The sequence below is a fragment of the Dendronephthya gigantea genome, unplaced genomic scaffold, assembly GCF_004324835.1.
Source record: "Dendronephthya gigantea isolate DGI-Jeju-01 unplaced genomic scaffold, DenGig_1.0 000024F, whole genome shotgun sequence".
Classification (NCBI taxonomy): Eukaryota; Metazoa; Cnidaria; class Anthozoa; order Malacalcyonacea; family Nephtheidae; genus Dendronephthya; species Dendronephthya gigantea.
Genome location: NW_021163034.1, coordinates 1280110 through 1385807, shown reverse-complemented (window position 1 = coordinate 1385807; position 105698 = coordinate 1280110). Strand labels below are relative to the sequence as shown.

General features: G+C 37.7%; 11 protein-coding genes across 13 annotated transcripts; 2 read left to right on the top strand and 9 right to left on the bottom strand.

Moving 5' to 3' along the window:
• Window positions 1-9855: 9855 nt before the first annotated feature.
• On the bottom strand, window positions 9856-19453 carry LOC114522859. Its single transcript, XM_028543627.1, has 2 exons — window positions 18219-19453; window positions 9856-10355 (listed from the first exon to the last, which is right to left on the bottom strand). Exons 1-2 carry the CDS (start codon window positions 19421-19423, stop codon window positions 9965-9967), a joined length of 1596 nt encoding a protein of 531 aa, XP_028399428.1. The 5' UTR covers window positions 19424-19453; the 3' UTR covers window positions 9856-9964.
• A 21229-nt stretch (window positions 19454-40682) lies between these two features.
• On the bottom strand, window positions 40683-41676 carry LOC114522784. The gene has a single exon (XM_028543532.1). The coding sequence runs from the start codon at window positions 41674-41676 to the stop codon at window positions 40684-40686; it is 993 nt and encodes a 330-aa protein (XP_028399333.1). The 3' UTR covers window position 40683.
• A 468-nt stretch (window positions 41677-42144) lies between these two features.
• On the bottom strand, window positions 42145-43425 carry LOC114522783 (uncharacterized protein K02A2.6-like). Its single transcript, XM_028543531.1, has one exon. The coding sequence runs from the start codon at window positions 43423-43425 to the stop codon at window positions 42145-42147; it is 1281 nt and encodes a 426-aa protein (XP_028399332.1).
• A 13762-nt stretch (window positions 43426-57187) lies between these two features.
• On the bottom strand, window positions 57188-59517 carry LOC114522876. Its single transcript, XM_028543649.1, has one exon. The coding sequence runs from the start codon at window positions 58897-58899 to the stop codon at window positions 57289-57291; it is 1611 nt and encodes a 536-aa protein (XP_028399450.1). The 5' UTR covers window positions 58900-59517; the 3' UTR covers window positions 57188-57288.
• An 8186-nt stretch (window positions 59518-67703) lies between these two features.
• LOC114522892 lies at window positions 67704-69946 on the bottom strand. Of its 2 annotated transcripts, none has more exons than XM_028543670.1 (2): window positions 69598-69946; window positions 67704-69455 (listed from the first exon to the last, which is right to left on the bottom strand). In XM_028543670.1, the coding sequence occupies exons 1-2, from the start codon at window positions 69624-69626 to the stop codon at window positions 67829-67831; spliced, it is 1656 nt and encodes a 551-aa protein (XP_028399471.1). In that variant the 5' UTR covers window positions 69627-69946; the 3' UTR covers window positions 67704-67828. The 2 variants fall into 2 exon arrangements, with proteins under 2 accessions (XP_028399471.1, XP_028399472.1); XM_028543671.1 differs by having other exon boundaries at window positions 69612-69946.
• Window positions 69947-74230: 4284 nt separating this feature from the next.
• On the bottom strand, window positions 74231-75218 carry LOC114522932. The gene has a single exon (XM_028543715.1). It carries the CDS (start codon window positions 75084-75086, stop codon window positions 74307-74309), a length of 780 nt encoding a protein of 259 aa, XP_028399516.1. The 5' UTR covers window positions 75087-75218; the 3' UTR covers window positions 74231-74306.
• Window positions 75219-78621: 3403 nt separating this feature from the next.
• Window positions 78622-81186, top strand: LOC114522895 (vacuolar protein sorting-associated protein 72 homolog). The gene is made up of 3 exons (XM_028543674.1): window positions 78622-79108; window positions 80210-80748; window positions 81028-81186. The coding sequence occupies exons 1-3, from the start codon at window positions 78653-78655 to the stop codon at window positions 81074-81076; spliced, it is 1044 nt and encodes a 347-aa protein (XP_028399475.1). The 5' UTR covers window positions 78622-78652; the 3' UTR covers window positions 81077-81186.
• LOC114522894 (tropomodulin-3-like) lies at window positions 81135-85590 on the bottom strand. Its single transcript, XM_028543673.1, has 7 exons — window positions 85225-85590; window positions 83895-84162; window positions 83566-83673; window positions 83111-83355; window positions 82869-82952; window positions 82523-82727; window positions 81135-82196 (listed from the first exon to the last, which is right to left on the bottom strand). Exons 1-7 carry the CDS (start codon window positions 85324-85326, stop codon window positions 82162-82164), a joined length of 1047 nt encoding a protein of 348 aa, XP_028399474.1. The 5' UTR covers window positions 85327-85590; the 3' UTR covers window positions 81135-82161.
• A 1604-nt stretch (window positions 85591-87194) lies between these two features.
• On the bottom strand, window positions 87195-92047 carry LOC114522937 (protein SSUH2 homolog). Of its 2 annotated transcripts, none has more exons than XM_028543723.1 (14): window positions 91921-92047; window positions 91018-91095; window positions 90851-90917; window positions 90710-90778; window positions 90448-90517; window positions 90045-90174; window positions 89818-89878; window positions 89467-89591; window positions 89254-89316; window positions 89031-89125; window positions 88175-88267; window positions 87996-88101; window positions 87768-87872; window positions 87195-87474 (listed from the first exon to the last, which is right to left on the bottom strand). In XM_028543723.1, exons 2-14 carry the CDS (start codon window positions 91036-91038, stop codon window positions 87325-87327), a joined length of 1155 nt encoding a protein of 384 aa, XP_028399524.1. In that variant the 5' UTR covers window positions 91039-91095; window positions 91921-92047; the 3' UTR covers window positions 87195-87324. The 2 variants fall into 2 exon arrangements, with proteins under 2 accessions (XP_028399524.1, XP_028399523.1); XM_028543722.1 differs by having other exon boundaries at window positions 90851-90943; window positions 91020-91095; window positions 91921-92046.
• A 481-nt stretch (window positions 92048-92528) lies between these two features.
• Window positions 92529-94351, bottom strand: LOC114522851 (40S ribosomal protein S27). Its single transcript, XM_028543615.1, has 4 exons — window positions 94325-94351; window positions 93115-93223; window positions 92868-92978; window positions 92529-92563 (listed from the first exon to the last, which is right to left on the bottom strand). The coding sequence occupies exons 1-4, from the start codon at window positions 94328-94330 to the stop codon at window positions 92535-92537; spliced, it is 255 nt and encodes an 84-aa protein (XP_028399416.1). The 5' UTR covers window positions 94331-94351; the 3' UTR covers window positions 92529-92534.
• An 866-nt stretch (window positions 94352-95217) lies between these two features.
• On the top strand, window positions 95218-103175 carry LOC114522902 (protein FAM214A-like). Its single transcript, XM_028543681.1, has 14 exons — window positions 95218-95364; window positions 96087-96220; window positions 96688-96845; window positions 97275-97406; window positions 97913-99203; window positions 99604-99738; window positions 100160-100209; window positions 100345-100441; window positions 100948-100992; window positions 101306-101422; window positions 101799-101873; window positions 101997-102134; window positions 102250-102284; window positions 102482-103175. Exons 1-14 carry the CDS (start codon window positions 95349-95351, stop codon window positions 102636-102638), a joined length of 2580 nt encoding a protein of 859 aa, XP_028399482.1. The 5' UTR covers window positions 95218-95348; the 3' UTR covers window positions 102639-103175.
• The last annotated feature ends 2523 nt before the right edge of the window (window positions 103176-105698 follow it).

The following is a 105698-nucleotide window of genomic DNA, read 5'->3' as shown; positions in this document are numbered from 1 at the left end:
CTTAAAGTGGTCACGTACCAATTTCATCGACACTCGGCCTTTGTATTGGTAGCCTGAACACTGATAAAAATAGACACGGGTACCAATTTCAGCCGTGCCGTGCAAGCTAATAACTGAATTGAGTGTAGTGTGAACGGGGCTAGAATATTCAATGTTATGTGCATGACCCCCAACAGGAAGGTCGACCGTTCACAACATTGTTTCCGCAGTATGTTATAGTATTAACTAAAAGCATCGCTGGAGAAAGAAACGGGGGAATTTAGTCGGAAGGAATAAGGATAATTGCCGTGATATTGGTTTTGTTTAAGGTGAGAATATATTTACACAGACCAACATCATCAAATACCAACGTATGGCAGGGCTTAACAGGAAAGTCAAAGACAAACAGGAAGATCAACTAATTATCCTGAAAGGAGAGTAACAAATACAAACCTCACTCCACCCGACCCTAGACATATCTACGCCTGAATTCGGGCGAAAAGCTCACAAACACACAATGAAGGTGACATAAATATCTTGTTTTTTTCTGATCAACATAAACATCCTTTTTAACTAACCAGTAAAAATGTTTAAAGTAAAACAATGAAAATCAAACTTGCGACTGGAAATACCTTATCAGGAGAATCGTTGTCAGGAAAATTAGATCTGTAACTCAACGAGTTTGAATGCGCGCGATCTTTCAGAATACAGGCGTTATTGTCATTTTCATATACCAGTTCACTTTTCAAAATAGTTTCTCACATTCGTCCATCAAGAAAATTGGAAATTTATATTATAGAAACTGTATGTAAATTTTAAAGTAGGGAAACTGTGTTCTGTTTTCATACGATATAAGAGTACTAATATTTTGTACAAACATTTTTGCACAGTGATTAACCTTTTAATATGAAAATCTTTCTCATAATTATCTTCAATATAAGAACATTGAAGTTATTGCCATGCTACGCTTTTTTGCGGCATCAGTCAGGGACTTTCAGGCTTCATTTCATACTTCACCTACCTCCTTCGCAGGCTCTTTTCGGGCAAATATGGCGGGCGGTGATATTTTGCGGGTAGAAATTTAAATCGCTCGAAATGCTCCCAGCGCCTGCGGAGGAGGTAGATACTTCACGTAATGGAGAGCCTTGAGATATCTTAATTTTTTAATAAACCCTCACCAAAACAACGTACAGTTTCTGACGGTGTACATTTTGTTACTCGCGCCAATCCTATTGACGCGCGCTCGAAAAACCGTGAGGAGGACTGAGCTAAAGTAAGACACCATCACCATGACAACGATAAGGTTAGCCAACATATGTCGTTTCCAGTACTTTGACCACACACGACTGATTGGAATGTTGTAGTAATGAATTTGAACAAAATTGGATAAGACATTGAAAAAGAAGTCGATTCCAATGCCAATAGCGATGTTCCTCAAAGTCTCGTAAATGATGGAAGAAACAGAAAGTCTAAAACTTTCTACAATGTACAAAACCAAGATCCCTTGACTCAGAACTAGTGAAATGTACTCGAAAAGCATGTCTTGGATTTCTAAATCCGCTCTTAACCTTCTGTAGTGTGGTGTGTCACGAGGCATTTCGTGAAGTTTTTGACAGCAAACAGTTCGCTTCAACCGTGAGATGATGTAACTCCACAATCTCATTCTTAAGCGATAGGTTGCTTTCTTCAAAAAGTTCAAAACGCCGGAAAATAATGAAAGTCCAACGAACAGCCAAATGTTTTTAAAGTTCGCTTGCATGGTACGGTATACGTAAATCACGCCACCTCGAATGAAGAATACCAGGACAAAACTCCGACCGGGATGTATTATCTCGGAACTTTTCCTGGACGCAATATGCTTCAGGATTACTGCAGGAATGATGGCCAACGCAGGAGCCATAGCAGCGATCATGAACTTATATTGCTCTTTTTTCACACTTATAAAGAAAGGTATTGTGCCGTATCTGTAAATAAATGACAGTACAGAACACACGAGTAATTCTGACGATACAAGAGCCAATATATGAAAGTTAGAATAAGACACAGTCTGCTCGCTAGCTCTTATATTGCGTAATACGATAATACTGCCAGTGATTATTCCAGTAAAGAAAAGAACATTTAAAGGATATCTATAATATACATGTGTACCATAGGCTCCAAATGCCAGTAACAATAGGTAATAAATAACTGCTGCTAATCCAAAAATAAGACCAACATAAAAGGTAGAAAAGTACTTCATTTTAAAAACTTTCCAGCTGAACAGAACCGCAGCTGTCAGGGGAAACCAAAGGTTTATTATTATTGCTTCCACGCTGTCGCCAATCACTCGAAGTCGTTTTACAGACAAGGGTAAACTGTGGTTGTGATATTGCCATTCTATGCAAAGATTAGTTGTCTTTGAGTCCAAATATAGAAACGCCATCATAAAAGCTGTTATGGGTACAATGGCGATTGTTACGCTTAGACTTGTCCAAAGGCTCTTGCAAATGGACTCCCGATAACTCACAAGCTCAGATGAGACATCACCAAGCCTTCGATAGTCTGTTGATCTTTCTCTGGTTGATTCGGGCAATGGCGAAGTCAATTCGTCATCATTATTGAAGTTCTCGTATTCTTTGTCGATATATGGCGGCCATTTATCTTTGATCGTCGATCGGCTTTCACTTGAGTCGTCGCCCGTCTGACGAGGTTGTTCTCGGAAAGTCACCCGCGGCGTTTCGTTCGTGAAAAGTGAAAACACTGTCAAAATCATCCCTATAATTTCTTCTAACATTATGAAAGGTCGTTAGGGATAAGGGAAACTATAAACGATTACACTGAAGAGTGGATTGTTTCCGCCGTGATAGTAGAATGTTCAATGTAATGGTACCTACGGCGATTTCAATTGAAGTGACCTCAAACGTTGATTCACATTTTGATTCAATACATTAAACAATAGACCAATCAGAATCGTCTACCAAATATTTACCGATTAGGATAAATTTACGAATTTTGAACATCCGGTACAGTATTTCTGAGAGTTATTGTTAACATTATGTTCTGCATTATATTTTGTTGTTGTTGCAATAAATGTTCTTCTTTTTTATGTACTTAATTATGGACGTTTATAACATCAGCTTTAAAGCAAATTTAAACTATTTTCAAGGAAGAAAAGTTCACAATCAGTAATCGTAACTAAGAACTTTGAATTTCGGCAGTTCCGCTAAAATTGAAATATATGTGTTTCAGAACGAGAAATATTTTTACTTCTTGCGTGCTTTCTATTGGTCAGTTTGATTTGAAACGAAATTTCACTTGTCTGTTTGCACAGGAAGTTGAAAATTTTGATATCAAATGAATTGGTCAGCGCGAGTTAATTTATTGAATTAATACTTGAGGAGCACTTCAAATTGGAATGCCGGCAGTAACAGGAAGGTCAACTTTTGACGACATTATTACTCGAGAAAAAAAAGTGAAGAAATTTAGTCGCAAGAATAAGAATGGACTGAATAGTTGCGGTGATATTGGTTTTATTAGGGGTAAGACTACACTCCAGAACAACTTGTCACGGTTTCCTTTCTCATTTTTGTTTGGATGTACAGATGGTCTATCTCAGGGCCGTAGCTAGAAGCTTAATTGGGGGGGGGGTGTATATTCATAAATTCATCTTATGTCCGACTGATTTCTTTTGTACGCTATTGTTCCTGCGCTAGATAAACATGAATATATGAATATACATCCCCTCCAATTAAGCGGTCTAGCTACGGCTCTGGTCTACCTTCAGTCAGTGAAGAGCATTGTTTTATAATTTCGTGTGGTTTAGCTGGTTTTACAAACAAACTTATAATTCTGAAAGAGGGGCTACAAAATACAAATACCAACCCTGACTCTCCCTCCCCCCCCTAATCCTGCATGCAAATTTCAAAGGAAGGAAACTGAAGTATTTAGGCATTCTGATTGGCTTTGTCTGAAAAATGTAAACAAATATGCCGATTACTTTAAAAGGAAATTTCTCTTTGTTATTAACTTCAACATATAGGACATTAAAGTCATTACTTGGCAAGGCTTTTCGGCCTAAACTGAATTAAGTATAACATTCAATTTCAGGCTTAATTTCACACTTCATGTAATGGAGAGCCTTGAGATGCATTAATTTCCTAATAGACCCTCACTAAAACAATGTACAGTTTCTGACTGTGTACATTTTGTTCCTCGCGCCAGTTCCATTGACGCGCGCATGAAAAACCGTGAGGAGGACTGAGCTAAAGTATGACACCATCACCATGACAACGATGAGGTTAGCCAACATATGTCGTTTCCAGTATTTAGACCACAAACGACTAATTGGAATGTTGTAGTAATGGATTTGAACAAAATTGGATAAAACATTGAAAAAAAAGTCGATTCCAATCCCAATAGCAATGTTCCTCAAACTCTCGTAAATCACGGACAAAATTGTAAAACTCTCTACAATGAACAAGACCAAGGTCCATTGACTTAGAACAAGTGAAATGTACTCAAAAAGCATGTCTTGAATTTCTAAATCCGCTCTTAATCTTCTGTAGTGTGGTGTGTCACGAGGCATTTCGTGAAGTCTTTGACAGCAGACAGTTCCCTTCAACCGTGAGATGATGTAACTCCACAATCTCATTCTTACGCGATACGTTGCTTTCTTCAAAAAGTTCGAAACTCCGGAAAACAATGAAAGTCCAACGAACAGCCAAATGTTTGTGAAATTCGCTTGCATGGCACGGTATAAGTAAATTACACCACCTCGAATACAGTACGCCAGGACAAAACTCCGACCAGGATATATTACCTCGGAACTTCGCCTCAACGCAATGTGCTTCAGGATTACTGCAGGAATAACGGCGAACGCAGGAGCCATAGCAGCGACCAGGAACTTATATTGTTGTTCTTTTACACTTATAAAGAAAGGAATTATGCCAAATCTATAGACGTATGACAGCAGAGCACACACAAGAAATTCCGATGACACCAGCACCATTATATGAAAATTAGAATAAGATACGGCGTGCTCGCAGGCTCGAATATTGCGCATTAACACTATACCACAAACTATCATTCCAGTAAATGTAAATACATTTGCAGGATAGATATAGTATTTGTGTGTGTCGTAGACCCTAAATGCCAGTAAAAGCAGGTAATAGATAACTACCGAAAATCCAAAAATAACACCTACAGAAACTGTAGAAAAGTACTTCATTTTAAAATCTTTCCAGCCGAACAGCACCGCAGTAGTCAGGGGAAACCAAAGGTTTACTATTATCGCTTCCACGCCATTGCCAATCAGTCGAAGTCGTACTACAGACAACGGTAAGCTGTGGTTTTGATATTCCCATTCTCGGCAAAGATCGTATGTCTTTAAATGCATATATAAAAGCGCCATCGCGAAAGCCGTTATCGGTAAAACAGCGATAGTTACACTTAGACTTGTCCAAATGCTCTTGCAAATGGACTTCCGATAACTCACGAGCTCAGATGAGACGTCACCAAACGTGCGATAGTTTGTCAATCTTCCCCTAGTAAATTCGGGCAATGAAGAGGTCAATTCGTTGTCATTATTGAAGTTCTCGTATTCTCTGTTGATATATGGCAGCCATTTATCTTCCTCTAGCAGACGGCGGCATTCACTTGAGTCGCCTGCATCACAGGGTTGTTCTCGGAATGATACACGCGGCCTTTCGTTCATGAAAAGCGAAAACACGGATAGAATCATTCCTACCAATTCTTCCAACATTGCGAAAGGTTTTCGTCCACACGATTACAGTAAAACATAGAATTGAAATATTGAATCTTTTCCGTTGTGCTAACAGGAAGTCAAATACTTTATTTGACCCTTACCAGGAAGATGTTCCGAATCTCATCGGACGCTTCCGCTACCGATATTACGAAATTGCAGGCAGGCTAGAATTTCACAGCCGGAATCATCACAAACACAAACAAATTTGATCGTATTGCACCCGCTCTACGGGATGTCTGATGGCTTCCCATGAAAGCCAAAGGAACAATATAGAGGAATGCAATCATGACTTATAAGGGTAGGAGCCGACTTGCGCCGCCATATTTGGGTAAAAAGTTGATTAGTAAACACGGTGAACTCCATGTTTGGCGAACTAGCAATAGAGAACTAGCACATATTCACCTTTATTATATGTGTATAGAGATTTATGCACAGCAGAATGATGAAATAAAAATCGTATATCACTGTAAAAACTAATTTCATGCATTTTGATTGGACGTACGATGTTTTTCACGTGTGAAAAAATGCCATACACGACTTTTGATTCAACGTACGATATTCTTCACACGTGAAAAATTGTCGTATGTCATTTTGGCGGCAATTTGTTTACATTTTCTTTCTGAAGATGGCGTCGAAATCTCTATATACAGAACTACATAAGACCAAATAAGTTAATCAGTGATATAAATCGAGCTGTTCGAATTTGGAATAACCTATTAACACCACGAACTTAAAAATCTCCTGTATGGGAAAATTTAAAAAGGAAGTTGAGCAGCAATAAGTTACCAATATTATAATATTAATATCACTTTAGTTGTACATAAATTACTTCTCTCCTCAGAACATCAGAATTATGTGTTACTTGTATAGTTGAAATTTACAACAGATGAAGCTTAATTTGACTACACTGACAGATAGCAGACCTTTTCGGTAATTACGCCACAACATTATCGTTTTGAATTTAGAACCACCTTAAATGAGATGGCATCCTTCTACAACCCGGGCATGAAAAAGAATTTTTTATTTCGGCCAATAAGTATGGAAATAAGACATAACGCGCGGGAACGAGGTTCGCGGTCAAAATAAAAAAAAATTCATGCATGTGTTGAAGAACAATATCTTGTATCTTTGCACGTGGCTCGTGAGAGTAAAGCATGAAATCAATTTCATTTAAAGTGGTTCTAAATTTAAAACGTTGTGACGTAATTACCGAAAAGGTCTATTAATAATTAACATCAACATTGCTTGGCCTAGCCTGCGTCACAGTCCACTTCCCGTAGTGAGTGCACTACGAGGAGTGGACTGTGACGCAGGCTATGCTTGGCCAGGTTTTTAGGCATAAGTATAACATTCAATTTAAGGCTTAATTTACCACTTCACGTAATGGAGAGCCCTGAGATATCTTAATTTCTTAAGAGACCCTCACTAAAACAATGTACAGTTTCTGACTGTGTACATTTTGTTACTTGTGCCAGTTTCATTGACGCGCGCTCGAAAAACCGTGAGGAGGACTGCGTTAAAGTACGACACCATCACCATGACAACGATAAGATTAGCCAACATGTGTCGTTTCCAGTATTTTGACCACACGCGACTAATTGGAATGTTGTAGTAATGAATTTGAACAAAATTGGATAAGACATTGAAAAAGAAGTCGATTCCAATGCCAATAGCGATGTTTCTCAAAGACTCGTAAATCACGGATAAGATTGTAAAACTCTCAACAATGAACAAGACCAAGGTCCATTGACTTAAGACTAGTGAAATGTACTCAAAAAGCATGTCTTGTATTTCTAAATCCGCTCTTAACCTTCTGTAGTGTGGTGTGTCACGAGGCATTTCGTGAAGTCTTTGACAGCAAACAGTTTGCTTCAACCGTGAGATGATGTAACTCCACAATCTCATTCTTAAGCGATACGTTGCTTTCTTCAAAAAGTTCAAAACTCCGGAGAGCAATGAAAGTCCAACGAACAGCCAAATGTTTGTGAAGTTCGCTTGCATGGTACGGTATAGGTAAATTACACCACCTCGAATACAGTACGCCAGGACAAAACTCCGACCGGGGTGTATTACCTCGGAACTTTGCCTCAACGCAATATGCTTCAGGATTGTTGCAGGAATAATGGCTATCACAGGAGTCATAGCAGCGACCAGGAATTTATATTGTTCTTCTTTTACACTATTGAAGAAAGGAACCATGGCGAATCTGTAAACGACAGACAGTAGAGAAACCAGGATAAATTCTAACGATACCAAAGACAATATATGGAAGTTGGAATAAGATATGGTCTGCTCGCTGGCTCGAATATTGTGTAATACAACAATACTACAAATGATTACTCCAGTGAAATGAAGTACATTTACGGGGTATCTATAATACATATGCCTGCCGTAGACCCCCAAAAGCAGTAAAATGATGTAATAGATAATTGTCGTTAATCCAAAAATAGCAGAGATATAAAAAGTAGAAAAGTACTTCATTTTGAAAACTTTCCAGCTGAACAGCACCGCGGTTGTCAGGGGAAACCAAAGGTTTATTATTATTGCTTCCACACTGACGCCAATCACTCGAAGTCGTTTTACAGACAACGGTAAACTGTGGTTGTGATATTGCCATTCTACGCAAAGATTACTTGTCTTGAAATCCAGATATAAAAATGCCACCGTCAAAGTCGTTAGGGGCACAATAGCGATTGTTACACTTAGGCTAGTCCGAAAGCTATTCCAAATGGACTCCCGATAACTCACAAGCTCAGATGAGACACCACCAAGCCTTCGATAGTCTGTTGATCTTTCACTTGGTAATTCAGGCAAGGAAGAAGGCAAGTTGTCGTCATTATTGAAGGTGCCATATTCTTTGTTGATATACGGCAGCCATTTATCTTCGACTGCCAGACTGTTTTCACTTGAGTCGTCGCCTGTCTGATCAGGTTGTTCTCGGAAAGACACATGCGGCGTTTCGTTCGTGAAAAGTGAAAAAACAGATAAAATAATTTCAAGAATTTCTGACAGCATATTGACGGATCGCTTTGGAAACGATTGTCAGTCAGTGCAGCATAGGATTACTGAATCTTTTCCACTAAAATTATACTATGGCCAAAGTTATCTATACCGCCTGTCTTTTAACGTGCCTGCAATCTTCACGACATTTTTAGGAGTAGAATTGAATGAAAACTGGAATAAACAAGATACGCTTTAAAAACGTGTGCTCCGGAAACATATGAATATATCAAAGGACCATTTCCTTGCCTAGTTTTTCCGTATTTCGAAAATAAAATCGTTTGATGAAAATAAAGTAGCTATATTTCAATTTTATTTAGGTTCAAGTTTGAAATTGAACACTTTGTCTTTGATAGGTTTCCATATTTTTGATGCTTGGATTATATAACAGACTCTGGTCTTTAAATTGACATTGACAATGAAAACTTCGGAGTGACAACTTCGTTGACAAGTTGACGTTTATCTCATTTTAACCGACGTAGAGCCGAAAAAGGCCCAATCGATAATTTCCAAATTGTCTCAGTTATAAAAAAACTTTTCTGATATTTTAGGCCTTCCGTCTATTCAGGAAGCTTACCAATAACAACAATATGGAAACCTTCTGTCTGCAGAGACGCCGGCATTTATCAGAAACCAGCATTTATCATCACGCAAACCAAGAATAGACCCAAACCAATTTGGTGAATGCGCTGGCGACAAAGCTTCAAAATTATTTCCAATCTTTCTCGAGGAGGATCAGTTTCATGATAAATGAATTATGAAGACCTTCACTAAATTAGGTGATTCTACTGTTATTTTTTCATGAGTCATTCGAAGTTCCGTTTTGTGCAACTTATGGCGGTTTTCTTTTTCAAGTTTACCTACGCTAAAACGAAATTCCTGCTTGTTCCCATGACAAGAATTCATAGACTCTAGTGTGCTAAAGTTATGTAGTTAAAAATGAAAAGATAGTGTTTACCATGATCATCTGAACATCCTTTACCTTAATACTCATAATCAGTGGCGTAGTCAGCCTGACGATTTTGACCCGCAATGTAAATTTCGAGTCATTATAATTATTCATTTCTTTAGAAATTCATTGTTTTCACAGTCAATGAACAACAAAATATTAGCATAGCGGAACAAATCGTCAGGCTGGCTACGCTACTGCTCATAATAGTCTCATTTTCAGTTCTGGCAGTATGATACAATACAAATGAAGTTTTCAATGTGCTCTTACCCTTGTTACAATGTGGCGAGAGCCTAAAATAACGTGCAGTTTCTGACTATGTACGTTATATTCCTTGCATTAGTCTGATTGTTTCGCCCTTGAAAAACCGAGAGAAGGACTGGGCTAAAGTACGACACCATCACCATGACAACGATGAGGTTAGCTAACATATGTCGTTTCCAGTACTTTGACCACACGCGACAAATTGGAATGTTGTAGTAATGGATTTGAACAAAATTGGATAAAACATTGAAAAAGAAGTCGATTCCAATGCCAATAGCAACGTTCCTCAAAGACTCGTAAATGATGGATGAAACAGAAAGTTTAAAACTTTCTCTAATGTACAAGACCAAGGTTCCTTGACTTAGAACTAGTGTAATGTACTCAAAAAGCATGTCTTGAATTTCTAAATCCGCTCTTAATCTTCTACAACCCGGGCATGAAAAGGAATTTTTTATTCCGGCCAATAAGTATGGAAATAAGACATAACGCGCGGGAACGAGGTTCGCGGTCAAAATAAAAAAAAATTCATGCATGTGTTGAAGAACAATATCTTGTATCTTTGCACGTGGCTCGTGAGAGTAAAGCATGAAATCAATTTCATTTAAAGTGGTTCTAAATTTAAAACGTTGTGACGTAATTACCGAAAAGGTCTATTAATAATTAACTTCAACATTGCTTGGCCTAGCCTGCGTCACAGTCCACTTCCCGTAGTGAGTGCACTACGAGGAGTGGACTGTGACGCAGGCTACGCTTGGCCAGGTTTTTAGGCATAAGTATAACATTCAATTTAAGGCTTAATTTCACACTTCACGTAATGGAGAACCCTGAGATATCTTAATTTCTTAAGAGACCCTCACTAAAACAATGTACAGTTTCTGACTGTGTACATTTTGTTCCTCGCACCAGTTTCATTGACGCGCGCACGAAAAACCGTGAGAAGGACTGCGTTAAAGTACGACACCATCACCATGACAACGATAAGATTAGCCAACATGTGTCGTTTCCAGTACTTTGACCACACGCGACTAATTGGAATGTTGTAGTAATGAATTTGAACAAAATTGGATAAGACATTGAAAAAGAAGTCGATTCCAATGCCAATAACAATGTTCCTCAAAGACTCGTAAATCACCGACAAAATTGTAAAACTCTCTACAATGAACATGACCAAGGTCCATTGACTTAAGACTAGTGAAATGTACTCAAAAAGCATGTCTTGAATTTCTAAATCCGCTCTTAATCTTCTGTAGTGTGGTGTGTCACGAGGCATTTCGTGAAGTTTTTGACAGCAAACAGTTCGCTTCAACCGTGAGATGATGTAACTCCACAATCTCATTCTTACGCGATAGGTTGCTTTCTTCAAAAAGTTCAAAACTCCGGAGAACAATGAAAGTCCAACAAACAGCCAAATGTTTGTGAAGTCCGCTTGCATGGTACGGTAAACGTAAATTACACCACTTCGAATACAGTACGCCAGAACAAAACTCCGACCGGGGTGTATTACCTCGGAACTTTGCCTCAACGCAATATGCTCCAGGATTGCTGCAGGAATGATGGCTATCGCTGGCCCCATAGCAGCGACCAGGAATTTATATTGTTTTTCTTTTACACTATTGAAGAAAGGAACTATGGCGTATTTGTAAACGTATGACAGTAGAGAACCCAGGATAAATTGTAACGACATCAAAGACGATATATGGAAGTTGGAATAAGATACGGTCTGCTCGCTGGCTCGAATATTGCGTAATACCACTATACCACAGATAATTACTCCAGTTAAAGTTAGGGCGTTTGCAGGATATGTATAATACATATGCGTAGCGTGGACTCCAAATACCAGTAAAAGCATGTAATAGATAAATACAGTTAATCCAAATATAACACTAATATAAAAAGTAGAAAAGTACTTCATTTTAAAAATTTTCCAGCTGAACAGAACCACAGCTGTCAGGGGAAACCAAAGGTTTATTATTATTGCTTCCACACTGTCGCCAATCACTCGAAGTCGTTTTACAGACAACGGTAAACTGTGGTTGTGATATTGCCATTCTATGCAAAGATCAGTTGTCTTCAAATCCAGATACAAAAATGCCACCGTCAAAGTCGTTAGGGGCACAATAGCGATTGTTACACTTAGGCTAGTCCGAAAGCTATTCCAAATGGACTCCCGATAACTCACAAGCTCAGATGAGACATCACCAAGCCTTCGATAGTCTGTTGATCTTTCTCTTGGTAATTCAGGCAAGAAGGAAGTCAAGTCGTCGTCATTATTGAAGTTGCCATATTCTTTGTTGATATACGGCAGCCATTTATCTTCGACTGCCAGACGGCTTTCATTTGAGTCGTCGCCTGTCTGATCAGATTGTTCTCGGAAAGACACATGCGGCGTTTCGTTCGTGAAAAGTGAAAAAAAAGATAAAATAATTTCAAGAATTTCTGACAGCATATTGACGGATCGCTTCGGAAACGATTATCAGTCGGTGGCGCAAAGGATTACTGAATCTCTTCCGATAAAATTATACTATGGTCAATGTTATCTACCGCCTGTCTTTTAACGTGCCTGCAATCTTCACGACATTTTTAGGAGTAGAATTGAATGAAAACTGGAATAAGCAAGATACACTTTAAAAACGTGTGCTCCGGAAACAAATGAATATATCAAAGGACCATTTTCTTGCCTAGTTTTTCCGTATTTCGAAAATAAAATCGTTTGATGAAAATAAAGTAGCTATATTTCAATTTTATTTAGGTTAGAGATTGAAATTGAACACTTTGGTAGGTTTCCATATTTTTTATGCTTGGATTATACAACAGACTCTGGTGTTTAAATTGAGAATTGCTGTAGACGATTCAATAGTTTGGACTATCTCGTTTTAACGACGTATAGAGCCGAAGGTCTCGATTGATAATTTTCCAAATTGTCTCAGTTATAAAAAACTTTTCTGATATTTTAAGCCTTCCGTTCTGTTCTATTTTGGATGCGCCTATTCAGGAAGCTTACCAATAACAACAATATGGAAACCTTCTGTCTGCAGAGACGCCGGCATTTATCAGAAACCAACTTCATCACGCGAAAGCCAACAAGATTGCAGAGTCTTTCACTGCATGGTTATCAGATTCTATGGTTGAAAGAATAGACCCAAACTAATTTGGTGAATGCGCTGGCGACAAAGCTTCAAAATTATTTCTAATCTTTCTCGAGGAGGATCAGTTTCATGATATATGAATTATGAAGACCTCCACTAAATTAGGTGATTCTCCTGTTATTGCGGTGCCCGCGCCAAGTTTGGCACCGCATTATATTCTGCCTGTGAGTTTGTTTGTTCGCATCAATACGTTTCCTTAATCGCCAAGTAAAAATTCCTTGCACATACTTGGAATGTTTGGAATTTTTTCCTAATTATTACTATTAATCTTGTTGTACGTTTGGCAAATTCCTTTTTTAAAGGAACGTTCTTTTTTCAATTTCAATCTCAAACTCTGATAATTGCGTGTATCTCTGTTTTTATGCACCCAAGAAGGACAAAAATACCACCATTCGATTCAGCGTAAGAAATTATACTTATAGTTCTTAAATATATTACTAAACAAGAGTATTCGCAGCGATTTATGACGTTTGAAAGACAAACGAAATTGAATTGTTGACAAATCGCTCAAAATTACTATGCTATACTTTACTAGTAATAGTAAGTTTGGTCTTTGACATCTTTCCTATCGTTGGTTTTCTCTTTTAATTTTCGTCCTTAAATAAGTGGATCGGTCTTACATTGCGATTTATTTTATAGTACTTTGAGCCAAATATATTCTATTTCGAAGGTTTTAAAGTATAGTTTCAATAAGCGAACTTTATGACAAATCGCTCAAAATTATTAAACAAATTAAAAATGCAGTACGCTTAATCCTTGACTTCTGTATCGTTGCTTTTCTAGTTTCCGGCTCTACGCCAGTTTATTCGTCTCACGTTTCTCTTCATTTTGATAGTATTCTTAGATAGTATTTTTAGCCTAAATATTTTATTTCTGAAGATTTTAAAACGGCGCAATTTTGACCTTAATGTACCAACCAACCAGGCTGCGGCCGACAGGAGAATGTAAGTTGGTGATGTCGTTAGAAATGAGCGGACGTTTTATTTCTAGACAAGCATTGCGGGCACCGCATTTTAGTACTGTGTCTGGTTTTTTCATGAGTCATTCGAAGTTCCGTTTTGTGCAACTTAGACGGTTTTCTTTTTCAAGTTTACCTACGCTAAAACGAAATTCCTGCTTGTTCCCATGACAAGAATTCATAAACTCTAGTGTGCTAAAGTTATGTAGTTAAAAATGAAAAGATAGTGTTTACTATGATCACCTGAACATCCTTTACCTTAATACTCATAATCAGTGGCGTAATCAGCCTGACAATTTTGTCCCGCAATGTAAATTTCAAGTTATTATAATTATTCATATCTTTAGAAATTCATTGTTTTCACAGTCAATGAACACCAAAATATTAGCATAGCGGGACAAATCGTCAGGCTGGCTACGCTACTGCTCATAATAGTCTCATTTTCAGTTCTGGCAGTATGATACAATACAAATGAAGTTTTCAACTTTCAACTTCCTTACTCTTGTTACAATGTGGCGAGAGCCTAAAATAACGTGCAGTTTCTGACTATGTACGTTATATTCCTTGCATTAGTCTGATTGTTTCGCCCTTGAAAAACCGAGAGAAGGACTGGGCTAAAGTACGACACCATCACCATGACAACGATGAGGTTAGCCAACATATGTCGTTTCCAGTACTTTGACCACACGCGACAAATTGGAATGTTGTAGTAATGGATTTAAACAAAATTGGATAAAACATTGAAAAAGAAGTCGATTCCAATGCCAATAGCAACGTTCCTCAAAGACTCGTAAATGATGGATGAAACAGAAAGTTTAAAACTTTCTCTAATGTACAAGACCAAGGTTCCTTGACTTAGAACTAGTGTAATGTACTCAAAAAGCATGTCTTGAATTTCTAAATCCGCTCTTAACCTTCTGTAGTGTGGTGTGTTAAAAGGCATCTCGTGAAGTCTTTGACAGCAAACAGTTCGCCTCAACCGTGAGATGATGTAACTCCACAATCTCATTCTTACGCGATCGGTTGCTTTCGCCAAAAAGTTCAAAGCACCAGAAAATAATGAAAGTCCAACGAACAACCAAATGTTTGTGAAGTCCGCTTGCATGGTACGGTATACATAAATTACACCACCTCGAATACAGTACGCCAGGACAAAACTCCTACCGGGATTTATTATCTCGGAACTTTGCCTCAACGCAATGTGCTTCAGGATTGCTGCGGGAATACTGGCCAACGCGGGTGCCATAGCAGCAATAAGGAACTTATATTGTTGTTCTTCCACGCTGTTGAAAAAAGGAATTATGCCAAATCTGTAGACGTATGACAGCAGAGCACACACGAGAAATTCCGATGACACCAGCACCATTATATGAAAATTAGAATAAGATACGGCGTGTTCGCAGGCTCGAATATTGCGCATTAACACCATACCACAAACTATAAATCCAATAAATGTAAAAGTATTTGCAAGATAGATGTAGAATTGGTAGGTGCTGTAAACCCCAAATACCAGTAAAACCAGGTAAAGGATAACTACCCCGAATCCAAAAATAACACCAACATAAAAAGTAGAAAAGTACTTCATTTTGAAAACCTTCCAGCTGAACAGCACCGCAGTTGTCAGGGGAAACCAAAGGTTTATTATTATCGCTTCTACACTGTCGCCAATCACTCGAAGTCGTTTTACAGACAACGGTAAAGTGTGGTTATGATATTGCCATTCTATGCAAAGATCAGTTGTCTTCAAATCCAGATACAAAAATGCCACCGTCAAAGTCGTTAGGGGCACAATAGCGATTGTTACATTTAGACTAGTCCGAAAGCTATTCCAAATGGACTCCCGATAACTCACAAGCTCAGATGAGACATCACCAAGCCTACGATAGTCTGTTGATCTTTCTCTTGGTAATTCAGGCAAGAAAGAAGTCAAGTCGTCGTCATTATTGAAGTTGCCATATTCTTTGTTGATATACGGCAGCCATTTATCTTCGACTGCCAGACGGCTTTCACTTGAGTCGTCGCCTGTCTGATCAGATTGTTTTCGGAAAGCCACATGCGGCGTTTCGTTCGTGAAAAGTGAAAAAAAAGATAAAATAATTTCAAGAATTTCTGACAGCATATTGACGGATCGCTTTGGAAACTATTATCAGTCGGTGGCGCAAAGGATTACTGAATCTTTTCCGATAAAATTATACTATGGTCAATGTTATCTATACCGCCTGTCTTTTAACGTGCCTGTAATCTTCACGACATTTTTAAAAGTAGAATGAATTAAAAAGTGCGGCCAAAACAAATGAATATATCAAAGGACCATTTCCTTGCCCGGTTTTTCGCAAATCGAAAATAAAATCGTTGATGAAAATAAATTAGCTATATTTCAATTTTATTTAGGTTCAAGTTTGAAATTGAACACTTTGGTAGGTTTCCATATTTTTCATGCTTGGATTATACAACAGATCTGGTGTTTAAATCGAGAATTGCTGTAGACGATTCAATAGTTGGGACTTGTTAATCTTTGTTCAGTTAATCCAGCCAATGTATAGAAGTCGTCGTATCAAAGCTCTCGTATTCGTTGTTAATATATGCATAGCAGCCATTGAACTTCGACTATCGGTACCAGTCGAGTTTCCTGAATTGCAAACTGTCTGGTTATGTAGCTCTCGGAAAGAGACATCCGACGTTTCGTTTACGAAAAGAGAAAAAAGTGGCAAAATCATTTCTAGAAATTCTTCGAACATATTGACAGATTGCTTTATAGATACGATTATACTCGGTAAAAATACGATCACTCCATTTTTTCCCGCCTGGATTACACAATGATCAACGTTATGTGATTTTTTCCGACAAAATTTGTGCGGCAATTTCTGCGAAATCTTCACGGTATTGCCTCGGTTGACTAAAGAAAACTCGAGTTAGCGACTAGCGACGTGCACTTTATGAAAGATGACGTTTATAAAAGGCAAATGAAAGTGTGTCGAGAATTTGTTTGCTGAGTTATTTTCCATATCGAAAACGAAAAAGGTCGAATAAGTATATATCAATTTTATTAAAAAAAATATTTACTGATCCAGCTATGATACATATGCATCAATTCAGATAAGAATAGTGCTAGATAATATCCAGACTACCTTTGTGTTTTTACTAAACCAGCGAGCAGCGTGTGTGTCTTTACTAAACGAGCAGCGTTAGAGTGATTTGAATAAATAATCAAATGTGGTGTATATAACATGTCTGAAATAGTTAAAAAAGGTTCGCCACTTTTCGATCTAAAAGCTCTCGTTCGAAGATTTAATCCTACGAAGGCAATCAGTGGCTCGAAGGATCGAGAAATTTATCAGTCAACATTATAGATTCATGTTTCATCAGTTTTTATATGCTTGGTAAATCTTCACTTCCTCTCAACTTGCATTTCGATGAAATAATTATTTCTGTGCTGTTCACGATGTTAACTGTTGAATAACGGGGACGGGGGGAGGTCAGCTTGGGCAAAATATTTTTTTGTTATCCTCAACAGTCATCCAGTGGCGTAACTAGAACGACAATGGGGTCATTGGGGTGGGCTGGAGGATGGAGGGTGAATATAATTTATATATCCAGTTCTGCTCGACGGACTTCTTTTGTTACTATCATAGCTAACAATAAAAACTTGCCTGACTGGCAGAACTGATTATTAGGCCCAATATTAACCGTCCCCCCGGGCGACACTGCTTTTAAGGCTTCAATCTACACCCTACTTGATAGACTAAATGGAGAGTCTTAAGTTAATTAAAATTCTTGTTAGACCCGGACTAAAGTAAGGTACAGTTTTTAGCTATGTATGTCCCGTTCCTTGCGCCAGTCCCATTGGCGCGCGCCTGAAAAACCGAGAGAAGGACTGGGCTATAGTACGATACCATGGTCAAAGCAAAAATGAGGTTAGCCAACATATGTCGTTTCCAGTACCTTGACCACACACGACTAATTGGAATGTTGTAGTAATGAATTTGAACAAAATTGGATAAAACATTGAAAAAGAAGTCGATTCCAATGCCAATAACGATGTTCCTCAAAGTCTCGTAAACGACGGATGAAACAGAAAGTTTAAAACTGTCCACAATGTACAAGACCAACATCCCTTGACTTAAAACTAGTGTAATGTATTCAAAAAGCATGTCCTGAATTTCTAAATCCGCTCTTAACCTTCTGTAGTGTGGTGTGTCACGAGGCATTTCGTTAAGTCTTTGACAGCAAACAGTTCGCTTCAACCGTGAGATGATGTAACTCCACAATCTCATTCTTACGCGATAGGTTGCTTTCTTCAAAAAATTCAAAACACCGGAAAACAATGAAAGTCCAACGAACAGCCAAATGTTTGTGAAGTCCGCTTGCATGGTTCTGTATACGTAAATCACTCCACCTCGAATACAGTACACTAGAACAAAACTCCGACCGGGATGCACTACCCCGGAACTTCGCATCAACGCACTGTGCTTCAGGATTGCTGCAGGAATAATAGCCAACGCAGGAGCCATAGCAGCAACCAGAAACTTATATTGCTCTTCTTTCACACTTATAAAGAAAGGAATTGTACCGTATCTGTAAACAAATGTTAGTACAGTACACACGAGTAATTCTGACGAAACCAGAGCGAATATATGAAAGTTAGAATAAGACACAGTCGGTTCGCTGGCTCGAATATTGCGTAATACGACAACACTGCCAGTGATTATTCCGGTAAAGAAAAGAACATTTAAAGGATATCTATAATACATATGTGTACCATAGGCTCCAAATACCAGTAGCAATAGGTAATAGATAACTGCCGTTAATCCAAAAATGAGACCAACATAAAAAGTAGAAAAGTATTTCATTTTAAAAACTTTCCAGCTGAACAGCACTGCAGTTGTCAGGGGAAACCAAAGGTTTATTATTATTGCTTCCACACTGTCGCCAATCACTCGAAGTCGTTTTACAGACAACAGCAAACTGTGGCTGTGATATTCCCATTCTATGCAAAGATCAGTTGTCTTCAAATCCAAATATATAAACGCCATCATGAAAGCTGTTATGGGCATAATAGCGATGGTTATACTTAGACTTGTCCAAAGGCTTTTCCAAATGGACTCACGATAACTCACAAGCTCAGATGAGACATCACCAAGCCTGTGATAGTCTGTTGATCTTTCACTAGTTGATTCGAGCAATGGCAAAGTTAATTCGTCGTCATTATTGAGGTCCTCGTATTCTTTGTTGATATATGGCGGCCATTTATCTTCGACTATAACACTGCCTTCACTTGAGTCGTCGCCCGTCGAACGAGGTTGTTCTCGGAATGACAAACGCGGCGCTTCGTTTAGGAAAAGCGAAAACACTGGCAAAACGATTCCCACAATTTCTTCCAACATAATTGACGGATAGCTGTAAACTCGATCTGGGGGAAGAGGGCACGCGAGAATTATTTTGCGGCTTACAATGGTCTCTGGTTCATTCCAAGATTAAACTGAGCCGAGCAATTTATTTCCCACAAGCAGGAAGACGAATTAACCATCCTTAACCACGCAATGTAATTCAGTCTCTGACTGCGAAATTGGTTCTTTTAATAAATCTAAATCTTATATTAAACGGCAATTACAAATACCAGAGTATAATTAACAATGAAATTTGCAAGCATGGATAATTGGAGGCTTGCATTTTCATATTTAGTGTTCACTGACCGGTGAAACAATCGATTTCAAAAGAAGTAAATAATGTAGAACACGAATATTTGAATTTGAGTCCCTCACACGTCGAGCTAGCAACGAAACTGGGGTTTCGCAAAGACACATGCGGTGCTTCGCTCAAAATAAGGGAAACAACTAACAAAATTGTTCCCATGATTTCCTGGAGGATATTAACGGATGGTTGTAGACCATTAAGATGAATAAAATAACATACACTTAATGTATGCTCCCGAGGGAAATAGTGAGTTTTGTTTTCCCAAGAGTCTGAATGTTTCCGGAGACGAAGTCGAGGGAAACATTGAGACCCGAGGGAAAACAAAACTCACTATTTCCCGAGGTGTAGCGAACATTAAGTGTTTTGTTATATCGGAACAAAAACATACATGTTACACAACAATTTCATTTCAAAATACTTTGTTATGACAATATGCGGGCAACAATTTTTCTCTTCTTTCCCTGGCGGGAAACATTGCATTTATTTAAAGTCATGTGACTACGAATTAACCCCTCCCGGGCCAACTCTACTTTAAGGCTTGAATCTACAACCTACTTGATGGACTAAATGGAGAATCTTAAGTTACCAAAAATTCTTGTTAGGCCCGGACTAAAGTAAGGTACAGTTTTTAGCTATGTATGTCCCGTTCCTTGCGCCAGTCCCATTGGCGCGCGCATGAAAAACCGAGAGAAGGACTGGGCTATAGTACAACATGGTCAAAGCAAAAACGAGGTTAGCCAACATATGTCTTCTCCAGTACTTTGACCACACACGACTAATTGGAATGTTGAAGTGATGAATTTGAACAAAATTGGATAAGACATTGAAAAAGAAGTCGATTCCAATGCCAATAACCATGTTCCTCAAAGTCTCGTAAACGATGGACGAAACAGAAAGTTTAAAACTTTCTACAATGTACAAAACCAACATCCCTTGACTTACAACAAGTGTAATGTACTCAAAAAGCATATCTTGAATTTCTAAATCCGCTCTTAATCTTCTGTAGTGTGGTGTGTCACGAGCAGGCCCGGAGTTACGGGGGGGTTTGGGGGGGTGTCACACACCCCCAGAAAAACGTTTATTCTGAGGTTCAGTCGGTAAAATTGCTATTTTAGTCGGCAGACAAAAATATTTTTGACACTATAGACCGATCCAATATAAACTTGACAAAGTTTCATCCAGAGTGTAGTCGGTACAAGTCCGTCGATCAGTCGGTTAAGATGACCTTACACCCCCCTGTAAAATATCCTGAGGACGGCCCTGGTCACGAGGCATTTCGTGAAGTCTTTGACAGCAAACAGTTCGCTTCAACCGTGAGATGATGTAACTCCACAGTCTCATTCTTAAGCGATAGGTTGCTTTCTTCAAAAAATTCAAAACCCCGGAAAACAATGAAAGTCCAACGAACAGCCAAATGTTTTTAAAGTCCGCTTGCATGGTTCGGTATACGTAAATTACACCACCTCGAATACAGTACACTAGAACAAAACTCCGACCGGGATGTACTACCTCGGAACTTCGCATCAACGCAATGTGCTTCAAGATTGCTGCAGGAATGATGGCCGTCGCAGGAGCCATAGCAGCGACCAGAAACTTATATTGCTCTTCTTTCACACTTATAAAGACAGGAATTGTGCCGTATCTGTAAACAAATGTTAGTACAGTACACACGAGTAATTCTGACGATACAAGAGCGAATATATGAAAGTTAGAATAAGACACAGTCGGTTCGCTGGCTCGAATATTGCGTAATACGACAATACTGCCAGTGATTATTCCGGTAAAGAAAAGAGCATTTAAAGGATATCTATAATACATATGTGTACCATAGGCTCCAAATACCAGTAGCAATAGATAATAGATAACTGCCGTTAATCCAAAAATAAGACCAACATAAAAAGTAGAAAATGACAAACGCGGCGCGTCGTTTAGGAAAAGCGAAAACACTGGCAAAACGATTCCCACAATTTCTTCCAACATGATTGACGGATAGCTGTAAACTCGATCTGGGGGAAGAGGGCACGCGAGAAATATTTTGCGGCTTACAATGGACTCTGGTTCATTCCAAAATTAAACTGAGCCGAGCAATTCATTTCCCACGAGCAGGAAGACGAATTAACCATGCTTATCCAAAGTAATTCAGTCTCTGACTGCGAAATTGATTCTTTTAATAAATCTAAATCTTATGTTAAAGGCAATTACAAATACCAGAGTATATTTAACAATGAAATTTGCCAGCATGGATAATTGGAGGCTTGCATTTTCATATTTTAATTAGTGTTCACTGACCGGTGAAACAATCGATTTCAAAAGAAGAAAATAATGTAGAGCACGAATATTTGAATATGAGTCCCTCACACGTCGAGCTAGCAACGAAACTGGGGTTTCGCAAAGACACATGCGGTGCTTCGCTCAAAATAAGGGAAACAACTAACAAAATTGTTCCCATGATTTCCTGCAGCATATTAACGGATGGTTGTAGACCATTGAGATGAATAAAATAAATTGCTTTATTATATAAAATGCAGTGTTTTATTGACGAATCTGCCATTTTGAAAAGCGATAATAATACATGTGCGATTATTTATGATAATAACACATGTGCGATTATCGTGTTTGATCCACCGATCTGGAATGCATGGATGCTTGGAAATATGGAATTTATTTCTCGTGTTGAGAAAGGTATCTCACTCGTTCGCTGCGCTCACTCCTTCGATATCATTCTCAACGCTAGAAATTCCATATTTTCGCGCATTTTCTATTTATTCATCTCAATACTGTAGATACCATTGTGTTCGTTAATCGTTTTCCCTTGCTATTATTACGATGTTCTCTGGGTTATTCCAGGATTACAGCCGGGAGAGTATTAATTTTATTTTATCCAGGGCCTTTTTAAGCAGTCATTTTGGGAGAAAGCGGACCCCCCTGCATAAAATATAAGCAATGTTATATAAAACATATAAGCATGTATCCTTCTGGCCAATATTGTTTTGTGAATTTGCTAAAATGCTAACAGGGGTGTAATTGGCCCTCAAAAGTACCACTAGGGGGAGGGCAACTACACCCCCCTGTTTCCTTTCATTCATTGTACGCAAAAACAATATTGGGAGGATACATGCTTCCATGTTTTATATAACATTGCTTGTATTACAACAATCACTAAAACGACGTGCAATTATTTACTATGTAGGTTCCGTTCCTCGCCCCATTCTTAGTCACGCGCGCATGAAAAACGGAGACAAGGACTGGGGTGAAATACGACACCATCACCATGAGAATGATGACGTTAGCCAACATATGTCGTTTCCAGTACTTCGACCACAAGCGACTAATTGGAATGTTGTAGTAATGGATTTGAACAAAATTGGATAAGACATTGAAAAAGAAGTCGATTCCAATGCCAATAGCGATGTTCCTCAAAGACTCGTAAATGATGGATGAAACAGAAAGTTTAAAACTTTCCACAATGTACAAGACCAAGGTTCCTTGACTTAGAACTAGTGTAATGTACTCAAAAAGCATGTCTTGAATTTCTAAATCCGCTCTTAATCTTCTGTAGTGTGGTGTGTCACGAGGCATTTCGTGAATGCTTTGACAGCAAACAGTTCGCCTCAACCGTGAGATGATGTAACTCCACAATCTCATTCTTAAGCGATTGGTTGCTTTCTTCAAAAAGTTCAAAACACCAGAAAACAATGAAAGTCCAACGAACAGCCAAATGTTTTTAAAGTCCGCTTGCATGGTACGGTATAGGTAAATCACTGCACCTCGAATACAGTACACCAGCACAAAACTCCGACCGGGATTTACTACCTCGGAACTTTGCTTCAACGCAATGTGCTTCAGGATTGCTGCAGGAATGATGGCTGACGCAGGAGTCATAGCAGCGATCATAAACTTATATTGTTCTTCTTTTACACCATTGAAGAAAAGAACTATGCCGTATCTGTGAATGTATGCCAGCAGAGAACCCAGGAGAAACTCTGACGATATCAAAGACAATATATGGAAGTTGGAATAAGATATGTTCTGCTCACTGGCTCGAATATTGTGCAATATCACCACACAACAGATGATTATTCCAATAAAGAAAAGAACATTTGCAGGAGATTTGTAATACACGTGCGTCTCGTAGGCCCCAAATACCATTAAAAATAAGTAATAGATAACTACCATGAATCCAAAAATAAGACCAACATAAAAAGTTGAAAAGTACTTAATTTTAAAAACTTTCCAGCTGAACAGCACCGCAGTTGTCAGGGGAAACCAAAGGTTCGCTATTAACACTTCCACAAGGTGGCCAATCAATCGAGTATGTTTTACAGACAACGGTAAACTGTGGTTGTGATATTGCCATTCTACGCAAAGATCATTTGTCTTGAAATCCAAATATAAAAAAGCCATCAGAAATGCCGTTAGGGGTATAATAGCGATTGTTATACTTAGACTTGTCCAAAAACTTTTGCGAATAGACTTGCGATAACTCACAATTTGGACCGTTGCGACATCACCAATCCTGCAATATTCTGCCAATCTTTGTCTAGTGAATTCGGGCAATGACGAAATCAATTCATCGTCGCTATTAATGTTCTCGTATTCTTTATTGATATATGGCAGCCATTTATCTACCTCCATCGGTTGCCTTTCACTAGAATCGTCTGCCTCATGAAGTTGTTCTCGCAAAGACACACGAGGCGTTTCGTTGAGGATAAGCGAAAACACTGACAGAATCATTCCCACAATTTCTTCCAACATCATTAACGATTGAATCGCTGTAGACACGATTTGGGGCGAAAGGTGAGAAGAGAATTATTTTATCCGTATAGTGTATTGAAGAAAGTTGTATTGAGAATTATTTCATCCGTATATGTATTTCCCTTGCTTTTCGTCGAGTTCTGGGTTCTGGATTTAGCAAAAGAATTTGTACATTAAAAGCAGGAAGAAAAAATAACCACGCTCGCTTATAGTGACAGGGCAATTACAAAGACCGAACAATGTTAAACTATTTTATAATACCATCTACGAAAGAAGAAATATCTTACTTTGCTTGCATTAATATATTTAGTAGCGGAATGCATAAGCTCCCTTCAGTGGCTTATGAGTATAGTGCCTTGATCCTTCCAAATTTATTTTTCGCTTTTGTACCAGAGAGAACACCGTCATTTGACACATGCATGCATTGTAAAATGTTTAATCGCAAACTCCAATCTTGAATGCCAGGTATTTTTATGATAAAACAGTTAATTACTTTGGAAACTTTCTTCTTTTGTCTCTTAAAGAGCGTGGGTGGTTTGGCGAATTGAGCCGTGAAATATATCCGTGAGAAAATATTTATCTGAACTAGTGCTAAATTATGTTATTTCAAATAAAGGGGCAATCTTCTATGTAGCTATGTAATTGTGTTGCAAATAGGGTGTATCAAACATTGCTAAACTAAATCGATAGAAGTGTCAAACGACATATCACAGTTCAGTTCGGAACGCCTGCTTGAAGTGCAACTCCAGAGCCTTTTTAAAGAAATAGTATATTAGGGTGTTTGTAGTGCTGCCACAGAGTAATTAGGGAGCTTTAGCACGGTCTACGAGTACGAATACGAGATTCGTCATCCTCGTACGTTATTCGCTTACGCCATCAGTCAAAACTCGTAGTCGCCGAGCTTTTGAGTCTAATAGATACAGAGCTGTAACTAGTGTACCCACTTTTTAATGCGCATGCTCGGCAAGTACCGAGATTTCAAGTATGAAACAATTCTGCAATTTTTCCCACACTTTTATTAATTACATCTGCAGAATTACAGAAATATAAATACTTCCAAACTGAAACTCTAGAAAGTTAATCAGTTATTCCTTCGTATATTTTTCCTTTTAACAACTAACAAAAATTGTTCCCATGATTTCCTGCAGGATATTAACGGATGGTTGTAGACCATTGAGATGCATAAAATAAATTGCTTTATTCATTTTAATGCTGTAGACACCATTGTGTTCGTTGATCGTTTTCCCTTGCAATTATTACGATGTTCTCTGGGTTATTCCAATATTACAGCCGGAAGAGTATTTTATTTTATCCAGAGCCTTTTTTAAAGGGTCATTTTGAGAGAAAGCGACTCCCCTGCATAAAATGTAAGCAATGTTATATAAAACATATAAGCATGTATCCATGTTGCCAGCATTGTTTCATGAATTTGCCAAAATGTTAACAGGGGGGTGTAATAGGCCCTCAGTAGTACCACTGGTGAGGGGGCAACTACACCCCCCTGTTTCCTTTCATACTTTGTACGCAAAAACAATATTGGGTGGCTACATGCTTCTATGTTTTATATAAGATTGCTTGTATTTTAAACACGGGGGATCGATGACTCTTAATAGGATTTCTTAGAAAAGGCCCTGATTTTATCAAAAAGGAAGACGAATTAATTATAATGAGCCACGAGGACTTCCTTAAATACTTGACAATGATTACAAAGAAATTTATTGTAAGAAATATCATTAGTGTTATTATACTGTTGCATGGCCACAACATTTGATACACTTGATTCATGGCTGCTTGCTCCCCCACGTTTTATGCTGGGCTTTATATTAAAATTTATAAACATCAATTATTACGATATCGATTCTTGCCAAGTTCATTACTTGCGACTTTAAGGTCGTAAGGTGGTCTTACCAACTACACAGTAATATTTTCCAAAACATAAGTTTAAAAGTGCAATTTTTACCACACTTTTATAATATATATATATATATATATATATATATATATATATATATATATATATATATATATATCTGCGAAATTACAGAAATATGAACTAGCTACTTCTAAACTCTAGAAATTTAGTTATTCTTCGTATATTTTCCTTTATAAACCTATTCATCAGTATTACTCCTTTGTTCTATTGTATTTTCTTGCAATATATCATTAACGTAATAAACGCTATATAGCCTCACTAAAACGACGTGCAATTATTTACTATGTAGGTTCCGTTGCTCGCCCCATTCTTAGTCACGCGCGCATGAAAAACGGAGAGAAGGACTGGGGTGAAATATGACACTATCACCATGAGAATGATGACGTTAGCCAACATATGTCGTTTCCAGTATTTCGACCACACGCGACTAATTGGAATGTTGTAGTAATGAATTTGAACAAAATTGGATAAGACATTGAAAAAGAAGTCGATTCCAATGCCAATAGCAATGTTCCTCAAAGTCTCGTAAACGATGGACGAAACAGAAAGTTTAAAACTTTCTACAATGTACAAAACCAACATCCCTTGACTTAAAACGAGTGAAATGTACTCAAAAAGCATGTCTTGAATTTCTAAATCCGCTCTTAACCTTCTGTAGTGTGGTGTGTTACAAGGCATCTCGTGAAGTCTTTGACAGCAAACAGTTCGCTTCAACCGTGAGATGATGTGACTCCACAATTTCATTCTTAAGCGATAGGTTGCTTTCTTCAAAAAGTTCAAAACTCCGGAAAACAATGAAAGTCCAACGAACAGCCAAATGTTTGTAAAGTCCGCTTGCATGGTACGGTATAGGTAAATTACACCACCTCGAATACAGTACACAAGAACGAAACTCCGACCGGGATGTACTATCCCGGAACTTCGCCTCAACGCAATGTGCTTCAGGATTACTGCAGGAATGATGGCCAACGCAGGAGCCATAGCAGCGACCAGAAACTTATATTGCTCTTCTTTTACACTTAAAAAGACAGGAATTGTGCCGTATCTGTAAACAAATGACAGTACAGAACACACGAGAAATTCTGACGATACAAGAGCCAATATATGAAAGTTGGAATAAGACACAATCTGCTCGCTGGCTCTTATATTGCGTAATACCACCATACTGCCAGTGATTATTCCAGTAAAGAAAAGAACATTTAAAGGATATCTATAATACATATGTGTACCATAGGCTCCAAATACCAGTAGCAATAGGTAATAAATAACTGCCGTTAATCCAAAAATAACACCAACATAAAAAGTAGAAAAGTACTTCATTTTGAAAACGTTCCAACTGAACAGCACGGCAGTTGTCAGAGGAAACCAAAGGTTTATTATTATTGCTTCCACGATGTCGCCAATCACTCGAAGTCGTTTTACAGACAACGGTAAACTGTGGTTGTGATATTGCCATTCTATGCAAAGATCAGTTGTCTTTAAATCCAAATATAGAAAAGTCATCGTGAAAGCCGTTATGGGCATAATAGCGATAGTTATACTTAGAGTTGTCCAAAAGCTTTTGCAAATGGATTTCCGATAACTCACAAGCTCAGAAGAGACATCACCATGGCCAAGCCGGCGATAGTTTCTCAATCTTTGTCCTGTCAATTCGGCCAATGAAGAAGTCAATTCGTCTTCGGGAATAATGTTCTCATATTCTTTGTTGATATATGGCAGCCATTTATCTTCCTCTGTCAGTCGACTTTCACTTGAGTCGTGAGTCTGAAGAGGTTGTTCTCGCCGAGACAAACGCGGCGCTTCGTTCAGGAAAAGCGAAAACGCTGACAAAATCATTCCTAGAATTTCTTCTAACATTTTGACGGGTCGCTGAAGACACGAACTGGAAGGAGATGTCACACGATAAATAATTATTGTGTCCGTATAAAATTATGAGATTTTCCTTGTCCTGTACACGATGGCCTTTGGATTTTATAGCTTCTAAAGCAGGAAAAAATTTTTTTTACAAAGAGAAGTTGATGCAATCAACCAGGAAAGGCAATATATCAATTACCAAACAAGAAGAGTAGTATTCACTATTCGCTGTTCTTTTTACGAAAGTTCTTTGTCTTTACTTTTACTAGAACATCCTCCCGGACAATGAAATCACGCATGCTAACAATTGTGAGAACCACTTTTGAGGGTTTTTCTCATGGCAATGATGGCGTTATCAAGTTCGCTAGATCCGCTCTTGCTATGTTACCTCCAAGTGGCTAGTCGACTTTCACATACATCATTGTGGCCCACGACGCCATTGAGACCGAGAATATTTAAAATGTATTCTACGGATTTAGCAATTTAGAACAGCCGAAACTGACTCAGTTGGACGATCAAAATGGCTTCACATCAGCTAGGACAGTGACGGGTTTTTGGACAGAATCAATTTTCAGCACCACTCGACTAGAACAACGAGCAATTCCTGATTATGTATGTCCCGTTCCTCGCGCCAGTTCCATTGACGCGCGCTTGAAAATCAGAGAGAAGGACTCGGCTGAAATGTGACACTGCAGGAATGATGGCCGACGCAGGAGCCATAGCAGCGATAATAAACTTATATTGTTCTTCTTTTACACCATTGAAGAAAAGAACTATGCCGTATCTGTAAACGTGTGACAGCAGAGAACCCAGGAGAAATTCTTACGGTGAATTGAGCCGTGAAATATATCCGTGAGGAAATATTAATCTGAACTCATATTTGACTAGTGCTCAAATTAAGTTATCTCAAATAACTTGGCAATCTCCTATGTAGCCACGTGCTTGTGACGCTCATATACCTAAGCTATGTGGTGTTGCAAATAGGGTGTATCACTCTGCTTAACTTAATGAGTTTTACCGTCCAAATCGGAATGCCTGCATAAAGTGCACTGAACTCTAGAGGCTTTTGTAAGAATAGAATTGGGATTATTTGTATGTTGAATGGCAACAAGAAACATTTGACTCACCTCATTCATGGCTGCTCGCTCTCCCACCTTTCATGCTTGGCTTTATACCAAACTCTAAAATCTACGCATTCCTTCAAATATTTTCTTTTATAAACTTATTCATCAGTATTATCCCCTTGTTCTATTGTATCTTCCTGCAAATTATCGCAATAAATGCTAAATCTTCAGCACAGCCTGAGTAAAACAACGTGGAATTCTTGGCTGTGTACTGTGCCCTATTGAATTGCGCTCGAAAAACTGGAAAAAGGACAGGACTAAAATATGACATTATCACCATAAAAATGACGAGGTTAGCCAACATATATCGTTTCCAGTACTTTGACCACACACGACTAATTGGAATGTTGTAGTAATGAATTTGAACAAAATTGGATAAAACATTGAAAAAGAAGACGATTCCAATGCCAATAACAATGTTCCTCAAAGTCTCGTATCCATTGTGTTCGTTGATCGTTTTCCTTTGCAATTATTACGATGTTCTCTGGGTTATATTCCAGGATTACAGCCGAGAGAGTATTTTATTTTATCCAGAGCCTTTTTAATCAGTCATTTTGAGAGAAAGCGGACCCCCCTACATAAAATATAAGCAATGTTATATAAAATATATAAGCATGTATCCATGTCGCCAATATTTTTTTGTGAATTTGCCAAAATGTTAACCGGGGTGTAATTGGCCCTCAGTAGTACCACTGGGGGGAGGGCAACTACACCCCCCCGTTTCCTTTCATACTTTGTACGCAAAAACAATATTGGGAGGATACATGCTTCCACGTTTTATATAACATTGCTTGTATTTTAAACACGGGGGATCGATGACTCTCAATTGGATTCCTTAAAATAGGCCTGATTTCATCAAAAAGGAAGACGAATTAATCATCATGAGCCACGAGGACTTCCTTAAATACTTGACAATGATTACAAAGAAATTTATTGTAAGAAATATCATTAGTATTATTATAGTGTTGCATGGCCACAACATTTGATACACTTGATTCATGGCTGCTTGCTCCCTCACGTTTTATGCTGGGCTTTATATTAAAATTTATAAACATCAATTATTACGATATCGATTCTCGCCAAGTTCATTATTTGCGACTTTAAGGTCATAAGGTGGTCTTACCAACTTCACAGTAATATTTTCCAAAACATTAGTAAAAAAGTGCAATTTTTACCATACTTTTATTTATATCTGCGGAATTACTGAAATATGAACTACTTCTAAACACTAGAAATTTAGTTAGTCATCGTATATTTTCCTTTATAAACCTATTCATCAGTATTACTCCTTTGTTCTATTGTCATTTTCTTGTTATATATCATTAACGTAATAAACGCTATATAGCCTCACTAAAACGACGTGCAATTATTTACTATGTAGGTTCCGTTCCTCGCCCCATTCTTAGTCACGCGCGCATGAAAAACGGAGACAAGGACTGGGGTGAAATACGACACCATCACCATGAGAATGATGACATTAGCCAACATATGTCGTTTCCAATATTTCGACCACACACGACTAATTGGAATGTTGTAGTAATGAATTTGAAGAAAATTGGATAAGACATTGAAAAAGAAGTCGATTCCAATGCCAATAGCAATGTTCCTCAAAGTCTCGTAAACGATGGACGAAACAGAAATTTTAAAACTTTCTACAATGAACAAGACCAAGGTTCCTTGACTTACAACGAGTGTAATGTACTCAAAAAGCATGTCTTGAATTTCTAAATCCGCTCTTAATCTTCTGTAGTGTGGTGTGTCATGAGGCATTTCGTGAAGTCTTTGACAGCAAACAGTTCGCTTCAACCGTGAGATGATGTAACTCCACAATCTCATTCTTAAACGATAGGTTGCTTTCTCCAAAAAGTTAAAAACACCAGAAAATAATGAAAGTCCAACGAACAGCCAAATGTTTTTAAAGTCCGCTTGCATGGTACGGTATAGATAAATCACTGCACCTCGAATACAGTACACCAGCGCAAAACTCCGACCGGGATTTACTACTTCGGAACTTTGCCTCCACGCAATGTGCTTCAGAATTACTGCAGGAAGGATGGCCGACGCAGGAGCCATAGCAGCGATCATAAACTTATATTGTTCTTCTTTTACACCATTGAAGAAAGGAACTATGGCGTATCTGTAAACGTATGACAGTAGAGAACCCAGGAGAAATTCTGACGATACCAAAAACAATATATGGAAGTTGGAATAAGATATGTTTTGCTCACCAGCTCGAATATTGCGCAATATCACCACACAACAGATGATTATTCCAATAAAGAAAAGAACATTTGCAGGAGATTTGTAATACACGTGCGTCTCGTAGGCCCCAAATACCATTAAAAATAAGTAATAGATAACTACCATTAACCCAAAAATAACGCTAACATAAAAAGTAGAAAAGTATTTCATCTTAAAAACTTTCCAGCTGAACAGCACCGCAGTTGTCAGGGGAAACCAAAGGTTCGCTATTAACACTCCCAGACTGTGGCCAATCAATCGAGTCCGTTCTATAGACAACGGTAAACTGTGGTTGTGATATTGCCATTCTATGCAAAGATCAGTTGTCTTGAAATCCAAATATATAGACGCCATCATAAATGCCGTTAAGGGTATAATAGCGATTGTTATACTTAGACTTGTCCAAAAACTTTTGCAAATAGACTTTCGATAACTCACAATCTGAACCGTTGAGTCATCACCAATCCTGCAATATTCTGCCAATCTTTGTCTAGTGAATTCGGGCAATGGCGAAATCAATTCAGCGTTGCCAATAAAGTTATCGTATTCTTGGTTGATATACGGCAGCCATTTATCTTCCTTCATCGGTTGGCTTTCATTAGAGTCGTCTGCCTCATGAAGTTGTTCTCGCCGAGACAAACGCGGCGTTTCGTTCAGGAAAAGCGAAAACACTGACAGAATCATTCCCAGAATTTCTTCCAACATGATTGACGACTGAATCGCTGTAGACACGATTTTTGCAGCAACAAGGGACACGAAAATTACTCTATTCGTATATTATAATTCTTTTGTCCTACAACGGTCCAAGCAGGAAGTCAAATTAAGTTTAATTCATTATGCATACTGAAAGGGCAATATTTGTAGAAAACCCCAGACAATGTTAAGAAAATTTCCAATGTTTCCAGTCCTTTGACCACACACGACTAATTGGAATGTTGTAGTAATGGATTTGAACAAAATTGGATAAAAAATTGAAAAAGAAGTCGATTCCAATGCCAATAACAACGTTCCTCAAAGTCTCGTAAATGATGGACGAAACAGAAAGTTTAAAACTTTCTACAATGTACTACAATGTAAAGCCCGAGTTAGAGACATGCATGTTTATGAAAAATGATGTTTATGAAAGGGAAATGCAAGTGTGTCGGGAATATGACGATTTGTTTGCTGAGTTATATTCCAAATCGAAAACGAAATAGGTCGAAAAATTTGAAGTATATTAACTATATTTCAATTTTATTTAAAAGACAAAATTTGACTGATCTAGCTATGATACATATGCATCAATTCAGATAGGAACCACAGTGCTAGATAATATCCAGACTACTTCTGGGTCTTTACAGCGATTTGAATCAATTATCAATTGTGGTGTGACAGCGGTCTGAAATAGTTAAAAATGGTTCGCTACATTTTGACCAAAAAGCCCTCGTTTGGAGATTTAGTCGTACGAAGCTACAGGCTCGAAGGGTCGAGAAATTCATCAATCAACATTTGATTCATTCGTTTTCATATGCTTGGTAAATCTTGACTTCCTCTCAACGTGCATTTAGAAGTATTTTTTCTGTTTTGTTTACGACGGCAAACGTTGAATGACGGAGATGGGGGGGGGGGGGTGGGGGGCTGTTAGCTAAGGCACAATTTCTTCTTTGTTATTCCCGATAGTCATTCTTAACCAGACGAGTTTTGCACAACGACGTAAAAAGTCATTCGTAGTCACTGCTGAAGCAACCTCGTACCCAGGGTGTTTTCTCTGTGTCCTGGGTACGAGGTTGCTGCTGAAGCTCCCTTTCGGATTGCAAGGCTATGCATGTGGACACGAAAACTTTTTCGAGTGTTTTCATTTTCGTCTTCATGCCAAAACGCCGTTTCAAATACCGTCAATTTGCAATAGAAAATGAAGCTAATTTACCATATTTAGCATATTTTCCCTTTGATCGTGTCTATACAATAAAATAAACAAAAACGATTTTGAAAACGCTCGAAAACGACGCTCGTATGAACATAACCTACGACATTGTACTTCCAAGTTGATCTGAAATAGCGGGAAAATACTGGGAATAGTACTAGTTGCCAAATAAAAATCCCCTTCCTGGTTAAAAAACTTTAATATCTGTTAAAATGTACTTTTATTTCGGTTTAAAATTTATGGCGAACTGAACTATTTATGAACTAAACCTAGTCCCAAATTTTCGATAAGTTTCATAACGAATAACGAGAGATATAAACATATAAAATCCATTAAATACTGCAAATGAATTTCCATTTCGGCAACCATTTCGACCGCTGATTGGCCAAAATATAACAGCGAGATCACCTGGAATACACCACTATAGCAAGGGTTGATTCCACACTCTACTTAAAATGGACTTAATGGAGAGTTTTAAAGTTACTTTTATATTTTTTGGTAGGCCTGCCCTAAAATAAAGGACAGTTCCTGACTATGTATAATGCCTGTTCTGCTCACTGGTTCCGTTCCTTGGACGCGCGCATGGACACCATCACCATGACAACGATGACAACGATGAGGTTAGCAAACAAATGTCGTTTCTATTAACAGTTGATTCTACACTCTACTTCGATTGGACTAAATAGATAGTCTTAAGTTGTCTCGTCCTCTTAATAGGCTGTTACTGAGACAAGGTACAGTTTTTGACAATGTATGCCCCGTGGTCTGTGCCAGTCCCATTGACGCGGACTTTAAAAACCGATATAAAAATTGAAGTGAAATATGACACCATCACCATGAGAATGATGAAGTTAGCAAGCATATGTCGTTTCCAGTACTTCGACCACACGCGACTAATAGGAATGTTGTAGTAATGAATTTGAACAAAATTGGATAAAACATTGAAAAAGAAGTCGATTCCAATGCCAATAGCGACGTTTCTCAAAGTCTCGTAAATGATGGAAGAAACAGAAAATTTAAAACTTTCCACAATGTACAAGACCAAGGTTCCTTGACTTAGAACTAATGTAATGTACTCAAAAAGCATGTCTTGAATTTCTAAATCGGCTCTTAATCTTCTGTAGTGTGGTGTGTCACGAGGCATTTCGTGAAGTCTTTGACAGCAAACAGTTCGCTTCAGCCGTGAGATGATGTACCTCCACAATCTCATTCTTACGCGATAGGTTGCTTTCTCCAAAAAATTCAAAACACCAGAAAATAATGAAAGTCCAACGAACAGCCAAATGTTTTTAAAGTCCGCTTGCATGGTACGGTATACGAAAATTATTCCACCTCGAATGCAGTACACCAAAAGAAAACTCCGACCAGGATTTACTATCTCGGAACTTCGCCTCAACGCAATGTGCTTCAGGATTGCTGCAGGAATGATGGCCGACGCAGGAGCCATAGCAGCGATCATAAACTTATATTGTTCTTCTTTTACACCATTGAAGAAAAGAACTATGCCGTATCTGTAAATGTATGACAGCAGAGAACCCAGGAGAAATTCTGACGATACCAAAGCCAATATATGGAAGTTGGAATAAGATATGTTTTGCTCACTGGCTCGAATATTGTACAATATCACCACACAACAGATGATTATTCCAATAAAGAAAAGAACATTTGCAGCAGATTTGTAATACACGTGCGTCTCGTAGGCCCCAAATACCATTAAAAATAAGTAATAGATAACTACCATTAATCCAAAAATAAGGCCAACATAAAAAGTAGAAAAGTATTTCATCTTAAAAACTTTCCAGCTGAACAGCACGGCAGTTGTCAGGGGAAACCAAAGGTTCGCTATTAACACTCCCACACTGTGGCCAATCAATCGAGTCCGTTTTACAGACAACGGTAAACTGTGGTTGTGATATTGCCATTCTATGCAAAGATCATTTGTCTTGAAATCCAAGTATATAAACGCCATCATAAATGCCGTTAGAGGTATAATAGCGATTGTTATACTTAGACTTGTCCAAAAACTTTTGCGAATAGACTTCCGATAACTCACAATTTGAACCGGTGACACATCACCAATCCTGCTATAGTCTGTCAATCTTCCTCTAGTGAATTCGGGCAATGGCGAAATCGATTCATCGTCGCTATTAATATTCTCGTATTCTTTATTGATATATGGCAGCCATTTATCTTCCTCCATCGGTCGGCTTTCACTAGAGTCGTCTGCCTCATGAAGTTGTTCTCGCCGAAACAAACGCGGCGTTTCGTTCAGGAAAAGCGAAAACACTGACAAAATCATTCCCAGAATTTCTTGCAACATGATTGACGACTGAATCGCTGTAGACACGATTTGGGGCGAGAGGTGAGACGAGAATTATTCTATCCGTATAGTATGTATTTCGCTTGGTTTTCGTCGAGTTCTGGTTTCTGGATTTATAGCGAAGGAATTTGTACATTGAAAGCAGGAAGACGAATTAGCCATGCATATAATGAAAGGGCAATTACAAAGACCTACAATCATTGACAAATAGGCTGAAACGAACGCGCATGGAGGCTCGTGCCACCCCCAATCCCCCCAAACAATGTTCCTGCTACTGTAATAAAATATCTAATTCAACACATACATTATCAGTTGAATCAACATTGTTTGGGGGAAGGCGGAGGGGTGGTATATAAGCGATATTGAACGGAAATATGTGGTATTTTTCGCTTGCATGGCGAATTTGTGCGCTTGTAAGACATCGTTCCAATTCATTATGTCAATGATTGTAACAATGTTAATTGTGTCAATGATTGTAACAATGATTAATCGCAAACTCCAAACTTGAATGCCAGGCATTTCTACGATAAAACAGTTAATTACCTTTCTTCGATTGTCTCTCACAAAGCGTGGGTCGTTTGGCGAATTGAACCGTGAAATATATCCGTGAGAAAACAATTATCTGAACTAGTGCTCAAATTATGTTATTTCAAATTAATGGGCAATCTTCTATGCAGCTATGTTGTGTTGCAAATAGGTTATATCAAACATTGCTAAACTAAATCAAAAGAAGTGTCAAACGACATATTAGAGTTCAGTTCGGAACGCCTGCTTGAAGTACAACTTCAGAGCCTTTTTTAAGAAATAGTATATTAGGGTCTTTGTTGTGCTGCCACAGAGTAATTAGGGAGCTTTAGCAGTGACTAAGTTGGGCCACAGATAACCTATAGCTAATCTGTGGTTGGGCTTTCGAGTACAAAATTTATCAAAAAACTCTTACTCAAAAGCCCAACGACTTCCAACGACTACGAGTTTTGACTGATGACGTAAGCAAACAACGCGCGAGAATGACGAATCTCGTAGTCGTAGTCGTACTCGTACTCACTGCTAAAGCTCTCTATTAAGGTTACTTCACACGATGAAAAGCAAGAAATATAGACGCGATGAAATATGATTCGCCACCGTAGATCATTCGAGTATGGTGCCGGCATTTTGAACTTGCTTCTCTTATTGTAAACACTGGCCGTGCAATTGGACTCGCAATATTCATACAATAGATACACAGCTGGAACTAGTGTACCCACTTTTTATTGCGCATGCTCGGCAAGTATCAAGATTTAAAGTATGAAACAATTCTGTAAATTTTCCCACACTTTTATTGATTACATCTGCAGAATTACAGAAATATAAATACTTTCAAACTGAAACTCTAGAAAGTTAATCATTATTCCTTCGTATATTTCTCCTTTATAAACTTATTAATCAGTATTACTTCTTTGTTCTACTGTATTTTCATGTAAATTATCGTAATAAGTGCGATATCTTCAGCATCGCTTCACTAAAACGACGTGCAATTATTTACTATGTAGGTTCCGTTCCTCGCCCCATTCGTAGTCACGCGCGCATGAAAAACGGAGAGTAGGACTGGGGTGAAATATGACACTATCACCATGAGAACGATGACGTTAGCAAGCATATGTCGTTTCCAGTACCTTGACCACACACGACTAATTGGAATGTTGTAGTAATGAATTTGAACAAAATTGGATAAAACATTGAAAAAGAAGTCGATTCCAATGCCAATAGCAATGTTCCTCAAAGTCTCGTAAATGATGGACGAAACAGAAAGTTTAAAACTATCCACAATGTACAAGACCAACATCCCTTGACTTAGAACTAGTGTAATGTACTCAAAAAGCATGTTTTGAATTTCTAAATCCGCTCTTAACCTTCTGTAGTGTGGTGTGTCACAAGGCATTTCATGAAGTCTTTGACAGCAAACAGTTCGCCTCAACCGTGAGATGATATAACTCCACAATCTCATTCTTACGGGATAGGTTGCTTTCTTCAAAAAGTTCAAAACTCCGGAAAACAATGAAAGTCCAACGAACAGCCAAATGTTTTTAAAGTCTGCTTGCATGATACGGAATAAGTAAATTATACCACATCGGATACAGTACACCAGCACAAAACACCGGCCGGGATGTATTATCTCGGAACTTTTCCTCGACGCAATATGCTTTTGGATTGCTGCAGGAATAATGAACAACGCAGGAGTCATAGTAGTGATCAGAAACTTATACTGTTTTTCCATTACACTATTAAAGAAAGGAACTATGCCGTATCCGTAAATGAATGCCAGTAAAGCAGCCACGAGAAATTCTGACGATACCAGAGCCATTATATGGAAGTTAGAATAAGATATGGTCTGCTCACTGGAGCGAATATTGTGCAATATCACTACACAACACATGATTATTCCAATAAAGAAAAGGACATTTTCAGGATATTTATAATATACATGCGTATCATAGGTTCCAAATACCATCAGAAATGAGTAATAGATAACTACTATTAATCCAAAAATAAGACCAACATAAAAAGTAGAAAAGTACTTCATTTTGAAAACTTTCCAACTGAACAGCACTACAGCTGTCAGAGGAAACCAAAGGAATATTATTAACACTTCCACACTGTGGCCAATCAATCGAGTCCGTTTTACAGACAACGGTAAACTGTGGTTGTGATATTGCCATTCTATGCAAAGATCATTTGTCTTGAAATCCAAATATATAAACGCCATCATAAATGCCGTTAGGGGTATAATAGCGATTGTTATACTCAGATTTGTCCAAAAACTTTTGCAAATAGACTTCCGATAACTCACAATTTGAACCGGTGAGACATCAACAATCCTGCTATATTCTGTCAATCTTCCTCTAGTGGATTCGGATGACGAAGTCAATTCGTTCTCGTTATTAAAGTCATCGTATTCTTTGTTGATATATGGCAGCCATTTATCTTCCTCCATCGGTTGGCTTTCACTAGAGTCGTCTGCCTCATGAAGTTGTTCTCGCCGAGACAAACGCGGCGTTTCGTTCAGGAAAAGCGAAAACACTGACAGAATCATTCCCAGAATTTCTTCCAACATGATTGACGACTGAATCGCTGTAGACACGACTTGAGGTGAGACGAGAATTATTCTATTCGTATATTATAATTCTTTTGTCCTACGACGGTCTCTGGGTTGTGGTTTTAGCAGAGGAATTTGTACATTACAAGCAGGAAATCGAATTAACTATGCATACAGAAAGGCAGTATTGTTACAAAACGCCAGACAATGTTAAAAATATTTTGTATTACCATTTACCAACAAGACTGAAATATTTTACTTTGCTTGATTTAATATTATTTTAACTTAGTGGCAGAGTTAGTAGTGAATCAAACTCCGGTTAAACTTAATCAAAAGAAGTGTTAAACGAAATATAAATTTTAAAATTCAGGTCGGAACGCCTCCTTGAAGCGCGACTCCAGCAGAGCTTTTGTGGAAATAGCATTAGGATTATTGTAGTGTTGCATAGCAAAAACATTTGATGCACTTGATTCATGGCTGCTCGCTCTTCCATGTTTTATGCTGGGCTTTATATTTTTACACATCAATTACGATATCGATTCTCGCCAAGTTGAATATATGTATAAATACTTCAAAACAATCATTCTAGTTTCGCCACTGCTTTCAAACTCTAGAAATTTAGCTATTCCGGCCTTCGTATATATTTTCCGTTGTAAACTTATTCATCAGGGGCCGGTTGTATCAAGCCCGTTTAGCTTAAACGGTGGATAAGTTCAAAATAGAAAGCAAGTCTAACGTTTTATTCAACAAGCGAACTAAATGTTTTTAAACTTAATTCAAAGAAGCGGTTTACAACTACATATTCGAATTCGGTGCATAATATTAAAGTTGACTCATTCCAGAGAGATGTAAGAGTGTTTTTTAATTTTAACTTATCCACCGTTTAAGCTAAACGGGCTTGATACAATCGGCCCCTGGGGCCGGTTGTATGAAAGCCGGACAGCGCTATCCACCGGATAGTGATTTTTTCACTTGCTTTCAAAGTCGCCTGTTGTTGGGTATAACTTTGATTGAATCTTAGTATTCCTAAAGTGAGAATCCTCTTTAATAAATTTTCGTTCCAAAGCTGAAATTTTATTGCTTTTCAAGCATTTTTAGAAGGGTTGAAAAAATCACTATCCGGTGGATAGCGCTATTCGGCAAGTTGATCTGAAATGGCGGGAAAATACTGGGACTTGTACTAGTTGCCAAATAAAAATCCACTTCCCGAATAAAAAACTTTAATATCTGTCGAAATATACTTTTATTTCGGTTTAAAATTTATGGCGAACTGAACTATTTAAGAACTAAACCTAGTCCTAAAAATTTTGATAAGTTTCATAACGAATAACGAGAGATATAAACATATGTAATCCATTAAATACTGCGAATAAATTTCCATTTCGGCAACCATTTTGACCGCTGATTGGCCAAAATATAAGAGCGAGATCACCTGGAATACACCACTATAATAAGGGTTGATTCCACACTCCACTTAAAATGGACTTAATGCAGAGTCTTAAAGTTATTTATTTTTTTTGGTAGGCCTGCCCTAAAATAAAGGACAGTTCCTGACTATGTATAATGTCTGTTCTGTTCACTGGTTTCGTTCCTTGGACGCGCGCATGGACACCATCACCATGACAACGATGACAATGATGAGGTTAGCAAACAAATGTCGTTTCTATTAAGAGTTGATTCTACATTCTATTTCGATAGGACTAAATAGACAGCCTTAAGTTGTCTCGTCCTCTTAATGGGCTGTTCGTTACTGAAACGAGGTACAGTTTCTGACAATGTACGCCCCGTGGTCTGTGCCGGTCCAATTGATGCGGACTTTAAAAATCGATACAAGGACTGAGTTGAAATACGACACCATCACCATGAGAATGATGAGGTTAGCAAGCACATGTCGTTTCCAGTACTTCGACCACACGCGACTAATTGGAATGTTGTAGTAATGAATTTGAACAAAAATGGAAAAAACATTGAAAAAGAAGTCGATTCCAATGCCAATAGCAATGTTCCTCAAACTCTCGTATACGATGGACGAAACAGAAAGTTTAAAACTTTCCACAATGTACAAGACTAAGGTTCCTTGACTTAGAACTAGTGTAATGTACTCAAAAAGCATGTCTTGAATTTCTAAATCGGCTCTTAATCTTCTGTAGTGTGGTGTGTCACGAGGCATTTCGTGAAGTCTTTGACAGCAAACAGTTCGCTTCAACTGTGAGATGATGTAACTCCACAATCTCATTCTTAAGCGATAGGTTGCTTTCTTCAAAAAGTTCAAAACACCAAAAAATAATGAAAGTCCAACGAACAGCCAAATGTTTTTAAAGTCCGCTTGCATGGTACGGTATACGAAAATTATTCCACCTCGAATGCAGTACACCAAAAGAAAACTCCGACCGGGATTTACTATCTCGGAACTTCGCCTCAACGCAATGAGCTTCAATATTGCTGCAGGAATGATGGCTGACGCAGGAGTCATAGCAGCGATCATAAACTTATATTGTTCTTCTTTTACACCATTGAAGAAAGGAACTATGCCGTATCTGTGAATGTATGCCAGCAGAGAACCCAGGAGAAATTCTGACGATACCAAAGACAATATATGGAAGTTGGAATAAGATATGTTTTGCTCACTGACTCGAATATTGTGCAATATAAGCACAGAACAGACGATGATTCCAATAAGGAAAAGAACATTTGCAGGAGATCTGTAATACACGTGCGTCTCGTAGACCCCAAATACCATTAAAAATAAGTAATAGATAACTACCATTAATCCAAAAATAACACCAACATAAAAAGTAGAAAAGTACTTCATTTTGAAAACTTTCCAGCTGAACAGCACTACAGCTGTCAGAGGAAACCAAAGGAATATTATTAACACTTCCACACTGTGGCCAATCAATTGAGTCCGTTTTATAGACAACGGTAAACTGTGGTTTTGATATTGCCATTTGTAGGATATCGTGTTAGTATCGATATTTATTCACCTATGTTTCTAGATATATATTACACTTCTAACGAAAATATTAATGTTTACTCGAAGACTCCGTATTCCGTTTCTTTTTATATATATATTATTTGTCCTTTTATATGTCTCTGTTCGTACGCATGAGTACCTAATTATGCGCATATTTAGTTCTATTTTGTTACTGAGGGATCGTTATTTGCTACGACACTACATCCCTCCCCTCTTATATATATTTTCCGTCTATTATGTATGAAAATCCTTGTATATTGTTTGCTTTGTCGATATTCTATTCCTCATTGGTCGTGGGCTCCTCTGTCTCGTCGGCTCTCTCTCTTCTCTATCAGGTTGCATCTGCCTACTTAATGATGGTTGCCATTCATTGTCGCTTTCTTCATCCTCAGCGCATTTCAAACGTTTACACTTCGCTGTATTTCTGCATAGTATAGTCTCTCCTTTCTGAGCTGTTATCATCGAGCCTTTCCTTGCGATCACCACAAACGGTTCCGGATTATAACGAGGGGTTAGACTGTCAATTTTGTCCTGCTCCACAAGTATTTTGTCTCCCACTTCGATGTGTATCGCTTTGGTATGTCTCCTGCTGTCTGCATAGGCCTTGCACTTTTGTTTAGCAGTTGCGTCTCTTTGTCGGATGGTTGCATCAGATACTGTCTTCTTCTTCATTCGAGGTGGTAGACGACCATTCAGTTCCCTCCCAAAGATCAACTTGTTGGGGGTTTCTCCGGTGTTTCCATGTGGCGTGTCTCGATAGCTTCTGATTGTTTTTTGAATTTCCTGTCGGATGTTCTTTCCTTCTATTTTCGCTATCTTCGCACTTTTTTTTATGATTTGAATCATTCTTTCGACATCACCATTTGCCTCGGCCCATTTTGGAGTAACTTTCCGGTGTTTAAAACCCAGCGTTTTTGCAAATTCTGAAAATTTTCCCGAGTTGAATGGTGGTCCATTATCTGTCTTTATCTCTTTTGGAGTACCATATGTAGTGAAGATACGTTCCAGCACACGTATTGTTGTTTCTGCCGATGTTGTGGTGACGAATTCGACTACTGGGTATTTGGCATATTGATCCCACATTACCAATATCGTATCTTTGTTTGGTAAGGGTCCCGCGAAGTCCATGCTGACTTTTTCCCATGGTCCATCTGGTAGTTCTGTCATTTGTAGTGGCTCTCTGTTATTCAATGGCGTAGTTGCTTGACATCCCAAACACTTGTCCGTGTAGTTTTTCACTGCTGCATCTATTCCCGGGAACCAGACGTGTGCACGGAGCATTTGTTTAGTTCGTACTACTCCTTGATGTCCTTCGTGGGCAATCTGTATCATTCGTTTCTGCAACTTGTCTGGGACTACCATTCTTTCACCTCGCATGATCAGGTCGTCCACCAATGCCAGTTCCTGGAATACGTTTTTATATCCACTGATATCCTCTGTATTCACCATTTGTCCTCTTTTTATGCATTGCGACAGTTTTCTCATTGCTGGGTCTTCTTTCACAGCTTGCTTCATTTCCTCTATACTAATCGAGATAGGCACGTCATTTTGGAGAATATAGTTCACATATTGTTTTACTTCCTTACTTGTACTTAGCTCTTGCTTGGTACACTCCTTACGCGGTAGCGGGTGCCTTGAAGTATAATCGGATATGTTGTTTTCCCGGCCTGTATTCTACCTTGAAATCGTAGTCCACAATCCTTACCAAGATTCTCTGTAGCCGTATTGAGGTTTGATGTCTTGGATTATTTATGATTGCTTCTAATGGTTTGTGGTCCGTGATTATTGTAAAAGGTATTCCGTATAAATACAGGTGAAATTTCTTACATGCGAAATCTACAGCCAGGGTTTCCAGCTCAATCTGTGAGTACCTGCTTTCTGTATCTGTCAACGAGCGGCTTGCGTATTGTACTACTCGCCACGGTCCCTCTTTGTCACTTCTTTGCACCAGTGTTGCTGATATCCCCAGAGGACACCCATCTACGTGAACTTCGTGTTCCGCCTTGGGATCGAAGTACACTAGGCTGGTCTCGTCACACAATCTTTTTTTAGGTTTTCGAATGCTCTCTGGTGTTCAGTTTCCCATTTAAAATGTTCGTCTTTCAAAAGGCTCCTCAATTTTTCAGTCGAAGGTGCAAATCTTTTCATAAATCTAGCGTTATACTGCACTGTGCATAAAAATGAATTAAGTTCCTTGGCATTCCGTGGTGGAGATGTTGTTTTGATTGCCTGAACTTTGCCCGGGTCTGGGCTTACTCCGTCCTTCGAGAATACTAACCCGAAATATAAACACTTGTCTTTGCTAAATTCGCACTTCGATTTATTGAAAGTAACCTGTTTATCTTTCGCTGTTTCAAGAAGTAGTTCTAGTCTTTCGTCGTGCTCCTGTTGATTTCTCCCCGATACCAGTATATCGTCGCTGATATTAATAACGCCTGGTATGTGCTGGGTCAGTTCTTCCCGTATTTTGTTTTGAAATATGTCACCAGCTGATTTCGTCCCATAGTTGAGTCTCTTATACCTGTAGAATCCGGTATGTGTCGTGAAGGTTGTTATATCACGGCTGTTTTCTTCAAGCTCCAACTGGTGGTATCCATGGTTCATATCTAGGTGGGAAAAGACTTCCGCTCCATTTAATTCATGTATCACTTCTTCGATCGTTGGCGTAATGCTGTTCACTCGGGGATGGCACTATTAGCTACTCTCATATCGACGTTGAGACGTATTTCGTTTGGATTCTTCTTGGGGGTGATTACTGTGGGGGACACCCAACTAGTAGGTTTATCTATTTTCTCTATGATATCTTTCTCCTCCAGCCTTTTCAACTCTTCTTCTATCTTCGGACGTATACTAAACGGTATCCGCCGAAGTGGTTGTGCGACTGGTTTAACTTCTGTGTCGATATTGAGGTCGACTTTTACTCCTTTCATTTTCCCAATACCTTCGAATCTATCGTTATAAGTCGTCAATAATTCCTCCACTCTTGAGGGTTGCTCCTTTACTGCCGTTACAACCTTAATCATGTTCAGTTCTTGGGCAGTTTGGTAGCTAAGCAATGGCTCTGTTTTTGTCTTCCCCTTTACCACGTAAAATGTTGCTGACACCAATCTTGTCTCGGATTCAATCATCGCGTCGAATTTGCCAATAATACGTAATGGTGGAGTTGGATTTTCCTCTGTGTGGTATGGTTGCATGATGCTCTTTACTTTTCTTAATGTCTGTCCTTTTGGGTATAATTTCCTAAACGCTTCCTCGTCTATGATGTTTGCCGTGGCTCCCGTATCTACCAGGACATCTATCTTACTGTTGTCTATCTTTATCGTTCGAACTGGTCTACGCTCAGGTTCTACTGCCCCAGCGCTTACTGCCCCGACATTGTAAACCGATATATCGTCACTACTGTCTGATACGCTGTCATTATCTTCCTTCTCGATCTTTCCTACCGCCTTTAGTCTGTTTGAACTTTTACAACATTTTGCGAAGTGGTTGGATTTGTTACATATTTTACATTCTTTACCCCAGGCTGGGCATTTGGTCCTTCCACCTTGATGCGGGAATTTTCCCCCACAAAAGAAGCATTTCTTTGATGATTCGGTTTTTTCTGGTGTTATTCTTGTTTCATGTATTTCTTCGACTCGTAATTTTTCATACTTAAGTCCTTTCTCGATCGTCGATGCTTGGCTATCTGCTATCTCTTGTGCTCTTGCGAACTCAAGCGCTTCTTGTAGCGTATGTTCTTTACTCAGCAATTGTCGTCGTAGTCTTTTCGATTTTCCTTTATCTATGATCTGCAATTGTATTTCGGTGTCTTGCCAGCCCTCTGGGAATTCACATAATCTCGCTGCTTGCTTTAATCTTGTGCAATAATCATCGCTGGTTTCGTCTTGTTCTTGTTGGATTTGTCTGAGTTGGTATATGTTGTAAAGATTGTTCCTTTTGGGTTGAAAATATTCTGCAAGCTTCGAAGCCGCCGTTTCGAAATCGTCTCCTGTTTCCTCTAGCGTTTCAAAAATGTCTTGCACCTTGAATCCCGCGGTGTGTAGAAATAGGGCTCTTTTTCTGGCTTTGTCTTTAATATCCATTGCGATTATATAGTTCTTAAATCGATCAACGTATTTGGTAAATCTGTTGCCGACTGTCGTTTGATCTACGTCTGGGTCAAACGGCGGAAAGTTTATAGACATGCTATTAGCCATGTTAACACGTGTATAACTTTTATGATTATAGCTTTGGGTGTTTGTCTAGTTATCCTCGTCGCCAATGTAGGATATCGTGTTAGTATCGATATTTATTCACCTATGTTTCTAGATATATATTACACTTCTAACGAAAATATTAATGTTTACTCGAAGACTCCGTATTCCGTTTCTTTTTATATATATATTATTTGTCCTTTTATATGTCTCTGTTCGTACGCATGAGTACCTAATTATGCGCATATTTAGTTCTATTTTGTTACTGAGGGATCGTTATTTGCTACGACACTACACCATTCTATGCAAAGATCATTTGTCTTGAAATCCAAATATATCAACGCCATCATAAATGCCGTTAGGGGTATAATAGCGATTGTTATATTTAGACTTGTCCAAAAACTCTTGCAAATAGACTTCCGATAACTCACAATTTGAACCGGTGACACATCACCAATCCTGCTATAGTCTGCCAATCTTTGTCTACTGAATTCGGGCAATGGCGAAATCAATTCATCGTCGCTATTATTGTTCTCGTATTCTTTATTGATATATGGCAGCCATTTATCTTCCTCCATCGGTCGGCTTTCACTAGAGTCGTCTGCCTCATGAAGTTGTTGTCGCAAAGACAAACGCGGCGCTTCGTTCATGAAAAGCGAAAACACTGACAGAATCATTCCCACAATTTCTTCCAACATGATTGACGACTGAATAGCTGTAGACACGATTTGGAGCAAGAGGTGAGACGAGAATTATTCTATCCGTATAATATGTATTTTCCCTGCTTTTCGTCGAGTTCTGGGTTCTGGATTTAGCGAAGGAATTTTTACATTAAAAGCAGGAAGTCACTATATAAATTAGCGATGCATATAGTGAAAGGCAATTACAAAGACCTAACAATGTTAAACTATTTTGTAATGCCATCTACGAATGAAGAAATATCTTGCTTCGCGTTAATATATTTAGTAGCGGAATGCATAAGCTCCCTTCAGTGGCTTTTGAGGATAGTGCATTGATCCTTCCAAATCTATTTTTCGCTTTTGTACCAGAGAGAACACCGTCATTTGACATATGCATGCATTGTAAAATTAATGTTTAATCGCAAACTCCAATCTTGAATGTCAGGCATATGTTTATGATAAAACAGTTAATTAACTTGAAAAATTTCTTCTTTTGTCTCTCAAAGATGGGGGTCGTTTGGCGAATTGAGCCGTGAAATATATCCGTGAGGAAATATTAATCTGAACTCATATTTGACTAGTGCTCAAATTAAGTTATCTCAAGTAACTTGGCAATCTCAGTCCTATGTAGCCACATGCTTGTGACGCTCATATACCTAAGCTATGTGGTGTTGCAAATATGGTGTATCACTCTGCTAAACTTAACTCTAGAGCCTTTTGTAAGAATAACATTGGGATTATTTGTATGTTGAATGGCAACAACAAACATTTGATACACTTAATTCATGGCTGCTCGCTCTCCCACCATTCATGCTGGGTTTTATACCAAACTCTAAAATCTACGCATTTCTTCAAATATTTTCTTTTATATACTTATTCATCAGTATTATCCCCTTGTTCTATTGTATTTTCCGGCCAATTATCGTAATAAATGCTAAATCTTCAACACAACCTGACTAAAATAACGTGCGATTCTTGACTGTGTACGTCCCGTTTCTCGTGCCAGTCCTAATGAGCTGCCACTCGAAAAACTGGAAAAAGGACTGGGCTAAAATATGACATTGTCTCCATAATAATGATGAGGTTAGCGCATGTCGCTTCCAGTATAGCGTTCGCCGTCATTATTGAAGTTCCCGTACTCTTTGTTGATATACGGGGCTTTATCTTCGACTATGAGACAGCTTTCACTTGAGTTGCCTGTCTGATGAGGTTGTTCTCGGAAAGACAAACGCAACGTGTCGTTAAAGAAAAGCGCAAACACCCGGACAAAACTATTCCCACGATTTCTTCTAATATTTTGACAGATCGCTGTTTGGGGGAAGATGTGACTCGAGAATTAATGTTTCCGTTTCCTGAACAGAACGGGTTTTCCCGAACAGAACGGGTTTTCCCGAACAGAACGGGTTTTCCCGAATAGAACGGGTTTTCCGAGCTAGCTTGTAGCAAAGGAATTTATTAATTACAAGCAAGAAGACGGAACTAATTATGCTTAAAGGGAACTAAAAAACACCAGAACAATGTTTAACATATTTTGTTTATAGCATTTTACCAAAGAGGGGTTGAATGATGGTTTGGCTTTGATTATATATATAAAAAAGATTTATTAAGCTAGTGGCAGAGTCCACAAGCGTCTTAAAATGGTTTTTGACGTTGTGGTGAACTGTGCTTGTGAAATAGCATTAAGATAATTGTAGGGTTGCATTGAGATATTTATTATATCTGTGTCATGGCTGCCCGCTCTCCCACGTTTTAAAAATTTTGTGATTGGTTTATTAGTATTAATCCTTTATTGTATTCTATCGTCCAGGGGTTGTATAAAATTCTTTAACTACATTTCGCATCCTAGTTAAATCCTAGTTAACTTAGAAATACACGACTCTGATTGGCCACTGATTCCATCCTTGATTACAGTTAATAGTAAACTAGTCCTTTGTACAACTGGCTTCCGCAAATGATCGTAATATAAATGCTATATCTTCAGCACCGCCCGACTAAAATAACGTGCAATTCTTGACTATGTATGACCCATACCTCACGGCAGTCCCTTGGACGCGCGCCTGAAGAACCGTGAGAAGGACTGGGGTGAAATATGACACTGACACCATGAGAATGATGAGGTTAGCCAACATATGTCGTTTCCAGTACTTTGACCACACGCGACAAATTGGAATGTTGTAGTAATGAATTTGAACAAAATTGGATAAGACATTGAAAAAGAAGTCGATTCCAATGCCAATAGCAATGTTCCTTACAAACTCATAAACGATGGACGAAACAGAAAGTTTAAAACTGTCCACAATGTACAAGACCAACATCCCTTGACTTAGAACTAGTGTAATGTACTCAAAAAGCATGTCTTGAATTTCTAAATCCGCTCTTAACCTTCTGTAGTGTGGTGTGTCACGAGGCATTTCGTGAAGTCTTTGACAGCAAACAGTTCGCTTCAACCGTGAGATGATGTAACTCCACAATCTCATTCTTACGCGATAGGTTGCTTTCTTCAAAAAGTTCAAAACTCCGGAGAACAATGAAAGTCCAACGAACAGCCAAATGTTTGTGAAGTCCGCTTGCATGGTACGGTATACATAAATTACACCTCCTCGAATACAGTACGCCAGAACAAAACTCCGACCGGGATGTACTACCTCGGAACTTCGCCTCAACGCAATATGCTTCAGGATTACTGCAGGAATAATGGCCAACGCAGGTGCCATAGCAGCGATCATGAACTTATATTTTTTCTCTTTTACGCCATTGAAAAAAGGAATGGTACCGTAACAGGTAACAAATGACAGCAGGTAGCACAGGAGAAATTCTGACGATACTATGGCAAATATATGGATGTTAGAATAAGATATGGTCTCCTCGCTGGCTCGAATATTGCGTAACAGCACAATACTACAAATTATCACTCCAATTAAGCATATAGCATTTACAGGAGTGATATAATAAACATCGGTGTCGTAGACTCCAAAAGCCAGTAAAAGCAGGTAATAGATAACCACCGCTAATCCAAAAATAAGACGTAAATCGTCCGGGAGGCGGTTGTAAAAAATTCTTTAAGTACATTTCGCAACCTAGTTAACTCAGAAATACACGATTCTGATTGGCCACTGATTCCGTCCTTAACTACAGTTAAAAGTAAACTAGTCCTTTGTACAACTGGCCTCCGCAAATGATTGTAATATAAATGCTATATCTTCAGCACCGCCCGAATAAAACAACGTGCAATTCTTGACTATGTATGACCTCGTATGACCTGTATGACCCCATATAGACCATACCTCGCCGCAGTTCCATGGACGCGCGCATGAAAAACCGTTAGAAGGACTGGGGTGAAATATAAAAAATTCTTCTATCATTTTGATAGATCACTCTTTGTGGGAAGAGGTGTCACGAGGATTAAGGTGTCCGTATCTTAGATTCCTCTTGGCTTGCAGTGGGGGTTTTCCAAGCTAGCTTATAGCAGAGGAATTTATTCATTACAAGAGGGAAGACGGAAGTAAATATGCTTAAAAGGCAATTAAAAAAACACCAGACAACGTTAGAATATTTTGTATTACCGTTTACTGAAGAGGATTTGTTTGGTTTTGATTGCATAAAATGATTTAGTAAGCTAGTAACAGGGTGCCTATACCTAAGATGGCTTTTGTTTCCCTTCGATATTTTGTTTCGTGATTCGCACCAGAAAAAGCTGAATCATAACAAGCATTGCAAATATCGATTCAGGAACTCCTATTGTTGAATCACAATGCCAATTTTAAAACAGCCATGTTTAATTGTGTTATTAACTACCTTTGAGAATTTTCACCTTTTGTGTTTCAAACAGCGTGAGCCTTTCGGTGAATTGAGCTGTGAAATATATTTATGAAAAAAAGATTGTCTGAACTCGAATTTGACTAGTGCTAAAATTATGTTATCTCAAATACCTTGGCAATCTACAATGTAGCCACATGCATCATGCATGTGACGCTCATATTACCCATCAAGCCGGGTTTCTCCCACGCTTTCAGTAAAATATTTGGAATTTAAAATTTCAACCCCGATTACGATCGATTCTCGACGCCAAGACCGTCATTTTGGACTTCTTCTATAATAGAGTCGTATTTTCTAAAATATGAAAATGTAATCCTTACCGCACATTTTTTTATATCTGAAGAAATTTTGAAATATGCGTACGTCTTGCAAACGCTGGAATTTAGCTCTACCTGGCGTTCACCACTGTTGTACTAAAGGCAGCCCAAAAATGCGCGATAATTTGAACGCGAAAAATTTCTCGCCAATTTGTAAACATGGTGTCGTAATTTCTCGCGTTCAAATTATCACGCATATTTGGGCCGCCAAGGATTTTACCCTAAGGAAATAACCTTATGAGATTGGCTTATTAGTATTAATCATTTGTTCTATTGCATCGTCCGCCAAATTATTGTATCTCGTAATAAATGCGATATCTTCTTCAGCACCGACGGACTAAAGCAGCGTGCAATTCTTGACTATGTACGTCCCGTTCCTCGCGCCAGTCCTATTGGCCCACGCTTGAAAAACCGGGAAAAGGACTGGGCTGAAATATGACACTATCACCATGAGAACGATGAGGTTAGCCAACACATGTCGTTTCCAGTACTTTGACCACACGCGACTAATTGGAATGTTGTAGTAATGAATTTGAACAAAATTGGATAAAACATTGAAAAAGAAGTCGATTCCAATGCCAATAGCGACGTTCCTCAAAGCCTCGTAAACGACGGACGAAACAGAAAGTTTAAAACTGTCCACAATGTACAAGACTAACATGCCTTGGCTTAGAACTAGTGTAATGTACTCAAAAAGCATGTCTTGAATTTCTAAATCCGCTCTTAACCTTCTGTAGTGTGGTGTGTCACGAGATATTTCGTGAAGTCTTTGACAGCAAACAGTTCGCTTTAACCGTGAGATGACGTAACTCCACAATCTCATTCTTACGCGATAGGTTGCTTTCTTCAAAAAGTTCAAAGCTCCAGAAAATAATGAAAGTCCAACGAACAGCCATATGTTTTTGAAGTCCGCTTGCATAGCACGGTATACATATATTACACCACCTCGAATACAGTACGCCAGGACAAAACTCCGACCGGGGTCTACCACCTCGGAACTTCGCCTCAACGCAATGTGCTTCAGGATTACTGCAGGAATAACGGCGAACGCAGGAGCCATAGCAGCGACCAGAAATTTATATTGTTGTTCTTTTACACTTGTAAAGAAAGGAATGGTGCCGTATCTGTAAACAAATGACAGCAGGTAGCACAGGAGAAATTCTGACGATACTATGGCAAATATATGGAAGTTAGAATAAGATAAGGCCTCCTCGCTGACTCGAATATTGTGTAATACCACAATACTACAAATTATTACTCCAGTTAAGGTTAGTGCGTTTGCAGGATATTTATAATACAAATGCGTGCCGAAGACCCCAAATAGCTGTAAAAGCATGTAATAGATAACCACCGTTAATCCAAATATAACAGAAATATAAAAAGTAGAAATGTACTTCATTTTGAAAACCTTCCAGCTGAACAGCACCGCAGTTGTCAGGGGAAACCAAAGGTTAATTATTATTGCTTCCACACACACGCCAATTACCCAAAGTCGTTTTACAGACAACGGTAAACTGTGGTTGAGATATTGCCATTCCATGCAAAGATCAGTTGTCTTTAAATGAAAATATAAAAGCGCCATTGCGAACGCCGTTATCGGTACAATAGCGATTGTTACACTTATACTTGTCCAAAAGCTTTTGCAAATGGACACCCGATAACTCACAAGCTCGGATGAGACATCACCAAGCCTGTGATAAACTGTCAATCTTTCTGCAGTTATTTCGGGAAATGGCGAAGTCAATTCACCGTCGTTATTACAGTCCCCGTATTCTTTGTTGATATATGGCAGCCATTTATCTTCCTCTGTCAGTCGACTTTCACTTGAGTCGTGTGTCTGAAGAGGTTGTTCTCGCCGAGACAAACGCGGCACTTCGTTCAGGAAAAGCGAAAACGCTGACAAAATCATTCCCACAATTTCTTCTAACATTTGGACGGATCGCTGAAGACACGAACTGGAAGATGCGACACGATAATAATTCTTGTATCCGTATATGAGATTTTTCTTGTCCTGTGCACGATGGCCTCTGGATTTTATAGCTTCTAAAACAAGGAATTTATTTGACAAACAGGAAGTTGATGCCATTAATCATCCTGGAAAGGCAATATAACAATTACCAAACTATAATTAACAATATTTTCAATTGCCAATCAGCATCAATTAATAGGTGCATGAAAAAGGCGTCTTTATACACTCATCTTTACTAATCCGTGAAATAGTCGATTTGAAAGACACAACGTAGAATAGTTTGATCATTTCTGTCCATTAATCGAGCTGGCGACGCCACTTATTTACCACGTGGCAGTGTTTTCGCTTTCCAAGGAGAAATCCTGAAAGATCCTGACCTAATAAGGTGGAAAAAGAAGAGCATTCGCTGTTATATTTTTGAGAGTTCTTTGTCTTTAGTTTTACTAAAACATCCTCCCACACAGTAAAATCATGCATGCTAAGAATTGTGAGAACCACTTTTGAGGGTTTTTCTCATGGCAATGATGGCGCCATCAAGTTCGCTAGATCCGCTCTTACTCTGTTGTAACTTCCAAGTGGCTAGTCGACTTTCACATGCATCATTGTATCCCACGATGCCATTGAGACGGAGAATACTGCCGAAACTGACTCAGTTGGATGATGAAAATGGCTTCACATCAGCTAGGATAGTGACGGGTTTTTGGACAGGATCAATTTTCAGCACCACCCAATGTGACTAGAACAATGAGCAATTCCTGATTATGTATGTCCCGTTCCTCGCACCAGTCCCATTGATGCGCGCTTCAAAATCAGAGAGAAGGACTCGGCTGAAATATGACACTGTCACCATGAGAATGATGAGGTTAGCCAACATATGTCGTTTCCAGTATTTCCCCCACACGCGACTAATTGGAATGTTGTAGTAATGGATTTGAACAAAATTAGATAAAACATTGAAAAAAAAGTCGATTCCAATGCCGATAACAATGTTCCTCAAAGGCTCGTAAACGATGGACGAAACAGAAAGTTTAAAACTTTCTACAATGAACAAGACCAAGATCCCTTGACTCAGAACAAGTGTAATATACTCAAAAAGCATGTCTTGAATTTCTAAATCCGCTCTTAACCTTCTGTAGTGTGGTGTGTCACGAGATTTCATGTGAAGTCTTTGACAGCAAACAGTTCCCTTCAGCCGTGAGATGATGTAACTCCACAATCTCATTCTTACGCGATAGGTTGCTTTCTTCAAAAAGTTTAAAACGCCAGAAAACAACGAGAGTCCAACGAACAACCAAATGTTTTTAAAGTTCGCTTGCATGGCACGGTATACGTAAATCACTCCACCTCGAATACAGTACGCCAGGACAAAACTCCGACCGGGATGTACTACCTCGGAACTTTTCCTTAACGCAATGTGCTTCAGGATTGCTGCGGGAATGATGGCCAACCCAGGAAACATAGCAGCGATCAAAAACTTGTAGTGTTCGTTTTTCACACTATTGAAAAAAGGAATGGTACCGTACCTGGTAACAAATGACAGGACAGAACTCAGGAAAAATTCTGACGATACAAGAGCCAATATATGAAAGTTAGAATAAGACACAGTCTGTTCGCTGGCTCGAATATTACGTAATATGATAATACTAGATATTATTACTCCAGTTAAGGATATTGCGTTTGCAGGAATGATATAATAAATATGGGCGCCGTATATCCCATAAGCCAGTAAAAGCTGGTAATAGATAACTACGGCTAGTCCAAAAATAACACCAACATAAAAAGTAGAAAAGTACTTCATTTTGAAAACCTTCCAGCTAAACAGCATCGCAGTTGTCAGGGGAAACCAAAGGTTTATTATTATCGCTTCCACGCTGTCGCCAATCACTCGAAGTCGTTTTACAGACAACGGTAAACTGTGGTTGTGATATTGCCATTCTATGCAAAGATCAGTTGTCTTCAAATCCAAATATAGAAAGGTCATTGTGAAAGCCGTTAGCGGGACAATGGCGATTGTTATGCTTAGACTTGTCCAAAGACTTTTGCAAATGGACTCCCGATAACTCACACGCTCAGAAGAGACATCACCAAGCCTTCGATAGTTTCTCAATCTTCCCCTAGTAAATTCGGGCAATGAAGAGTTCAATTCGTCGCCATTATTACCATTATCGTATTCTTTGTTGATATATGGCAGCCATTTATCATGTTCTATCGGTCGGCGGCCTTCACTTGAGTGTTCGGGGTCGTGGGGTTCATGCCGAGATAAACTCGGCGCATCGTCCAAGAAAAGCGAAAAAACTGACAAAATCATTCCCCCAATTTCTTCCAACATATTCACGAATCGCTGCAAACACGATCTGGAGAGAGATGTAAGACGAGAACTATTGTATCGATGGCCTCCGGGTTGTTCCAAGCAAGGTTATGAGCAAAGAAATTTGCTACACAAGCAGGAAGATAATTTAATCTTAGTGAAATGGCAATATAAGAAATATCAAAGTGTAATCACCAATATCTTGAATTACCAATCAGGATCAATAAGTGTGTAAGCAGGGCGCATATATTCATCTTCACCGAACGTTAAAATATCGTCTTGAAAAACATAGAGTAAATGATGCCACTTAATAACCACGTGGCAGCGTTTTCACTTTAAGCAACGTTCCCTGTATCGCCATTTCTTCTTGTAACTTTTATTTCAAGTGCTTTCCACTTGTACATATCACAATGTAACCTGATTTGACAGTTGCATAGAGATGCTACTTCTAATGTACGTAATAAAAACATAATATGATTTTTTATGCATGATGTAGAGCACGTATTAAATAAAGGCAGTGTTACACTGTGCAACTTTCCTTGCAACTTGCAATGCAATTCTACTCCTGAGGCATCTGAAGTTGACAAATACGAACATTTCTTACGATCTGCTAACGTTTTCTTAGCATTTCGAACACTCTTTACTAATTAACATCCCTCGAAATTATAATTGCATTGCAAGTTGCAAGGAAAATCGCATAGTGTAACACCGCCTTAATTATGGTCTTGTTGATTTTCAATATCACGCTCTTAGAAGCAGCTCTCTGACTCCTAAGGAAATTTTTTTAGAAGAAAAGTCTGACTCTATCGAGGAGAGGGAGGAATATTTAATATATTCTTTTCAAACGCTCCGGTTTTTGTACGCTTATTCAAAGCATCCTTCCTCACAGTAAAAAGTATGCATATTTAAATTGTGAGAGCAAAGCTATGAAGTTGAATTAATAAAGTATTCTCAATATCATACGAAAAATGAATCCAATAATTATTTTATTCTTCTTCTCAATTTCCTCAACTAACTAAAATAGTGATCAAATAGTAGCGATGATTATTTTATAGTTATTCATTACTATATTGTTTTTTCAAAACCGGCTTTTGCGAGCATCAACATTTAAAGTTAGAAACTATCATTTGAGGATATTAATTTTTCATGTATCTATGTATTTAATAAAATTACCTTCCAGCCTTAAGGCTGAATTACGTAATTATTACACTTGATTGAAACATTTTGTCATAATTGTGGTAAAACATTAAAATTATTTGCATAAATTTAGTAAAATAATTTGATCAAGTATTTAAAATCGAGCAAGGAAGTTAACTATTGTTAACCTTATTATTCCCTATTACACATGGCATATATAAAAGAGTTTGCTACCCTATTTGTATGGCTCATGGGAATACTGATTATTATCAACTCTTGCTTGAGTTGAGTTACCCTATTTGGTATATAGAGCAAATTAAGAATGTTTTAAACTTTCCTAAGAGCATTAGTAAAGGAAGCTATATATAGATACAATTTACCTTGAGTGGCAATAGAATTTTAAGGCAATTATGATTGTAATTCAACTTGAGTGGGAAATTCCGCAAACAAAAAGATGCACTTATAGACACTTATTAAAATTGTTTGAGAACACACAAAACAATAGCTTCAAAACCATACGGGGGGTCCATGGAATGTTGAGAGATTTTCGATTTTCATTTGCAGAAACCAAATTCTGGAAGAGTCTATTGATCATCTTAAAGGATTGATGAATATGCGAGACAATAATTACAGTATTTTGTTATGCCAGTGCAAAGGAATTTCTGCTGTTGTTCTGTAAAAATATATGAAAATTTTTGCACCTGTAAGATGGCAATTGTTGTGCCCTTCAAAGTACAATGTCATTGAGAATAGGAACATGTTATTGATTTATTGATTAATCAATCTGCATTTTAGGTCTGTTAAAGTCGATTTATTTGAATATCAAAATAAATTTAAAATGAGGACAGTTACTCTCCTTATTACATGGATATGAATTGTTTAGTATATTGACGTTCAGGTGAGATTTGATACTCTATAGAAAGATCTTGGAACCCAATATATCTTAAGCATAGTCCGACTAGAACAACGAGCAATTCTTGTCTGTCAATATTCCGTTCCTTGCGCCAGTCGGCCCAGTCCCATTGAAGCGCGCTTGAAACACCGAGAGAAGGACTGGGCTGAAATATGACACTATCACCATGAGAATGATGACGTTAGCAAGCATATGTCGTTTCCAGTACTTTGACCACACGCGACTAATTGGAATGTTGTAGTAATGAATTTGAACGAAATTGGATAAAACATTGAAAAAGAAGTCGATTCCAATTCCAATAACGACGTTCCTCAAAGTCTCGTAAATGATGGACGAAACAGAAAGTTTAAAACTTTCTACAATGTACAAGACTAAGGTTCCTTGACTTACAACGAGTGTAATATACTCGAAAAGCATGTCTTGAATTTCTAAATCCGCTCTTAACCTTCTGTAGTGTGGTGTGTCACGAGGTATTTCGTGAAGTCTTTGACAGCAAACAGTTCGCCTCAACCGTGAGATGATGTAACTCCACAATTTCATTCTTATGCGATAGGTTGCTTTCTTTAAAAGGTTTAAAACGCCGGAAAACAATGAAAGTCCAACGAACAGCCAAATGTTGGTGAAGTCCGCTTGCATGGTACGGTATAGGTAAATTACTCCACCTCGGATACAGTACACCAGGATGAAACTCCGACCGGGATGTATTATCTCGGAACTTTTCCTCGACGCAATATGCTTTAGGATTACTACAGGAATAATGATTATCACAGGAAACATAGCAGCGATCAAAAACTTGTAGTCTTCGTTTTTCACACTATTGAAGAAAGGAACTACAGCGTATCTGTAGAAGTATGCCAGGAAAGAACCGAGGACAAACTCCAATGATACCAAAATCATTATATGTAAATTTGAATAAGATATTGTCTGTTCGTGGTCGTGCGCTCGAATACTTCGCATTAACACTATACCACAAATTATCTTTGCGGTAACATTAAGTATATTTGCAGGATACATGTAGTATCTCTGGGTGCCGTAGACCCCAAATACAAGTAAAAATAGGTCATAGATAACTATCAATAATCCAAAAATAACGCCAACATAAAAAGTAGAAAAGTACTTTAGTTTAAAGACTTTCCAGCTGAACAGCAACGCAGTTGTCAGGGGAAACCAAAGGTTTACTATTAATACCTCCACACTGACGCCAATCAGTTTAATTCGTTTTACAGACAACGGTAAACTGTGGTTGTGATATTGCCATTCTATACAAAGATCAGTTGTTTTTAAATCGAGATATTGGAATACCATCGTAATAGCAGTCAGGGGCACAACAGCGATAGTTATACTTAGACTTGTCCAAAAGCTTCTTCGAATGGACTCCCGATAACTTACAATCTCAGGTGAGACGTCACTAATTAACCTACGATAGTCTGTCAATCTTTCTCTGGTTAATTCTGGCAATGGCGAAGTCAATTCGTCCTCGTTATTAAAGTCATCGTATTCTTTATTGATATATGGCAGCCATTTATCTTCGTCAATCAGTCGTCGTTCACTTGATTCGTCCGTTTCATAGGGTTGTTCTCGCCGAGACAAACGCGGCGTTTCGTTCAGGAAAAGCGAAAACACTGACAGAATCATTCCCACAATTTCTTCCAACATGATTGACGACTGAATCGCTGTAGACACGATTTAAAGCGAGAGGTGATACGAGAATTATTCTATCCGTATAGTATATATTTCTCTTGCTTTGCGATGAGTTCTGGGTTGTGGATTTGGCGAGGAATTTGTACATTACCTGCAGGAAGACGAATTAACCATGCATATAGTGAAAGGGCAATTACAAAGACCTAACAATATTAAAATGTTTTGTAATACCATCTACGAATGAAGAAATATCTTACTTCGTTTGATTATTAATATATTTAGTATATTTAGTAGCGGAATGCATAAGCTCCCTTCAGTGGCTTTTGAGGGTAGTGCATTCATTGATCCTTTGAAATCTATTTCTGTTTTTGTACCAGAGAGAGCACCGTCGTTTGACACATGCATGCATTGTAAAATGTTCAATCGCAAACTGCAATCTTGAATGCCAGGCATGTTTATGATAAAACAGTTGTGTTTAATTTTGTTAATTACCTTGGAAAATTTCTTGAGCCGTGAAATATATTCGTGAGAAAATATTTATCTGAACTCATATTTGACTAGTGCTCAAATTAACTTATCTCAAATAACTTGGCAATCTCCTATGTAGCCACATGCTTGTGACGCTCATATACCTAAGCTATGTGGTGTTGCAAAATTTATTAATCAACATTAGATTCATTAGTTTTCATATGCTTGGTAAATCTTGACTTCCTCTCAACGTGAATTTGGAAGTATTTTTTCTGTTTTGTTTACGACGGCGAACGTTGAATGACGGAGATGAGAGGGGGGAAACTGTTAGCTAGGGCACAATTTCTTTGTTATTCCCGACAGTCATTTTGAATCAGACGAGTTTTGCACGACGACGTAAGAAGTCGTTCATAGTCACTGCTGAAGCAACCTCGTACCCAGGGTCTTTTCTCTGTGTCCTGTTCTGTGGGTACGAGGTCTATACAATAAAATAAAAAAAACGATTTAATTTTGAAAACGCTCGAAAACGACGCTCGTATGAACATAGCCTAAAACATTGTACTTACAAGCGGGAAAATACAGGGACTAGTACTAGTTGCCAAAATATAGATAAAAATATTTCGGTTTAAAATTTATGGCGAACTGAACTATTTATGAACTAGGCCTAGTCCCAAAATTTCGATAAGTTTCATAACGAATGACGAGATATATAAACATATATAATACATTAAAACCTGCGAATGAATTTCTACTTCAACAACCATTTTGACCGCTGATTGGCTAAAATATAAGAGCAAGATCATCTGGGATACACCACTATAATAAGTGTTGACTCCACACTTTACTCAGTAAAATGGACTTAATTGAGAGTCTTATAGTTATCTAGATTTTTAGGTAGGCCTGCCCTAAAATAAAGTACAATTCCTGACTATGTACGTTCCGTTCCTAGCGCGAGACCCTTGGACGCGCGCATGGACACCATCACCATGACAACGATGAGGTTAGCAAACAAATGTCGTTTCTACTAAAGGTTGATTCTACAATCTACTTCGATTGGACTAAATAGATAGCCTTAACTTGTCTCGTCCTCTTAATAGGCTGTTACTGAGACAAGGTACAGTTTCTGACAATGTATGCCCCGTGGTCTGTGCCAGTCCCATTGACGCGGACTTTAAAAACCGATATAAGGACTGGGGTAAAATATGACACCATCACCATGAGAATAACGAGATTAGCCAACATATGTCGTTTCCAGTACTTTGACCACACGCGACTAATAGGAATGTTGTAGTAATGAATTTGAACAAAATTGGATAAGACATTAAAAAAGAAGTCGATTCCAATGCCAATAGCAATGTTCCTCAAAGTCTCGTAAACGACGGACGAAACAGAAAGTTTAAAACTTTCTACAATGAACAAGACCAAGGTTCCTTGACTTACAACGAGTGTAATGTACTCGAAAAACATGTCTTGAATTTCTAAGTCCGCTCTTAACCTTCTGTAGTGTGGTGTGTCACGAGGCATTTCGTGAAGTCTTTGACAGCAAACAGTTCGCTTCAACCGTGAGATGATGTAACTCCACAATCTCATTCTTACCCGATCGGTTGCTTTCGCCAAAAAGTTCAAAGCACCAGAAAATAATGAAAGTCCAACGAACAGCCAAATGTTCGTGAAGTCCGCTTGCATGGTACGGTATAGGTAAATTACACCACCTCGAATACTGTACACAAAAACAAAACTCCGACCGGGATGTACTACCCCGGAACTTCGCCTCAACGCAATATGCTTCAGGATTACTGCAGGAATAATGGCCATCGCAGGAGCCATAGCAGCGATCATAAACTTATATTGTTCTTCTTTTAAACCATTGAAGAAAGGAACTATTGCGTAACTGTAAATGTATGACAGCAGAGAACCCAGGAGAAATTCTGACGATACCAAACCCAATATATGGAAGTTGGAATAAGATATGTTCTGCTCGCTGGCTCGAATATTGTGCAATATAACCATACAACAGATGATTATTCCAATAAAGTAAAGAACATTTGCAGGAGATCTGTAATACACGTGCGTGCCGTAGATCCCAAATACCAGTAAAAATAAGTAATAGATAACTACCATTAATCCTAAAATAAGACCAACATAAAAAGTAGAAAAGTACTTCATTTTGAAAACTTTCCAGCCGAACAGCACTACAGCTTTGAGAGGAAACCAAAGGAATATTATTAACACTTCCACACTGTGGCCAATCAATCGAGTCCGTTTTACAGACAACGGTAAACTGTGGTTGTGATATTGCCATTCTATGCAAATATCATTTGTCTTGAAATCCAAATATATCAACGCCATCAGAAATATCGTTAGGGGTAAAATAGCGATTGTTATACTTAGACTTGTCCAAAAACTTTTGCAAATAGACTTCCGATAACTCACAATCTGAACCGATGAGATATCACCAATCCTGCGATATTCTGCCAATCTTTGTCTAGTGAATTCGGAAAATGGGGAAATCAATTCGTTGTCGTTATTAAAGTCATTGTATTCTTTGTTGATATATGGCAGCCATTTATCTTCCTCCATCGGTCGACTTTCATTAGAGTCGTCTGCCTCATGAAGTTGTTCTCGCCGAGACAAACGCGGCGTTTCGTTCAGGAAAAGCGAAAACACTGACAGAATCATTTCCACAATTTCTTCCAACATGATTGACGACTAAAACGCTGTAGACACGATTTTGAGCGAGAGGTGAGACGGGAAATATTTTATCCGTATAATATATATTTCTCTTGCTTTGCGATGAGTTCTAGGTTCTGGATTTAGCAAAGGAATTTGTACATTAAAAGCAGGAAGACGAATTAACCATGCATAGTGAAAAGGGCAATTACAATGACCGAACAATGTTAAACTATTTTGTAATACCATCTACGAATGAAAAAATTTTTTACTTTGCTTGTATTAATATATTTAGTAGCGGAATGCATAAGCTTCCTACAGTGGCTTTAAAGGATAGTGCATTGATCCTTTGAAATCTATCTCTGCTTTTGTACCAGAGAGAACACCGTCATTTGACACATGAATGCATCGTAAAATGTTTTATCGCAAACTTTCATCTTGGATAACAATGCTAGCCATGTTTATGATAAAAGATGCAGTTGTGTTTAATTTTGTTAATTACCTTCGGAAATTTCTTCTTTTGTCTCGTGAGTAGTTTGGCGAATTGAGCCGTGAAATATATCCGTTAGAAAATATTTGTCTGAACTCATATTTGACTAGTGCTCAAATTAAGTTATCTCAAATAACTTGGCAATCTCCTATGTAGCCACGTGCTTGTGACGCTCTGTGGAGTTGCAAATAGGGTGTGTCACTCTGTTATACTTAATGAATGAATGGAGGTGACAAAAGAAATACAATTTTTACTCCGGCGTCAGCGACGGAGTTGAAAATTCGCCTCGGTTTTGTTTTGTTTTTTTTTGTTTTTTTTATTTTTTTTTTTTATTATTTTTCGTCGTCGCAAGTCTGTAATGGCGCGAAACATTCTAATATTTAAAATGTGTATATGATTGGATTTATCTACGTCCCAGTCTTGTCTCCCAAGAGTTGTGGTGCACAGCTTTGGCTAATTTTCCGATGCGCGATTCGATTTCGCTCGCATGATACGGCAATTCCTCCAAGAGGAACAAATAAACCGTTCTTTTCATGCTTTTCGATTAAGTTTAGACTGAATTGGGGTAAGAAGATATTTTATACGTGTAGATTCTGGTCCTATTTTAGTAATATCGCTGCTATTTCGCCGTTTAACAAGATGATGTGGTCGTGTATGGGCGCTTTGACTCGTCGTAGTTTGCACAGGATTGAAGATTTAATATAACTATATAAGCGCGAATTCCAAAGGCAAAGTGTAAGACAAAGCGAATGTATCATACCGTTTATTTACATTCTTGAACGATTTAACTTCTATACTTTTTAAAGTACGATGTGCTTCTGAATTTCGCGATCGAACATTTAGGTACGCAAGGCATCTAAATGCGAATATGAACTGTATTGTTTATGTTCAGAAGCTCTATATTGAAGACTGGCACGTGCGCCGGAGTTAACGCCAGAACAGGCGTCTTGTTTACAGTTAAATTCGGAACGCCTGCATAACGTGCACTGAACTCTAGAGCCTTTTGTAAGAATAGCATTGGGATTATTTGTATGTTGAATGGCAACAACAAACATTTGATTCATGGCTGCTCGCTCTCCCACCTTTCATGCTGGGCTTTATACCAAACCCTAAAATTTACGAATTCCGTTATATATTTTCTTTTATAAACTTATTCATCACTGTTATTCCCTTGATTTACTGTATTTTCCTGCGAATTATCGCAATAAATGCTAAATCTTCAGCACAACCTGACTAAAACAACGTGCAATTCTTGACTTGGTACGTCCCGTTTCTCGTGCCAGTCCTATTCAGCCGCGCTCGAAAAACTGGGAAAAGGACTGGGCTAAAATATGACATTGTCACCATAATAATGATGAGGTTAGCCAACAGATGTCTTTTCCAGTACTTCGACCACACACGACTAATTGGAATGTTGTAGTAATGAATTTGAACAAAATTGGATAAGACATTGAAAAAAAAGTCGATTCCAATGCCAATAGCGATGTTCCTCAAAGTCGTGTAAATCACGGACGAAACAGAAAGTTTAAAACTTTCTACAATGTACAATACCAACATCCCTTGACTTACAACGAGTGTAATGTACTCAAAAAGCATGTTTTGTATTTCTAAATCCGCTCTTAATCTTCTGTAGTGTGGTGTGTCACAAGGCATTTCGTGAAGTCTTTGACAGCAAACAGTTCGCTTCAACCGTGAGATGATGTAACTCCACAATCTCATTCTTAAGCGATAGGTTGCTTTCTTCAAAAAGTTCAAAACTCCGGAAAACAATGAAAGTCCAACGAACAGCCAAATGTTTGTGAAGTCTGCTTGCATGGTACGGTATAGGTAAATTACACCACCTCGAATACCGTATACAAGAACAAAACTCCGACCGGGATGCACTACTCCGGAGCTTCGCCTCAACGCAATATGCTTCAGGATTACTGCAGGGAAAATGACCATCGCAGGAGCCATAGCAGCGACCAGGAACTTATATTGTTCTTCTTTTACACTTATAAAGAAAGGAATTGTGCCGTATCTGTAAACAAATGATAGTACAGAAGACACGAGGAATTCTGACGAAACCAGAGCGAATATATGAAAGTTAGAATAAGACAAAGTCTGCTCGCTGGCTCGAATATTGCGTAATACGACAATACTGCCAGTGATTATTCCAGTAAAGAAAAGAACATTTAAAGGATATCTATAATACATATGTGTACCATAGGCTCCAAATACCATTAATAATAGGTAATAGATAACTGCCGTTAATCCAAAAATAACACCAACATAAAAAGTAGAAAAGAACTTCATTTTAAAAACATTCCAGCTGAACAGCACCGCAGTTGTCAGGGGAAACCAAAGATTTATTACCATTGCCTCCACGCTGTCGCCAATCACTCGAAGTCGTTTTACAGACAACGGTAAACTGTTGTTGTGATATTGCCATTCTATGCAAAGATCAGTTGTCTTTAAATCCAAATATAGTAAAGTCATCGTGAAAGCTGTTATAGGCATAATAGCGATAGTTACACTTAGACTTGTCCAAAAGCTTTTGCAAATGGACTTCCGATAACTCACAAGCTCAGAAGAGACATCACCAAGCCTACGATAGTTTCTCAATCTTTGTCCTGTCAATTCAGCCAATGAAGAAGAAGTCAATTCGTCTTCGGGAATAATGTTCTCGTATTCTTTGTTGATATATGGCAGCCATTTATCTTCCTCTATCAGTCGACTTTCACTTGAGTCGTCTGCCTCATGAAGTTGTTCTCTCCGAGACAAACGCGGCGCTTCGTTCAGGAAAAGCGAAAACGCTGACAAAATCATTCCCACAATTTCTTCCAACATTTGGACGGATTGCTGAAGACACGAACTGGAAGAAGATGTGACACGATAATAATTCTTGTATCCGTAGAAAATTATGAGATTTTCCTTCTCCTGCACACGATGGCCTCTGGATTTTAAAGCTTCCAAAGCAGGAAATGTATTTGACAAACAGGAAGTTGATGTAATCAAACAGGGAACGCAATATAACAATTACCAAACTATAATTAACAATATTTTCAATTGCCAATCAGCATCAATTAATAGGTGCATGAAAAAGGCGTCTTTATACACTCATCTTTACCAATCCGTGAAATAGTCGATTTGAAAGACACAACGTAGAATAGTTTGATCACTTCTGTCCATTAATCAAGCTGCCGACGCCACTTTTGTACAACGTGACAGTGTTTTCGTTTTCGAAGGAGAAATCCTGAAAGATCCTGACCTGATAAAGCGGACTGAAAGAGAAGAGTATCTACCATTCACTGTTTTTTTTTTGAAAGTTCTTTGTATTTACTTTTACTAGAACATCCTCCCACACAGTAAAATCATGCATGCTAACAATTGTGAGAACCACTTTTGAGGGTTTTCCTAGCATTTTCCATAGCAACGATGGCGCCATCAAGTTCGCTAGATCCGTTCTTGCTCTGTTGTTACCTCCTAGTGGCTAGTCGACTTTCACATGCATCATTGTGGCCCACGATGCCATTGAGACCGAGAATATTTTGTGTATTCTACGGATTTAGCAACTTAGAGCAACCGAAACTGACTCAGTTGGATGATCAAAATGGCTCCACATCAGCTAGGACAGTGACGGGTTATTGGACAGGATCAATTTTCACTAGAACAATGAGCAATTCCTGATTATGTATGTCCCGTTCCTCGCACCAGTCCCATTGACGCGCGCTTGAAAATTAGAGAGAAGGACTCGGCTAAATATGACACTGTCACCACGAGAATGATGAGGTTAGCCAACATATGTCGTTTCCAGTATTTCGACCACACGCGACTAATTGGAATGTTGTAGTGATGAATTTGAACAAAATTGGATAAAACATTGAAAAAGAAGTCGATTCCAATGCCAATAGCGTTGTTCCTCAAAGCCTCGTAAACGATGGAAGTTATTACAGTTAAAACTATTGCGTCATAATTATGCTAAAACATTAAAATATATAAATTTATTTAAAGTATTTAAAATCGAGCAAGGAAGTTAACTATTGTTAACCTTATTGTTCCCTATTACACATTGCATATATAAAAGAGTTGCTACCCTATTTTGTATGGCTCATAGGAAAATTGAAAGCTCTTTTATGTCTAGATCTTAGATTGTATTATTAAATTAATATGGAGCTGGAATATTTCGATATTAGTAATGTTATTTTTCATCGTTGAAGTACATCTTTGATGCTTAAGAAGCAGGCTCGAGAGTATTTTTATCTTTGATTTATCCACTGTTAGAGCAAAACAACCCGGTCCTTAAAATTAATAATTGATAACAATGATCCTGCTCAACGTGCAGAAATGTTTTCGTTCTCGTGGCACTCGCGCGTGTACGCGTGTACGCGAGTCTACTCGGTGTATTATTCGCGTACACGCGCGAGGGCCACGAGAACGAAATCATTTTTGGGCTGCCTACGGATATACAAGCATTTTAATTTCTCACTCATGCAGTTCCTCAAAATTTTGTTTTCGTTTAGTAGGGCTGAAATAAAAGCTTTTTTGCAGTGTTGTATGCTTTGTATTCGATTAGTTAACACCTTGCACAATTAAATCACAATGCAAACGGGCGTGTTTATCATTTGGTACTAATTTGGAACATTTTGCTTGTTGTCTCTTAGACAGCGCGACTCTTGATTCGTGTTAAAAAATTATCAACTCTTGCTTGGGTTAAGTTACGTTATTTCAATGTATCCGCGAGCTATTTGGTATATAGAGCAAATTAATAATGTTTTAAACTTTGCTAAGAGCATTAGTAAAGGAATATTGAAGCTATATATAGATACAATTTACCTTAAGTGGCGATAGAATTTTAAGGCAATTATGATTGTAATTTAACTTGAGTGGGAAATTCCGCAAACAAAAAGATGCACTTATAGACACTTATTAAAATTATTTGAAAACACACAAAACAATAGCTTCAAAACCATACGGGGGGTCCATGGAATGTTGAGCAATTTTCGATTTTCATTTGCAGAAACCAAATTCTCGAAGAGTCTATTGATCATCTTAAAGGATTGATGAATATGCTAGACCATAATCAGTACAGTGTTTTGTTATGCCTCCTGTGGTTCTGTACTGAAAACATATGAAAATTTTTGCACCTGTAAAATGACAATTGTTGTGCCCTTAGTGATTTATTGATTTATCTATCTGCATTTTAGGTCTGTTAAAGTCGATTCATTTGAATATCAAAATAAATTTAAAATGAGGACAGATACTCCTTATTGCATGCATATAAATTGTTTAGTATATTGACGTTCTGGAAACTAATATATCCTAATTATAGTCCGACTAGAACAACGAGCAATTCTTGACTGTCAATATTTCGTTCCTTGCGCCAGTCCCATTGAAGCGCGCTTGAAACACCGAGAGAAGGACTGGGCTGAAATATGACACTATCACCATGAGAATGAGCACGTTAGCAAAAATATGTCGTTTCCAGTACTTTGACCACACGCGACTAATTGGAATGTTGTAGTAATGAATTTGAACAAAATTGGATAAAACATTGAAAAAGAAGTCGATTCCAATGCCAATGACAATGTTCCTCGAAGTCTCATAAACGATGGACGAAACAGAAAGTTTAAAACTTTCTACAATGTACAAAACCAAGGTGCCTTGACTTACAACGAGTGTAATATACTCGAAAAGCATGTCTTGAATTTCTAAATCCGCTCTTAACCTTCTGTAGTGTGGTGTGTCACGAGGCATTTCGTGAAGTCTTTGACAGCAAACAGTTCGCTTCAACCGTGAGATGATGTAACTCCACAATCTCATTCTTACGCGATAGGTTGCTTTCTTCAAAAAGTTTAAAACACCGGAAAACAATGAAAGTCCAACGAACAGCCAAATGTCTGTGAAGTCCGCTTGCATGGTACGGTATAGGTAAATCACTCCACCTCGGATACAGTACACCAGGATGAAACTCCGACCGGGATGTATTATCTCGGAACTTTTCCTCGACGCAATATGCTTCAGGATTACTACAGGAATAATGGCTATCACAGGAGCCATAGCAGCGACCAGGAACTTATATTGTTCCTCTTTTACACTATTGAAGAAAGGAACCATGGCGTATCTGTAGAAGTATGCAAGGAGAGAACCAAGGACAAACTCGAATGATACCAAAATAATTATATGTAAATTTGAATAAGATATTGTCTGTTCGTGGTCGTGCGCTCGAATACTTCGCATTAACACTATACCACAAATTATCTTTGCGGTAACATTAAGTATATTTGCAGGATACATGTAATATCTCTGGGTGCCGTAGACCCCAAATACAAGTAAAAATAAGTCATAGATAACTATCAATAATCCAAAAATAACACCAACATAAAAAGTAGAAAAGTACTTCATTTTTAAAACTTTCCAGCTGAACAGCACCGCAGTTGTCAGGGGAAACCAAAGGTTAGTTATTATTACCTCCACAGTGACGCCAATCAGCTTAATTCGTTTTACAGACAACGGTAAACTGTGGTTGTGATATTGCCATTCTATGCAAAGATCAGTCGTTTCTAAATCGAGATATTGGAATACCATCGTAAAAGCAGTCAGGGGTACAACAGCGATAGTTATACTTAGACTTGTCCAAAAGCTTCTGCGAATGGACTCCCGGTAACTTACAATCTCAGGTGAAATGTCACTAATTAACCTGCGATAGTCTGTCAATCTTTCTCTGGTTAATTCGGGCAATGGCGAAGTCAATTCGTCCTCGTTATTAAAGTCATCGTATTCTTTGTTGATATATGGCAGCCATTTATCTTCATCAATCAGTCGTCGTTCACTTGATTCGTCCGTTTCATAGGGTTGTTCTCGCCGAGACAAACGCGGCGTTTCGTTCAGGAAAAGCGAAAACACTGACAGAATCATGCACACAATTTCTTCCAACATTTCGACGGATGGCTGTTGACACGATCTGGGGAAGATGTAAAAGAAGAATTATTGTATTTTATATTACATTTCCCTTCTCTTACAATTGTCCAAGCTTATAGCAGGGAAATTTATTCAGTACACAAGAAGGAAGACGAACTAGCCATACTGAAAGGGTAATTACATACATAGTAAGGATTACCTCTGGTAATCTCATCTCGCGTCAAAGATACATGAGAATTAAAGCCTTCTGTCCATCTCTGGTACCAACGATATCCGCGAACGACACGAAAGCGACAGTCTTGGCACTCTTCATCCTTCTGGCACTGATAAATGAAAGTCTACTTCTCATGGCACAACGCCTGGAGTGATATGACTTTCCATTTCCTTGTTTACTTTCTACCACGAGTTTTGCCCACATACTTCGCGTGTGTTCTCCCTAATTTTCTACACTCTTGACGAAGGCCCCATGTAGGTCGAAACGTCGAGAAGTGTTTAGTCCATTTTAGGCAGTTGTTGACCACATTTGATACGAAGTTGTTGCCACGTTGTTTCCAGGTTATATTGGAACGGAATTAAATACATAATTATACTGCAAATAACATGTTTGTAACGCGCGTTCTGAGTCGCAAATCTTGAGTCGCAAACTGTCAATGTTGATCACAATCTTACCAGCTCAGTTTATGATAAAACAGCCATATTTTTTATACAACTGTCTTCGAGAATGTTTCTTTTTGTCTCTTTAACAGCGTGACTTCGTTTAGTTAACTGAGCGGTGAAATAATTTCAAAAATATTATTACTAAAAGGAAATTTTTAAAATCAATTTAACCTGAGTGGCAATAGAATTTGAAGGCAATTATAATCACAACTCAACTTGAATGGGAAAGACCGCAAACAAAAAGATACACTTATAAACACTTATTAAGAGTAAATCAATTATGATTTTTGGTACTTCAATCGATGTAGGTAAATTCTAGAGGTTGAAAGAGTCTTAATTTTCGAGTGGAATTATACACACTTCAAATTCAAGCTAGGAACAGGAATCGAAGAGCATTGTACTGGAATCGCAAAAACCGTAGGTTCCATTCCTGCTGGAGGACTGATAGAGTTGACTCATTTTTCCTTCAACTGTTCCTGGCTTGAATTTAAAGTGTGTATAATTCCACTCGAAAATTAAGATCCTTTCAACCTCAAGAAGGCTTATTGAGAATGTTTGAGAACACTCAAAACAATAGCCTCAAAACCATACGGGGTCCATAGAATGTAAAATCACGTAAAATATTGCGCGTTGAGGGGTTTTCAATTGAGTATTTTACAGTATTTTAGTGCAAAGGAATTTTTCAATTGGTTCGCCGGTTTAAACATATGAAAATTTTTACACCTGTAAAATGACAATTTATTTCCCCAATAATGCCATAGAGAACCGAGACAAAGTGCCTTTTGTTGATTTATCAAACTGCATTTAGGCCTGCCACTGAAGCTAATTCATTTTGAATTTCAACTGAAATTGCTTTAAAACCTGAGGACGCGGTAACTGGTTATTGGACAGAATAAATTTTCTAGCATACTGAATCTCGGGTGAGATTTGTTACTCTATAAAATATACATGAAGTTCCTGAAGTCCAATGTATCTTCAGGACAGTCCGACTAAAACAACGAGCAATTCTTGACTATGAATATCCCGTTCGTTGCGCCAGTCCTATTGAAGCGCGCCTTAAAAACCGAAAGAAGGACTGGGCTGAAATATGATACCATCACAATGAGAATGATGAGGTTGGCCAACACATGTCGTTTCCAGTACTTTGACCACACGCGCCTAATTGGAATGTTGTAGTAATGGATTTGAACAAAATTGGATAAAACATTGAAAAAGAAGTCGATTCCAATGCCAATAGCAATGTTCCTCAAAGTCTCGTAAATGATGGATGAAACAGAAACTTTAAAACTTTCTACAATGTACAAGACCAAGGTTCCTTGACTTACAACGAGTGTAATGTACTCAAAAAGCATGTCCTGAATTTCTAAATCCGCTCTTAATCTTCTGTAGTGTTGTGTGTCACGAGACATTTCGTGAAGTCTTTGACAGCAAACAGTTCGCTTCAACCGTGAGATGATGTAACTCCACAATCTCATTCTTAAGCGATAGGTTGCTTTCTTCAAAAAGTTCAAAACTCCGGAAAACAATGAAAGTCCAACGAACAGCCAAATGTTTGTGAAGTCTGCTTGCATGGTACGGTATAAGTAAATTACACTACCTCGAATACCGTATACAAGAACAAAACTCCGACCGGGATGCACTACTCCGGAGCTTCGCCTCAAAGCAATATGCTTCAGGATTACTGCAGGGAAAATGACCATCGCAGGAGCCATAGCAGCGATCAGGAACTTATATTGCTCTTCTTTTACGCTATTAAAGAAAGGAACCGTGGCATATTTGTAGATGTATGCCAGAAGAGAACCCACGAGAAATTCTGACGATACCAAAGACAATATATGAAAGTTAGAATAAGACACAGTCTGATCGCTGGCTCGAATATTGCGTAATACGACAATACTGCCAGTGATTATTCCAGTAAAGAAAAGAACATTTAAAGGATATCTATAATACATATGTGTACCATAGGCTCCAAATACCAGTAGCATTAGGTAATAGATAACTACTGGTAATCCAAAAATAACACCAACATAAAAAGTAGAAAAGTATTTCATTTTGAAAACTTTCCAGCTGAACAGCACCGCAGTTGTCAGGGGAAACCAAAGATTTAATATCATTGCTCCCGCACTGTCGCCAATCACTCGAAGTCGTTTTACAGACAACGGCAAACTGTGGTTGTGATATTGCCATTCTATGCAAAGATCAGTTGTTTTTAAATCGAGATATTGCAGTACCATCGTAAGAGCAGTCAGGGGCACAACAGCGATAGTTATACTTAGACTTGTCCAAAAACTTCTGCGAATAGACTCCCGATAACTCGCAATCTCAGGTGAGATGTCACTGATTAACCTACGATAGCCTGTCAAATTTTGTCTGGTTGATTCGGGCAATGGCGAAGTCAATTCGTTCTCGTTATTAAAATCATCGTATTCTTTGTTGATATATGGCAGCCATTTATCTTCGTCCGCCAGTCGCCGTTCACTTGATTCTTCCGCCTCATAGATTTGTTCTCGCTGAGACAAACGCGGCGTTTCGTTCAGGAAAAGCGAAAACACAGACAAAATCATTCCCACAATTTCTTCTAGCATTTTGACAGATCACGCAGTAAGTTCTGGGGGAGTGGCGACAGGAACGTTATTGTATCTGCATATTACACTTTCCTTCTTTCACTAAGTGTCTTTATAGGCTATTCTAAGTTTATATTTAGCAGGGAAATTTATCTCACGGTTACCGACAAACAGGAAGACGAAGTAGCGAGGCTGAAACGGAGTAATTATAAATACCACGCAATGTTCTGGTATCTTTGTCATACCATTTACGAACATGGAAAGTATGTCTTTGTTTTCATAAAAAGATACGTTGCAACAAACTAAATAAGATCCGAAAGTCATAGAGATATCTTGAGTGGCAAACTCTGAATGTTGACCACGATCATAAGAGACGCGTTTAAACGTGATAAAACAGCGATATTTATTTTTGTATATAATTGCTTGCAAGAATGTTTCTTTTTCCCTTCAGGGGCCTAGCCATGGGGGGGCAAGGAGGGGCTTTACCCCCCCTCCAATGGTCTTTAAAACCGTTCTCATGAAATGTTTAAATCCAGCGGAATATGAGGAGGGGGGATCAAGTTAGGTAAGCAACGAGTAATCAGTAAATCTAAAAAGATTTTCACGTGTATTGTTCGTTGTTCTAATGTAATAATGACAGAATTTTGTAACCGAGTATTTGTAACCTTACGATTACTCTTAAAAGCTCGTATCAGAATGCGGGAAATGGCGTTTCCAAGCCTTAGAAATCCAAAATTTTCCCGGACCCCCCTAGATAGTTTGTGGCTTCCCCACTCACTGGTCGCCCCCCCCCCAAATTTTCTACCCTGGCTACGCCACTGTTTCCCTTCTAATTTCTAAACAGCACGTCTCATTTATTTAATGAGCTGTGACATATTTGCATGGCAAAAATTCATCCGAACTCGAATTTAACTAGCGTGCTAAAAATTGTGTTATCTCTAACAACATGGCGATCTCCAATTATGGCCACGTGCATGTGGGGTTCATAACCCAAGCTATATTGAGTGGTAAATACAGTACTGTCTAGAAATAACTATCTGATCGCGGTTAACCGAGGTCAGACCGAGGTCCAACCGTGGTGAGACAGAGCTTAATCATCGGCTTAACTCAGTCTGACAGACATTTCTTAAGATTTTTTTTATTTGGTTATTGTGTTGTCGTTCTCAACTGTTCGTTGCATTTCGTTCGGAAGCGAACGGCTACCGCGATCGTATTTTTTTCCTTGCGGTCGTCTGCGGTTCCTATCGGTCGACCGCACACGAACCCGCAGTGTTAACCTGTTATTTCTGGACAGCAATGTATAGTACATATATCATGCAAACTTTGCCACGGGTTAAATCAGTGGCAAACGTAAAAACTTATACAATTCGGCAATTCATGACTTTTTTTTTTTGCTCTTGTTAAACATCGACTTCCTCCTAACCGAGTTAAGAGGAAGGACAGAGGACATTCTTCTCTGACTCCGTCAAAAAATAAAAAAAAATCTCAAAAAAAAATGTTTTTAACGCCCACGATAATAATGTGAGATATTCGCGGATATGCATTATTGTACCCGACAGTGCTCTTGCGAATTTTTAGTATATATTTAACGTGCGGTTGGGATTTACTACGCTACGCTAGAATTATATGGGAAACCTGGGATCTACTGTATCTGTATCTTTAGAACCTCCCGACTAGAACAACGAGCAATTCTTGACTATGTATGTCCCGTTTCTCGCGCCAATCCCATTGACGCGCGCCTGAAAAACCGAGAGAAGGACTGGGCTGAAATACGACGCCATCACAATGAGAATGATGAGGTTGGCCAACACATGTCGTTTCCAGTACTTTGACCACACACGACTAATTGGAATGTTGTAGTAATGAATTTGAACCAAATTGGATAAGACATTGAAAAAGAAGTCGATTCCAATGCCGATACCGATGTTCCTCAAAGACTCGTAAATGATGGACGAAACAGAAAGTTTAAAACTTTGTATAGTGTACAAAACCAAAGTTCCTTGACTTACAACGAGTGTAATATACTCAAAAAGCATGTCTTGTATTTCTAAATCTGCTCTTAACCTTCTGTAGTGTGGTGTGTCACGAGGCATTTCGTGAAGTCTTTGACAGCAAACAGTTCGCCTCAACTGTGAGATGATGTAACTCCACAATCTCATTCTTAAGCGATAGGTTGCTTTCTTTAAAAAGTTCAAAGCACCAGAAAATAATGAAAGTCCAACAAACAGCCAAATGTTTTTAAAGTCTGCTTGCATGGTACGGTATAGGTAAATTACACCACCTCGGAGAAAGTACACCAGGACAAAACTCCGGCCGGGATGCACTACTTCGAAACTTTTTCTCGACGCAATATACCTACAAATTACAGCGGGAATGATGACCGACCCAGGAGCCATAGCAGCGATCAGAAACTTATATTGTTCTTCTTTTACGCTGTTGAAGAAAGGAACCATGGCATATTTGTAGATGTATGCCAGTAGAGAACCCAGGAGAAATTCTAACGATACCAAAGACAATATATGGAAATTAGAATAAGACACAGTCTGATCGCTAGCTCGAATATTGCGTAATACGACAATACTGCCAGTGATTATTCCAGTAAAGAAAAGAAAATTTAAAGGATATCGATAATACATATGTGTACCGTAGACCCCAAATACCAGTAGCAATAAGTAATAGATAACTACCACTAATCCAAAAATAACACCAACATAAAAAGTAGAAAAGTACTTCATTTTGAAAACCTTCCAGCTGAACAGCACCGCAGTTGTCAGGGGAAACCAAAGATTTACTATCATTGCTTCCACGCTCTCACCAATCACTTGAAGTCGTTTTACAGACAACGGTAAACTGTGGTTGGGATATTGCCATTCTATGCAAAGGTCAGTTGTCTTTAAATCGAAATATAGAAACGCCATCGTGAAAGCCGTTAGGGGAATCATAGCGATTGTTATACTTAGACTTGTCCAAAAGCTTTTGCAAATGGACTCCCGATAACGATGTGCAACCTCAGATGAAACATCACTAAAAAGCCTACGATATTCTGTTATTCCTTGTCTGGCTGTTCTAGGCAATTTGTTGTCGTTGTTGCAGTCAACGGTCTCGTATTCTTTGTTGATATATGGCAGCCATTTGTCATCTTCTATCAATCGACTTTCACTCCACTCGCCAGTCTCGTGAGCTTGTTCTCGCCGAGATACACGCGGCGCGTCGCTCAGGAAAAGCGAAAAAACGGACAAAATCATTCCCAGAATTTCTTCCAACATATTGCAACCCTTGTCTTATACGACGGTCTCTGGGTTAATCCAAGTTTATACTGATAACACAGAACAGGCTATATTCAATTTTTTTATATATATTTATATAGATATATAACAATAATAATCGATAACAAATTAACAATGGCGTAGCCGGCATGGATATGTGGGTGGGGTATATTCATATATTCATGTTTACTGAACGGTAAAACAATCGATTTCAAAGGAAATAATTAACTGTACGAGTATTTGAATATGCATCGTTATATGATGTTGGGCTTGCGACGCCTAATGATTGATGTGGTAGGGTTCTTTCGATGGCACCATCGACAAGGCTCCGTTATACCATGACAAGATTTAGTAGCGGACATTTTTTTATACTCCCCACGATGGCTTTTTCCATTGCGAAATGCAGTGTATGCTAGGACATGCAGACACATTTGCTTTTCACTTTCACTTGCGTTTTAAACTTATCAAACTGGGTCCCTGTGGGAAAGTCACGATTGTCTATTTCGAATCTGAAGTAGAGGTCTGCATGGCGGTGACAAGGTTGAACTTTTGTAATTTTGCTTTCAATTCTTCTTCTGAATGCGCATTCCGCAATCTTTTGACAGCTCATCATACAAATTTGACAGCTAATTATAGCTATATGTCCATTTTGTGGTTTAAAGTATAAAAATAATACACAAGGTTATTATTCAGACGATTCGTTTTTGCCGTGTGCAAGTTTCAAATCTTTTGGTGAGTAAAAAATTTTCTCACCAAGTTTGAATTGAGAATTGCGGCTAAGAGAACTGCGACCAATTTCCGCAGTGTCTAACGATATGCTGTGCGAATGTTGGGTCGCAAACTCGCAGTGTCATGACAATACCAATAAACATGTATTCAATGAAACAGACACCTTTCATTTTGTTATTTACCTCGAGAAGTTTTCCCTTTTGTCATTAAACAGCATGACTCGTTTTGTGAATTGAGCTGTGACATTCGGGGCCTAATGTGTTCGGCGAGGTTTGAGAACTTTTGGTTTTTGGAGCAACTTTCATTTTGACCAACTTCACGGCAATTATTTCGTTTAAATAGCATTATTACTAAGTCATTTCGTTTCTAACCGAGACCCACACTGAGCTACGTTCACGAAAATTGACTAAAATCGCTCATTCGGACATTGACATTGACTAAATCGTTCCCACAATTTATCTCAACAAATAGACGGGGAAATATATTTTGCCAACGGGCAATAACAAATACCAGACAATGTTTAACAACATTTTTTTATATATTCTAATATTTTATTGTTATGTTATGTTATCTCAATTAGACTGGCAATCTCCTATACCAGCATGTCGTCAATATCCGCGAGCTATATTTGGTGTAGCCAACCGAAGGGTGTATAAAATTAGCTAGGTTAAATCAAATTTTTGATAAGATATTAATACAATATCGACTTAAGTGTCAATTTAAGTATTTAACTTGAGTGGCAATGGACGTGGGAATAACCACAACCAGGAAGATGCACTTATAAGTGAGATTGAGTACGTTACACACAAAACAATAGCTTAAAAACCAGATGGGGGTCCATGGAATGTACTGTATTTTAACTCATTTTTAGCAGGAAGCCTTTTAAGTTACAGCATGCATGGTAACCTCAGAAAGGCTACAAGACAGAATTGTAAGGACTGGTGATCGACTCCTGTCGAGCCTAAGCACGAAGAAGGGCTACGGGTACGAAGTTGTGTACCGTTGTATATTTGACTAATGTGATGTCATCATGTTTCTATTATGGTATAGACTGCAGTAATGGGGACAGAAATTTCTGGTGCAGGTCCTTTATAGGTCTTGTCCTAACCCTAAGGCCTAACTAACCTGTGTTACGCCACTGTCAGACAGGTTGAGTCTTTTTTGTTTTGGATTTGAATTTGTTCAACGAGGAGAAAACTTTATTATAGTGATATTTGCATTGCAAATTCAAATGTTGAATCATAATATAAATGTTATGAAACAACCATGACCATGTTTTAACATTTATAGAGAATAATACATGGAAATATGGAATTTATTTCCAGTCGCTGCGTTCACTCGTTCGAAATCATTCTCAACACGAGAGTTATCATGAATAATTGCACATGTAGCTACGTCATTCGTTGTTTATGCTATCGAATCGTACGCAAACATTTATCATTATTATATACACAAGAGTCAGATATGAGGTATGCCGCAGTTTCATTGGTTGGCTACTAGACAGATATTAGCTCATATCTGTCTGGTAGAGAAAGTAAACAAAATGGCTGAAAGATTTGGGGAGTTGAGTGAAATAGAAATCCAAGCTTTAGTTGATAATAGCACACCAAATGCACCGAAAGGGCGACAAAGTTTGTGTTAATAATAAAACAGTTATTCTGCTCACTCTCGTCGTATATGGCCGATAGCCATGGCTATCAGCTCATATACGACTCGAGTTCGCAGAATAACTGTTAATTATTTCAAGCCACATTTCGGCGATTTGAATTATTCTTGCTTTCTTTATAACAATTTTTATTATAAATTTGCATAACAAAAAATCTTATTAAACACTCATTTCAGTTCACAACATTTAATGGGTTAAATTCGCTACCACAATGCCTCGCGATTTTCGGTTTTCGCCAGTTTCGCTCATGATGAAAATTCAAGGCAGCAACCAAAATTATCCTGTATTTTCCTTCAACTACAAATATTAACCATATTTATCCCAAAGTGTTCTTCATTACCAATTTTATTCTTTCAAGATGGCGGACAAAGAGGAGAGTGGCAGTTTGGCAAAATCGCGTGAACAACGTAAAAATGCAGGCAATAAGATGTCGAAACTGCTCCAAGAGGAATTGGGGGAAGACGAATTTTATAAGACAGCTCTTGGTGGTTTTACGGAGGAATCGGGAGACGAGGAATATGTCTCAGAAGACGAACAATCTGACCAAGCTGATTCCGATTTTAGCATGTCTGAAACGGACGAAGTCATAGAGCAAGACGACGAGGATGAAGGCAAAAAGAAACGAGCAAAGACTTTTTACAAAAAGCCCGTTCGAGAAAAAGGCCCCAAAGAAGAGAACAAAACACCGAAGGTTAAAAAAGCGGCCGTGAAAACGACTCAAATCACTCAATCGAGGGCTTCTAGCAGAAAGTCAACTCGCGCAGCGACCTTACAGAGTTCCGACAAACATCGCAAAAGAATGGAAGGAAAAAAGGTTGGCGGCTATAAAAATCCATTGATCGGTTTTCAAAAGCATAGATTTTGTAATTTACTTTGGCAAAACAAAATATTTAGCTAACCTTCATAAAATCGTTTGCTCGCTGTTGACTCACTTGACTGTTGCTGGTTGAGAATTATGTGACTTTTGACTTCAGTAAACAACATACATTCGAAGAAACCCATCATTCAGCAAACTTGTTTTTACACTAGTCCCAGTCTTTTTGACGACAGTCCTGAGCCCTAGTGTAAAGCCAAGAAATCACCACCATACCCTTGAGAGGTGCTCTCCCACCCTTGCTTGAATATACTCTAAAAAATATCAGATGAATTGCTGCAGCATAGCGAACAACTATTGTCATCACCTAGAGTTGTAGAGCATAAAAAGCCTTGCGGGGAGAGAGTAGGAGGGGAGAAGGGTGTTGTGTTGGGCAGGTTCCCTTCCGACTGATATTTCTGGTCTAAATTAGGCCATGAATATCCATTTTACTTCTAATTTCTGATTAAACACATAACTAATTTAACTTACCTCTTCCTGAACAAGTTTAACTGGTTGTATTCTTTTTTTGACTAAGTAAGATTGCCTAGCATCTGGTAGAGTAATTATATAGTGAATTAATGTGCTTTAGTTATTGGCTGTGAATGGGTCAATTGCCATGGATATTATCTTTATATCCTAAAATTACATCCACTAATTACCATTTATGATAGAATTTTCCCAAATTAAAGCACACATTTTCATGTGGTAACAGTTCAGTTTGAACTTTCAAATGTGTTCGCTTTTTTGGGTTGTGTATTCAGTATTCTTGCACCCTGTGTTTGGAGGAGGAAATTGAACTTCCAGACGAGATCTTAAGACTTGTAGAAGCTACTCCCCCTCTCCGCAATATTTTCACTACCCCTGAAGTCGTGGTAAAATGTCGAAGCCTTCTTGAAAATGATATGAAAATCCCTCCAACCAACTTGTCCAGTTTAAGAGTCGGTGAAGACTTTATTATTAAATTATATTGATATTCGAAATAACGATTATTAACCGGGCCTCATCGTCCCAAAGCAGCATTGACTTTGCTAACCCTTGCAAACCAACTTTTGTCTTTAGGCTGACAAGAAACAGGTGAAATTCTCCCAGCTCAGACCGCTAACCCAGAAAGAATTACTGGCCGAGGCAGAAGCCACGGAACAGATTAACATCGCCTCGCTCAAAGCATACCAACAGATGGAAGAGACGAAAAAGAAAGCCAAGAACCTAAAACCCGTTCGAAAAGAACCCATGATCCGCTACCTGTCCTTGTCAATGCCGGTTGTCGAGGTCAGCGAGGAAATAAAAGTAGACGATGACGTCGTGACTGGCGTTGACCAATCAGAAACGCCGATGGAGAAGGATTCCGACCCAATCCCCGAATCGAAATGCTCCAGGAATTTTATCATATTCACAGATCCGAAAACGTTTCCCGGAAATTACTTTGCTGAGAACAAAGCCTCGATACCGCAGAAGGCATATTGCCCGGTGACGGGGCTGCCAGCGAAGTATAAAGATCCTGTCACGGGTATGCCCTATGCCACTGCACAAGCTTTCCGATATATTAGAGAACATTATGCCAAGCAGGCAGCTGAAGAAAAGACGAACGAGGGAAGATTGTGAGTGCACTGGATTATCAACAACGACCACGTTTTAGTTGGAATTTCTATTTTTGTCACTGGTATAGGAGGACTACATAGTACCCTCTACTCCAAAATGTATCCCCCGTTTTTATGTAACACCTAATATTCCCCACATGCACCTAAAAACCAAAATAACAATAAGATATGAATCTGATATTCAACAAACTTGTTCAGTTAAGTTTGTGCAGAAACAAGATATTCACCATCATTTCACTTATCCGAAAGTATTTTAACAATGCTTGATATCTTTTTCAGGCGCTCCTCGTCAAGACTAGCGCAGCACACTGTGGTGGAGGCGACGTGACGTGTACAAAAATAAAGACTCTCTATTATAATCTATTCTTCTTTTATTTATACCTTTTTCAATACCAATATCTACTTATTGTAATTAACCATGTTGCTTTGAAATAAGTTACATCAAGATTATACTTTGAAGGCTCGAATCTATGTTTGAATAGAGTGTACGTGTGCATTGTACTTATTGCCGGATAATGATTCCAGGGTTTACCCCTAGGCAACCATAAACCTGATCCTAACCTAATCGCATGGATTATATTCGTGTATTTAGCATTAACTGAATGTGGAAACATGACCAGAAACGGTACTAGGAATGTTTGCAAAAATGGTGTCTCGTCTAGGAATAGATATAACCCCAAAATCTTATAATTTATTACCCCATATTATTGTCTGCTCTAACCATTTTTGTTGTCTATGCTACTGCAGTACTAAATAATTAGAGATCAGTAAGGTCAATTTTATCGCGACTATTTTTTTCCTCGACTTTCCAGACCCCTTTTTTCGGGCAAAATCAGACAGTTTAACTTTGAAAATGACAGGTTATTAACCATTTTAAAAACTCCAAGATTTCGGCAAAACCGGCGCGGACGCCCTTAGTGACATTTTCATTTTTTTACTGGAGCGAAATTTTTACCTATTTTATGTCGGTGTTTCTTTGAACCATGTTACGCTTTAACTTTTAAATAACATCTTTGTGTGTATTTCACAGAAAGAATCTACCACAATGCCAAATTTCAAGTTTATGACTTGTTTATATCATAACACAAAGATATTCTTTATTAAAATTGGTCCAATTTGACCATAAAGTTGAATCAATTTTCGATTTAATGGTGTCAAAATATTCCTGGGAGATATTCCCTTGGATAGAGAAACAGTATATTTCATAGAACTGGTGTGACCATTGCAAATTATCTAACGTTTTTGTACATTGTTATTGAGAAAAGACCCGCAATGCTCTTGAGATAGTGATAAAAGAATACAGGATTACCGATTAAGTTAAATAAAATCTACTTTCTACAATACAATCGTATACGCATCTTGATATCGATATTTGGGTATCTGTAATTACAATACGATGTGGTAACATTTCCTTCATTCCTCTTCCAGCCTTTTCCGTTCTTTGCGGGCTAAAATATGAACGAGAACGTTTCAGCAATTCACCTCCTTGTCTCATTAGTTATTTATATAGTTGACTGTCCAGTTGTATCTCGCGGTCTGTGATACGCGCACCACAGACTGCAATATGAACTGGACACAAATAAATCACAGTTTGCAATATGAACTGAACTGGACACAAATAAAACACAGACTGCAATATGAACTGGAAACACAAATAAAACACAGACTGCAATATGAACTGGAAACACAAATAAATTACAGACTGCAATATGATCTGGACACAAATAATTATAGGATGTGGCATTTTGTGTGGCAATAGGTCTACATCACCTACCTATTTCGTTATTTCGGAGTATGTATTGGTCAACCAGCACTTGGGGACCTCTTGAGTCAAATGAGCATCCTAACTTGAGCAATGTTTTGTTTTCTTTCAAAACTATTGCAATTTCATCTTCTGCCTGACTGCCAGCCATTTGAGACTGGTTGGCAATGCGAAGTTCCTTTATCACTGCGTTATCTTTTAAGACTTGAACTATGCACTGTATAAAAACATACAAAATTTATATCACATTCAAAACAAGAACTAATACTTAAAGCTAATGTGGAAACATACTGTATATGACCTTTATCATCAAATATCAAAATCTTTAATTATGCCTATTTTGATTGTTCGTTCTTACCTTTATCCCAACACCAGTGATATAGTTTGATTCAACATTTAATGATTCTAGTGTTGAATTTTTCCTTAATGCTTCGGCTAAATCCTACAGCAATTGAGAAGTATAAGATTGACAATATTGAGCATTTTAAACACATTAATTCATACATGATACTTTATACATTATGACCAGCAAAAAAAACAAAAAATGAATTTAGAGAGAAGTATTTATAAAATCACTTAAAGGAAAATACCATCTCTTACCTTGGCATGTCGATCCTGCATATGCGTGTTCGCCATACATAGAACCTTCAAGTGCGTATTGTTTTGTAAACAATCGATTATCGTTTCAATTGCATTCAGCTCGTTAATGTCTTTATGATTATTTACATTAAGATTTGTTAAATTTGCATCATTTGATTTTAATTTTTCTAATGCGTCAGCCAGATCTAATTCGTTCACAGCATTCAGACTGTTATCCTTCTTCTGTTTTATACCAGTTACAAATTCTAAAAAGTTATTTGTAAAATTACACAGTGTCATATACTATGGCATGCAGTAGGCTAATGCAGTAATTTATAAAGTCACCAGACAAGATAATTTTGAGACACATATTCATACATTCATCTTCTGCATTACTGACTTCTTAAGCGATTGTTTTCATGGTATGTGAATAAAGACATCTGAATAGAAACCCACAATTAACAAATGCAACCTACTGGGTTTTGCTTTCCTCAATCCACTTCCACGCAAAGACTTTCCAATCATATCAACGTCTCCAAATGCACTTTGTTCTTGTGTGAGAAGACCATGAAGGCCAAGCACAGCTAATAATGAAAAAATGCTCTTTATGGCAAGGGTACATTTCAAATATATTTGCAGCTACTATACTTTGAACAATAGATATTGAAAGTAAGGCTAAAATATTCATGTTCCAATACATGCCACTAGACATATTATCTATATACAGTATTTGGCTTGATTACATAATTTAAAATAAATAATAACTTGACATATGTGCAATGAAATACAGAACCATACTACGCACCAGCAAGCTCCGCTATTTCATCGACTGAAGCTCCATCCAGTGCCTCACTAAGGTCATCAGGAAGAATCGTTGCAGGTGCTTGGCGTCTCGGTTTTGGTTTCCAAACCTTCCCCCGGGTTTCTTTCTTGAAGGGTAGATAATTTTCGCCAACTTTTGACTCGAGAGCTTCTTTCTCCATATGCTTCAGGAGATGTTCCCTCTGGTAGGGCCCAGTATCCTCTTTATCCGTTTGGTTAGGTTGCCGCTCAGCAGCGGGCAACAGCTCATTCTATTTTATCAAATATATTTACAGTTAATTAATGCACCTTGTTGCATGTACATCATGTTATCAGTGGCAAATAATTAGCATTTGCAAATAACAATCCTTATGGAGAATTTATAATTTATGTATTACAAGGACGCAGACTGTCAATATCACAAGTCAATCATCTCAAACATCACGAATGTCAAGGCTGTGGGTTTTTGGAGCTTTACTGTAAATATTTAATTTAGAAAGGCTGTTTACACATGAATGCACTATCTTATTTATTCAACCCTCTGGAAAGGCCAGACAAATAAATTTTGTTAATTTTAGAAAGAAAACGTTTTGCCAGACTAATATGAACAGCAAGTGCTCATATCACAAGTAAATTATTTGGCATTCGGATGAATAAAATACTAAGGGTTCATTGTGAGAGTTTAGAGGAATTAAATTCTAAAGCATCTTCTAAAATTCTAATTTTTGTAAAAAAGTTTCTTTTAAAGAAGGCTTGTCCACTACGTCCTGAATTAACACACGGTAGAAGACAATATGATGATTGATTTTTACGAATTGCTTAGTTACAAAGTGACGCATCCTTACTGGGTCTTTTACCCTTTGACATTACTCTAAACCAATATAAAAACACTTCAAAATTCGCTTTCAAAATATCGTAAAAGAAATAAAATTTAAAACGGTGTTCCGATCTGGCATTATTCCCAAAGATATGAGCAAATCCAAAACACTTCAAAGCATATTATTCAGCGATAAATAATTTATTTGTTTCGCATTTTTGACAGAGGAATATGCGCTGTCGAGTGTCGCCTGAACTTTATGGAGAAAGTTTCAAATATAAACGGTCAAATTTCTCTAAAATGATATTTGTTTTGCATCGTATGAATAAACAGAAATTTCTACATAGAAACACACAGATGGAAACTTTTATGCTCGAAAATTTCCGGGGCAAATAATATGATATGGATCTACAATGTTGAACAAGAGAACCAGCAACATAGCTGATTCTCGTACAGTAATAAAAGAATATCAACTTCATTCTATAAATATCAGTGATATTCAAAAGGTTCTTCGCACCTCTGGGTCAATGGCTTCAGAAAGTTCTTCGATTTCTTGCAAAGAAAGCCCATCCAGCAAATGTAGGTCGTCCAAATCTCCAAAATCGTCCAGTTTCGACATATTATAAACGATTTGCTAAAGAACGACGCCTGTTTACAAAGCAAACGCAGCCAAATTCAAATCCCGATTTTAAGCGATCGGCACTTCCTTCCAGATAAATAATAGGCCTATGCAATGCTTGACAGGTCTATTTTACACAAATATCGTAGTAATCAACGTAAATTCTATCGTAAATGTAATACAAACGTGTTTGAAGATGCTTCAAGACACCTCCTTCGCTCGCTCCTTGCTCAATTTGCCACACGAAGAGTGATCAACAACTGCTCACACCCCCCTGATATATTGTCCCTCCCATATTGCCCCCTGTAGTGCATGCTGGGACATGACGTGCCGGGTATTAATAGAATATTCCGGATCTTCCGGAAAATGACGAGTAAAACGCGATGGCACGCGTTCGCCCATTGTTTAACCATCTAGAACACATGTAACGATTAAATACTAACTTTTGCTATAGCAGAGGCATACGAACTTGGCATTAGGAGGAAAATAATCGATAATTTTAACACGACTTACATAGTCATAGATAAAATTATCAATAAAACAGTGATAGGCGGTAGGCAACGCCTTGACACAAAGGGCTGAAAAATATGTTTGTTCATCTGGATTTAAAAACCAATACCGGCCGACAATTCCGGAAATATGATATAGAACGTAATCCGAAGATTAATCTTAAAACCAAAAATATGAACTGTAGCAACGCAAAAATGATATTTTAACCAAATTCTGTGATGACCAGTGGTGATGATGTTGCTTATTTTTTATATTATATTTATCGGAATTTTCTTCAGTAATTAACCCAACAGTTTTCCAGCTCATTCACGCTAAAAATATGCGATATTTGTGGATCGTTATAATTAAACCTTTGACTGATACAAAGACCACTGTATAACTCCACTTCAGACGGAAAGCGTTCATTTCTTTTGTATTTCGCGGTGTTTGCGCGTGTTGTGTATAAAACATGTGGGCATGTTGGCACGTTGCTATGTCCGAATTCCGTCCTCATCTTCTCGTTAAAGAATACTGCAGTATCAACTATCACGGGACAAACTATCGGCGGCAACAGAACTTACGTAATCTAAAAAGGTTTGCGCAAAAATGTTCGCGTTCTAAAGTTGACGAGAAAAAAATCATGTATTTTGTATCGTTTACTCGCTAACATATACAGGACCGTATGTGAGGCTATTCCCCTTAAATATTTTTTTTCGAGTCACATGTTTGTTTGTATATAGAGTCTTTCAAATAAAGCTTTTTCTTTATCGGAATTATTATTACTTCTGCAGCAGCGTTTGACGGGAAAATTCAACTCAAAAGAATGTGACAGACGGGCGTTCGAGGTCACACACAGGTCTTCGACAGGCTCTTCAGCACATTTTTGTCGCATGGCTGTTGGATAATTAACAAATTGTTAATAAAACCATATACAGCCCAGAACTAGCTCCTTTACCCATTTTATATTAAAATTGATATTTGTTTCCCCTTACTTTTACTTGCGCGAGTGCCACTCGCGCGTGTGTCGCGCTCACTTTGTAGTTTGTGCCACTGAGCTATATTAGTACAGGTCAGTGGTTTGGGCATTTCACGAAAATTTTGTGTAAATTTGATTTCCGAGAATGTACACCAAATTGATGTCCTTTGTTCACCAAATTGACGCAAATTTGAAGAAATTTTTATAAAGGTTATTTGGAAAACTAAACCCCAGCTAAAACTAATAATTACAACTAATCATTCATTTTCATGCAATTAAGCATCTAGTATTACATTGATGACATAAAACAAATACTTTAATACTTTATTTTGATTTCTTTTGATTACCCTGCTAAAAATATGCTGCCATAGTGCCATACCAATCACGGAATCAATTATGCAAAGAAAGTGGATTGAAAATTAAAAATTCAGATTTCTTGATTACTAAAGCGCGGATTAAATAACTATTGTGCAGTGTAAAGAGCTACGATAAAATGTCCAATAAAATCTAAACTAAACAATTCGTTCCCAGTCTCACAGAATGACGCAACCACAACAGCACTGCTGGGGGTAATCCGGGGCGAAGACCTGTCGGGGCTCCTTACCGTATACCCAGAAACGGTACGAGTCGCCCTTCCAAACGTAGGACACTTCGGCAACCGGAATCGCACGAAGAATGTGGTTCTTAGAAAAAAACAAAAGAGCTTTGTTCACGGGCAAAGGCTTGATTTTGCTTGGAAAAAGCCCAGGCAAAAACCCTGGAAACCTCAAAATTTTATCGGTTTTTGAAAAGAAAGAAAAAAGGTTCATTCAGCCGATAGGCGCTAGTCCCAGGCGTCTTCCTAAGCCTTTGGCTTGCCTAAGGTTTCGAATTTTGGATTAAGTTCACTGGGTTGGTTCAGCTGATAGTTATATTTCTCAGGTAGACAATCTTAATAGACTAGCCCAAGAGATCTATTTAAACCTAGCAAAAATACCTGCATAAGAATTCTCTCTTGGGGCCAGGAAGTTGCATGTTCGTTCACAAATTGTTGGGATGCGCTGTTGATTTCATTATCGAAGAACGTTGTTATTGGCCAGACCTACATTCGAAAAATACCGTTAAATGTGTCCGACTTTGAATTCTAAAAGCATTTTTTCTGGCGTCATAATTATAAATGTCCCAAAGAGCCCTAATCTCGCATTTTGGATCGAACATGACTTACTCGGGGCAACTGTTGATGGAATATTTGTAAGCCTGTGGCATCTTTCACTTTCTCCTTCGGGCCACCCTGAGTTCTTTCAATTGTTTTCTCTGAATCATGATTTTTCCTGCATTAAAACAGTTAAAAAATAACATTATAGGCATGTACACGGTCGCACAAATACATACACTTGGCCTTACCATGTAACTGTAAGCTGAATGAAAGTCTTCAGTCTGCTATGACCTTGGCAAACTTCACACTTGATTCTTCCCCCACCATTGCACGGGGAGCACCTTGAGTAAAGTGGAGGACAGATGTATTATGTATCGCAGGCAGATATAAACTGGGGATGGGGGTGTGCATTTCCAAAGTAATTTCAGTACAAACCCAAAATAACGAATAGTACACCATCACAGAGAAGATGTCGATATATTTAACAACTATTCGCCATAGGCGTAGGCGAGGTGAATAACTGAATACAAATGACTTCGTCGCGGTCTATATTCAGCGATATCCACCGGGTCCGAGGTGAATAATTGTTAATAATTATAAAGACAATGTTTTTGGAAAAACAAATTTGTTGACGTTGTAGAGAATACATGTTTTACAAACGTACACAAATATCTCGACACAGCGATTCAAAGAAAACAAGATTTTCACAAAATGATGATAAAAATAGCGTTCTACAACGCAGTTTTTTAACTCGAAATAATTTTAGGCCTATTCTTTTCACTTTTGTGCTTTTAGGTAAAGTATTTTCGGTAAAATAAGCTAAATATCGTATTTCTTCATCTGTCACTTTGACAAAAAAATACCTGAACTGAAACCGCCATTTTGAAAAATCCTTTCGTATTATTATCGCATAATAATTGAGTCACTCGACCAATCAGAGGCCAGAATTTCAAATATTAAAAAACACCTATTCTTACCCGAAGCTAAATTGCTAAAAATAGTAGTAATAATAATTTGACTATTTGAGTTGAGTTTCGAACTCAACTGAAATACGGGTATTATTACTTGATCCCAAACGTAGTTCTGTTCATAACTTCCCCCTACCTTCCCTCTCCAGCCCCTGAGCAAAAGGTGCATTGCTTCTCCTCGCCAAAGTTATCTTTAACATGGCCATGACCGTTGCACGTGTTGCACTTGCTCTACACAAATAAGTGGCCGTCGTAGTCGTGGAGAAACGAAAATTAGGCGTTTCAGGATTTGAACATTGTCAAGTAGTTATTGTTTGTTTGGTTGTGTGTAATGCAACACTAAAGTTCACTGCACTTACCCAACCTCTTCCCAAGCAAGTTTTACACTGTTTATATCCTCCACCATAACACTCATGACATTGCTAAAAAAGGGATTTATACATTGATTTATATGACCAGTGCCGATTGAGAAAATGAATTGAAGTTTGGGAATGCATGCAATTCAATATTGTGGTGCTGATCTGCTCCAATTCACCAGTGGCCTCTCTTTTCAATATACCCCATAACCCCACCTTCACTGAAGCAGTATGGGGAACTTCAACTTTAGTGCTTGTTGGTGAGAACATTTTTGATGGTTGAACATTAATATTCCATGGACCAGGGGCTGGACCATTGTGGGGGCCATCCACCACTTGACCTGTCATAACAATAGAAAACTTGTAAAATTTGTGGCAGTTAAAATCTTAGCCTACACTTTACCTCACATATGTTTAAATTGCTGTATATAACTTGCATATAACAATCATCAAAGTTAAAAATAGAGTGTATAAATAACAATGCCAATGACCTTATGCATGGCATGTGTGCAATTTGCAAAGTTTGGAAAGAAATAGAAAGATAGATGAACATCAGATAAGACATACCTGTAAATGGTTCATATTGCCAGGCAGTTTGCCTTGATTCTGTGAATGTTGTTAACTTATACTAGAAATTAGAGTACATAAATTAATTCCTTCTGGATTGTCTATGGTTATACACTCAAGTAGAATCCACAATGGAATTATGGAACATGTCTCTAAGATCTGCAACTAATCTGAATAGTTCATTTTTATAACGTCACCATTACACTCTTAATTTGGAGTTCTCTTACATGATAAGCACTGGTAGGTGTAATATCTTGAATCACCATTTCCTTTGCAGGGCTTGAACCATAACAACACTGTGATGCTACAAAATTTTCCATTGCTTCCTGTGCCTCTTCTGATGTGATTGCTGCACCACTACACAACACAACATGATTTAATTTTACATTAACAAATCTATTACAATGTATGTACCATTTCAATTAGATATACAACACAGAGACTCTAAGTAACTATATGTTTGGTTATGTATGACACTCAAAATACTGACAATAGACACTGACAACTACAGTAAAGCTCATCTTGACACATGTTAACCTATTACAAGTTCATCGCAGCACAGTATATATCCAGCTTATTGGCTGACATTAATTCCAAATATAATTCTGTGGTTAGGATGCATTCAATTACCTAACAAATTCTTCATCTGGACGTGACTGCTCAGGCATAGGAGGGGCAGTAGGTGGGGGAGGAGCATAACCTGACAAATGAGACAAAATAAATTAGTTCTGTACTTTTTAATTTTGATATTCCTTACAGCTCATATATGCAGGGGGATGTCATCCCTGGTCTAATAAAGCAAGGGTATGTGGTCTAATAGGTGGTCCCACATAACTATAATTTTGTACTATTACTTTCGCTGCATTCAACATGATCCAATTTCTCATCTTACCCTGACCGAAAACAGTTTTCTCATAACCTGCCACAGCTTCAAATAAGGTAGCTGGAGGGCCACCAGGTGCTAAAATAGAGCAAGGAAATGAGATTAAAATGATTTGATGTTAAATAACAATAAAAACAATGTTCTACAGACCTCCAGCTTGTGGTGGATATCCACCTGCACCTTGTGGAGGGTATCCACCTGCACCTTGTGGAGGGTATCCACCTGCACCTTGTGGTGGGTAACCTAAACCATAAAATCAAATAAAAGTTATAAACATGCCAACCATTGGTAATTCTAGCAAGAATGGTACATTAATCACCTGGGTTTTGTGAATACATCTCAATTGAATATTATGATCCTGATTAGGTGAAGCTAGACAGTATATTGAATAAACCCTAACAAGAAAACGTCACCAGTTAGACTTTATCATGAAACAAAACTGAAAGCTTTGAATACAGTCAATATGAGTCACATGGATTAAGGCAACTCCTTTCCATAATTAATCAATGGGGAACTAACTTGGCATAATTTAAATACTTCCTATGCCAATGAAAACAGGAAGACTATTGAACTCGATTACTCAAACTTTGACTGTAATATTATATACTTCTGCTATTATAAAATGTTTATTACAGCTTCATTTGCAAAATCCAATAATACACAGTAAATGAAAAGATGATGTAGTAGTGTCTAGGAAGAACATTTTAAAACCAAGTGTATATACTAAAAGCCTGCTTAAACCATGCCATACATTCTTGTTCAGACAGCGGGTGAAATGTTGCAATAATGTTAATGTATGTTTTTGGATAAACAGTTACAAAAGTGAACTAACGGGCGTTCTGTAAATGATTTAGTTGAGGAAATATTGACACTAATTTATTCAGTCGAAGGCTTTCTTAGTTTCAGATGTTTATATTACCCGGTAGGTAATCATCTATAGAATGCGCACGTGCTTTCAAAATATTAGAAATAAAAGGTTGCTTTTAGTCCGAATTTATCGAGCCAGATATAGATCTCTTGTAGCATATAATCGTATTAAACGGATAATATTAGAATTCGGCTACTTCGGCAGGCAAATATCTCACATTCGAAGACTTTCTTCCTGGCCACAAGAGCCTCGCAAAGAGCATTCATGTACACCGCTTCATGGTCGTACAATTTGCGTGCAAAAACACGAAATTTTCCTTAGTGTATGGAGAAAAACATGTAAGAAAACTTACCGAATGCGACGTCTTTTCAAACAAGAAGTGAATGCACATTAAATATACAAACAAAAAAAAAGTCGATCCACTTCGCTGATATGGGACCAATGACAGAGTGCTCACAAGTTGGGAACGTCAATACTCACAGCTTGACATCTTGGCCTTGGTCATGCCTTCGTAGTCATGGAAACGGCACACGATTGAAAAAAGATTTAATTCAAAAGAATGTTACTGTTAGCCTGCAACGCAGACTATATATTGGGGTACATACCAATATATAGTCTGCGTTGCAGGCTAAAAGAACGTTTGATCATGGCAGTCATGAAGAGGGGGCAAAAGTGATGTGCAATTTTAAGTTTATATTTTTTGCTTTCCCAAAATCAACTTTGAAATTTTGTCTATAGACCATAGACCACATTGCATGGTCTTTAGAAAGTCCACGATTCTATCCTGCTTGTATTTTCTGTGAGGGGCTTATTTACTAATAAGCAAACTCAACAAATTTATTAGAAAAGGCTACTTATCAATCAATCTCCTATCACACTGTCAAATATACCAATATTATTACCACATGTAAGTCAGTGATTAATGTTTTATTATTACAATATCAACATCACATATTTTTGACTATTTTACTGTTGTTTTCTCCTGAAAGAACAGCCTATAAAAAGTAATTGATAAAATAGGAATTAATTCTTGGAAAATAACAGAAACCAAAAACAGTTTTGGGAATCCTGTAAGGAAATGTTGGAAGATAATGTTGGAAAAGTTTGATCAAGTTGGAAAGTTATAAGTAGTGTGTTCCATAAACATGGATATCTTCATAATTGTGTATTGGGTATGCATTTAATATCATGAAACAACAGGCCATTGCATGTACATGTTCAAACAACAAACTCATAGACACACAAAAAACCACTCAATGCAGATGTCATGAATATTGAGATGTTCACTTTGCTACTTACCCTCTGTCAATCGTGCCCTACCACCTGTTGGCTGGCATAAAACAGTTGAACAGCTGACACACAGGACAACCGTCTGAGCATGACTAAATACTGTAGTTATTTTGTAACATCCTGAAAAAAATTTGCACATTAGCTTCTAGAATTGTGGCTTATCAATATTTGAAACCATTCACAAGTGCAATCTAGTTCATAAACTGTGTTGAATTACAAATATATAATGCAAAAAAAAATCATACATCATAGGTACCTGGACACTTTACATCCATGAAATACGAGTTAGGTGACTGTACCAGCCTTTTTAATTTGTGTTTTCTTTTCTCTTCCTCAGCACTTGGATGAAGTAAATCTTTATACAACTATAAAATATATTAAACTTCAGTATGGTGCCAAATCCTTTAGATTTGTGATTACCAACAATCCTTGTCTTTTTATACTCCAAAGTCAGTTTTCACCTCTTAAATACATAATTTGTGATATTATTGTTACCCTTTATTCAATCTGACTTAAGGTATATTTTTCAATTAAATAACCAGTAAGTTCAACTGTCAGACCTTTACAGCATAAAAATGGCAAGAATTACAACAAAGCATAGATTTAGTTAAAGGATTTATATAGCTACAGCCAAAGTAGTGTTCTTTTGCAATTTCTTGATTTGCAAGCTGCTCAAACAATTTGAGATGGAAGCAAGTGTATTAGAGACTGAACTTCACTGCCAAATTTGCAAATGAAGTTTTAATTGAACATTTGAAAAGAAACCAAAGACTTGCTTCAAAACTTCTGTAAACAACCTGCAAATCAAGATTTCTGGAGAAATATGTTTCATTTTGGCACTAGCATGTCTTTGACAAAGGTTTTCTGTTCCGCCAGAGACAAGATAATTTCCAGAATTTAGATTATGGTGGAAAGTTGTGAGTAGGCTTAATTTTTTAGCTCTTTTCCCATGGATGAAAGCCTTTGAAATCTCTGATGTATTTGAATTATGGGATTACAATTGTTGGCATGCACATTCATAAATGTTGATAAATTAGTGGTATTGAGTTTTATATATGGAATGCAGTAATGTACCCTGGTTTGTTGAGTCAAGTAAAATACCACGAAATAAGAAAGGTATTATGTACATATAAAATAAAAATCAAAGGTATGAACTAACTTAAATTAATAATACAAGTTTAAAAAATGATAGAAATAAGATAAAATCGAAAATAACTGGGTCATCATATTTTGAGATCGCATGCATAGTGCTGGTCATTTTCGTACTGTTTACCATGTGATCGTATTTTGTGTTGAAACGTGTTCGGGCAAAATTATAGCAACTGAAAAACCATAATTACAATACGAAATCCGTCTAATTTTTACGCAATACGATAGATAATAACAAGACGCGTTCGGATTATTCAAAACTACGACAGGAAATTGTCACAGAATAGAATAAAATAAAATTTTTTCAAGCAACTCACAGGCATCTTGCGACCTGATCTCGTCGTCTTCAGCAAAAGAAAGAACGCACCACGCACGCGCAATGAAATGCAATGCGGGGAGCACACGTTACTTTTAAGGGGGACAATTGCACCATCATCCCGCAAGATTTTTACCGGTAAAAAAGTTCGAAGACTTCGAATACCGTCGTTTCATAATTTCGTTTCATAGAAATAAGTGAAAATGTGAAATAAACATAGCATGTTTTAAATTCGACTTCTACTGGGTAAAAACTCCATTTTCAGTTATTTCAGTAAATCGTAAACATTTACGAATTAATCCTTGAGTGTAGGTAAGGATTAGGATTAAACCATAAATCTAATTAAGACCTGATCCTAAGGTCCTAACCATTATCCTAAGTCCTAACCTCATCTGAAGGATTAAATTCGTGTATTTAGGATTTACTTGGCATGAAATTTTTACCCACTACTTCTTCCATTGAGAGAAAATGTACAAATCAAACATGATAACACTGCTAGCCATCCAATCATCTATAACTCCCTAATATACGTCAATGAGAGCCAACCAATGAAAGCGTACTACCCAGGTTTGGGAACATGAAACCTAGCGCTAATTCGCTGACGTTCTCTTACGCATACTTTATTTACGTCTGCGCGCAACCTGGCGCAAGCTAACTCGTCTAAAAGGTCAAGTTTATGTATATATACGGTCACTGTATTATTTATATATATGAATATATGAGTCATTTTATAGGGTCAAAGGTCGACGTTACCGGTCTGATCTACTTCCGGTAGTGACGTATGCCAATTAATTATCTCGTTACTAGCCAATCAGCGTGCTGCAAGCTCCAAAAAATTTTATTTTTATTTTTCGAAGTTTGGCTTGACGACAAAAACAAACCTGTGTTGTATAGAGGAGCGACGGGGGAAAAGTTGTGTATTTTGACATGATATTCTGGATTGCGAGTCGTAATTTTGCCATGAGTCATATTCATAGCAAGAGGGTGTAAAGAAGAAAGCGTCTGTGGCCTGCAGTCCGTTGAAGATGAAACCAAACGAAGGTACATAAAAATATATCGATTGCCTATCCAGTCGACTGAGTGATCAAAACAGAGGCAGCATCATACTGTTATTTTGTAATATTTTAGTCTGTCCCTATCTTTCATGCCCTAAATAGTTAACCATGGCTATCCCTGCCTACAAATATGTTGAATTCAGCTAAATAAGCTGGGAAAACGGTTTCACACAAAGTGTGTGTCACCGTCACAGATATTGAAGCCTCATTGATATATGATTTAAGCTGATGAAATATTTTAGAGAGCTGTTGTATTGTTTATATTAGTATGAAATGATTGCTTTCGACCCTAATCAACGATTCCACTCAAGTGAATTTTCTGTCTGACCGTTTTGGGAATTTCTTGATTCAAGCTGAAATAACATTTTTATGTGACATCCTAGTCAAATTATATTTGCCTGTCTCTGAAAGTCCTTTTTTTAAATTTCCTGTGGTAATTATATTTTATTGTAACATCATTCGTTATCACGTTTAAAATTATGTAACATCCCCTGTTATGCAAATGATAACAAGCAATTAATATTTTAGTCAGGTTATAGGCAAAACATTAAGGTGATTGGGACCCTACATTTATGTCAATAATATGATAATATCTATGATGTAGGGGTGGGTAATATCATGTCTGTCTATCTGGCCACAGGGGCCCAAGAATTTGATTGTGGGGAGATGACTGAAGCCTTTGTTGGCTCTAACCTTGTTGTTTTTTAGGTTATGAGATTGGTGAAGAAGACTTGGTTGCCCAACTAGGGATGCTTATCCTAGATGGTCGAACTCCTCAGGATTCTAAAAGCAATATAACAGGCTGTGTGAAGTGTGATGATGGCCTCTCTGGCCCAAGAAAGGTTCGAGCATGAAATTATGTATTACTACAATGAGATATCATGTATCCCAATGATCATAAAGTTCCACAATCATAATGTGTGCATGCTGCATGGTGTACCTATTTTTATAGATTTTCTAAATGCTTAGGTACACAGTGATGTTATTATTTATTAGACTGCAAATTCAGGCTTGAAAATAACAATATTGCATCAAGAGTTCAGCGTTGGTATTGGAAGGGGAGCTGGCCAATATTTGGCATATAGTTCAAAATTCAATTGCCTAAAATATTAATTAATTCTATATTGCATTTTCTTGAAACAATCATTTTCTTTGCATTCCATATTTGTATTGGTAGAATAATTCTACCAATAGCTAATAGGACCTTGCTAAGAGCCCTTTGCACTATTCTACAAGTGGTCTTTCAAGTCAGCTCCCAAACCCATTCTATAGTAAAGACACTGTGTAAAAAGACTTATTTTCCCATCAGAAACAGAAAGATTTCATTACACAATGGACATTGTGTGATTCACTGTGCATCGAAGTCTGGCTGTATCGTCAAGAACAGTTTAACAAAAGGGAGGCGATGAATGGTCATGGTAGTTACCTGTTAATTGAACAATGGGAAATCAAACTTAAGCTTAGCAGGTTATAAAATATGTTTTCAAAATTTTAAACTCTCGAAAATGGAACTAATTGCAATTTCAAAACTATGCTATTTAAAACAGGAAGTTTTGTTAATTTCCCTACCGACTATACGTAAGGAAAATATTGCAATCAACATCTTTTATTACCGGGTATAAACACTTGTTTTTATTCGTGTTCTTTAAAAGCACCGCGTATCTAGCTAGCTTAACAAATAGGTTCGTCATAATACTGACAATTATCAGTTATCACAGAAATATTCACAAAAATGTCTCACAATCATTCAAAAACATTCGGTGTTTGATGTCACCTGTCATGACCTCCATGTGAAATAAGATTAGTTCCACCTGTTTACTTTTCTCCTTAAAAGCATTTTTTCCGTTTAATAAACTTACTTCCTTTGTCTCCTTCCGTTTTTTCCGATGGATATAGAAATCCTGACCTTGGTTTTTACTGCACCGAAAAGATGTTGACTCAAGCAATAAGATCAAAGTTGTATTTCTCTCAACTAAGTGCTTGGCTTAGTCTCACGAAAGGAGAGTTCCCGCGCTATATGTATTTTAGGTAGGTTGAATCAGGTTGAAATGATGTAAGTTTGTCTACCGGATAACATTTGTAGAGTAGGTGATTTTAAAGTGAAAACTGAAATTAATACTAATAGTCTTTACAAAACTGAGGCCAAGAATAACAACGTCATTAATACAATAACGAAGTCGAAGTAAATTTATCATTATATGATTTTAAAAAAGCTTTCGCTTCCCAAATTTAATCCATGTCTTTTTTCAGTTTTCACTTTCAGTTTTATTTACGGGTATACTTTATTATCTCAAGACTATTCATTCCATAGAAACAACTTTTCAGTCCAAAATTGAACTGGAACCATATAAATAGATGTCAGAGCGGAAGTCAGCGGCCGCCTGTTGAGAGAATTGACCAATCAGAAACGCGCATTTCTAAGAATTTCCGCTAAGCTAACTACGATTTAACTACGCGTGAAATCAAGTTACCAGTTTTCTACAAGGCCCCTGAACACTTCAAAAAATCCTAATTTATCCGTTTTACTCCCCCAGGCTTTGTTCAACAAAAGAAAAAACACCATTAGAAAGATTTATTCGAGCACCCGATTTTCACCAGTTTCCTCAAGTGAACATTAATTCCACCAAAGAGCTCATAGTCTCTCTTCATTCTCTTCCTCATTCCGACCTACTGAGGGACTACCCCATGTTTTCGTGGGTATTGAATGACCTTCCCTCTGAGACACCGCCAAGAAAATTGGGAGAAAAAATACCGGAAAATTTCGATGCTTCACTAGAGGGAAATGACTGCTTTTACGGCAGTACTAACCAGAAGAAAGATCTCTCCAATAGTCGAGGAAACGTTGTGCGAAAATTAGAGTTTAAAAATTTCAGTTCTGTTGGAGAAAAAACATCGAACATGACAAAGATAACGAGTTGTGTAGTAAAAGAATTGAGTACAGTATCCGTGCAGAATGTAAATAGGACAAGCGTTGAGCGTTTTTCAAAACTGGGTTCCTCTAAGCATGTTAAGAGGGAAACGGATTGTAAATACTCAACCGAAGAGGAGCAGAATTTGATATCAGACAATGAAAGGCCACAACCGCAAAAGGGCGAGTTTTTTTGCGAAGAAGCAAAAGGACATTTCTCAAAACAGGAAGCGACGGGATTTTCGAACAAGCACTCAGAACCGTTACACGCTTCCCCGAAATTGTTCGCTTCAAATCGTGCTACTGAAAATAATTCGCTAGCGCAGGGAGCTTCAGGAGACTTCAAGGAATTAATATGTGATGAAGAAGGTTCACCCGCTGATAAAATAACAGAAAGACATTCATCTTTGTCATCGCAAGGATATCTTAAGAAAATTACACCAATAGAAAAACAGTGCTTTGGGAAAAGCCTCGATTCTGAAAATTTTGGAACCAACTTGAAATGTCGCAAACAAGAAATTTCTAAGAAATCACTGTTGACATGTGATATGGCTGCCCGCGATTGCAGGAATTCAATATTAAATTTAGATAAATTGCAGAGTTCGCAAAAGACGAAAATTTCAAATAGCAAGATTTGCGATGGTTTGAACTGTGAAGGAAGCGGAAATTTACAGGAGACAATGAGAATATCTTGGAGTAGGAGCATTGACGAATGCGGGAATGTTTTGCATCGTGATGAAAACGGGATTGGAAACATTATTTCTGATGTGAGACATGTGATGGATAAAGAGTACGAGAAGACCTTGCACGAGAGAATAGGCAAATGTTGTTTAGCAAGTGAAGGATACCGCGGAAAAAACCGTGAGGATAGCACGAAAAAGACGATGGAAGCTGATAAAACAGAAGACAATAACAAGGTGAGTAAGTAATGGTCCCTTTTGATCGTTTAATCGGTTCGCTGTAACCATTGCCGTTGGATGGTAAGCGATGGTAAATGGATCTTCAAACTTTAAAACGACAATAGAATATTTCTCATATTGCCAAATTTAAAACGAGACACTTTGTCAGGTATGGTAAGTTAAGTGCGTTAGGCTTCATTTGCAAGTGAAACTGGTTGTTTTGTTTCTCTAAAAACAGGAAGTGATGTTTCCGCAAGGCCAATTAGTCTATATTTACTTTCTTTCCACACCAAACAAATGAGCGTACCAAAATCTTGTCAAATGCGGAAACCCGTTCACCGATATTTGCCTGACCAAGAATGGACTATGTGCATTACACTGACAGCTGGACTAACACCGCGTTACTCGTCTTCTTTAGGATAATGTTTTTAGAAACACCACATGTACCACAATACCTCATGCTCGTATCTCAAGATATCACTTCAGACATGCTTCAACTGGCACTCTCGCTGTCTTTCATCCCAGGACTGGGCTACCTATGTCATCTAGTCCGGTAAAACACTCGAGCTTCATTGATTAAAAAAATCGCATGTTTATTCAATGCTCGCAACACAAGCTTTATCAAAACCAAATTGTTTTCTTTGAAAATACTTAACTAGAAAAACAAACCGTGATTACACATGATTACACATGCACTGTACGGAGAAGGCTAACTGTTGATTAACCGTTTTCATAAAAGGCTAATTGTTTGAGTATAAAGAATTGACCGTCTACAATTCTACCTTTAAACCAAATGGATGAAATTTCAATTGTTTACATATCCATATCCTGTATAATGTTAACAACCAAACTTCACCCTTTTTGCAAAGTGCCTTTCCATTTAATGTTGTATTTTCCGCTCTTCACATTGAACTTATGATGAATTTACGTTTGTTCTTAAACATATTGATTATACCAGTTGTCTTCATACACAGGCTCCGTTTAGAAAAACGTCACAAAAGAAAACTGTGGATGATATTTGCAGGTGATTTCCAGCAATACAAGTTTATTAGTTTATAAATTAGGCCTCGGAAGCTATGAATCCAAAAAAATATAAAAAAAACACCTCAAGAATATTTTAAGTTATAATCTAATTTGTGTTTATATTTTCCTATTACAGTCCGCCCCGTGAACCGTCTAGTCTTTCAGACCAGTGCGGTAATCTTAGTAAAAGTGCACCGACTTTAACCACGCAAAGTTTGCTGGTTAATTTTGAGGTGAGCAACAGCTATAGCTATATAATACTATATGAATCGCTTTATATTTTAGTTTAATATACAATATAGTTATTCACTGTATACACGAGCTATTCTGCAATCTGATTGGTCGAGATACCCACCGTATATCTGTAGCAAAAACAAAATGTGCGAAAAATTCTTTTTAAAACTGCAGTTCTCAGAGATTCAAAACAATATGAATAAAATATGAGATAAAAATATTTACAGCAAAAAAAAGTTTTTGTTCATGAAGACGGGCTTCTAAATTTAATTTCACGTGTATGCATTTAGCAAAAACATTGACTGATTTATGCAATTTATCCTGTTTATTTATTTATTTAATGTATATTTCAGCTATATTATAAAATAATTTTCGCTCTCGTCGTTGCATGCGTCACATATTGATTTCCTTTTTATAACCTAAACCATGCCAACTCATCAATGAAAGAAGCGATAATTTTAGCTGTGCAAACATTTTTTTCAAAATAGCCTCTTTAACTTTTTAGGAATCGGTTTTAAACGATCGTCTTCTCCCCGACGGTGTCGTCGAGGTAGGATGAACCCGCCTGTTTTGTTTTCGATTTTTTAGCCTAATGCACGAAGGATGCAGAACGTTGCAGGAGGTTTATTAGGCCTGTTTCAGACGTCGAACTTTTCATGTGTTGAACCTGATTTTAATGAGCTAAAGTCTTTGTTTAAGTTCATTTGCATTCGATTCGATCGGCACATGAAAAGTTGACGCCTGAAACGGGCCTTACTAAGCAAAATTTAAATATGATCGTGCTTTTTGGTAACCTGCGATACTTTTTAGTATACATGCAATATTTCTATGTTGTTAATTGCTTTCAAATTATCCTGTTTTAGGGGTTTACGGCAGAGCTCAGTGCAAGTGGTTCGAAAAAATGTCTTGCACACGTGACGCTTCCAGTTCAAGCATACTTCTTTAAACTATCTGACGACAATGCACCATCCCCTTATATGGTACTTTTATACTCTCTTTGTAGATTTCCGTTATGTTCTTGAACTCTTGAGATATTTTCGAACGAATTTGTCGCCATCTTGAATATCCACCATGCATGCATTAAAAACAAGATAGTGGTTTAGAGTTGCCTTAATTTATTAATATAATTAAGATATTTTAAAAAATGAGAAAGTCAATCTAATTCTTTTTTATCAACAATCCCTTTAAATACGAAGCGGTAAAGTCTTCAATACAAACACATTTTGTAATATAGTTTGCGAGTATCCCTTCATTTTAAAATGGTGAAACTTTTCCGAAATGCTACAAATACTTTAAAAATAGTATAATGTTCGTGAAAGCTTCCAAACAGACCGCAACATATTTTACTGTTTTCAGGGTTACATTTCATTAGATGTACCTGGATTGCCAAAGAAAGGCTACCATGTCCCCAAGAATGGTACTATTCAGTTGGTACGACGCTCGAATGCAAAATATGTTCAATATTCTAATATTAATTTTGTTTTAAATATAGATGCGATTGCTTTGCACCATTACATATATGATTTATTTTGCACCATGTATGTTCTTTTTTAGACTCTCTTCAATCCAAACCAGACTGTGGTTAAAGTATTTGTGGTGCTGTACGATTTCACTGATATGCAGCCGAACTTTCAAACATTTCTTCGGCAAAAGACGACGTCGTTGGTCAAGTCAGAGGGACTTGTCGATAGAGTATGTTGTATATTGTTTGGAGAATTCACCGCTTTGCAAAATATTTTCTCAATTAGCCTACAACGAATTGTCTTTTCCTGTATAATAATTCCATATTTTTTCCCTTTAATTTCAGATTCACGATAATTTACACTATCTTATTCACCTCAGGTATGTAAATTGATTAAAAAATATTACTAGGTTTATGACGTTACCATTACAGTTGCCGTTACCTTTGCAGTTCGTGTTAGACACCAGCCTCCTACCTTGCATTTCTATTCTGTTTTGCCACCACCCTCTCTCCTTTGACCCCCCCCCCTACCCACTTCCTTCCAACCTCCAACCGTAAAAAACTTGTTTATATATAGATTCGCTTCTTCGAAGTCTGGTCGAATTTACCTCCACACAGACATCCGTGTGATATTCGCCCGGCACCCCCCTGACCAAGTTCATCTCAGTACCACCACAAACGGGCCAACGAATCCGAAGTATGTCCCAAGACAGGAAACCCGGGAGGCATGTTAGGTTGTTGCAATTTTGAACTTGGTCGGTATTCGATATATATATTTAGACCTCGTATTTCAACCGCGTACAATAGTTATATCAATATTTAAAAATGTACTCATCAGAATATACGTTGTGTTACATTACTGCATGAAACAGAAAGTAAAAGTAAAATACTAGTCAGTTGTCATTTGCCTAAACACGGTAGTGAGTTTTTAAGAATACCGGAGAATAGTTGGAACATGAAAGTCAGTTATACACTTAATTCGGCTTAGATATATGCACATCAATTTGTATCATTTTACTTTTAGAAGAAAGGAATATTTGGCTAATTATCTATATGAACTGATTTTGCGATAGGTTAGTTTCAAAAATTAATGGAATCATCTCCCTAAATGAAGAAACCATATATAAACACTGAACCTTTTGATGAAGAATATCAATCACAAAACATCCCTTTTAGGCCTAGAAAACTAGGTCTATATACAGTGGCGTAGCCAGAACGATAATTGGGGGGGCCATATTCATATATTCGTGATACGCAGGTTTAATTTCTTTTCAAATCAATTGTCTTTACAGTCTGTTAACATGAATATATGAATATGCCCCACCCCCCCAATTATCGATGCTGGCTACGCCACTGTCTATATATAGCTATATATATCTATATAGTATATTTGGCCTTTGTAATCCTGTTTTAACTTGTCCGGCGTCTGGCTGGGCCAGTGAGCGAAACGCCCCAACAAGGGAAACGAACCATGTGCATATTTTCTTCAGTTCATTTATATATATTCATAAATTATTTTTAGTATGATTAATATTATTTAATTCATTATATATAGCGCGTTATTTATTTTATAATATAGCAGCATTACGTTGATAAAAAGATACAATCAAGTTTAGTATATATGTAGTTAGCATTATTTATGAAATTATTTATCTATACATGCGTTTTCAATTATAAGTTTGATATCTTTTCACGTGTTATGCAATAAAAGATCGATCAATCACACTGATTCATGGAAAAAAACGTGCAGTGCATGTTTTACGGAATTTGATGACGTAAACGATAGAACGATTATTATCTCTATATTGTAACTGGATTTACACCTCATCAGTACTGCGTATTCCTCATCATATTCCGTCATTCCCCTCATGATAAAAAAATTTGGAAAAACAATGTTGTCTTAAAATCCACTATTTGAATTAAAAATTGATTAAAAACAAACGTTCGAAATTGTTTGGTTTTTTACTATCTTTCTGAAGATGACTTTGAAATCTAGTCGAAAGTTTGCAGCTGAAATATTTGTCTTGCATTAGTTCAATGCTTGATTTTCGTGATGAGTTGCATGTTTTTCGGATTTTGCCTTTTTCTATATACTTCCTTAATAATTGTGTGGTTATCCGTGGTTTTTGAACGAATGTTTTTCAGAAATATCGCACTTGATGCAAAAGCGACCATTTTTCATAGTACAAATCTTCAGAACGCGGTTACATTGTACTGAGTTTTAATCGAGTTTCTATTCGTCCATTGTGTATAAGATTTGAAGATAAATTGTTTGCAGTGTTTAGCTAGTTGCACTACGTACAAAAGAATTAAAATTACATGTAAAAATTAGTTCTTGAAAATACAGAAGCGAAAATTTGAATATTTTGAAATTCATATTTTTGTGTTCATATTTTTGTTTGTATGTATATATTTTTTGAATTCAAAATCATGTAACTTAAATTAATATATCAATAAATTCAAATTTTCATTAAAGTTTAGATGTTGTTTAATATTATTAATTCTATACTGAAATCTCTCGATACATAAAATACGAATTCTATATCGTAAATTTCTGTAAATATCTGTAATTTTTTCTTAAGTTGTTCATCTTGTTTCAAATATGCAAACATTATAATGTGACATCGTGTGACATAAAAAATTGATAAAAGTTTCAAAAAAGATAGAGGGCTCGTAGTTATACACGTATTAAGTTTTGTGTAGTCGGTTATAAAACTCATACATTTTGTGTATAGTTAAATCATTAACTCAAAAATTTTGATTCTGATATTGGCCAATTCTTTCACTAACTATATAGTTAACAGTTAACTAACCTTTTACATACAAACAGTCCCTGGTTATTAACTGGTTGTAAAATTGTCTTATGGCTGAGGTTATTGTTTTCAAAATATCATTATATGGGAAGTGATGTTATGTAGCATGATATTTGCATATAAAATAGAGTCGATCGATGTATTAATTGCAAAGTGCAAAAATTACCAAAATCCTCTCAAAAAAAGTTATTTTAGTCGTTTGAAGTAATCGCCAAGACACAACCATAAAGGTTTAGATGTACTTTTGTGTCATAGGCTGACTTTACGATCAATATGAAGGAAAGATTTGTGAACAATAGGAATTTATGCGAGATGATTTAGAGACAATTATTCCCGTAAAAATATTCGCCTAGCATGATTTGGTCATGGTAAGCCCACGTACCGGATGCATGATGACTATATGATGGCAATGTTACAAATAAATTGCAAATCTTAAAGACTGGCTTATAGAGACTATACTGATTCTCGGGATCCGGAGGAAACAGATATTTATATATAGTCGTTTCCTACAAACCAACCAATTCACAATGACTTTCTTTCTTTAACGGAATGTTTTTTTAAGTCCTCCGCATGAAATAAACCCTTATTTAACACTCGCACAATTGAAAAATAACGCAGATCACTAATGATCACATTTGTTTTTTGAAAGTCTAACACCACCCGAGCTTAAGTCATAGCTGTCGCTTACTTTTGTGGCTAACTATTAGCTAAGAGTTACAAAGCTTGCAAGTCCATTATTCCTATTTATATATGAACGACACGTTCAACTTGTCCAACTTGAAATCTCTGCGTGTTAGACATAGTTTCATTGTGGTAGACCTATCAGTTTGTCTGTCATTGACTCAATCAATTCAAATTTATGCATAAGCAAACGTCGCCAGCTTGTGAATGCACCTTTTCCACTCCTGACTACGACAATGACGATGACTTGATTACTTATTTTGAAACCACCACCTTGAAAGAACCTGCTTTTTACCTGCC

Bases quoted from the DNA above. Each gene is read 5' to 3' on its own strand.
- LOC114522859 (XM_028543627.1), bottom strand. From the start codon at position 19,423: ATGTTGGAAGAAATTGTGGGAATCGTTTTGCCAGTGTTTTCGCTTTTC. The intron at 10,356-18,218 runs GTTAAGAGCGGA...GGGTTGTAGAAG, and splicing joins GACACACCACACTACAGAAG to ATTAAGAGCGGATTTAGAAA.
- LOC114522784 (XM_028543532.1), bottom strand. From the start codon at position 41,676: ATGGTATTTGGGGTCTACGAGACGCACGTGTATTACAGATCTCCTGCA.
- LOC114522783 (XM_028543531.1), bottom strand. From the start codon at position 43,425: ATGAAGCAAGCTGTGAAAGAAGACCCAGCAATGAGAAAACTGTCGCAA.
- LOC114522876 (XM_028543649.1), bottom strand. From the start codon at position 58,899: ATGTTGGAAGAAATTGTGGGAATGATTCTGTCAGTGTTTTCGCTTTTC.
- LOC114522892 (XM_028543670.1), bottom strand. From the start codon at position 69,626: ATGAGATTACCAGAGGTAATCCTTACTAT. The intron at 69,456-69,597 runs GTATGTAATTAC...CATCTTCCCCAG, and splicing joins CCAGAGGTAATCCTTACTAT to ATCGTGTCAACAGCCATCCG.
- LOC114522932 (XM_028543715.1), bottom strand. From the start codon at position 75,086: ATGGTTCCTTTCTTCAACAGCGTAAAAGAAGAACAATATAAGTTTCTG.
- LOC114522895 (XM_028543674.1), top strand. From the start codon at position 78,653: ATGGCGGACAAAGAGGAGAGTGGCAGTTTGGCAAAATCGCGTGAACAA. The intron at 79,109-80,209 runs GTTGGCGGCTAT...TTTTGTCTTTAG, and splicing joins AAAGAATGGAAGGAAAAAAG to GCTGACAAGAAACAGGTGAA. The intron at 80,749-81,027 runs GTGAGTGCACTG...TATCTTTTTCAG, and splicing joins AAGACGAACGAGGGAAGATT to GCGCTCCTCGTCAAGACTAG.
- LOC114522894 (XM_028543673.1), bottom strand. From the start codon at position 85,326: ATGTCGAAACTGGACGATTTTGGAGATTTGGACGACCTACATTTGCTG. The intron at 83,356-83,565 runs GTAGGTTGCATT...ATAACTTTTTAG, and splicing joins ATTGAGGAAAGCAAAACCCA to AATTTGTAACTGGTATAAAA. The intron at 82,197-82,522 runs GTAGGTGATGTA...TTCATATTTTAG, and splicing joins ACTCCGAAATAACGAAATAG to CCCGCAAAGAACGGAAAAGG.
- LOC114522937 (XM_028543722.1), bottom strand. The intron at 90,518-90,709 runs GTAAGATGAGAA...CTCATTTGTCAG, and splicing joins GAAAACTGTTTTCGGTCAGG to GTTATGCTCCTCCCCCACCT. The intron at 87,873-87,995 runs GTAAGTCATGTT...TTTCGAATGTAG, and splicing joins TCCATCAACAGTTGCCCCGA to GTCTGGCCAATAACAACGTT.
- LOC114522851 (XM_028543615.1), bottom strand. The intron at 92,979-93,114 runs GTACCTATGATG...AATTTTTTTCAG, and splicing joins CATGGATGTAAAGTGTCCAG to GATGTTACAAAATAACTACA. The intron at 92,564-92,867 runs GTAAGTAGCAAA...TACTTTTTATAG, and splicing joins TAGGGCACGATTGACAGAGG to GCTGTTCTTTCAGGAGAAAA.
- LOC114522902 (XM_028543681.1), top strand. The intron at 101,874-101,996 runs GTACGACGCTCG...GTTCTTTTTTAG, and splicing joins AGAATGGTACTATTCAGTTG to ACTCTCTTCAATCCAAACCA. The intron at 102,135-102,249 runs GTATGTTGTATA...CTTTAATTTCAG, and splicing joins CAGAGGGACTTGTCGATAGA to ATTCACGATAATTTACACTA.